Source organism: Vicugna pacos, chromosome 12 (genome assembly GCF_048564905.1).
Source record: "Vicugna pacos chromosome 12, VicPac4, whole genome shotgun sequence".
NCBI lineage: Eukaryota > Metazoa > Chordata > Mammalia > Artiodactyla > Camelidae > Vicugna > Vicugna pacos.
In genome coordinates this window covers 35,030,405-35,174,583 of record NC_132998.1, presented here as the reverse complement: position 1 = coordinate 35,174,583, position 144,179 = coordinate 35,030,405, and the positions used below count along the sequence as shown (strand labels likewise).

The following is a 144,179-nucleotide window of genomic DNA, read 5'->3' as shown; positions in this document are numbered from 1 at the left end:
AGAGAATACCAGAACTCAGGTAAAATATCTTTAATATGTATTGAAGAGAACATCAAAATGTTTGTGGTTACAGAGTGTCCTGTGCAGGGTGTCTGCGCGTGGCAGGTCAGGCCTTGCAGTGCGCAAAAAGCAGACAAGGAAGCTCTTTCAGCTCAAGAGCCTCCCACTCCACCTTCGTGGCCCTTTGTTCTGTGTTGCTCAATGTCAGTGTAAGTCCCAGGGAGCAAAAGCCCAAACTGCCTGTAGCCAGCCAACCTGTTTGTATTTCTAACCCTCACTTGAGGTTCTCTGAAGCCAAGGAGAACTCCCTAAGAAAATGCAACCGCAGTTTTAGTATATTTTTAAACATTTTAAAACACCAACAAACTTTTGTTAAGTGTAATAAAATACAAATGTGCAGACTTGGTACAAATAGATGGGACCAAATAATATCGAGTAAACCAAAGGAGAAAAAAAATTTTTAAAAACTGAAAAAGCTTTGTGATATAATTTCTTAAATTGATAATTCTATTTTAGTCTTTCAACCTGATAAAAAAGAATTTGGACAGAGTCCCACATTAACATGACTTTATTGTTCAGTATATAATGAAGCATCCCAATATTTCGAACCATCATTCTCTGCACTTTGGGGAGGGAGTATAGAAGAGAACAAAAATTTACCCAGACCAACTCGCTTAAAGCCTCCTGAAGTAAGCACTCAACTCACTTCCTGTCTTGTCCTTTTAAAATGGGGATATGACTGGTTCATAACAGACTTCCATCACTTCTAGTGATCATACTAATCTTACTACCGTATTACCTATCTGTTTCTGTTAGGTACCAAAATATCTATTTCTCCTTTGGAAGACAGGGATGGTGTCCAGAACAAATAGAATAATGGAAAACCTTGACACAGCAATTTGTAAATAACACTCCACAAAGACAGTCTTGTCCCTCTTCAGGGCCCTGGGTAATGCACATCCCATACCCCAGCACGTTTGCATTAGAATGAATACCTCCAGCAAAGAACTGTTCCATCCCAATGCATCTAAGTAAACTGCTCAAATGAATTTTCAGCTGACTTTCCACAATGCTTTTTGCAAGCTTTCTGCCTCCATTAAATTATCAGGAAAATACAGGTTAATTTATTATGGACAGTCACATCCATTCTCTGTACTGCTTTGCTCAAAGAAACTCAGGCCCAACATGGTAACAGAACAATTCTCCACCTCACATTTTCCCTTGTAAGATAAAGAAAACAGAATCATTCTGCCTTGCTCCTGGAAGAAAGGCAGAGCCTCCCCAAGGCCCTCAGAATGCCATCTGGCTGCAATCTTTCCCAGCGTTTGCTGACTCAGGGACAAAGTACATTTATTTCAGACAGATCAACACTGTCACCAAGTGGACAGTCAGCTAGGCAGGTTGAGGACTTAGCCCTGCTCTTGGCTTGACAGCCAGACACTGACAGCCAGTGTTTGAGTAGGAACCTTTTCGTTTTGGGTGATCACGAATAATTGCTAATATTCCCTTACAGGGAACTGGAAGGAACTGAGCTAAGTCTTTGATTTGGATGTCACAGATGAGTGCAATTTAAGGAGGACATACATTTTTATTGTGCTGATGCCTTTTTAAGCCACTAGTAAATTTACAGGAAGCACAGACTATAAACCAACCACGCACAGTCTGCCAAGACTCACAGGATCAAATACGCTTGCAGGAGCAGGGTGATATTTGATCACCTGCCAGGTACTGTGGGAAGACTTCCTTACCACAGAATAAGACTCATTGTTCATTGTTCATAGTGACAGGGATGTGCATTTTGAAAACTGAAAACAGATTTTCTGTGTGTGTATGTGAGTTGAAATCTGAGGAAGTTACTTTCCTTTCGTGAAATCAGTGGATGGGCTACCCTTTCTCTATTTAGTATATATCTCAAAAGACATGGACAGATGTAGCCTCTGCCCTATCTCATTTGTCCAGAGTCTGCTTCTCTTGTCTCAACTGTCATTTGAACACCTGGAACAAACCAGCTTACTTTTCGTATTAAGCTAAGAGGCTCTTTGCCTTATGGCCTTCTTGCTAAATGTGCCTTTAAATTAATTTCTTCTCCCCAGCTGGAACTCATCAACAAGCTGAAAGCATTCATCTGGCATCACTTTATACTTCTGAAGAATGTCTGAAGTAGCAGAGCTGAGACTTCACCTTGTAGGAGCTCTTGTAAAGTTTTAATTAAAAGCAAAGTCTCTGTTTATCATGAGAGAAATGTGGGTTTGAATTCTGACCCCACTGCTTGCTAGTTTCTTGACCTTGGACAGATTACTTAATCTAAGTTTCAGATTCCACCTCTGTTATTAGAGATGACATTAGTTTCTACCCACTTGGCTGCTGTGGGTATTTAGACAAGAAAATACATATGAATAACTTAGCACAGTGCCTGGGCATGTAGAAAAAGCTTTATAAATAGTAGTGTTAGCATTATCATAATTATTACAACAGCCATCGTACCTGCTATTCCTAAAATGCAACTTGTATAAAGTACCTCTAGACTAGCAGATGAAATCACAGTTTTTGTTTTTTGGTTTTTTTTTAGCTGGAAGAGTCCTGTGAGATCATCCAGTCCATTGCTTCTCATTAAAATTATCTAGGGAAGCTTTTTTAAAAAAAGTTATCCCAAATAACGAGACAAAAGAATGCTTATTGTATGATTCCTTTAAGATGATTTTAGATTATAGTTACAGCAGATCAGTGATTGCCTGGAGATGAGGCTGGAGGAACTTACAGCTAAAGGGCCAAAGGAAACTTCTTGGGGTGATGGCAATGTTTTCTATCTTATTATGCGGTGGTTACATGAGGATACACGTTTGTCAAGTCACTGGGACTGTAACAAAATGAGTGCATTATATTGTATGTAAAATATATCATAATAAAGTTGATGTAAGGAGAATACTGATGCTGGGTCTAACTCATAGAAATTCTGATTTAATTGTTCTAGAGTGGGGCCCAGAAATCTTTTTTTTCCCTTTCTTTCTTTTCTTCTTTTTTTTTTTTTTTTTGTATTGCTATTGCTTAATGATGCTGTCTTTATTATATTACAGCAAACATTTGGGTTTTCCCTAAAAATTCTAGAACTCAATCAAGCTCGGATTTTATTACTTATTACAGGATCTAACAGGTTTTCCAAAAAATTAGTTACCTTTTTGACCCGCAGAGAGGTAACAAATACTAAGCAAAAGAGAGAGCCTTTCCCCCTGTCAACTTTGCGAGGGCGGTGAGCGTGGGTCCTTGCTTTTGGTATAAGTTTGGAAATATTAATCAACACGAATGGGTAACTTCCAAGAGAAAAAACTATGAGTCCTTCAGCCGTTAAAAACCACGCCATGCTTTAAAAACTTGAGCTGCATTTCAGCTGAACATTACTGAGCATTTACTCCAACAAGTTAGAAATCGCTTTGCGAAATCTGAGTCCTCTTAATTTCACCGAACTATCAAAAGTCCCATGCCTTGCCCTCCACCCCATACTTTCAGGCTTGCAGGGAGGAAAGGAAAGACGTCTCCGTATGTGGACCGCCGCAAGCTGCTGGGGCCCCGCTAGACTCGGGCTCCATCTCCCGGGCTTCGCGAAGCGCCAAGGCCGAGAGGGGACGGATATTACCCTCAACCTTTAGAGGCGACCTGGAACTGAAGGGAAGCAAAAGCTACCAGCAGAAACCGTAAATTTCCCCTCTTCCCCGACGGCTACCCGACGCCCCGCCTCGGTCCCCACCCGCCTCAGGCCCTCAGGCCTCCAGGCTCACCAGGCCTCTAGGCTCACGCGCCCTCCGTCACGCTCACGCGCCCTCCGTCACGCGCACCCTGCCACACGCCACGGCCACGTCCGCCAGGACCCCGGCCACGTCCGCCAGGACCCCGGCCACGCCCCCAGAAATTTTTTTTTTCCATGCATCTAAGGCATTAGCCAGAGTTGAGAGCCACTGATCTAATGCAGTCCTCTCTCCTATCAGATGCAATTAACCCAGGTTATAATGGAAGATGCAGAACTAAAAATCAGGTCTACAGGTAGCTTATGCTCTAAACCTTTCCCTTTACTAATAGTATTCCTCCTCCCTGGAACTTCTTTATCCTCCTCCTCCTTACCTCTATCAAAATCCCTCCCACTCTTAGCCCAGCTCACATATCACACTTCTCTGGGAGCCTCAGGCAGCAGCTCTCCCCACTGGACTAAGAGCTCCATAGTAAGAGGGACAGTGGCTTTTTAATTTTTGTATCCTCAGTAGCCAATACTGTGCTTGCCACAGAACATTGAACAAACATTTGTTGAGCTGAAAAATTGGTTGAAGGGAATTAACATTTACTAAGTGCCCATGATATACCAGGAATTTAAACAAGCACTTAATGCACATTATTTTACTGAATTTTTATAATTTTATGAATTGGTTATCATTTTTCCCTTTTGTAAGGGAGGAAGCAGGCTCAGAAAGGCTTAGTAATTTTCCCAAGGTCACAAAGCAAGCAAGTAGTAGAGCCAAAGTTTGGAATCAGTTTTGATTTTTTTAAAGTTCATGCTTTCCCTACCATACTAGGCTATCTCATTTATGGTAGTTATTCTATTCGGTCTTAAATGATGGATATTATATATCCCATCTTCTCAAGTAAGTTATAAATTTCTTAAATGCAAGAATTAAATTTATAATCCCATAACTCATATGGTGGATGATTTGACCACCTCAGTGTGAGAGTATCCAATTTTTAACTGCACTAAAAATAACCATAAGGATAATCCAACAGTTATAAGAAGATATGCAGTTATAACCTGCTGTTACAGTAAGACCTGCAGTCAAGGGGGTACCATAGAAGGTTGTGATTCAAGTTGATCCATTTCTGCATTCTCACTAGCCTTCTGTGCACTCTCTGGATGATCTCTAAGACATGCGAGCATCATACACAACAGTCAGTTAAAAGAGTCATATATATCTCAAAGCACATACCAAAAAAATTCCTGGGATGACATTGTGTCTTTGAACCAGAAGTGGACATGCACTGCCAGTAAATTTAGATGCAGAGATGATGCTGTATTTGATCAATCAAAAGGAATCTGAGAGACTCTGGAAAAGAAAAAGAAAAAGTTGTAAAGACATGAAATCCCAAGTAACAAATCTTTTGCTCCATTCAGCAGTATTTGTATCTTTGAGCTAAACAGTCTAGACTTTGTCTCCACCACTCTATTAGAAATGCCTTCATAAGCTCACCAAAGACCTCTGTACTGCCAAGTGCAGTGGACATTTTCATATTTCTTTTATTACTTGACTTCTTTATGGCATTTGAAAGTATTGAACTGTCCCTTCTTCTCAGACTCCTTCCTGAGTTTCTGTAGCCCTATTCTCTTCTGTTTTCTTCCTATTTCTCTATGTCTTCCATCCTAGTCTTGGTCATACACAACTTTTCTCTACCTGGCCTCTAAATGTCAGCTGTACTGAAATCTCCAGCTTTGCCTCCCACCATGCATTCTCTTCACACGCTCCTTGGGTAACCCATAATTTCAACTACCATTTATGTCTACAGCAAATAGCTTCCAAAGCTAGTGCTCTCTTCTGAGTGCCAGACTGGTAGACTGAGTTGCCTACTTCTTGATGTCTCCATTTTGATGTCACTCAGGTACCTCAACTCAACATTCCCAGTCTGAATTTTCCATCTTTTTCTTCAAATAGTATTATTATTTATATTATTATTATAAGGACAGCTATAATTCCTCTGCCAGACCACTCATCGAGTAATGGGGGTCTATCCCCCTTCCTCTGGGCGGGCCCTATGGCATACTTTTACCAACAGCATATTGAGTAACTTAAGAGATCTCCAGCTTCCATTTTCACCTCTGGGAACATTCCTTCTCAAAATACAGATGCCATATTGTGAGGAAACCTGAGCAGCCCTCACGAGGAGGACAGAGACCCCCGGGGAACAGCCATGCCTGAGCTCTAGAATGGCAGCAGCAGCACCTGTCAGCCATGGGAACAGGGCTGCTCTTGAATCCTCAGCTGTACTCAGCCTGTCCAGCCAGTCCTACCTGAAGCCTAGTCAAGCCATCCCTCCTAAGTCCTGAGCAGGGTCATGAGCAAACACGTGGTTGTTTTAAGATTCTAAATTTCGGGGTGGTTTGTTATGCAGTGATAGACAACAGACATTTCTTCTCCTCCTTCTGAATTCCCTGTCTCAAAAAGGGGTACTGCCAGTCTCCTAACTGTCCTCCTGAGAAGCTGGGAGACGTATTAAACTCTTCCTTCACTCAACATATCAAATCTTTTTAAAAAAATTTAACTATTATTATTAATTTTAATGGAGGTACTGGGGATTGGACCCAGGACCTTGTGCATGCTGAACATGTGCTTTACCACTGAGCTATTTCTCTCCCCTCAATATATCAAATCTTATATAGAGTCTTGCTTCTAACTCTCACTCATACTTAGCATCCTTTTCCATTCCTACCGTCATGGCCTGATCATTTATCACCTGTTTAAATGCAGTAACAGACCTCTCTGTCACGCTGGCATTTTCAGGATCATTCTGTCAAAATGATCCTTCTAAAATACAAAATCTCTTCACGTTACTTCTCTGCTTAAAATCCTTTAATGAATCCTTTAAAATCCTTTAATGAATGCAGTTTTCCAACGTGCCTTCCAAAATGCAGTTTGTGGGAATTGTTCTCTACCCAGTTAATTCTTACTGATCCTATAAGACACTTTTTGCCTGAATGTTCTGTTCATACTTCTGGCCCAGAACTCAAATCACCATGTTGTGATTGTCTGTTCTCTGGATTGTCTTTTCCTTGTGGATAAGCCCAGAGTGTAATTCATTTTTCTATCTCCAGTTCCTATCACATGCTCCAGCATTTGTAGGAGCTCAGTAAATGTTATTTGAATTAATGACTATACAGAACTGTGCTGTCAAAAATCCTTCTTGGACTGATTATTTCCAAGCTGATATTACTAGTAGTTTGGACTTACTTCCTCATTGTTAAAAGGGTTCAGCCAGGCATGGCTTCTTTCATCAGCTCCAACAGCCTCTGAAATTCCTGCTGAGCATACATACAAAGCCCCTTCCGCACCTCCTGCCCCTACATGTCCAAACACATATTCTTGAAGTGCTAAATAGGAACCATTGCTCCCATCCATTCACCTCACTCAGTTCCAATCTTGCTTCCCTTAGCTGCTGGTTTTCTTACTCCATGCCACTATGTGGCCTGGTGTGGTGCTTAATGAGTGCAGGTCCTAGAGTAAGACTGCTTGGTCTGAACCTCAGCTCCAACACTTCCTAACTGAGCAACCTTGGACAAGTGACCAATGTCCTGTGTCTCTGCTACTGACCTATGCTCAACAGATGCTTATGCACAGAGCCAGTCATTTAGAGTTCTTTTGAGAATTAAGTGATAATATAGATAAACAGTGGTTGCAACACAGTAAGCACACAATAAATATTTGCTCTCTTGATAATATTCTGACTTTGCCATTTCTGATCAGTTCAGCAAACGTTTACTGCTTATTAGTTGCCAGGCCTCGGGAAGATGGTCGAGCACTGTCTACACAGAGACTATCAGAGCTTTTGGGTTTGATGCACATTGTTGTTGATCCAGTGAGGAGTTGAACTCCTGACTAGTCTTGCTCTCTTATCCACTGGGCTTGTCTGTCTCTTCAGGGGAGACCTAACTCAGTTCACAAGTAAATGGTCCAAGAAGCACCTCCCATGAGACCAAGAAAGAATTAGTAGTGACCTTACGCCCCCATCTCTGGCCCTCAGGCTGAAGAATCATTCACTCATTCATTGGTTTATTTATTCATTTGACAAAGATGTTTTAAGTGCTACCATGTGCTAGTTCCAGTGACAGGCACGGGGGCTATAATGTGAAAGACGTGATCCTGACATCAGGAAGCTTTCAGCCTATGGGCAGAGGACTCTAGCTTCAGGGCAGGGTAGGAGGGTGGGGCTGATTCTCCTAGAACCTGTGCCCCCCAAACCCATGACATACCCTCTGTGGCTCAGACCACCCTTTGGGGAGCTTTGTCTACACCCTGGATGCACCAGAGCATCCAGTGAATTCCCACTGCTATTCAGCTTCTACGTACAGCTCAACAATTTCAGCAGCATGCAAGAGGCCTCAGGGTGCCCCGGTTAGGTACCATAAAAGAGAATGAAGTCCAGGCAACCCTTTTGGAAGAGACTGGGATTCTTGGGTGAGTTTTCTTTGTTTTATAACCATCTCCACTCTTATTTGTATTTTCTTTAGGGTCACTGATATGGGATCACTCTTTTCTTTCTCATGAGCTAAAACAGCATCTGCTTTTTGGAAGCATAGGGTACCCAGCCAGTTATGCCCAGATTCTCTTTCTTCACCATTCAAAGTTACAGATGGACATGTCACCTCCCTGCAAGGTTGATATCAATTCTACTGGACAAAATAATATTTCCTTAGCCAAATTTACATTTTAAATTTGTTTGTTTATATTCTGCCTTCTTAGCAAAAGATCTGAGGTGGTTTATAGGAAATAAGTATAGTGTAAAAGAAAATCATAAATTATAAAAATTACATTGAGAAGATTTCAATATAAACAGAAGCTCTACATCCAAAAAGAAGAAATAGATTTCAGATAAATGATCCATAAGTTCTTAACCTATTGTTATAATTGACCAAAGTCAAAAACTTTGCTCTGTGCTGTAAGGCAAAGTGAAAAGAGAAACCCAGTTGGGCACCAAAAATCTCATTACCAGGGAAGAAGAAACATATCAGATCCTCACAGGAAGTAAAGCTTTCTGGCTTCTCATTCAAAGAGACAATTTTCACACTGGGCTTCATACAGAGGACACGAGGCCCGTAGCAAATAATGTAACATTGCTCTAAAGAAGCTCATATTCAGGGCATCCTCCTAAAAGGCAATCCACTGAGAATAGTTCCACAAGGGATGATGTGGCCCAAGCCCTCAGCTTTCACATGCTTTTGCCTGATGAGGAACAAGACCTGGGTTCTGCAAGAGTTTGTTAAAGTATCCCCCGGGGCTATCACTGGGGTTGAGATAGGGAACTGACCAGGCAGGGTGGGAAGAGCCTCAGTGACAGTGACCCTCCACGTCACACTAAGGAACTTGGACTGGACTTTATAAGAAGTTTTTAGAGGGTTTTAAGCAGGAGCATGATGCAGTCATGTTTGGATTTTTAAAAGAACACCCTGCAATGTGTTGGAATTATCAGAGGGGTCAAGACCAGAAGCAAGATGTTTAGTCAGAGAGTCCATCAGAGAAAATCAAGTGGGAAGTGATGAAGGCCTGAAATAAGCTGAAACTTTGGGATTGAAATGAAGGGACAAATAGGAAAAACTGTTATAGTAAGAGAACTGGTAAGACTTAGAGACTTTATAAATGGGTTGAGGGTAAAGTCTATCATGTAGACAAGGCTTCATTAGTACCTGCTCAGATCAACTTGTAGTAGCTATTTGAAGTGTGATCAGAGGTAAGAGTTTGGGACCCAGTCTTGGCTCGGTTGAAAATAATGCATTAGTAACGTCTGCAATGGATGCAGAATGGGAGGATGTTGGAATGACTGATACTTACTTTTCTTATATTCTTGCAGAGGAAACATAAAAATGTACTGTGTTCTGAAATGTGCCCACTGTATGATTTCATGTATATGAAGATCCAGAACAGACAAAACTAATTTATGGGGATAGAAGTCAGAATAGTGGTTCCCTGGAATGGGTAGGTGGGTGGAGTATAGACTCAGAAGGGGCAAAAGGAAGTTTTTTCAGGTCTTGAAATATTCTTTCTCTTGATCTGGGTGGTAATTTTATAGGTGTATGGGTATGTAAAAGTTCATTAAACTATATAACCTTAAGATTTGTGACCTTTATTATAGGAAGGTCATACCTCAATTTTAAAAAGTGGGGGGAGGGAAAATTCCTTCCATGATTCTTTGTGTGGCTGAGAAAATGTATTAAGATATAATGTGTAAGTAAACATTATTCCATAATTTGCCTCTATACACATGACACTCACCTGAATGCAAGGCATGTTTCTAAACCTCTTCAGTTCCCTATACACTTTGGTCACTTCTTTCCCAGTCTTGTCGTTTTCCTCAGCTGAGAACACATAGATGATAATGATCTGATCCACGGAGGACAGCTGGTTGCTTATTAGGTGACATACTCCAGGTCTGTCACTTCAGGGATGCTGTAAGTGCTACACTGGCATGTGTCCCCTTTCTTCCCACACAATGTCTTCCTTAGGACCACAGGGCAAGCCAGCTGGGAGGCAAACCAAGCGTCCTTGCTCTCAATGGGGAGAGGAAGCCTAGAAACATAATGGTGGAAATCATGTTTAAAGAACTGAAAGGAGAGAAAGAACATTATTTTTAAAAGTACCAAAGAACCAAAGTGGCTACTTTAGAAAAGCACTGAAATTTAATTCTGGACAGAATTTTATCTGCCAATATGCTAACATACTTGTCAATACACTAAAAGAGTTAAATGTAAATCTTTTCAGGTAGATAGGCATCTATGGCTCTGAGACAAACTAAGTTATGTATTCAGAGGACTAATTAATCCAAATGATGGCAAATAACTGATCAGTAAGAATTATACTAGAGTGTTAATTGCAGTTCACAAATAGGAAAACTGAGGATTGAGAAATTCAGTAATCTGACCAAAAACACACAAGTAGTAAATGACAGAGCTGGAATTTGAACCCAAGTGTATTTCTTTCCATTGTAGTACTGCGGTCTCACTGACTCCTCAAGGTGAAATACCGGTAACTCACTTCTGAGTTATGTCTGTTAATAGAGGGAATAAGACATGTAACCGAATAGCCAGAATGGAAATCAGAATGCCAAATTTGGATCTGTCACTTACTCTCAATGTGACGATAAATTTTCTGGCTTCTTTGTGCCCCAGTATTAACATCTGTAATGTAGGGGAAAGTTCACATTTCCACATAACATCTAGGGAAGTTGTGAGGCTTGTAAGATCAAGTTTCATGAATTTTAATTACACTTAAAAAAATTTTAAGAGTAGCTGAAATTTGTTAAAAAAATTTTTAAGTTGCCTAAAATTGGCATTCATGGGTAGCTAGAAGAGTATTTTTTATTATCATCAAAATATTCAACATTGGCTTCATTTTCTTTACCCTGAGCCTGAGGAACTTAGAAAATGTGATAAATACCGAGTTATGTTTGTTGAAGTCATGCTTTTTGAAATTTCTTAATGGCTCCCCTCAGTAGAAACATATTTCTACAAAATGATTATATATTTACTTGTCATGCAAATATAATGCAGAATATCTTACTTAATTTTACTTGCCTTATTGCTCCACCAGACCTCTTTGCAATGTCTTTTTCCCCCTTTTCTCAACTTAATGTTTATTAGTGAATTTAGATACATATCATCTTAGAAATGGATCTTCTTTTATAGAAAGAGAAGCAAATAGTTTCAATTGAATATTGTTGCTCTTAAATGTTCAGAATCTGATCAATTCCGTATTCATTATAGTAAAAGTTTATATATATGTGTGTTAGCATGCTCATGTAGTAGGATAGTTCACATATTCAAAAACTATAAAAAATAATAAAGCAAACACCCTTGTACACCCTACCCAGCTTTATCAAGTCTTAATATTTTACTACATTTGTTTTATACATTTTTTTTTATGATTTCAGATACAACTGAGAGCCCCATGGACTCCTGCCTGATTTCACTCACCTTTTTACCCTGATTCTGTGTATGTCATTCTCATGTATGTTATATAAATATGTCATAATCCATTATCTATTAAGGTTAAGGTTCTTAGTTGCAAGCAACAGAAACAAACTCTGGCTAATTTAAATAAAAAACAAAAATAAGGGAATTTTTTAAAGAACTCAGAAAGATCTTTGGAAAAGTGGAAGAAACAGGCTTGCAGGCTCACTCAAGTGCTGGGCTGCAAACACAGGGCACTTCTGCCAGAAGCCCACTGCAGCCTCTGGAAGCGACCTGGAGCTGCTCCTCTCACCTCTGGGGTCTAGGCAGCCTCTGCAGCTGCCTGAGTCACATGCCCAGAGCCCTAGCTTCTGCAGAGACTGAGGAAGCAAGAATCTGGCATCTCAGGCATCTACAGTGGAAGTGTGCCCTGCCTCAGCAGGTAAGGGAGTCCCCACACATAGAGAGTATGTTCAGAGGCTGGATGGTCAAAACAAATGGCAGTTGTCCACAATTTATACATTCTTTTGTTAATGGCAGTTTAGTAATTTCCAATTTTCCACTATTACAAACTGCTGCAGTGCAGTTTTTGGACATTGTTTTTGTGCATAAAGCTTTCATTTTAATGTAGTTAAACTTATCAACCCTCTCCCTTATAATTTTGGGGCTTTTTTTTGGGTGTGTGTTTGGTTTAAGAAATTATTTTCTACCTCAAGGTGATAAAAAATATTCTCTTTATGTTTCTTCTAAATGTTTTATTTGGCTTTAATCTACCAGGAGCTTACGATGGGAAGTAGGAATGTAATGTAGACAGATAGATAGATGACAGATAGATAACCAGTTGTCCTGCTACATTTGATTGAACAAGCCATTCTTTCCTCACTGGTTTGCAATGCTATCTCTGTTACTTACCAAATTTCTGTATGTGTAGGGGGCTGGCTGGGCTCTCTATTTTGTCTCACTGGTCTAACCAGCCTGGTGCCAATACCAGCCTGGTGCCAATACCACTATCTTAGTTACTATCATTCCATAAAAGGTCTTAAAATCTACTAGGGCAATTCCTCCCTTTTTTTCTTCTTCAAATGTATTAATGTTATTTCCAGAATTAGCTATCTTACACTCCAAAGAGCACAATTACAAAAAAAAAAAAACTTTTAGCATATGTGGTTTGATAAACAATCTGAGCCAGAGAGAGCAGGAAGAGAGTTAACAATATCACCTTTGCCAGTGGCTGGACAGTAGCAGAGGACTCAGTACAGGAGGCAGGAGTTATCATCAAACGCGGCAGGTGTGTTTGAAGTCTGATCTCCACCATGTACAGAACAGGTGACTAGAAGCCCCAGCCTCAGTGACACTCCCTTGTTTTGCCATGACCACTTACTCCTCCATCCCCACGTTTGCCTTCCCAGGGGCCTATTGCAGGTGAATACAGAGTGTGTCAACACCAGGGCCCCTGGGGAGGCATCCCTGAGTAGTTCCCATGTGCTAGCTAGCATGCTGAGAAATCATTAAAAATCAGATTTCAGGCTACAGCCCTTTGTATATAGATTTCTGCTCAAGAAGGGATTTTAAGTTCTTGCTTTGAGCATCCCCTCCAAACTCCTGTCTCAAACACAGTTGCAATGAAAGGTAAGAGAGTGGAACTGCAGCAATGTAAAGAACAAAGCTGCACTTCAAGATGAACACCTCTGTGGACAGAAAAACAATATGTTGGTGGGGCTAAAGTCATAAGTTTGCCTGGCTCCAGGGCCAAAAGCAGCAAAAGTGGACAAGAATTTGGCTTCTGTAAGAAAACAGAGTAAAATAAAATGTTTCTCTCAAGGCAGGGTGGGGTGGGGTTGGGATATGTGGCCTGGGTCACTTTTTGAAACCGAGATTCAGGGAGGGCTAACATTACTCATTGTAGGAGGCTGGAACAGCTGTTGTCTACTCATGCTCGGCACTAGGGCTCAGGGGATGCTTCGTGCCCAGGCAGATGTGAGAACACAGACACAGCCTCCCAAGCAGGACTAAACTTAGCTGCTTGCTGGCCCAGAGACTGGGTCTGCAATATTCCTAATACTTATGGGGCAGAAAACCAACCCCACCATTATTGGACCTGGTTCTGAATGTGAGGCCTCAGGGTTCTGGGTGGTGGCAACTGAAAAACCACTAGACAGGGAGAGGTAACACGTGTGTGCACACACACACCAAAGAGAGGAAAAACCTTCCACTCAAGATAAGCCTAGAATCCAAAACCCATCAAGAAAGCCAGTTCTTGAAAAGACAATCCACAAAATCAGTAGTCAAAAGATAAATTCAATCTAGACAAAATAAAAATTTTAAAAGCCAATTTTAAAAGTACTTAAAAACAGGTATTATTTAGAATCCTCAAGGTGAATAATAATGGATAAAAAACTTTGAAAAAAAGAAGAATTAAAAGACTTATAGTTAAGATATGGTGAACTGAGCACTCAGGTTTACTTCAACTCTGCTAAAACCTTACTAAAATGACTGTAAAAAGATAACAAAGGTAAAAGCCTAGGAAGCCTATTATATTACATGTTATGTCATTTAGGATACCTCCCTTTGGCTGCAAGTAACAGAAAATGCAATTTCAAAATGGCTTAATAAGGATGCATTGGCTCCCACAATTGGAAGTCTAGAGGGAGGGCTTGGAGTGTGGGGTACCACCTAGCTGTTTCATCACCATCTCCCTCATTCTTTCTATGTCAGGTTCATTTATGGGCAGGTAACAGATACTCAAATAGTTTCAGGCCTCACATCTACTCAGAACAACCACCAAGGAAGAGAGGGGGCTTTTGTTCCCAGCATTCCAACCAAAAGACTAGTATTAACTATGACTGGTGTCACACCCTTCCCCGTACACACACATACACACCAATGGCTATGGCCAGATAAATAAAAACTTCTTATTGCTTTAAACCACCCAGGGCCCATCCCTAGAACTTAGAGTGGAGTCAACTGTCCCTGAGGCACTTGGGCTGTGGAAGGGACAGGTGGATACTAAATAAACTTGGGGTCCTATTAAGAAGGGTGAAGATGGAAATGACTCCTGATTTATTCAGTTAAAAAACTGTACACCAATGTCCATCACAAATGTAACAATTCAAAATGTGTACTTGCTGCAAAAATTTAAGGGAAGGACATAGAAATACTAGCTCGCCTGTGAACTGTCATTCATACAGACCACTACAGTGGGTAAGACTGTGCTTCAGTGGCTGATTTCATTGCTTTCGTCAAACGGCACTCATGTGGGTGGTACTCAGAGTTTCGGAACTGAATACCCATTTCAATTTGTAGACTGCTATAGTCTTTGCAGTATTTTGTATAAAATACTGCACTAAGTTGCACAGATGCTACTGGTTTTCCTCATTTGCATTTTGTGAGTGGAATCTGGGCTTTAAAAATTCTGTTCTTATTCTTTGAAACATGTTGCATACTTCCTGATAGAATGGATGGCTCTGTAAACAAAGGGCTATTTAAAGTTGTTCCTGTAGTTCAACTTCATCATTGGTGACTGTGAACCATTACAAAGAAGGTGGCAACTTGCTTGTGCCTAAAAGGGGAAATTGGAACTGGAATGTGTACTCTGTGGGGGAACTCCATGGGTTTAACTGACCTATAGTTAAATCTTAATGTGTTTGTGTGACTGTTCATTCGGCATTTCAAGACATCCAAACAATACTGTACTACCAGTATTTTCCTGTGCATTAACCTCTACATGTGAAAACAGTCACTGAAATTTTAAATACATGAATTTAAGAAATTTATGTGGATGCATTTTTTGTCTGTTTACTGCTCTTCTCAGCTGTATTGCATTTTGAGGGTTGCATTAGCAATATTAACTTCAAATATGCATCATGACAAGCCTAGAGAGACAAGCAAACTGAATTTCTTAAGCACACAACAAAGCAGTACATAACTCTCACTAACAGGCAGAATATAAATTAACAGCCTTGCATTGGGGAGTTACAGGGTGGTAGACACAGGGCTAAACACTTGATGTGCTTTATTGCATTTAGTTCTTTTACAGTCTTGTGAAGTAGGTATTATTATCCCCATTAAAGAAAGAGAAGCTTAGAGAGGTGCATGATTGCTGAAAATCTCTTAGCTAGTTTGCTCTGCTAGTGTGTTATCAGGACCTGACACAGCACAGCTTGTCCTCTAGGCACAGGATTTGGCTGAAAATTGAACTAGAGCACGGAAGCCATGCGAAACAGTGACAGCACATAGGTGAGTTTTCTTATGCATGGAGCTTATTATTTCATGGCTAGGTGAATGCTGGGTTAGGTAAAGACTTTATGCATTTTTAATTCAAGATTTGGAGTCCAATTGTAGACTTAGAAGTTTCAGTTAGGGTATGCAGAAATAAAGCCCTTTATGAATTGATATTCATTTCTTCAAACATTACTGCAACTTGTGTAGCTGAGCCATAAAAACAATTCTACATTTAAATGTGAAATGATTGGGTTTTGACTTCTTACAACAAACTTGAAGCATGAATAAACATTTCAGAGCAGTCTCACCGAGTACCTGCTTGCTTTATCATTGTAGATTTTAAAGGATTTGGTGAATTTTGTTATCTGCTCCCAGTTCTAGCCTGAGGTCAAGGCTCTCCACGAGCTGGCCCCAGCCCTGCCCATCCTACCTTCCACATTCTAAGCACCAGCAAAACCAAACTGCTCAGCATTCTTCTGATTTGCCTACACTGTCACTCCTTCATGCCTTTGCTCAAATCCCTGCTCTGCTGCTTACTAGCTGTGTCTTTAGGTGTGGGGAGGGCACAGGGGAATTAACTATGGTTACCCCTTAAGTGTGTCATGGATGTTAAATGAAATCTTGCAAGAATTGTGTTTGGCATGCTGCCTAGTGTATAGTAAGTGCTCACCCCTGACATTATTAGTATCATCACTGTTCTTATTACCCATCTCTCCACCTGGACCACCCATTCCTGACTGCCTGCATATCCAAATTTTCCTCATCACTCAAGACCCTACCCAAAGGCTCACTAAAAAAATCCTTTAAAAAAAAAGTCTCCCTCCTCAAAACTTCTCCAGCATTCTATCTATTCTGCTCCAATAGCACTTTCTTCCTTATTTTCCATTAACTAACAGTATGCATTCTGAATCTCTCTTTGTAGACGTGAAGCCCTTGGAGGGCAGGGACTGAGTCTGTGTTCTGCTGGCTGGGCCTGCACACTTGTGTTGGCAGATGAAGGCTATTGGTTGACTGAATTCATTCCACGGCCAGGTGTCTGGCAGCACTGCTTGGTTAGCAACATCAGTAAAGTCTGCTGACAATGCTTCAAACACATGAAACAGTTCCCTCACGGCATTTACCACTTTTCTTAAAATTCATTGTCTTCACCAGTGTTACTGAAGCAATATTAGGATTGAGAGCTCTAGGGATTCTCAGGTCCCAGGGGTTGTGACAGATGCCTGGTCAACTGATCTGCACAACGTGCAGTGGGAAGGGGCAAGGCATCTCCTATGGCTTCTGAATGCTACCACCCAGTGTAGACTCCAGTGTAGAGACTAAGCCACTCTTCCAACCACCTCGCCCTCCGCCTTGCCATCTAGACCTGGACAGAGATGACACCAGGACCTTCTCTGCCTGAGATAGGAAGCTTCCCTGTTTGCAGCTGGTCCCAGAAATATAAATGCATAGAGAACTTGGCTTTTTACACTGATAAGAAAAACAAGGATATATTTCTTTCAGGGGATTTGCTCCTGGCCCTCATTTACCATCAGCGAACAACAAAGTCAGGAATTTTTGGCATAGGGTTAATGGTTTTAAACATGTGTTCACTGAAGAGGTGAAGACAAACTGAGTCTTGATTCCTGATTGGTTCCAATTCCTTCTGCTAACAGGGCAACCTCTTAGGAAGCAAGTTGGAAAGAGCAGAAATGCTTGAATCTAGGCATATGTTTGTCCCAGTTTTAAGGAATATTTTTCACTGATAGCATGTAAGTGGCAACACCTTAACTCAGCCTGCTTAGAGAACTCTTGTGTGAAGCAGCTTAACAGCAGGCCTTGCTCAGCATTTGTAGGTGGACTGAATGAGATGTCCATCTAAAGCTCTTTCAAACTTAAGCTGAACTATGTATTAAGACAAATGAGTCTGGTTACCTGACGGACTGATTGCTGGCTGGGGTCTTCTGGATTTGACAGAGAGGCAAAGGCTTTAAAGACACCCTTTAGTTTTAGGAAGGTATTTCGGTATCAGAGATATTCCTTATTCTCATCTTGTTCCTTTGTACTTTGTTTCAGAGGAAATTTTGATGAGATTTTTTGTTTTCTGACCATGTTTTGTGGAAACTTGGGCATTTTGCAAATATGCAGGGTTTCTATTCCTGAAATGCAAACAGAATATACTTCATTATTAGTGGACCTACGTCACTGTAGGTGGAGCTGTATGTATTCGATTGGATGAAAGAATTTCACCCATTTGCAAAAGTGTCTTTGTGTTGGTTCTTTTATTTTAAATGCACTAGTTGATTTGCTCAGAGGATACATAGCATCTATATAATAAAAAAATCTCTAGGCTATCAACAGACCTAATCCATAGGAGTTTGTCTGTGCTTACCTTGTACTAGGTAATGTGCTAAGTACTTTAATACATTATTCCATTGAACTAAGTACCATCATGAGGTGAGTACTCTTATTTTCATGACATCACAGATAAGTCTCAGTTCACCCAGCTAGAAAGAGGCTGAACTAGGATCTGGGCAGATTAATTCTGAAGATTGTTCTTTTACAACATGTTTTTAGACCAGTGCTTTTCAGCCTTTCCTCATCAAACAGAAAATTGTATATTATAAAGCCCTATATATAGATTCTTATCATAGAAATATTATCTTCAAAAAAAAAAGAAAATATGATGTATTTGTATGGCATATTGTGGTAAATTCTCTAAGCTGCTTGCAGATAGAATTAACTATGCCAGGGGCTCAATCACCCCAGCCCAACAAGGCTGCTCTGGGGACTAAGGATTTCCATTTTCAGTTCCTGTGTATACACTGGTAGCACATCCTTTGGGAAGTTCTGCTCTATATCATCATAGGAAGCAAATGACCTTCTCAAATGGAGAAGCTTGCCTTTTGAATTTAGAATACAGTTGATGCTCATTATTAATAGTTCTGTATTTGTGAATTTGCCTACTCACTAAAATGTATTTGTAACCCCAAATCAATATTTTTGTCACTTTCGTGGTCACAGTGACATGGAGAATGGTGAAAATTTTTGATTGTGTTGTGCATGTTCCCAGTTGAGGTTGAATGAGGTGATGCTCTGCCTTCTTGTTTCCCCGCTCATACTGTAATAAGGTGTCCTTTACATGGTCTATTCTGCGCCATGTTTTACGCATTTTTGTGCTTTTTGGTGGTGATTTTACCATTTAAAATGGCTTGCAAGCTTAGTACTGAACTGCTGTCTAGTGTTTCAAAATGCAAGAAGGTTGCTCTGTGTCTTAATGAAAAAACATTTGTATTGAATATACTTAGTTCAGGCATGATTTATAGTGCTGTTGGCCATGGGTTCAATTAATATATTGACAATATGTATTAGATAAGGTGTCTTTACACAGAAACACACATAAATAAGGTTCTGTATTGATCAGTTGATGAAAATATTGTCTCTATCTCTCTGAGAGTGGTGGTTTGGTGTCAGTTATTCAGTGTTGGCAGAGATTCCACAGAACCTACCATGGATAATGAGAATCAGCTGCATTATATTCCCAGTCAGGGGCTGAAACTGTGAGGGGGCTGCAATCAAACACCAGCTATGAGCTGCCATTACAGCAGCATATCCCAACGTGAGGACATAGACCCTTTCTCAACACAGCAAATGAACAAGACATTAGCAAGGGCTGGGGTTTTGTTGGGGAGATTGAGCAGTGGAGGTTGTGGAGTAAGAGTATTTTCTGATCCAAAAAAATGAATCTGAAAGTACCTCCCCTTATGAAAACACATAAGTAGCCAATAGATTCTTCTCCAAAAAGAGAAAGGAAATAAAATTAAGGTTGGCTCCTTTGATTTTCTTGCTATGGCCTATTACCTGGACCTACGTTAACACTTTATATGTACAGCACTTCCCATTTACAAACGCATCACCGGGGGAACCTTGGAAGGAAGAGGCATTTAAATGTTGGTCTGCTGGAAGTCTGAATGATGGGAACAGGTTGTGTGGAGCAACACAGTGAGTGGATTATATAACTGACCCAGAGCAGATCTGTAGTGATCCAGCCAGTGAAGTAGGATGTGCTTGACCTTTCTCTGCAGTCCTCTTAATTTGATAACAGCCACAGGGTCAGACATAGGGCTTATGTCCATTTCTGGATCGAATGTAGCTGTATCCACTCAGTCTGTTAAACTTGAAGCCTTCAAAACAGAAAATTTTACACATGTGTATTAAAAATATGTATGAGATAACTTACTATAAGAGTATCAAACATCAGTTCATTCATTTTGTCATCTACTCATTCATTCATTCAGGTTGTCCAATAAATGTTTTCCTGGTGCCATTAATGGGCCAGGTACTATGCCAGAAACTAGGACTAAAGATATATGTATATATGAAAGTCATGTTCCCTTGTGAATGTACTTATTGCCACTGAATTATACACTTAAGAATTATTAAAAGGGTGAATTTTATGCTGTGTATGTTTTACCACAACAGAAAATGAGGGAAGAAAAGGCTATGTTCCCTACGCTCAAGGAGCTCACAGGGGAAGAGCTAGACATGTAAACGCTATGATACAACACGTTATTTATAAGCCCAGAGTGTTGCCAGAGCATAAATAGAAAATTTAACATTGTAATGTTGAGTTTCTATTTAGCAGAAGAAAGTTTCAAAGAAGTACACAATGAGGACATTAGATTTTAAAGTAGTTATAGTGGGTAGTATGTGTGATCTCATCACAATAAATTGAGTATAGAGAGTAGTTACTTAGGTTTGGATGAGCTCATGTGAGTAGAAATATTGTTAACATTTCAGTGTTATATATATCCATTAAGTATACATAATTATATAAACACTTACATATGTATTTACAAATAAAACATATCCATAACTGTATACTGAAATCATTATCCAGGTGTCATTTGCATAATTTGAGTGTGTTATGACAGAGCCAGATGAAGATATGAGAGATGTTCTGAACTCAGGAAGGATGTGAAGTGGGGACAGAATTCAGTGACCCATGAAGAGATTAGGGAAGTGGGTGGCAAGGTTTTGAGGAATTTGCTCTACAGAAATCAGGCAAAGTTGACTGTGGGAAAAATCAACCCTATCTGAAGAGCATAGACTTGAGTTCCCTTGTCATAATTACTCTAAAAAGGACTAAGGGAACCCATCTGAGATGTTAATAAAAATCACCCAAAAATGGTGTCTTAGGTCCCAAGTCTTGGCCTCAAAAATCTGCTGGATAAATAACCCCAGAAAAATTTAGAATTTAAATAAGGAGATGAAATAAATTAAAACTTTAATGTGTATGGGTGGAGGTATAACTCAGTTGTAGAGTGACAGCTTTATCATGCACATGGTCCTGGGTTCAATCCCCAGTACCTCGACTAAAAAAATAAATAAAATTTTAATGTGTATGAATTAATTTTGAATCTGGAATAATCTTCTGTACTTGTTCTGTCTGAAGTATTAAAGCTGTTCTGCTAAATTGGAGAATCTGGGTGATCACCCTTGGACTTTCAATTTAAATTGAGTCAACTGATTTTACACTTATGATTATGAAGTTTAAAAGCTTAAGATAATTTGACTAAGTTCAAAAATATAATTGGAATATTTAAGAGAACTTGAGATTCTCTCCAAATTTATTTGCTTTATAAAAGTTAATAACTTGAGAATGTTTTCCTTGTTAGACTATAAATATGTATTTGAGTTACTTAAGGTGGAGAAAAATATACTAAAAATATAAATGCACTTTGAAATATATAAGGGATTGTTATTCATTGTTATATAAGAGTCTGTTAAAGGAAGTTTAATCAGTTCAATTTGAGTTAATCAAACATTAATCAAGGAAAAAGTAGACAATTATTATTTTAGTGGAGTTTATTGATAGAATAAATAGATTTTAATGGCCTTAAAACTTAACGAAAGGTGGCATATATATATATATATGTATATAAAATATATAAGCTGAGCAAAAGTAGCTAGACAGAGAAGAATGCATACTGATTCTTCTTATGTGAATGATTCTAACTATATGAAACACTAGAAATACAAATCTAATTAATAGTGACAGAAAGCAGTGGCTGTCTGTGGCCAGGAACAGGGAGCACTGCCTGGGAAGGGACATGGGAAACTTTTGCTGTGACAGAAATTATCAATATCTCAATTGTGGTGGTTATACAGGTGTATACATTTGTCAAAACTTGTCAGGTATACACTTAAAATGGATGCATTTTACTGTAAGTAAATCATACTTCAATAAAGTTGATTTTTTAAAAAAGTTAAATACACTACTTCACACTCATTAGGATGGCTACTATTTAAAAAAAACAGAAAATAAAAAGTGTTGGCAAGGATATAGAGAAATTGGAATGTTTGCATACTGGTGGTAGCAATGTAACATGGTACATACAGCTGCTGTGGAAAACAGTAGGGTGGTTCCTCAAAAAAAAAAAAATAGAATTACCATATGACCTAGCAATTCCACTTCTGGGAATATATCTGAAATAACTGAAAGCAGGATCTTGAGTTATTTGCACACCCATGTTCATAGTAGTATTATTTACAGTAGCAAAATTTTGGAAGCAATTCAAGCATCCACAAGTAGATAAATAGAGTAATAAAATATAGTGTGTGTATATATATGTATACATATATACAATGGAATATTATTCAGCTTAAGAAGGAAGGAAATTCTGACCATGAAACAACAAAGATGGACTTTGAGGACATTATGCTAAATGAAATTAGCCAGTTATAAAAGGATAAATACTGCATGAGTCCACTTATATTAGTACCTAGCGTAGTCAGTTCATGGTGATTGAGAGCTGAATGGCAGTTGCCAGAGGCTGGGAAAGAGGGGAAATGGGAATTGTTGTTTAGGGGTACCGAGTTTTAGTTTTGCAAAATGAAAAAGTTCTGGAGATGGGTTTTGACAGTTGCACAACAATGTGAATGTACTTATGTCACTGAACTGTACACTTAAAAATAGGTAAGATTTTTTTTAAGACAAATACAAAGAAACAAAAGTCAGCATATGCTCCTTCAGATAAATGGGCCTGTGTTCAACGACTTGACTCTTTGGCTCTTTTTCTAAAACAAGTCCAGTCTATGTCAGAAGAGAAAAATAACTCTAGAATAACATGAAAACTAAAATACATAGTGATTATTTTGTACTTACATCTTTGTCCTGTGTTGTGCATTTCATTTGCTCACACTTTATTTTGTAGACCTTGAATAGCTCCCTGGCTTCACTGGGTATAGGACTGACATCAGGGAATGGCTGAGAGAGATTTCAGGTGACATGGCTCATAAAAACCCAGGGAGGCAAGATAGCTTGACATAAAGGCACTATTGATGGCAAAGATTATATAACTTCAGCATATGTGAAATATCCATGGTAATTCTAAAAAGTAACACAGTTTTGATTCCTGTCCCTGAATATAAAGATCTTTTACATGTGTTCAAACACCTTCTGTAATATGTGTACCATTCATATAAAAGCACTCAAAATTTTAAAAGCTTCAAAGGTATGATCATAATCAACCAAGCTAGCTCACTGCTTAACTACATGAAATTAGAGATACTAATGTTTTAGCATCTCATCTCTTGACAAACAAAAGCTGTAGCCTAAAATTCCTCAACAGAAGTTTTGTGCAAGTGTGAAATGGTTAAGATAAATTATTCTGAGCTATAGTTTTAACAATGCTTTAACATCTCCAGATTCCTTTGGAATATTACTTACGCTTTTAAAAAGTAACCTTGATTAATTTTAATTTAGTTAAAAAACAGTATATGAACTTCACATCATTTTTAAGAAATCACAGATTATATAAATGCAAACAATTCAGCCCATTAGGACACTGGAAATTAATTCTCCAAAGCTTAGGAATCAAGGCCTTAGAAGAAACTAAGTGTTCAATTTTCTCCCAACTCTACCTTTATCTTTTAACCTCTCCTCATTCCAACCTTTCAGTTATTTCTCAGGTAAGGTCAATAAACAGTCATGATAGGATTTTTAACTAGGCAAGACTTCAGCATTTTTACTATAGAAAATCACCAGGCAATATTAAAAGAATCTAAATTCAGTCAACATTGTTCCTGCTCTGGTCTGTGCTGAGGTGGTGGCATGAAGATGATTAAAGAAATTGCTGGACCTACCGCCTCAGGTAGCTGCAGAGGAAAAGGCTTGCATTTTACAGGTGCCAGAGATAACCTTATACTTTGGGGATGCCCTTTGTAGACCAAGGTGATGGCAAAGCGCCCAGCAATCTTCACAGTAATGAACTTATTCACCTGGGGGTTAGAGAAAGGATTGTCACCTCCTGCACAGAATTATCATGTTCATAATTCAGTTGGAAATCATAGACATTTATATGATGCATGGAAGACAATTCCAGATTGACGTTCACAGACAGCTTCAGTCTAATTCCATTATGTCAGGAATGGGCTTTAGGTTTTGTGCTGCCAATTCATTTGCTGCTATGATTTACTGAGGGAAGGAAGAGGAGTGGGGAGAAACTATTTGCAATTAATGTAATTATGTCTTATAAAGAAAGATTCATTTTTTGATTAGGAAAATTCTGGGTCAGATTACAGGTACTTTTGAGCCCTAATTCTAGCCCTGAGACACAGATGGTCTCTCCTGTAAAATATAGTTGATAACATCTGATTTCCTTGATTTTGAGAAAAGTCATTTATGGCTGCCAAGTGCTTACAAATTTTACAAGCCTTAATATTATTGTGAAACTTACTAAAGCTGAAGGTATTTTATAAATGAGAATAGAAAAGTAATGATAAATGAACATCTTCTCAAAGCTCAGGTGAACATCTTCAGATTTGTAGAGCATATTTAAAAGGCTTGCTATAAAGTGTCCTAATTAAGTCAGCTGCTCTAAGCATGCGAGGACTTTTGTTTGGTTACAAGTTAAACTCTTTGCTCCCTGAAGGCTGACAGCTGAGGTAATCTGAATTGTATAATCAACCCCATAGGGTCTCTGACTCTTTTAGATAAAGGGTGAGGAAACCCTTATTCCTGAGTGTCTGGAAATTGCACATTCAGGCTTACCTGGTACAGTTTCTTTATGTACTCTTTACTTCTCTAACCCTGCAGAGCTAAGTGGTACCTCTTTAAAAACAGCCATCTAAATAATATATGTAAGACGTACAGCCACCATGGATGATTCTGTCAATTGTGTGTACTCTCTATAAGATAGCCTGTTCAGTAGAAATATAACATGAGCCACAAATATGAACCACATTAGTAATTTTAAATTTTCTAGTAGTTGCATTAAAAAGAGTAAAAGGCAGGTGAAATTAATAACATGTTGTAATTAAGTATATCTAAAAATTAACATTAAACATGTAACTGATATAAAAATGATTAATAAGATATTTTATGTTCTCTCTTTTGTACTAAATCTTTGAAATCTGGTGTGTAATTTACACTCACTGCATATTTCAGGGATTTCATAACCACGGGTGGCTGTGGCTGCCATACTGGACAGTACAGCTCTATATATCTGTGGTGCCCCTAAGGTTGGCTGTGCAGTGCACTGCCTGGACACCTGTACAGCCATATGCAATGGCCCTGGATACTAAGGGCAGTCCATACACACACACACAAACACACACACACATACACACACACAAGTAACTATATGTGAATAGAGAATGTCTAGCACAGAGGTTATAGCCTGATAGCTTAGAAATGTTTGGTTTAGTCCTCTCAGACTTTGAACTGTTGCCAACTTTTAAATATTAGAATATTTCACCAAAAATCTGAATTCATGGCTTTTTTAAAAACTATAAAATATAGCAAGCCTAGGCCCATATTCCCATGTGGCAACAGCCTTCTGCCCTGCATAGAGGCTGCAGCCTCAGGTGGGACACACTTTCCAGTTCACCGAAGTTCCTACTTGGCTGGCTCACTCTTACATATCTGAATTTCTGATCTTTGATCTACAGAGGTACACACCGAGCTATTAACAGAGGTAATTTCTGCAGAGTGAGATTAAGGAGCAGAAGACTTTCACTTTGAACATTGTATACTTTCCTATTTTTAAAATGCTTTGATACTAGGCACAAAATGTTTTCTGATAATAATTTTTAAAAACTACTGTTGAAAGTTACTGCTGCTTAGCAAAGATAAATTCATCAAGAAAGGACCAAGAGAAGTGCCAAGTGAAGTGAAGAGCTCAAATAAACTTTTAGCAGATCAATTGGCTAGTGCAGACAGCTAAACTGAATAGTTCAGTCCTCTCAATCCTCCTTCCCCCAATAGTATATTTTAGAAACTCAAAGCAAATTATTGTTATGGCACAAGAAATGATCAGAAAAATAAAAAATTGTAAAAAAAAATTACCCAAATTTTGACTGGATCAAGTTTTCCCTTTGAAGGCCACATCCATTCCCTTATAAGATTTCCTTTTTTGCTGATCACCATGCCTCCGTCCTGATTAAACGTCATTGATATTACTTGGCTGTGAAAAAGAAAGAAAGAAACATGACTCATTTAGAACAAGAAAAATTCACAGACTCATGAATTTGGCCAAGGCTTTTAAGAGGACAGGACTCCATTCTATCACATTCCTGGTGGATAGTCTCCAAGCCTGAATATCCTCCTTGAAGGGAAGGTTGGTATATACCTCTTGGCTGATCAAGATTTTCCTTCTCTGAGACACACCCCATCCACCACTCCCTATCTAGAGAGTCATGGAAATGGGCTCTGCCAACCGTAATTATCATACCATGTGGCCCTGCTGCCCTGGCTGCAGCTGATTGAATCAGGGACGGACATTTGACCCAGCACTGTGTTTTAAATGGATGCAAAAATATATACAAAATGCCATGAAGAAGGTGCTGGGCATAATACATTCAAAGGATTGAAAGAAAGCAGTGTGTCTAGAATCTAGAGTGGTGCAAATAAGGCTGGAGTGACTGGCAGGTAGGGGCCCGATGTGCAGGTCTTCCTATGCTGCATCATGAATTTTATCTTACGAGTGAAAAGTCATACAAGGGTTTAATAACAAAGCAAAGAGGTGACATGATCAAACAAACTGTGAGGAACCAAAGTCAATGACGAAGACCAGTTAAGAGAAGTACAAGAGAGAAGATGGCAGCTTGGACTAAGGCAAGGGTGAGAGAGATAGAGACATATGTGTGGATTCAAGAATCATCTAGATTTCCGTAGATGGAATTGGTGTGGTAAAGGAAGATGTTGATTTTATGTTCCCTATACTTTGCATGTCTACTAATGCAACATAGCATTTCATTAGCTTTTCTAGATCAGTAGCATCACACTGTGTGTTCACGTCTAAATCATCTTAGTGTCTTCTCCCTTCTCAGCACAGTGCCTGGCACAGAGAGGGAACTTAATGAAAGTCTAAATTGCTTTGACAAAATGGATTCAATTAAACAAATACATACTAGATAATTATTAGATGCAAGACACTGTTTAGAAACTTAGGCAGCTAGGGATGCCCAGAGTGACATGCTCTCATTACACTCAGGATATTTTCAGGCTTCTGATAATAATTATTTTCATAGATTACATTCATTGGGAACCTACTTACATGTCAAGCCTTAAATACGTGCTTTTAATAGGCAGTGTTGCTCAATGGTTACAAATACTCTAGAGCCAGACTGGTTTTTTTTAACATTTTTTATTGATTTATAATCATTTTACAATGTTGTATCAAATTCTAGTGTAGAGCACAATTTTTCAGTTATACATGAACAGATATATATATTCATTGTCACATTTTTTTATCCATGAGCTACCATAAGATCTTGTATATATTTCCCTGTGCTATACAGTATAGTCTTGTTTATCTATTCTACAATTTTGAAATCCCAGTCTATCCCTTCCCACCCCCCGACCCCCTTGGCAACCACAAGTTTGTATTCTATGTCTATGAGTCTATTTCTGTTCTGTATTTATGCTTTGTTTGTTTGTTTGTTTGTTTTTAGATTCCACATATGAGCGATTTCATATGGTATTTTTCTTTCTCTTTCTGGCTTACTTCACTTAGAATGACATTCTCCAGGAGCATCCATGTTGCTGCAAATAGCATTATGTTGTCGGTTTCTATGGCTGAGTAGTATTCCATTGTATAAATATACCACATCTTCTTTATCCAGACATCCGTTGATGGACATTCAGGCTGTCTCCATGTCTTGGCTATTGTAAATAGTGCTGCTATGAACATCGGGGAGAACAGTCTACTCAAGCAATGGAAATAAAAGAAAGAATAAACAAATGGGACCTAATGAAACTTACAAGCTTCTGCACAGCAAAGGAAACCATAAGTAAAACAAAAAGACAACCTATGGAATGGGAGAAAATTTTTGCAAATGAATTTGACAAAGGCTTGATCTCCAGAATATATAAGCAGCTCATAAGACTTAATAAGAAACAACCAAACAACCCAATCCAAAAATGGGCAAAAGACCTAAACAAGCAATTCTCCAAGGAAGACATACAAATGATCAATAGGCACATGAAAAAATGCTCAATATCACTAATTATCAGAGAAATGCAGATCAAAACTACAATGAGGTCTCACCTCACACCAGTCAGAATGGCCATCATTCAAAAATCCACAAATGACAAATGCTGGAGTGGCTATGGAGAAAGGGAAACCCTCCTACACTGCTGGTGGGAATGTCGTTTGGTGCAGTCACTGTGGAAAACAGTATGGAGATTCCTCAAAAGACTAGGAATAGACTTACTGTATGACCCAGGAATCCCGCTCCTGGGCATACATGTAGAAGGAACCCTACTTCAGGAGCCAGACTGTTTATGGTATTGAACCAGGCTCTTCCATATCCTAACTGTGTGAACTTGGACCTATTTCTTAATCTTTCTTTGGCTCAGTTTCCTTATCTTAAAATGGTAACAGCAGCATCCAACTGACAGAGCTGTTGTGAGAACTAAGTGAGTTAATATGCATAAAACACCTCGAACAGAGCCAGGCACCTTGTAAGTTCTTTGAAAGTATAGCTTTTATTATTATGTCCTCACAGTTCCATCAATATTATGGACCCCATTTCCCAGGTAAGAAAATAGAGGCTGAAGAATGTTAGTTAATAAAATATCCACAGCCTAATATAAAGTTCAATTGAGGGACTCACCATTTAATGAAAATATAGGAATAGTTCACAGTATAAGAGGGGTGATTTTGGCTTAACTGAAGATCCCCCAGTCTGACAGATGGGCTGGAGGAGTAAAGCAGCCAAACCAATGAGAAAAATGGAAATAGAAGCCCCAAGCCTTGGAAACCTAGAGCATATTCCTTTCTTGAACAGGCTACCCTTTCACTCACCCTGGGCAGCGCAGCCTTGAGCTGTTTTAATTCCTGTGAGGAGCCTCAGGGAAGACCCTAATCATCCATCAGCATTGCAGGAGAAGCTCTAGCTAAAGCAGCTGTCTCTCTGCTGGCACTGTATCTCCCTACACACTGGATCTCTTACACAGGGCTCCCAGTCCAAGCTCCTCTTTTATTCATCTTCCTGCTGGTGTGAGTTGCTGAGCCTTCTTACCAAGACTCTCCTTTAGTGGGATGACAGATGCACAAAAGCGGGATTGGTTTAAAAGGTCACTGACAGTTAAATAATGAATTCCCTTTGGAGGCAGCTTTTTTGGTTTCTTTTTGCCTTCTCTTTTTCAGAGCCTTCAGTTCTGCTGAAAGCAGACAGTACCCTCTACCAAAAAATGATCTGTGGTGCCCAGGATGAAATTACACAAGGGCAGGACTTAGCCATGAGGCATAGTGTTTTGGGCTTCTGGGAAGTTCCCAAAATATCATCAACAGAGGTGTTGTATTCATCTACTTATTCACTATTATCGAAGAAGACAGGGACAGGATGAGGAAGGCAACAACTCCAGAGGGGCAAGTGGGGGGAAATCATCTCCTATTTGTTTCACAGATATAACAAATCTTGGGCATTTCATTTCATGTAACAGATAATTAAGGTGACAATTTCCCGGTATAAACTTCACTGTTGGGCAATATTAAAGTCTGAGAAGGGCACTGAACATCCTGGTTTCTACCCGGAAAGTGAAGATTTGCGATGTACTTTTATTTCAGTTCTAATCTTGCTGATTTGTAAATCTGTAAGTCTGTCTGTAAGCTAGTCCTAAAGGAGATCTCACAAATCATGTGGCCCAACTTTGCATCTACTGTCCACATCGAACCACTATTATTTCTTAATTTATAGCTTTTATTTTTAATTTAATATTATTTAAATGACAAGGGGAGTTTTTTAAACTATTTCATAAAATTGTTTTGAACAAAGAATACCAGGTTTAGGTCCAATTGCAGGCAAAAGGGAAATAATGACATACACTTTAACCATACAATATAGGACAGTAAACTCTATATTAATATTTTGAGCACTGTCTCTTTCTTATAAAACTGCTTCGATGAGATTTAATTCACTTGTCATATTATTCACTATTTAAAGTGTATAATTAAATGATTTCTAGTATATTTACAGAATTGTGCAACTATCACCACAATCAATTTTAGAACATTTTCATCACCCCCAAAAGAAACCACACGCCCATTAGCAGTGGTTCTCAGTCATCCCTCCCCTTGGCCCCCTGGCAACCACTTTTCTACTTTCTGTCTATATACATTTGCCTGTTTTGAACTTTCATATAAATGGAATCATATAAGTCATACTAGTCTTTTATGACTGATTTCTTTCACTTAGCATAATGCATTCAAGGTTAATCCATGTTGTAACATGTATCAGCACTTCATTTTGTTTTGTATGGATATACCACATTTTATTTATTGGTTATCAGTTATCTGTCCACTGAGCTCCCTTTTTGAGGATGTGTTAATGGTGTGGCAATAGACTTAAAATAGGACCTCACAAAAGAGGACTCTATTTTTAGCTCAGACTTCAGGACAAGAAGTACTTTTTTCACGAGAAACTTAACTACCTGTCATACAAAGAGAGAAAGTAAGTAAATGTGTATATGTCAATGTGTATGTTGACGTGAACTCCACTATATTTTGAAGAATATACAAAATACTCTTTGCTGTGGATATACTGGCAGAAGGGAATAAGAGATTGAAAGAAAGGGAAATTTTTAACTGTAATACAATTGTAATTTTACTTGGAGATGATGAAAAATTTTCCAAGAAAATTTTTGCCATGTGCAGGAATTACTCTTATTAAAAAATATAAAAACATCACTATATCCTCACTTCTACATGGCTTTCTCATTGAATCTGTAAACAGTAAATTCTCTGGGTAGAATTACAGAGAGCTTCAGCAACGCTTAACCAGAGCCAGCATTTACAGTAAATGGGAAGAAAGTGAAGGCTTACACAGGAGTCAATTCATAAGAATTCAACATTAATAAATGATACTTCAGCAAAGACTCAGACCCACTTATAAGGACATGAAGAAGAAGTGGATACCTCAGCAGAGTCTGGTACTCCAGAGTCCAGTACAGCAGGATCCAGCCTGCACTGAACTCAGCCCTCAGTTCTGCCAGTTAGATGTTTTCACTTTCTTAGTTAGGTAAAACCAAACACTGATCTCAGATGCCCCAGAACATCCCAGCAGTTTACTTTATATCAGTATATTGTAGAGGATTATACGGAATTTATCACTGTACCCTATAGGCTTAGACTTTCTCAACCAATTCTTTATCTCTACACTGTCCCAATTGTCATTACATATTGTTGCCTCTTTTAGATGGACCCTTCCAGACTATTAGAGTCAAGATTGAGGTGCTAACACTAGGAAAAACTACCTCCCATAAGGGAATTCTGTCTTAAAGTGGGTTATTTTTGTCTGGGTGAGTTACACATTACATCACTAAATAAGGTTATTTATGAGAGACAGAACTAGACAAGATATACTTTTGGAATTGGAGGGGATCAGAACTGAAGTCATTAAAATATATTATCTAAAATGTCTAGTTTTCAGTAAAAAATTACAACATGTACATAAAAAGGAAAATGTGACCTATACACACAAAAAACCCCCTCAAAACCTGAGATAGAAGCTGTCTTTATGGGGCCCAGATGTTGGACTTAACAAACAGGTTTTAAAGCAGCTATTATAAATATGTTCTAAAAAAATAAAGGAAAACATTTAAAAATTAAAATAAAATATGATAATGATGTATTCAAATAGGGAATATCAAAAAGAAACAGAAATTAAAGAAAAAAAACTAAATGGATATTCTGGAATTGAAAAGTACAATAATGGAAATGAAAGCTTTACTAGGGGCACTCAACAGTTAATTTGAGCTAGCAAAATAAAGAATCAATAAACTTGAAGATAGCTCAATAGAGACTATCCAGTCCACAGAACAGAAAGAAAAAAAAGTGAAGACAAACAGAATTTGAGAGCCCTATGGACACCATTAAGCCATACCAACATACATATACCTATTGGGAGTACCAGGAGTAGAGAAAAATGGACGGAAAAATTTAAAGAAATAATGGCGTAAAAAGTCTCAAATTTGTTGAAAAACATTAATCTACACATCCAAGAAGTTCAACAAATTCCAAGTAGGATAATTTCAAAGAGATCCACACTTACACATATCAAAGCCAATGACAAAGAGAAAATCTTCAAAGCAGCAATAGAGCAATTAGATAAAGAATGAAATGCAAATGAGCTTGACACACAGTAGGTGCTCAATAAATACTGCGTATCTAAAAACTGAACCTTCAAGTGTAGAGGAGAATCAACCAGGATCCTTGTATAAGGGTATATCTTAGAATGAAAATGCCAATCCAACTTCAAGAAAGCATGATTTCTCAGGATAATTATGCGATATTATCCATTTCTCAACTGTGAGGATAATTATGTGATATTATCCATAGTCTAGGCCAGAAACAGGCAAACTACAATCTACAGGCCAAATATGGCCTGCTACCTGGTTTTGTAAATAAAATTTTATCAGAATACAGCCATGCCCATTTGTTTATGTGTTGACTATGGCTGCTTTCACGCTACAAGTGGCAGAGCTGAGTAGTTGCAATGGAGACTGAAAGGCCTGCAAAGCCTAAAATATTTACTATCTGGCCCTTTATAGAAAAAGTTTGCCAGCCCCTGGCCCATGTATACCTCCCTCATTTCCTTCACTGAATATCACCACAGCTTTGGAAATTCTGCTTTTCCCATTGGATCAGACCTTTAGAGATTGCTGCTGACCCAAATCAAGTTCCATCTGCACCACTGTAGGCTGGCTACCCAGCATCCATTCTCTATCCCTTCCTTACTTCCTAGCAAATTCCTGTTCCTTCAGCACTTCATCCCTAAGAGACCAACCCCATTTACAGGGGTAGATCCTGAGTAGTCTAAGCCCATAGGTGCTGGGCTTTCCCTTGTATCCCTTTTGGTTCAGGGTGGGCCTGTGACTAAGCTGCCTAAACAGACAGAAAGAAAGGCCATACAGTCTATCGAAAAGATGAGTTTTTTCCCTGCTAGACATGAAAAGGAGTATGTAGCTAATATCACTGGTAGCCACCAGGGGAACCACCTTGGAAGAAAGGACGCCAAGGATGGCCAAGTGGAGATATAAAAAGAACCTGGGTCCTTGATGACATCACTGAGCTGTAAATTATACTGCATGTAGAGCCCTTCCTATCTCCCATTTTTAATGGTATTTTTCTGTTACTTGCTATAGCAAAGCATCGTCACTCTACTTTTAGTAAAATATATTCTAACTACTATAACACTTTCGATTATAATTTCTATGGGTGGCTCTCTTAAAATCCTACCTGTCCCTGCCTCCCCACCTCCCAACACCTACTCCCAATAGTCTGACACAAATATTTCCCAAAGTCCTGTTCACTCACTATTCAATCATTCAACAAACATTAAGCGGTCACTATATACTAGGCACACATTAAATGTTAGAGGTGAAGCAGTGAGCAGGACAGATATGCTCCTTCCCATAATGGAGATCATATTCTAGTTGCACAGACCCAGTAAATGAAAATTTACTTTCAGATCATGATTGATGCTAAGGACAAATAAAGTAATCACTCGAGAAACAAAAAGGGAAGAAGAGGGCTTTTTCAAATGGATGGTCAGAAAAGATCTCTTTTGGAAAATAGTCAGCAAGTTCCTTAAAAGTTAAAAACAGTTACCATACAAGCCAGCAATTCCACTCGTAGGTATCTATACAAGAGAAATGAAACATACATCCACACAAAAACATGTATATGAATGTTCACAGAAGCATTATTCATAGTAGCCAGAAAGCAGAAACAACCCCAATGTCCATCAATTGATGAATGAGAAACAAAAGGTGGTATATATACATTCAATGGCCATAAAAAGGAATGAAGTACTAATATATGCTACAACATAGATAAACTTTAAAAGAGTTATGCTATGTGAAAAAAAGCCAGTCACAAGAGACATATTGTATACTTTCATTTATGTGGAATTTTCAGAATAGACAAAGCTATAGAGGCAAGGGTTGACTAGTGGTCACCTAGGATTGGAGGGAAGGGTGGGGAATGGTGAGTGGCTGCTAAGATTTCTTTCTAGTGTGATGAAAATGTTCTAATGTTAGATTACGGCAATGGATACAAAACTCTTGCAAATATACTAAAAAACATTGTATTACACACTTCGGGTGAATTTGTGGAATATAATTTGTTTTCTCAAGAAAGCTGTTTAAAACAAAAAGAAAAAAGAAAAAAATCTCTCCTAGGAGGTGACATTTAAACTGAGATCTGAAAGATAAGAGAAAATTAGTCATGCAAAGAGTTGGGACAAGAACTTTCAGTCTTAGGGAACAACGAGTACAAAGGCCATGAAGAGAGGCAGAAGGTCAACAAACAAGGGGGTGAGTCATAGGAGATAAGGTTAAAAAGAGGCCTGAGCAGGCAGGGTCTTCTGAAACTCTCAAAGCCACCAAGTTCCATTGTGACAAACTCATCAGGCAGTATAATCCTTATGGAAGGCGGTATGAAGTATTTATGGATAAGGCAGCAAGTACAGAGCTGTTAATTCTAAATGCGATAGCTACAAAACACATTATTGTGAAGAAAAGAAGCATCGTCAAGTTTTAAAAGGGAAAATATTTAAAGCAACACTTAGCCTATAACTGGGGAAGTCCATTAAATTACTCTCACTGTTGTCTTAAAGATCAATTTCTTGGAGATATTTGCAGACACTTTAGCAAGCACATGAAGAATTCACATCTCCAGAAAGTTCAGAATGTGGAGATTTTATAGAATACCAAACAGGAACAGAACTCACTAAAGCCATATAAATACAGACTTCATAGTATCTGCACTTTGTGAGCAGTTGTAGGTGACACATTTGAGACCTGAGATAAAATGAAGTGACCAATTCAGGTTGGATAATCACAGGATGTAGAAAGGAATCAGAGGATGACAATGAAATTCTAAGTAAGAACATAAGACTATCTGGAGATAGAAGATAACCAGGAGAAAGAAGATAACCAAGCTTATAAGTTTCAACATGTTTGAGAGGTGGGATCAGTGATTAACAGAGTACTACTGGTATAGTCATTACTCTTATATGTATTTACACTTCTCAGATTCTACTATGCATGATCAATCAAAATAGAATTGCGGTGAAGAGAGGCAGAGAAAAAAGTAATAACTTTGATTTAGGTGATGCCCTTGTGATCAAATGCAAAAAATGGCTGCAGTATTTTTCAGCTTCACCATGTGAAGAAGCCTGAGCTAGCCAATTAAAATGTCATAAAACTACATGATGTTTCCTAATATTTCTTTTGAAACTGTTGAACTACTAGAGCTGGGAGAAGAAAAGACTTTTTCAAAGTACATGCTTTCTTAACCTTTGAAAAGCTTCCAGATTCTGTCATCTTCTTTTCATTGCAACATCAAAGTTGGGAAAGGCTCTTCCACACTGAGGGCAGGTGTGTACCTGCCGCTCAGTGAGGCACTATGCTGCCCCATTAATCTCTCTCTATTTGCATCTTGAGAATCAAGCATTAGTTTTTTATTTCTTTTAGTTTTTCGCTGACCTGTACTCTATTTTCTGGCAAGCTGCTGACACATTTGGACAGGTAATTTGGTAACCAGCCAGGGAAGGGAAATAGCGAGAAGGGGCTTCACAAGAAGCACAGGTGGCACAGATGAAATGCTGAACATGGCAGAAACACACAAAAGCACATTTATGGTTAACTCGTTTAAAAAATAGGGGGCGGGGGGTTGGGAGGCAATTCCTGCTCTCTGGATGACCTAACTCTCAACTCCCATCATCTTGAAATCAAGGGAAGTCAAAATATAGGGATGGAAAAATACGTGATGGGGTTCATTCAAAAAATTCAAATTCAGCTGTTACGGAAACGACAGGCCAGTCAAGAAACAAGCACCACTCGGAGGTTTGGTGTACTCAGATGTATTACACCGGCGGGCTCAGAGGGGCTTCTGCTCCAAAGCTCTGAGCCCCTTCAAGACGTGCACATGAGGTTTTATAGGGTAAAGTACAAGCTTGGGTTATTCGGCCAATAGGCATGGAACAGCTTTAGCAGCATCATCATCACAAAAGTGGAGGCGGGGAGGCAGCAAACTAACATTCCAAAGCCAGATATGTATCTTTGAAAATCCAGCTGGCTAGCAAAAAACATAAACAGCAAACCAACACCAATTAACTTAGATTTACAAGTTAGTCTAGCAGAACTCAGATCAGTATTCCAATACTTAGATTTGTGAGTTATCTTGTTAGACCAGCCCAGCCTCTCCTTCACATTCCTAGACTTATGAGTTATCTTGTCAGACCAGCCCAGTTTTTCCTTCACACAGCAAATTCAGAAGTAACATGATGACTTAGTTCACTAAGAGGCTGCCTTATGAATAAGCTACAATGTCAATCTGTTTCTGAAGCTCCATGGGTCAGAAAAAGTTTTTCTCAGCTCATATTTCATGCTTTTTTGTTTCCTGCATTTATATATTTAAGGTACCTTTGTCCAAAATTTTCAACTAGGTGCTTTAAATATGAGTCACCAACTAAACTGAAATTGAACACATGGAAGAGACTCAGGCAGAGGTATGGGGGTAAGTAACATCTCAAAGAAGGACGAATACAGAGGAATCGTAATTATAATGAATTGCATAGTGTCTCCCCCAAATTCATGTGCACTCTGAACTTTAGAATGTCACCTTATTTGGAAACATGGCCTTTGCAGATGTAATTAGATAAAGATCTCAAGATGAAATCATTCTAAATTGGATTTAGGGTGGGTCCTAAATCCAATGACTGGTGTCCTTTTAAGAAGAGGAGAGATCATACTGAATGGGAGGCATTTTTGCAAATGATATGATTGATAAGGAATTGATACCCAACATATATAAACAGCTCATACACCTCAACATCAGAAAAACAAACAACCTGATTTAAAAATGGGCAGAAGAACTGAATAGACATTTTTTCCAAAGAGGAAATGCAAATGGCCAACACACAGATAAAAAGATGCTCAGCATCGCTAATCATCAGGGAAATGCAAATCAAAACTACAATGAGGTATTACTTCACACCTGTCAGAATGGCTATCGTCAAAAAGAACACAAGTAACTAATGTTGGAGAAGAAGTGGAGAAAAAGAAACCCTTGTACACTATTAGTGGGAATGTAAACTAGTTTAACTACTGTGGAAAACATTATGGAGGTTACTCAAAAAACTAAAAATAGAACTACCATATGATCCAGCAATTCCACTCCAGGGTATGTATCTGAAAAAACCAAAACCACTAATTTGAAAAGATACATGCACTCCAATGTTCATAGCAGCTTTACAATAGCCAAGATATGGAAGCTACCTAAGTTTCCATCAACAGATAAATGGAGACAGATGTGGTATACACACACACACACACACACACACACACACACACACACACACAGGAATACTATTCAGCCATAAAAAAGAACAAAATTTGCCATTTGCAGCAACATGGATGGAGTCGGAGGGCATTATGCTAAGTGAAATAAATCAGACAGAGAAATCCAAATTCTATATGGTATCACTTCTATGTGGAGTCTAAAAAATACAAAACTAGTGAATATAACAAAAAAGAAGCAGACTCAGAGATATAGAGAACAAACTAGTGGTTACCAGTGGGGAGGAGAGGGGCAATATATGGGTCAGGTAAAACTACTGGGTGTAAGATAGGCTCATGGATGTATTGTACAACACAGGAATATAGCAAATATTTTGTAATAACTGTAAATGGAAAGTAACATTTAAAATTGTATTAAAACTTTTTAACTTAAAAAATAATTAAACAATTAAAAAAAAGAGTGAGCTATAAAAATCTTAAAAAAAAAAAAGAGGAGTGGTCAGAGAGACAGAAAAGAAGGTGATATGAAGATGAAGGCAGAGACTGGAATGACAGTCTATAGGCCAACATACATCAGGGACTGCCTGCAATCACCAGAAGCTAAGACAGCAGCATGGAATGGATTCTACCTCAGAGCCTCCAGAAGGAATCAACCCTGCTAACATCTTGATTTCTGACTTCTGGCCTCCTTAACTGTGAAAGAATAAATTTCTGTTGTATTAAACTACCCAGTTTTTGGTACTTTGTAATGGTGGCCCTAGGAAAGTAATAGTAAATTAACATCTACTGCAGGTGGTCTTCAAGAGACCTGGGCTTGGTTGGCTGGGAACATTTTGACATTCTCACCTGACTCCTTCAGCTCAAATTTGACCTTACTCTAACCCTTGCTGACATTTAATGCCATCCCTTACCCTCTTCTTCTTAAGCTTCCGAGGTGTGATACTGGAAGGACTGGAGTTGGGGGAGACTGCAGGATACAGTGGAAATCAGGAGAAGCTTTGGATCAGGCATAGTGAGGTTCAGGGATGGCCCTGGGATAAGCAGTCGAGGTCAAGAGCCTCATGACCAATTCCCAAGGATGAAGAGAAATCACAGGTATTTTAGAAAACAGGATAGGTCTTCCTGGTCAGTTCCCATTCTTGGGCAGTATTATGTCTGATTTAAAAATGGGCAATTACACTGGTGAACTTTCTAGATCTTTACCTGTCTATTATCTCCATATTCATCTGTTTGTCCATCCATCCATCCATCTATCCATCTCTTATCTATCTCTACTTATTTTTAAAAAGCCACTTTATTGAGGTATGATTGACATACAAAAAGCTGTTACATATTTGATGTATAGAACTCGAAGAGTTTGGAGATATCTGTCTCTATCTACTTTTATCTTTTTATCTTAAAACACTGAAAATTTCCATGGCAATTTATCTTATTCAGGTCTCACAAACCATACTATGAGGGAGGTATAATGTATATGTATACATTTTCTAAATATTTAGGTTTTTCTGATTATATAAAAGCAATGATATATACTTCTTATTAAACAACTAAACAATGTGCATAGACTGCTGCATGCTCTTTATTGTTTTATACATATGTATATACATATAAATTGTATATGTAATTATTATATATATATAAATTCCAAGTATTTACACTACTCATGTACTCGTCATCCTTAATGTATGTCACAGGAGAAATCCGTACTGTGCTCTCTTCCCAGTCTTTCTTTTTCACCCACAGCCTTCTCCCACTTAACCTAGCTTTTGGTCATCACCGATGGCTTCAGGAAAGCATTGTGAGAACAAAAGTATCAAATTCTTGGCTTTTGAGGTTGAAAAGCAGAGATTCTAGGTGCATGGCAAAAGGGATATGGAAGAATACATGATCTGCAGGAGCAGGTTTTCCCACCCCAAAGGAGTAGGGGATGGACAAGAACGTGGGAGAGTAAGTAGAGAGTTCAGTGGTAGAGACTCCTGGAGTAAAAGCTCTGTGTCATCCTCCTTAGCCAAGTCACAGGGCACAAGGAACTCAGAAGAGAACTCAGGAGGATTTGAGGGATCTGAAAGCCTGGACAGGTAGTGAGCCTTGGACTTTATCCCATGCCCAGTGTGACTCAAGAGTAAGAGGACAGATGGTTGTGTGGGGGTTCTACACAGATGGGAGTGAAATAGTCACAGTGTCCTTGAGTTCAGCATAGGACAGGAGCCAGATAAGTGTTTCCCATGTGCTGAGATCAATGTGAGAGACAGCCTGGCCTCAAGAAGCCTTGCAGCTGAAGCTGGTGTGGAGGGGGTGGTGTTAGGTGCAGCTGTGCCCTTCAGAAACCAATCACTACAGACCATTTGGAATGAAGGTGCCTGAGAACCTGATGACACTTCCCCAACCTTCTCATTTCCCCTAGTACCTTATTTCATCAGCTGTCTGGAACTGAGATGAACTCTTAGAGAATGGATAATAGGACTGTAAATGCCTGCCACCCACTGGTAAAATCTACCAAGAAAGTACACTGAATTTTTTTTAAAGTTGTATTTTCTGCTCATCTGAATGTGTGAACTGAGATGTATATCTATGGCAATGGTATCTCACAGTTTATTCAATCATTCTCAACCAATGGAGGTAAGGTTGCCCTGCCCACTCATAGGAAGCTATGAAGACTCTATCAAGGTAGTGCTCTCCCTTCCTTCAGTTAGAATAAACTCAGCATTGTCTCAGCAGGTTGACACTTCAGTGATATTTTCTGGAAGCCAGCATTCCAGAGATTTGGTTTAGTTTGGATTTGTCAAGCACATTCCCATCTGATGGCCTTTGCTCTGGCTTTTCCCTCTGCCTAGAACACTTTCCCCCATAACAGCATGGTTTACCTCTCACTATTATAGGTTTCCCTTATCAAAGAAGTTGTCTTTGGCCCTCCAATATAAAACAGAAACTCTCCATTCCTACCTTCTAGTCCCCCTTACCCTGCTTTTCTTAAATAATTCTTCATCACCTGATATGGTATATATTTGTTTATTTGTTTACTCTGTCTCTCTCCACTAAAATGAAAGCTATACAAGGACAAGGACTTTGTTTTGTTCTCTGCTATCCCTTGTGCTCACACTACTAGGTCCTCTGCAAATATCTGTTGAATCAATGAGTATAAATATTTTCTACAGATACCTTTTTGTTTCAACTTTCTGCACTTATTTCTCTTTTTAAGTATAGTTGACCCTTGAACAACATGGGTTTGAATCACACAGGGCCACTTATATGCAGATTTTTTTTTCCACAGTAAATACTACAGTACTACACGATCCATGGTTGGTTTAATCTGAGGATGCAGAACTGTGGACAGGGAGGAACCCTGGAGAGGGAGGGCTGGCTTTAAGTTACATGTTGATATTCTACTGCTAGAAGGATTGTCACACCAACCCTGTGTTGTTCAACGGTCAGTAGTATTGCCTTTCAGGTTCCCTGTAACACATTTTCTGACACGCAGGAACCATATCTTACATTACTCTCTATTCTGAGTGTTTGGCACATAACAGGTGCTCAATAAATATGTACTAAAGGAAGGAAAGAAAGAAGAAATACATAAGTGAATGAATAAGACATATCACAACAGTGGTATGGCTGAGGGAAGTGAGGCAATAAAATAATCCTACCCCTTCTTCTTTGATCCCTCTCCCCATCCTCCAATCCCTCTTGATCCCCACCCTCCAGGATGCTCACCCAAATTGTTAGCTAAGTGCTTGGATGTGCAGAAGTTAGCTGATTGGGGAATATAATTATAAAGAGCTGAATTTCTTTTCTGTAAGAAAATGAAAAAATTTAGAGGGTGGGGAATGAATGGGGAAAAGGGCAGAAGTCCTAAAAAAAGAGAGAGAAAAAGAGGATCCCAGAGAGGGATATGTGAAATATTGGTCAACGTGTAGGATGGAGAAAGCACTTTTAAGAACACGTTAGTACATTTTACACTTCATTTAAGATGTTTGTATTACTGTGCGATAAACTCCCTATGGGCCAAACCACCAAGATATTTGACTACCTTCACAGAGAATTCAGGTGAGCAGTTTTTATGTGTGAAAATCAAGGAAAGGAGCAAATTCTCCAACTGGCTCAAATTAACAGAGAGCCAAGATAAACCCACAGATGCAAGATACAGGGTGGAGAACAAGATTCAGTAGAGTCACACTGTCAAAGCCAGAGACCATGAGAACTTTGCAGAACTTTTGGTGGAGGATATGAGACTTTCTACAGGGCATGGAAAGGTGGTGCTGCTAGTGTTATCTAGTTCTTAAGAGGGCAGGGTGGCCCAGCTGATACCTGGCTCACCTAAAAAAGTCTCTTGGTTTCAGTTCCCAGCCTCTGTATTCTTGGGGCCTAGCCTTCATATTATAGATCCCTCTGCTCTTGAGAAACACAGCATATACCTCATGGATGACACAAGCGGATTCTTTGAGATCTACAGTCTTTTGGCCTGTTCTAATAAGCAAGTTTGTGCATGGAACAGCCACAAACACATGTATATGTTTCATTTTCCTTATCTGTTTTCCCAATTAGATTGACGATTTAAAAGACTGCTTTCCCATCCTTTCCTTTGTTGGGATTTAGCTCTTTCTCCACCCCTTAGCTTACCCACAAGTTCTAGTTTGTCTGGAATCTTACATACCTATTAGGAAAAGAAATGCTGCCACATCCAAAAGGTGTAAAAGTTCCAAGGATAACTTGATTTGGCAAATCGCTGAATATATTGGTGTACACACCACCCCAAGGGAGGCCAGAATAGCTTTCGCAGACAGCTAGGCGGCCAGAAGGATAGATAAAATCCAAGTTAAGGAACTGATATTGATAAAAACAACAATGCTAATAATAGTTCTTATACAGAATGACACTTTCATCCTATTTAATTTTTAAATCAGCTATTTACAGATAAGGCAACAGAAGTCCAGAGAGGGTGACTCACTTTCATTGAGCACAATAATGATAGTACTAGGCCAGCACATGAGTTCCCAGACTCCCATTTGCATGTTCTTCCCATACATTCACATTGCCTGCACCCTCACTTTAGCTGCAAATTCTTGGAAACCAGTTTTGTGAATAATAACAGGAAGGTCTGGTCAGACTGGTCCTATTAATGGCAGAGCCACTGGAAATCAAAGGTGCCCACTGCTACCCAGTATGGCCCCAAGAAGCCATTCCAGCGCACAGCAGGAGGACCAGGTCTCCCTGATGCTGTCTATGGACAGATAGAGGCAAAGAAGGGCTGAGGGACAATTATGGATGCACAAACAATTTCACAAAACCTATCTGTACCAACCTCTATCAAGCCATGATGAACTCCCCAGGTCTTTTTCACTTCGGATTTGTAGGAATTTATTACAGACTCCCTCTTCTCTCTAAGCTAGACTCTCTCTAAAGGAAACTAAAGGCATACTCATTTTCTCAGAAACACATGAGCCCTTGGGTACTTAACAAAAATATCGACTACAACCAGAGGTTCCGTTAAATAGAAGAAAGGTTTGTAAACTGAAGAAATTGACCCAACCTCCTTCTTGGGTTGACTTCTTCTGTCCCCAGAGTAAGAGAATGTTGACCCTTGGAAGAAAGGGACTGAATAAACACAGGGAATCAGACCTCCTTCTCCAATGCTTCTGAGATTTTCTGCTGAAATGTAAATGCCCCATCTGTCAGTCCCTTCCATCATGCCTGGCACCCTCCATCCTTCTTCCCATTGTCATTTCATAAGGATATTATGTCAGAGAGGAACCATCGATCAGGGCATAATGGAACTTTTTCATCCTTGGGTCAGCCTCTCTGACCATTGGCAACTTGATTCTTCTCTTCAGCAGCTCCAGCCAGAAACATTGAGAACTTTGGCGACTGTTGTTCACTTCTTTCTTGTCTGTAGGATCATGATAGTGGCTCAGGACAAGTTGTTTGTTGAATCCCTCAGGATAAGTTGTTTGTTGAATCGCTTCTTCCATTTTTCTGTTCAAAAGAAAAGAATTCAAGAGCTGGCTAATTTTCCTGTTCTTATTAAGGGCTGGGTGATGGTCAATGGCTATTCAGGTCTCTGTGACCTCATGTTTACCACTGATATAATGGCTTCTTTTAGAGAGAGAAGGCTGGATTTTGAAATCCTTAGCTAAGTGTTTATTGAGTACCTACCATTTAAAAACAGTTATTGAGCACCTACTGTTTATGAAGCACTATACCAGAGGCTGCAGCAAATGCAGGACTAGGAAGCAGTCCTGCCCCCACAGAAGCAGCACAACACAGCACAGGTTTTGGATGAGAACTGATGTGGACCCTGGCATTGCCACTTGGGACTGTATCAAGGAGGCAAAATACTAACCCCCTCTGAGCTTTGGTTTCTTTACCTATAAAATAGGGATAACAATACCTCACAGAAAGATAGGAATCTCTGGTTAATTAATGCACACAGATCTCTGGGCCTGGATCCTCGTGTTTAGCATGCACTCTAAAATACTAGTTGTTTTTGTTACAATTTAGTGGGGAACATACACATATATATTCATCAATAATATAGTGGTCAAGGGAAAGGGTAGGTGAATATGAAAGTAGCTTCAGTGTTTCAGAGACCCTGAAATTAAGGTATCTTCTTAGAATATTCATTTAACCATTCACAAATATTCACTAGACGTCTTCTACAGTCAAAACTTGTACATTCTTACGAGAAAGTTGCCATCTATCCCTATTCTAAAAAGAGTGCTCGAGTTTTGCAGCTACGTGGCACAGACTGGATGCAATGTCACCCATATCAACTCCAAACTACTCCATCCTCTCCACTTCATGATACTGCTCCCTACATTCCTATCTTAGGCACTACAGGAGCTGTAGGCATTGTATAAAATGTGTTAAAAAATGCAAACTCACCAGGGCTGTGTGTCTGAGTCAGCCAATGAGGCATGCCTTCCTAGTTCTTGCTCAGCTTCCTGCTCTCAAAACACACACACACACACACACACACACACATACACAGATGTATACACACATGCACATACATGCACACATGTGCATAAACACTTGTATACCCAAGCATGCCAAGTACAGGCTGTTGGTAGCATGCCATTAGAAAAAGCCTCCTGAGTCGGGCTGGCCAAGTAGAAGTCATAAACTAAGAAGACGTTCTTATCTGTCTTGAAAACCAACACCACCTGTTTAATATCTCCATGGACTGGTTGGCTTGCATCTACTCCATAGTCCCAGCTACCAAAGATGGGCTGCTGGACTTCTGGGTTATGAAGACACAATGTAGGGATGAAATTGGGCAGATCCCACGACCAACACTTGAGAACAATCAGAAGTGTCAGGACTCTAATGAAGGGAAATGGGAGCTACTTTCTCAGAGAAGAGTTTGGGTATTTCTAAGCACAAAGTGGGACTCAAAATAAACAAATAAACAAACAAACCTCAGCAACAAGGTAAGAGAATATTTAAGGAGGCCCTCAGCAAGTCCTTTCATATTCAGAGCAGATTCAAACAGGAATCCTCAATATTTTTCACTTGAAAGTACATTTGAAAATTCGTAAAATTGAGCTGACATATCTCAAGGATAATCTTGGAGTTTCTGAAAGAATTGGTCTGTGTATTGTGTGCATGCATATACATTTATTGGCTGAGTGAGGGGCTTGGGAGAAGAGCTATGCTGAAAGGAAAAAATAATTCTGTGGGGGCTAAGTGGCTTTATTAGAGAAAGCCAGGATTACAATGGATGAAAGGGAAAATTTTAAAGGATTAAAAATGAGTAACTGGAAATAACATAGCTGATTCGTGAAAAGAGGGAGAGCCATAATAGCCACACTATTGTTGGTGTAGGGGGAACTGGGGGCAGGAGTCCCTAGTAATTGGAAAGGGTCACTGGCCCCTCTCAGAGAAGCAGGAGGGAGTTCTTTTCAGTAAGTCTTGTGGGGAAAGAACCAGAGTTAAGAGAGGGGGCAAGGGCCAAATTTGCTAGAAAATGGAAATGCTTGATTAAAACACCTGCTATCTCTCTCTTGCCCTTTGTCTTTTCTCTTGCTTTCCTCCTCCTCCTGCTGTTCCTTCTTTCTTTCTCATGTTCTCATGAAAGTGTATCCCACTGCCAAAAATGAGGTGAGTGGGCAGAATTTTTGAACAATGTCACAGAAGCAAAGCACTTATAGATTTCCACTCTTTTCCACACCAGAACACACACATGCCACTCCATTTATGAGCATCAAAGGCTGGCAGGAGGTCAGCTTAACAACACATATTTATAAACCAACTGGAAACCCGGGTCTAATTACCATTCTCAAGCCCATACCTCAGCCCTTTCATTCAATGCTTAGACATGATTCTATTTTTCTGTGACTCTCCATAAATGGACCATTTTAGATTACTCTTAAAAGAAAGGTAAACATGCCTCTGAAGTGTAAATACCTACAATCATTGGGAGCAAAAAAGGCATGGTCCTCTCCTCCTTATCAACAAGGCCAAAAAGTAAGATATAAAAGCTCTAGTGCAAAAAACGCCAATGCAAAATCTCCTACATTTATATAAATGCCACATTACTGAAATATTCAGGGTAGGTAGCTATAATTCTGGAAAGTTCCCCATTACACTTTTTAAAGCAGTGCTTCCTTTTCTACTCCCTTTAACAGGGGTCATTGTGTAAAGACTAATCCATCTCTCATGTCAGTAAAGACTGCCTCTTCTCTACCTTTTCTCAAGGTGTTGGCAGTGGTCTTGCTCTTCTCTTGCCTGAGGCCCAGAAGTTGACCTCTGGATTGTCCAGCAGGTGGTAATTATCATCAAGTCAGTTAGTTCAACAAATGAGCCCTGATCCTTGCAAAAAATGGTTTCCTGAAAGTTTTAGGTGGTTGGTCACTCCCAGGAAATCATTGTCAGGACTTAAGGAACAGTCCTCTAAGTCAGAAGTTACCCAATTATCCCAGCTGTCTAGTATCCAGACTACTCAGAGACAGAGGCTGGAAGAGAAAGGGAACTATTCAAATTGTCTTAAATCAAATTGGCCTAAGAATCTAACAGTAAGCTAAATTCAGTATGGAGGAGGGCATTCACTGAATGTAAAGAGCTGAAGGATGGCTGGAAAATATCTAATCTCAGTTTACAGATGAAGAAGCCAAAGTACAGAAAAGGGAACAATAATTTTGCTAAATAATAGTTTATCAAGAATTTACAATATTCTACAGATTGTGCTAAATTATTTAGCTGCATTCTTTCATTTAATGCTTTCAACAACTCTGAGGTAGATTCTAGTAGGATCTTCATTTTATATGAGGAAAGTAAGGCTTGAGAAGCTGAGTAAGTGCCCCAAATTCCATAGTTGGCAAATGGGAATGTAAGAGATGTGTGGACTCCAAAGCTTGGGCTCTAAACCTTTACAGACATTGATCTTTGTACTCTAGGCCACACAGCAAAGAAATGGCAGGGTCAGGGTTAGAAGCCAGCCCAGGATTCCCAGACTTGTGCATTTGCACCACCATGCTCTAACAGTGAATATGACCGCTCACTAGCTACAGCCCAGAAATCTGTTTCAGTCTCAGGCAGAATCTCTAGGTAGACTTGGTCTGAAGAATATGCTCTGCTGAAAGAAGTGCCCTGGTAGCTGGTCTGTGATGGGAGGGTTCAGTCTATGTTTGTCAGAAGACTTCCTGTGATACACAATCTATCCCAGTATAGATCTACCAATGAGGTTAGAGATGATTTTTAATTCCTGCCCTTAGTTTCCCTGGGTCTGACTTGATATTAAACTTCTGTGTTAAGCAAATGTGATAGAAATTTGGTAGGGTAGAAAGGCTGATAGTTGTGATTTGCATAAAATTGCATTTTAATCAGCAAGCATTTATTTAATCTCCACGCTCTCTCTCACCCTGGTAACCAGGCAATGTTAAAATTTGGCTGCTTTTCTTACAAATGTTTTGTAATGCACAAATTGTAAAATTACATGTGTTCTTTTTTACATACTTGGATTCTGTATATGACAGATTCCTTTGAGAACAAATTCCATCAATTCTCTTTGTTACAAAACCACTCCCTTGACACAGTTTATTATGTGTGGGTTATGTGTAATAGCATCTTACTCATCCCTGTTGCTGTGTGCCAGCTAAATTTGCCTCCATCTACTCTGCCAAGCCATCTTTTCTTGGTTCTAAACTCCTTGTTACAAGAAACCACTTCTGATGGTATTGGGGTATTGGGTTATTATTAAAAATGCTTTTTACTTGCTTAGTGCTTTAGTGTCTACAAAACAAAAAGTGTCTAGTGTTTATATATATTGTGTCACAACGTGCTATGGTAAGCAGAAGATATGTTGTTATCCCTAAATGACTACACAAAGAGAGGTTTAGGAGTCCAAGTGATTTACACAAGAGCCCACACCCATTGACTAATGAACTTGGGTGTTCTGATTTCAAGTATTTTTTTCTTTCAATTTTTTTTTTTTTAGATTTTATTTTTCAGAACAGTCTTAGGTTCTCAGATATCCCCGACAAGCTTGGTTTCCTTTTTATTAAAGTATGTTGCCTGCTCCAAATCCTTTGAGGCCTTTTGAAACTTGAAAAACTAATTCTAATTTCACCAGGAAGAATAAGTTGGTGAACTGGTTAAGGCGCTTTGATTAGAAAGAGTAACTAGAGAAGATCTGCTGTACCAGATACTAAGATAGTAATAACTAACATTTATTGAATGCCTATTTGTGCTAGGAATCTTTACAACAACTATAAAAGGTAGCTACTATGATTATCCTCATTTTACAGTTGAGGACAGGGAAGCAAAGGGAAATTAAGAGACTTTCCCAAGGTCACATGAATTGATGGAGCTGGGATCTTAGCCCTATCAATTTGGTTTCAAGGGCTCTTTTTAACACCATAGATGCCTGTCGCATATTATATAATCTGAATAATTAAAATAGCTGAAAACTCAATGAAACAGAATCAATGGCAGATCAATGAAACAGAATAGACAGCTCAAAAGCAGACTCTAATATGCCTGAGACCAAAGATATGATTAAGGTAAGAACTCAGATCAGTGGATGACAAGAGAGTGTATTCAATAAATGACTCCAAAGAGATGATAGGGTTGTGCTTAGACGCACAGCCTTTGGTATCAGATAAACCTAAGCTTATACAGAAGCTTACTCACTTACTAATTCTCTGACCTTGGCATAACAACAGTGACTTACTCATGGAGGCATGTAAATTGCTTCATGTAGTGCCTTACACAAAATAATCACCCAGTAAACCCTAGCTATTATTATTAGTACTCAATAAATACTAGCTATTGGCATGAGAGGAATAAAGCCAGACTCTCATAACTTCATACCACACACAACAAAATTTCCAGCTAAACTAGAAAAAAGAAACAAAAAATAGGTTTGGTCTATCTAATCTGAAAATGAGGAAAGAACTTTCCAGTAATAAAAAAAATGGGAAAAAAAATCTTAAAACAAAACACTGATAATTGTATAATAATAAAAGTTAATTCAAGTATTATGTATTGGTGTTTTAATGTAATATAAATTTAAATACTAAATTTACTCATTTAAATTACACTAAAATTTTAATACTGATTTCAATTAAAAGAATTCATTAGAAATTATGCTTTATCAATTAAATTATTAGGAATTTTCAGAACAAGATTTAACATCTAATTGACCACCAAGGCCTGGCCTCTGGGGCTTGCTCTGCCTCTTTCAGCCCTTAAAGGGGTTTAGAGGGAGAGACATCATTAACAGAAACTAAGTCATTTGGCTGCAGGTCCTTCTTTCCCAGTCGCTGCATGACCTGCTCAATTTTTATCCAGAGCAGGAAAGTGCCAATATTTCAGAAAAAATAATAAAGACTTTGACATTATATTATAAGATCTCTCTTAACAATTTGGATTTATCAATGGTGTAAGTCAAAACTTCTTTGCTTCTGATATAAACATTTTTCATTTTGCAATTTATTTTCTTTGTGTGTATGAAATGTTAAATACTTTAAATACTAAGCATGTATTACATTTAAAATACATTCCCCAAAACAATAAGTGGCTATTTTTACAGAAGAGGCCAGGTGAGGAACTGGAGTGGGAACCTGGTGGAGAGTGGGTAGACTTTGGAGTCTGAGAGAGCTGGGTCTCACCCTGGCTCTGCCTTTTTCCAGCTGTATGACTCAGAGGGAACTGTCACACTTCATGGTACATTAGTTTCCACATCTATAAATGGAGATGATAATCAGACCTCTCCCATGGAGTTGCTGTAAAGAGTAGACATAACACATGCAAAGTGCCTGGTCCACCATCTAGCACAGAGTAGATACTCAGTCAATGCTTGCTATCATTATTACTACCTCCTACTTGTTTGATTTGTCTTCTATTGATTGTTAACTTGCTGAGGTGTTTAGTTTCCCATTAGTTACTTGAACACAGGGACTAGTTTTATGTTTCTTTAGAACAGGGCTTTACCTATACCTGGCTTTTCTTTCCCTGATTTCTTTTCTTCCCTTCCTCCTCCCCACTGTTTCCATACATGATCCTATACTTGTCCTCTGGCAAGGTTGATTGACTGGTAAGTCATGTGTCAGAGAGTGACTTTTCAATGAGTTACCAGGAAGAGAAGGGTATGTGTGTGCTTGTGTGTACATATTTTTTCATATTACATATACAACAGGCAAAGTGATGGGGTGACTTGTCCAGAGTCCTATAGGCTCTGTTATCTTGCCTATCTACTGTATCAGACGCCTCATAAAAGTGTATGATTCTAAACACTGCAGAGAGCTCCCTACATTTGCATTATGGCCACTTGTAGTTTCTTCACAGCAGTATTGAGGGCTGTCTTCCATTTCAGAATTTTCAGTTTTGAGTAAGGATGTTGTAAGATCCAACTTGGGGGGAAAAAAAGACACACATATTAACAAAAAAGGGATATTTCAAAATTTATACTGAGTCAGTAATTACTGGGTAAATCAAAATCAGCCATCAGTCTACCAAAGCCTACTTGAAAAAAAACCCATCTATATTAAAGTATGAATAATTATCAGCTTAAGAATAATCTCTCCTGGGTGTGGAGAAAAGGGAACCTTCCTACACTGTCAGTGGAAATGTAGTTTGGGGCAGCCATTATGGAAAACAATATGGAGGTTCCTTAAAAAATTGAAAACAGACTTACCCTATGATCCAGCAATCCCACTCCTGGGCATACAGCTGGAAGAAACTCTAATTTGAAAAGATAGAGGCATCCCAATGTTCATAGCAGCACTATTTACAATAGCCAAAACATGAAAGCAACCTAAATGTTCATCAACAGATGACCAGATATATATAATGGAATACTACTCAGCCATATAAAGAATAAAAGAATGCCATCTGCAGCAATGTGGATGGACCTGGAGATTGTCATACTAAATGAAGTAAGCCAGAAAGAGAAAGAAAAATACAATATGGTATTACTTATATGTGGAATCTTAAAAAAAAGGGACACAAATGAACTTATTTTTAAAACAGAGACAGACTCACAGACATAGAAAACAAACTTATGGTTACCAGGGGGGAAAGTGGAGGGTGGGGAGGGATAAACTGGGAGCTTGGGATTTGAAGGTACTAACTACTATATATAAAACAGATAAACAACAAGGTCCTACTGTATAGCACAGGGAACTATATTTAATACCTTGTAATGGCCTATATATAATGAAAAAGAATATGAAAAGAAATATATGTGTATGTGTATAAATGAATCACTATGCTGTACACTAGAAATTAACACAACATTATAAATCAACTATACCTCAATAAGCCACCCCCCTCCCCAAAGAAGAGAATTACCTCTTCCAAAGGAGGATTTGCACTGAAAGGGGACCAAAGCTTTAACCTGGAGGAATTAAACCACCATGATGACATCTGAAATATTAGAAGCCTTTCAAGAATCCCTTCATATCTTGTAGACCTACACATCAGATTTTCAACATCCTCCAGTTTCAGGCTAGAATCCCCTCTATCAGAGAGAACATTTTATAGGTAGTCAATAGACTTGGGTCCTGTTTCTGACTCTCCTACTGACTAGTCTGGGTACTCAATATCCCTGGGTTTCAGTTTTCTCATCAGCAAAATGGAAGAACTGAATGAGATGATCTCAAAGACCTCTTAGCTCTATCATTCTTCCCTTGTAAAAATTCTACCCTTGTAATGAATATGTGGAAAGATCCACAGACAAATTCAAGGAATTTAAGGGAAAAGGAAAACCTGTTGTTTCTTTATTCTACCCCACCAAGTCTAATCCATTCAATAAACCAGTAAATTACATACAGAAGAAAATCTGGAAAATAAAGAGTGATGGGGGTGGGGAAGGATATGGGGATCTTACCACACAAGCACTGTTAGCATTTTGGTGTAGCTCCTTCCAGAATTTTTTCCTTACACATAGGTGTTTTAAAACATTAGTTGTAATGAGAATGAGTATACCGCTTACTATCTCCAGGTCTTTTGCCCTAGCCGTGAGCTCTTCATTTTAGCCATACTCCAGGTGAAACTGTGAATATGGGCATTGTGGCTCCTCTCCATTTTTTTTCCTCTCCAATCCCACCCTCGCCTAGGTTAAAGACAGGCTTTCCCTTCTCTTCCCAAGCTGTGGAACTACTTAACTTCCTTTCCTTTGAGGCATCATTCCACCCCTATCCCAAGGGGCTCAAATAGGGCTGATAATTATATTTCCTTACCACACATGAGCCAATGACCCAGGTTTGACCAATAATATTACTCTAATTCCCAGGCAACCATCACTGGGCCATACCATGGGTGCTTTACTCAAGTAGAGCTAATCAGAGTCAATCCCAATGTCTTAGGACAATGTAGACATTGGAGGATAAGAAGCACTTTCTTCCTAAGCAGGAAGCATGTGAATCTAAGGCTGGTGGCAACCATTTTCTTCACCATGAAATGAGCCCAATTGTAGGATTCAATCAAATAGAGATGAACAGAGAAGAATCCCTGCAGTGCAGAGTCCCAAATCCTGCCATGGATCTTATTTCTGCACTTCTTCCTTTAATATTGTGAGCTACACCCAGTCCACAGCAAATAATTTTCTTGTTGCTTAAGCTAGTGAGTTAGGTTCTTGTCATGTACTGCCTAGCATAATCACATTCAGATTAATTCCCACTGGATCATGAGAACCAAAATAACCTTAAACTGGAAGGACTGAACAAGTTTCATCCCAGTTTCCTTAGGGTTAGATAATAATTTGTTTCCACCTCCTACAAAGAATTTGGATTCCTGAACATTTTCATGTGAATGCTATGGATATCTTATGATTTACTTCATTTTTATTTGCTGTTTTACCATACCTAGTGGGCTTGCTCTTAGCATATGCATCTGTTTCTTCAATATCTGTCCCACTCCAGTGAGACACTTCCAAACCTAAATTTTGAGGCCTCATTATATCAAGCTCTGAAGTATATGTAAGGAATGGGGAAGTATGAAAGGGACACTTGATCTCTAAGCACATTTTCTAAAAGCAGGACCTTTCAACAGTTTCAAGGTTGTTAGGTCTATGATGAAAGGTCATGAAAAGAAAATCTATGAGACCCATGGCAGTCAGTCCCAACTCCTACTCATTCCCTGAGCCACGCAGCAGGTAACTAACAGTACTACGTCTGTGTTCCAAGGGATGACAATGTTCCTTTTTCCTAATAACCTATATCTTCCCCATTTTATAACCTTATTTGGGATAGACAGTATTCTTTCTAGCTTTGTACAACTATAATCTTCTCTGGGAGGTCTCCTTTATAACATTTAAACAATTAAGAACCAATTTTTGCCCTAACACAGAGGCTTTGGTTTCCAGTCCACGGTGGTTTGTTTTTGTGATGAAAAAGCCCTGGGTGCTCTTCTAGGGATAGGCTTATCGTTGTCATGCAAGTTGATTTTTCAGAACCATGAAGGAAAAGTTCCCAGGGTATAAGAGTAGGGAATCCAGGGAGGGCTGGATTAGAGGGAGAAGCCTTTGAAAAGTTTGACTTGGAATCCATGAACTTAAATGTCCTGCTCTGACTGTGGTTATAAGAGGATGGCTGGGAGAAATGTTCCAAATTCAGGGGATGTAAGTGATTCTCACTCTGTTTGCTCATTGGGTGGGTAAGGGGATCTTACCATTTTCTAAGCAGATCATGGATGTCAGTGAGAAGTGGGTGACAATAGGTGAACTGCTATCCTGGGAAATCTGGGAACACTGGTTTTGGTTAATAAGAGCTAGGAAAAATGAAGAAGAAGGAATACGAGTGGGGAGAGGAAAAGAAGAAAAAGAGAGCATTTTGTCAGATCATCATCAACAGAAAATCCAATTAATATTTTAATATTCTTACCAGAGCATTAGCAAAATTTTTGATAAGTACCCACAATGACCCATAAAATATTTTCATTTGCTCTGGAATCAGCTTTTTAAATTGAAAGTTCCTCTGCATAATTTCTTGACTTACTAAAGGACTGTGCTTATGCTTTTGTTCTAAGAACTGCCTTTTCACATGAGAACTACTGAAAAAAGATTCATGTTTTATTCATTTCTTCTTTTAGCTACTGAACAACAATCAGCAGCCTATATTGCTGGTAAAGAAAAAAAAAAAGACTATAAGGACACAAGGCCTCTCCGTATTATTAGTAAGTTTTGAGCTAAAATGTAAATCTAAGGTAAGAAATTTTGTTAATCTACGAAGTGAAATAAATTCATCCCATAGAGAAAAATGTATGTTTTAAAAGCTGCCTAAAAACAAAAAAAATTAAGGATATTTCAAAAAGAAAGCAAAACTCACGGGAACTCCTTAAACTTTATATGTGAATTAGGAGGTCCATAAGTCTGTAAGTCCATAACAAATAGGCTGTAACTAAAAGAAATGAAAAGGAGGAGTGGGTATAGCTCAGTGGTAGAGTGCATGCTTAGTATGCATGAGGTCCTGTGTTCAATCCCCAGTACCTCCATTTAAAAAATTAGTAAAAGTAAAATAAAATTACAATGATAAAACAGTAAAAGAAATAAGGCTATAGGTAAGAATTTGCACAATAACTATGACATATTTATTGAGCACTTACTATATGCCAGGCACTATGCTAAGCATATTACAAGCATTGTATTATTTAATTCTCTCAACAAAGTTCTACCATTAATCTCTCTTCTTCTCCTCCTCATATAACAGATGAGGAAATCAAATAAGTCTAGGATAAGGCCTGAAAATTGGTGGTTCCAAAAAGTTCCCAGTGATGTTCTAGTTCTGGTTTAGGCACAATATTTTGGGAACCAGTGCTACAGGGATTCTCAACCCCTTTATTAACAGCAATCACTTACTCTTAAAAAGTAAAAATTGTATAGCTGGAATTGTCTTCAACATCGTTTTATAGATTATATTCAACATCATTAGCCATTAGAGAAATGCAAATTAAAACTACAATGAGATACCACTACACATCTCTAAGAATGGATAAAGTAAAACACAATGACAATATCCAAATACTGGTGAGGATGTGGAGAAATGGAACCACTCACACATTGCTGGTGGGAAGGTAAAATGGCACAGCCTCTCTGGAAAACAATTTGGCAGTTTGACATAAAAATAAATGTGCAAATACCACATAGCCCAGCAATTATACTTCTGGGCACTTACCAAAGAGAAATCAAAACTTATATTTACACAAAAAGTTGTACATAAATGTTTTAGCAGCTTTCATAATATTCAAGAAATGGGGAAAAAACCTTACCCACTCAAGGAGTGAGTAGTTAAACAAACTGTAGAACATCTATACTATGGAATACATACTATTGAGCAATAAAAAGGGACAAACTACTGATACATACAACCTGGATGAATCTCCAGAGAATTAAGCTGAATGAAAAAAGGCAATTTCCAAACGTTACACATTGTTATGATTCCATTTATAGAACATTCTTGAAATGACAGAAATATAGAAATGGAGAGCACATTGGTGGTTGCCAGCGTTAAAGAGAGTGTGGGGCCAGGAGGGAAGTGGGTGTGACTCTAGAAGGACAACGTGATCCTTGCTATTATGGGAATGTTTTGAAGCTTGACTGTATCAGTGTCTATATCCTGGTTGTGATGTTGTACTATAGTTTTCCAATATGTTGTCATATGGAGAAAATGGGTAAAGGGTACATGGGATCTCTTTGTTTTATTTCCTATAACTGCATATGGGTCTACAATTATCTTAAAATAAAAAGTAAAATTTAAAAAATTATGTATGTAGCTAGCATCATGTTTCTGCTGGACCACGCTGCTGAAAGAGAATTTGTAAGATCCTGTAAGGCAGAGAGACTTCATATCACACAAATATGAAGCATAATAGATACTTTGAACACACTATACATTTTTGTATCTTTCTCCTGATATTCACCAATAACTTATTAAAATGATTAACACAAACCAAATATCACTAACATAGTATTTTTTCAATATCATACTTGCTGTTTTTATTTTTAAAAACTGGATGATTTTTTGTAAATCTAACTAGTAACGTCTACTTACATGTTTTTTTCATAGATTTACTTGCAACATGGTGGTCTTTTCCTTTAACCAGGTGATTTTCCTTATGACATTTTTCTCTTGAACAGCTGTTGATTTTGTATCCCTTTAGGTCAACTATGGTCATGGTACAGGGATCATCTTGCAAGACATTGTGTTTCTTCAGTGTTGAATTTTTTGGTTGTACAGGTATAAGTGCCTGAAGTAAGATCGTGCCAACTGTAATTCACAAGATTCCCACAGGGAAGGTTATGTTATACTCAGCATATTTCTGCAATGTCTCCCCAAGTTCATACAGTATTTCAGCAGCAGTGAGTCTGTATTCTTCAAATAGAGCCTCCTGCAGGTGTAGTTTGGAAAATTTAAGATTAGTAGATAACTTGGAAACACTAGGAGTTTGCGAGATGCCAAATGAGTTGGATTCATCTTTCTCTTCAGATTCAGCTACTGTAGATATTCTTGCTTTCTCTAGTTCTTTAGATCTTGTACTCTTTGTATGACTGTAAAAAAAAAATACGTAAGTTTTAAGGATATTTTATACTCTTTATCATAGCAATTTGACTTCTAGAAGTCATTTTAAAATATAATAAAAAGTAAAATATCTATGCATAAAATTGCTAACTACAGCATTATTTTTGATATTACAAAAAATTTAAAGGAACCTAATGGCTCGGAGAGATATAGTTAAGTAGGTAATACCATACCCACATAATGAGTAGCCATGAAAAATTTGTTTAGAAAATTGCTCTTAAAAACTTGGAGAAATGTTTTTGTTATAATATTGTATGAAATTGCACATAACCATATACGTGGAATGATCTCAAATGTATAATATATATAAGCCATATATCTGGTAGTAAAAAGACTAAACAAATGTCCTCTAAAAAGCAAACTGACTGTGGAATTATGGAAGTTAATTTTTATTTTCTCCTTTAATATTTCATGCTTTTCTAACTTTTCTACAATGAACATTTATTATGTTTATACACAGAAGATAAAAAAACCAATATATGTGTGTTTAATTATAAGACAAGACAGAGATCATTTCTTCCAGAAAGCCTTCCCTGAATTTCTTTGTCTACATTTTCTGTGCTCCCATAGCCCATCCTACACACCCCTATCAGATGTTACTACACTGTACTAAAAATTCTAAAGAAGACAACAGAAACAGACTTACAAAAAGACTAGGTATTTCAGGGATTGGAATTTTCAGCCACAGTTTATAAAACAACTATACATACTATGCTTAAAACTTTCATGTGGTCAAATGCCCAAATGTCCATCAACAGATGACTGGATAAAGAAGATGTGGTATATTTATACAATGGAATACTATTCGGCCACAAAAATGACAACATAACGCCATTTGCAGCAACATGGATGTTCCTGGAGAATGTCATTCTAAGTGAAGTAAGCCAGAAAGAGAAAGAAAAATACCATATGAGATTACTCATATGCGGAATCTAAAAAAAAAAAAAAAAAAGAACATAAATACAAAACAGAAACAGACTCAGACATAGAATACAAACTTGTGGTTGCCAAGGGGGCAGGGGGTGGGAAGGGACAGACTGGGATTTTAAAATGTAGAATAGATAAACAAGATTATACTGTACAGTACAGGGAAATAAATACAAGATCTTGTGGTAGCTCACAGCTACCACAAAAAAAAAGTGACAATGAATATATATATGTTCATGTAAAACTGAAAAAATTGTGCTCTATACTGGAATTTGATACAACATTGTAAAATGACTATAACTTAATTTAAAAAATGTTAAAAAAAACTTTCAAGTGGTCTTCCCCTTTTGATAATAGCATCTAGGTAATTCAAAGTAACCCTCCCTTGGAAGACAACTAGAGAAGCTGGAAAAATATAAAAAACATCTTCCCAAAGTCTATAGAGAGCTATAGAGATAGTAAAGAGTTACTATCAGTATCTGGGAAAAGATATAAATCCAAAGAGGTAAACCCCATATTTCCCTACCTTGTGAGGGGTTGGGGTGGGGAAGAGAATTTTACCAATTCTAGAAGAATCTGAGGAGAGGCTTATAGTCCGATCAGGACTTTTGATAGTTTTGTGGAGGCTAAGGATTCAAAATTTGGAATCCAGAGCTTTCCAATGGGAGGTTATTAGATGAGACTCAAATGGCTACATCTTAGGAGTAGGGGTTATCCCAAAGTAGACCTAAACCAGCACATTCAAACACAGCTTCATATGATCTTGTTTCCTGACATTGAATTAAAGTGATCCCAGAGTGTTGCCTCAAGCCTCTGACAGAAACAAATATAAATTTCCTCCAGAGGAAGATAACTTCATCCTGGCTCTCAAATTATTTTTCAAAACAATTTTTCAAATACAATGTCTGGCACAAAGTTTTTTAAAAAAATCAGATTCACAAAGAACCAAGAGAACATAAATGAGGACCCGTAGAAATTGCAATTAATAAAAACAGAACCATAGGGAGATACAGAGTTTAAAATAACTATGCTTATTATGTCCAAGGAAATTGAGAATTTTTGTGAAGAAATGAAAACTACACTCAAATATTACAGCATATTTTAAAAAGAACAAAATAGAAATTATAAAGATGAAACATATAATAATCAAAATTAAGATCTCAGTAGATAGGTTTAACACCATATTAGACACAGCTGAAGAGAAAATTAGATGGAAGATTGTCAGAAAAAAATCTCCACAATGAAGTACACAGAGACAATATTGAACAGAAGGGAGGTTACAAAATACAATCTGTTTATAATCATCAAAATGTATTAATTCCAAAAGGATAAAATGGAGGAAGATCATTTTGGTAAATTAAACATATGTATTTGACCTATAACCTGTAAATATATATACGTATATACACACATACATATACATAGATGTGTGTGTATATGTATATATATATATGTATATCTCACTATATGTATGTATATATATAGACACACATACATAAAATGTTATACACTTACTGGTTTTTAAAAGATAGATCTTATTTTAACAATCTATTATAATATAATGATGCTGTAAATGTATTTATCACTTTATAAAGGACTTTCACATACACCACTTTATCAAAACTTCACCATCTATTAGATAGGTATTACATTATCTCTATTTCATTTCATAGTATTCTATGTATGTAAGTGCAAAACTATCATTACCTATTAAATAATAACTGTGATTAGTTTAAAATTTTAATAATAGGTGGTTGACATTGTACTAGTTGTTTTGACAGTCCTGTAAGATAAATCTTTTATTCTCCTGTTACTGAAGAGGAAATACTATATTTATTTCTAGGATAAGGACTTTCCACTTTCAAGAAAACTAAGTTAAAAAAAATTTAATATCTGAGTGAGGGGCATTGGTCTGGGCCTTCAGTTTCCTTTGCATTTTTCTTGAGTCTTGATAGATATGAAAAATGGACTATGAATGCCAAATAGTGCAAAAAGAATACCAGCCTAAAAATACTTTTTTTGTGACAGTGGACAAGTTTCTACAAATTCTAGAAACTGGGTAGCTCTAGACCAGAATTGAGCAACTGGTAGGTAGCCCTAGGGCAAGATCTATAGATTCACTGTGTTTGGCTTGTCTAATGAAGTCCATTGTGCATTTTTAAAAATTTGAATTAGTTGCCAATATCTGAGGGCCAGAAGAATTCTGCAAAAATCTACATTCCTAGTTTCTCTTAAAAAAATGAAAAGAACTGTGCACTCTGGGGCTGCATTCCCATATAGTAGAAATGGACTACAGCTGCCCACTAGCATGTAAGTAGGTTCCTCCTCTCATTGTTATGTTTAGGCTGTGACTACAGCTATCATATTAAGATATCTAAAGACATAAATAGCTATGCTGTATCTATACTAGTATTTCACACTAATATCCATCCTAATACGGAATTTCTATAAAAAGGAAAAGACATGCAACTCTAAGGCCATTGCTATCCCAAGAGGGAGTATTCTGGCACTCTCTTGTGCCAGAGTTGTTTGCATTTGATATGACACCTTAGTCATGATAATCAAAACTGTCTTCAGACATTGCCAAATGTCCCTTGTGGGGGAAAAACCATGCCTGCTTGAGAACTCACTGCTATAACTGACAACTTTTAAGACTTGTGATATATGTTCTAAGACAGATTGGGGTATTTTAATTTCAACTTCACAGGTTAAGAAACTGTAGTAACTAGAGGGTAAAAATGTTGTGGAATGACTAGTTCCATTATTTCATCCATCTCTGTGGGCTTGACACAATTTCATGGTTGTTAATCACAAATCTCTGTTAAGCACATTCGATATGCCAAACATTGTTTTTCAGTCTGGGGATAGAGAAGTGATAAACAGGTAAAATATCCTGTGCTTATAGACCTGATACTCACATGAGGAGACAGAAGGCAAACAAATAAATAGGAATACCATTTACAAAGACAGAAAGTGATAAGCACAACAGAAAAGTCAGGAAGGGGAATAGAGAATGCCAATGGGGACAGGGCAGAAATTTGAAATAGGACAATCAAAGAAGTCTCATACAAAGATGATCCTTGAACAGGGAGTAAGCAATGTAGAAAGCAGAAGGAACATCTAGCACAAACTGCCTAAGGCAAGGGTTTGTTTGTAGAAAAGCAAGCAAACTCTGATGACTGGTTGATTTGGAACCACTTATGTTTAAATTAACTACTGATTTGGCTAAAACAAAGTTCTCTGATTTACTTCATTGTCAGCTTTGATATGGCAACTCCTTGATGTAGTTTCTTGGTGGATAGGGAACAGGGAAATATTGGTCCTGAGCAGCTTATAACCCTTTGAGAATGTAAAGTGATCCCAGCAATTGGAGAGTAAAATTCCAAATGTTTTACCGATAGTTAGCTTCTGCAGTGCATCCCAAATGGGAAAAATGGTCTTTACACGTTCTCTTATCCCATATTTTCCTTTTTGGTTTCATCTAAAAGAAAAAAAATTTTTCTGGTTACAAAAGAGAGAAAAATACTGGTAAAAAGTGAGTTATTTTTTTAAAAAGTAATCTACAATGATGAGACAGAGCTATATTATTACCTGATCAAAGAAATAGACTGGCCCAGTGTCCAAAGGTTTAGTTTCAATAATCTTCCATTGAGCCATGAGACCTAAGAAGGATAAAATGGAAATGTGAAGACAAGTTATCATGTCTGTAGGCAATATTTCAAAGCACTTGATGGTTTTAAAGTTTAAATGTTTTATTTTCAATTAAGTATAAACAAATTTTAAGGAAGGAGCACAACCATCCCTTTACCTCTATTTTCATTTTATGGGCTATTGACTTGACATAGATGCAGTCAAAAGGATTGCATGCTTATGTCAATACTGATTTTCTCAACCTTAGCACTATTGACATTTTGGGCCAGATAATGCCTTGTGGTAAGGAGCTATCTTGTGCTTCGCAGAATGTTTAGCAGTATCTTTGGCCTCTACCTGCCAGATGCCAGTAGCAAACCCTCTTACCCAGTTATGACAACAAAAAATATCTCCTGATGCTGCCAAGTATCTCCTGGGGATCAAAACTGCCCCTTGTTGTGAATGACTGTGCTGATGTAAGGGCCAGGAAAAAATGGCTTGACAGGGAATGAACTGATTGCTTGTGAACATGAGTGATACTACTGATGACAGGACCATTAGAGCAGTACGATTCAAAATGAGGTACCTGGACAAGCAGCATCACTATCACCTGAGACCGTTAAATGGCCTCATGGGTTTGCACTGAAGAAGATGAGTACACAATGGAGGACTGGACAACAGCAACAGCATCAAAGAACTGGGACATGCAGTGGCTGGAGGATCATTAGCTATTATTATTAATGAGAAAAATTTTCAAAGGCTCAGGCTTGACTAGCTCTGTTTTACAGAGAAGTAAGAGAATATGTTTCAAATGAGACTTGAAGGACACCAAAAGCTCCTGTTTATCTAAACATCTCTCATTGTCCTGCCACTGTGGGCAAAGATTCCACTTTGAATAAATCCAATTATCTACAAAATCACTGGTTAAAGTATAAATACAGGCACTTATGCTATAACATGACGTATATATTTGTAGAAAACCTCATGCACTGCAACATTGTGCACTAAAAAGAAGGATTATGGGAAAAATAGGATTAGGACACACCACTTAAAACCTATGCCACTTTGTAACCACAGCACAAAAGAGTAACAGTAATTGGTACCTCATGACAAGCATAAATAGCCCAGGCAGGCACCTGTGGCCAGAAGCTGCTCCATGGGATAGTTAAAAAAAAAAAAAGAGTAGGAACACAAACTTATGAGTACTGAAATCATGTGGATGAATTAGAGTTTCTTACCAGTGGGGTTGATTTTAAGGTGGGCACATAAAGATGTCAAACCTGCCAGAATCTGAGAGCCATAAGTCTGGAGATATGCCTTTCTGGAAAGGGGTCCCTGTGTACTAGTGCTCATTTTTATGTTTTTTCTTAAGAGTTGAAAGAGCCCTTGTCTATGTAGCTGCTGAGCTGAAGGCTTTTTCTTGTCCTAATAAAGGTTATAATTCCATTACTTCTGTGGCCCCCCTTTTCATTAGAAAAATCAAGTATGAAAAATTGAGGATGACAACTTCCAGGTTATACAACATCATTCACTTATCTAATAATCATTAGCTAATTTGCATTACAGAAACACAACTGGGGTAAAACAGACTACATGTTTCCTTGGGAGGAGAGAAGAAATAGCTTAAACAATTGAGTATGTAGTCAATGAGTTCATTACCAGCTTGAAACATAGAGAAGAGGCCCTGAGGAAATCAGGGAGGTAAGTATGGCAAGAGAAGGAAGTAAAAGGATGGTCCTGAGAACATCAAAGAACTTCAAACAGTTCTAACCTACATCTACAATAAGAGGAAAGCTGGAATTGTCAAAAATCAGACACTAAGAGTACCATACATTCCTCAAAAAATAGAAGATCTTCCCTACTAGTCTATGAGGCCAGCATTACTCTGATATGAAAACAAAAAACATCACAAAAATAAAACCACAATTCAAATGACATCATTACATCTAGGGCTTTCTCCAGCTACAAGGTGGCAGTTATGAAAAGCATGGCCTTCTGTATCAGTATCTAAATAGCAGCCACCACCTTCATCTTTGTGTGTTCCCTTTTTTTCATTTTTCCTTAATTTTTCTTAATCAACTCTGCTGTTGTTGCTGCTTCTTAGCAAAACTAATAAAAACAAAATTGTACTCATTGAATGAAGCATTCTGGGCATCAGACATTTAAAACCTTCACTCTGTGGGAAAGGGAAATTCACAATATGAAAGGCAAATATACAGTAAGCCCTGAATATCACTTAAATAAGCCAGCATATAGGTTAAAAACAATTAAAAAATTGTAAAAGCAATTATAATTACAATAAACAGTAAAAGGATAAACATGAAGATGTAAAATCAGACATCAAAATTGAAAATATGGGGAAGGGGAGTATAAAAATGTAAATCTTTTAGAATGTGTTTCAATTTGAATGACTATCAGTTTAAAGCAATAGATATAGTTATGGATCAACATATTTGGACTCCATGGTAGCCACAAATCAAAAACATACAAAAAATTCACAAAAACAAAAAACAAAAAAGGAACTCAGGCATACTACAAAAGAAAATCATCAAACCACAAAAGGAAAAACAAAAAGAAGACAAGAACAAAGAAGAACTACAAAAACAACTGGAAAACAAGGATTAAAATAGCAATAAGTACATACCAATCAATAACTACTTCGAATGTCAATGAACTAAATACTCCAATCATAAGACACAGAGTGGCAGATTGGATTAAAAAAAAAAAAGGAAGAACCTGGAAGATGTTGCTTACAAAAGACTCACTTCGGGATGAAAGACACATACAGACTGAAAGTGAGAGGATGGAACAGATATTTCATGCAAATAGAAATGACAAGAGGGTAAGGGTAGCAATACTCATATCAGACAAAATAGACTTTAAAATAAAGGCCATAAAGAAAGACAAAGAAGGGCATTATATAATGATGAGAGGATCAATAAAAGAAGAGGACATTATACTCGTTAACACATACAAATCCAACACAGGAGCACCTAAGTATATAAAGCAAATACTAACAGATATAAGGGGAGAAACTGACAATAATACAATGATAGTTGGAGATTTTAACTCTGACATCAATGAAGAGATCACCCAGATAGAAAATCAATAAAGCAGTAAGGTCTTAAATGGTACAATACAATAGACGAATTGGACTTAAGTGATATCTACAGGACACTAAATCCTCAAAAGACAGAATACACATTCTCTCCATGTGCACATGGAACTTTCTCTAGGAGAGACCATGTACTAGGTCATAAAATAACCCTCAACAAATTTAAGAGGATAGAAATTATTTCAAACATCTTTTCTTACCACATGGCATGAAACTCTAGATTAACCACGTAAAGAAAAATGAGAAAAGAGCAAACACATGGAGACTAAACAACATGCCACTAAAAAACCAATGGGTCAACAATGAAATCAAAAAATAAATCAGAAAATACCTCAAGATGAACAGAAAAGAAAGCAAACATTTATAAAATCTATGGAATGCAGCAAAAGTAGTTCTAAGGGGGAAGTTCACAGTGATATAGATCTTCCTGAAGAAACAAGAAAAATCTCAAATAAACAACCTCACTTATGACCTAAAAGATCAGAAAAAGAACAAACAAAACCCAAACTCAGCAGGAAGAGGGAAATAATAAAGATCAGAAAGGAAATAAATAAAATAGAGATAAAAACAATAGAAAATATCAATAAAACCAAGAGCTTGTTTTTTGAAATGATAAACAAAATCAAGAAACTAGCCAGGCTCACCAAGAAGAAAAGAGAGAGGACCCAAATAAATAAAATAAGAAATGAAACAGGAGAAATAACAACTGATATTCCAGAAATACAAAAAAAAAAAAAAAAGACAATACTATGAACAATTATATGCCAACAAATCGGAAAACCTAGAAGAAATGGACAAGTTTTTAGAAATGTGCAGACTTCCAAAACTGAGTCAAGAAGAAAAGATAATTTGAACAGACAGATCACTAGAAGTGAAACAGAATCTGTAATTCAAAAAAAGCTCCCTGCAGACAAAAGTCCAGGATCAGATGGCTTCACTGGAGAATTCAACCAAACATACAAAGAAGAACTTACATCTATTCTTCTCAAACTATTCCAAAAAATTGAAGTGGAGGGAACAGTCCCGAATTCATTCTATAAGGCCACCATCACCCTCATAACAAAAGCAAACAAAAACACTACAAAAAAAAAGAGAATTATAGGCCAATATCTTTGATGACTACAGATGCAAAAATCCTCAACAAAACATTAGCAAACCAAATGTAACAATATATAAAAAGGATCATACACCATGATGAAGTTGGATTCATTCCAGGGTCACAAGGATTCTTCAACATATGCAAATCAATCAATGTGATACACCACATTAACAAAAGGAAAGACAAAAACCATATGACCATTTCAATAGATGCAGAAAAAGCATTTGACAAAATTCAACATCTATGCATGATAAAAAAAAAATCTCACCAAAATGAGTACAGAGAGAACACATCTCAACTTAATAAAGGCCATTACAACAAATCCACAGCCAACTTAATATTCAATGATGAAAGGCTGAAAGCCTTCCTGCTACTGTCACCACTTCTATTCAACTTAGTATTGGAAGTCATAGCCACAGCAATCAGACAAGAAAAAATAAATAAATAAAAGGGATCCATATTGGAAGGGAAGAGGTAAAACTGTCACCATATGCAGATGACATAATACTATATATAGAAAACCCTACAGATTCCACACAAAAACTACTAGAACTGATACACAAATTCAGCAAGGTAGCAGGATACAGGATTAACATATAGAAATCTGTTGCATTTATTTACATCAACAATGAAATATCAGAAAAGTAAAGTAAAAAAACAAAAACTCTTTTAAAATCACATTAAAAAAATACTTAGGAATAACCGACCAAGGATGTGAAAGACTTGTACGCTGAGAACTGTAAAACACTGACAAAGGAAACTGAAGATGACTCAGAGAAATGGAAAGCTATCCATGCTCTTGGATGGGAAGAATTAATATTGTTAAAATGGCTACATTACCCAAAGCAATCTACAGATTTAATGTAATCCCTATCAAATTACTCATGACATTTTCCCCAGAACTAGAACATATAATCCCAAAATTTATGTGAAATCACAAAAGACCCAGAATTGCCAAAGCAATCCTGAGAAAAAAGAACAAAGCTGTCAGTTTAACCCTTCCAGACCTCACACTATACTACAAAGCTACAATAATCAAAAATCAAAATAATAAAAAATACAATAATGGTATTTGGTACAAAAACACACATATAGATCATTAGAGAATAGAGAACCCAGAAATAAACCCACACACCTACAGTCAATTAATCTATGACAAAGGAGGCAAGAATATATAATGGAGAAAAGACAGTGTCTTCAACAAGCAATGCTGAAAAGGCTGGACAGCTACATGTAAATCAATGAAGTTGGAACACTCTCTCACACTGCATAAAAAAATAAACTCAAAATGGCTTAAAGAGCTAAATGTAAGACATGAAACCATAAAACTCCTAGCGGAGAATATAGGCAAAACATTCTCTGACATAAATCATAGGAATATTTTCTTAGATCAGAAATAAAAGCAAAAATAAACAAATGGGACCTAGTCAATGGGAGAAAATATTTGCGAAAGATGAGACTGACAAGGGCTTAATTTCCAGAATATATAAACAGCTCATACAACTTAATAATAATAAAAAAACCCAATCCAAAAATGAGCAGGAGACCTAAACGAGCAATTCTCCAATGAAGGCATACAAATGGCCAATAGCCACATAAAAAATGCTCAATATTGCTAATTATCAGAGAAATGCAAATCAAAACTACAATAAAGTATCACCTCACACCAGTCATGATGGCCATCATTAAAAAGTCCACAAACAGTAAATCCTAAAGAGGGTGTGGAGAAAAGGAAACCCTCCTACACTGTTGATGGGAATAGTTTAGTGCAGCTGTTATGGCAAACAGTACAGAGATTCCTCAAAAAACTAAAATTAGACTTAGCATATGATCCAGCAATCCCACTCCTGGGCATATATCTAGAGGGAATTTTAATTTGAAAAGATACATGCACCCCAATGTTCATAGCAGCACTATTTACTATAGCCAAGATGTGGAAATAACCTAAATTTCCATGGACAAATGACTGGATAAAGAAGAAGCAGTATATTTATACAAGGGAATACTACTCAGCCATAAAAGATAATAAAATAATGTCATTTGCAACAACATGGATGTTCCTGGAGATTGTCATTCTACGTGAAGTAAGCCAGAAAGAGAAAGAAAAATACCATATGAGATCACTCATCTGTGTAATCTAAAAAACAAAACCAAAAACAAACAAACAAACAAACAAAAACAAAGCATAAATACAGGACAGAAATAGACTCATAGACAGAGTATACAGACTTGTGGTTGCCAGGGGGGTGGAGGGTGGGAAGGGATAGACTGGGATTTCAAAATTGTAGAACAGATAAACAACATTATACTGTATAGCACAGGGAAATATACACAAAATGTTATGATAACTCACAGAGAAAAAAATGTGACAATGAGTGTGTATATGTCCATGAATGATTGAAACATTGTGCTGAACACTGGAATTTGACACAACATTGTAAAATGATTATAAATCAATAAAAAATGTTAAAAAAATACCATATGATATCACTTATATGTGGAATCTTAAAAAAAAAAAAGACAAATGAACTTATTTACAAAACAGAAACAGACACAGACATAGAAAATAAACTTTTGGTTACCGGGGGAGGGGAAAAGGGGTGGCAAGGGATAAATTGGGAGTTTGAGATTTGCAGATACTAACTACTATATATAAAATAGATAAACAACAAGTTTATACTGTATAGCAAAACAAAAACAAAAACAAAAACAAAATCGGCAGAAGCCCTAAATAGACATTTGTTCAAAGAAGACATACAGATGACAAATAGGCACTTAAAAAGATGCTCAATATCGCTAGTTATCAGAGAAATGCAAATCAAAACTATAATGAGGTATCACCTCACATAGGTCAGAATGGCCATCATCAAAAAGTCTACAAATAATAAATGCTGGAGAGGATGTGGAGAAAAGGAACTCTTCTACACTGTTGGTGGGAAAGTACTTTGGTACAGCCAATATAAAGAACAGTGTAGAGGTCCCTTAAAAAACTAAAAACAGAGCTACCATATGATCAAGCAATCCCACTGCTGGGTATATGTCCAGAAAAAAATGAAAACTCTATTTCAAAAAGATACATGCACTCCAATGTTCACAGCAGCCCTATTTACAATAGCCAAGACACGGAAACAACCCAAATGCCCATCAACAGATAACTGGATAAAGAAGGTGTGGGATATATATGCAATGGAATATTACTCAACCATAAAGAATAATGAAATATTGCCATTTGCAGCAACATGGACAGACCTAGAAAACATCATGCTTAGTGAAATAAGTCAGAGAAAGATGAATATCATATGCCATCACTTATATGTGGAATCTAAAAAAAAATACAAATAAAACTATATACAAACAGACTCACAGACATAGAAAACAAACTTAAGGTTACTAAAGAGAAGAAGAAAGGGGAGGAGGGACAAATTAGGAGTATGAGATAAACAGACACCAACTGCAGGGAATTATAATCAATATCTTGTAATGGAATATAATCTGCAAAAAACCCTGAATCACTATGCTGTTAACCTGAAACTAATGCAATATTGTAAATAAACAATACTTCAAAAAATACCCACAGACCAACATCCCTTATAAATATAAGTTCTAATATCCTCAACAAAATACTAGCAAACTAAATTCAGCAACATACAAAAAGAAGTTTACATTATGTCCTTGTGAGATTTTTCCCAGGGAACAAGGTTGGTTTAACATCCAAAAATCTATCAATATAACCAACATATCAATAGAACAAGAAACCACATGATCTTCTTTATAGACACAGAAAGTATTAGGCTTTTATGATAAAGTCATTCAGCAAACTAGAAATAGAAGGGAATTTCCTCAAGTTTATACAAGGTATCTGCAAAAACAATCACAGCTAATATATTTAATGAAAAGCTTTCACCATAAAATCAGGAACAAGACAAGGACAAGATGTCCTAAAAACAAAAAAAAAACCCAAAAAACCCCTATTGGGAAATGAAGAAAAACTATTTGCTACATCACATGACATTGTATACAGAAAATCCTAAGGAATCCATGAAGAATTAAGCAGAGATAATAAATATCTTAAAAACAAAAAAGACAAATGAACTTATACAAAAAACAGAAACAGACTCACAGACATAGGATACAGAGTTGTAGCTGCCAGGGCGGAGGGGACTGGGAAGGGATAAACTGGGAGTTCACGATATGCAGATACGAACTGGTATATATAAAATAGATAAACAAGCTTATACTGTATAGCACAGGGAAATATATTCAATACCTTGTAGTAGCTTATGGCGAAAAAGAATATGAACATAAGTATATGTATACTCATGTATGACTGAAGAATTGTGCTGTACACCAGAAATTGACACAATATTGTAAACTGACTATACCTCAATAAAAATAAATAAGTAAATAAATTCAGCAAGGTTTCAAGGTTTAAGATAATGTACAAAAGTCAGTTCTACTTCTACACACTTGTAATAAACAATGTGAAAGTGAAATTAAGAAAATTCCATTTACAGTAGTATCAAAAAGAATAAAATACTTAAGTATAAATTAAGCTAAAGAATTGTAATACTGAAAACTACAAAACATAATTGAAAGAAATTAAACTCAACAATAAAGACAAATAACTCAAGTTTTAAACCTACCAACAGTGTACGAGGAATGTAAAATGCTGTACTTGCTTTTGAAAACTGTCTGGGAGTTCATTAAAAAGTTAAATACAGAGTTACCATATGACTCAACAATTGTATTCCTAGATACATACCTAAGAGAAATGAAAACATATAGCCACACCAAAACTGGTACAGGAATGTTTATAACAGCATTATTTACAATAGTCAAAAATTAGAAACAATCTAGATGTCTTTTTTTAAACTGAACTGTAGTTGATTTACTATGTTGTGCTGGTTTCAGGTGTACAGCAAATGATTCGGTTATATATATATATGTATATCAATATTCTTTTTCAGATTATTTTCCATTGTAGGTTATTACAAGATGTTGAATACAGTTCCCTGTGCTATAATGTAGGTCCTTGTTGTCGATCTATTTTATATATAGTAGTGTGTATATTAGAGAAATGCAAATCAAAACTATAATGAGGTATCACCTCATACCAGTTAGAATGGCTAAGATCAAGACACCTACAAATAATAAATGCTGGAGAGAGTTTGGAGAAAAGGGAATGTTGGTAGAAATGTAAATTGATGTAGTCACTATGGAGGACAGTATGGAGGTTCTTTAAAATAGAGTTACCAAATGTCTTTTAACTGATAAATGGAAAATGTTATGTAATTAGATAGTGATGGTGGTGGTACACTTATACTAAAACCAACAGAATTGTACACTTAAAAATGAAGAATTTTATGGCATGTAGATTATCAAAATTTTTAAAAAGGAGAACCCAAGAGCCTCAGCCATTCCAGCTTCCACTCATACCAACCTAGAGATGTCATCCTCCAGAAATCAGGTCCTTGAAAATATCTGAGTGCCTTAAAAATTACCTACCTTCTGTCCCACCAGCTGCTGCCAGTTTTCAGGCCCAAAGAATATTAGAGATCTGTTGGTTCTGACCCCAAAATAACTTTCTACCAGTGTTCCATTCAGAATCTCAAGATCAGTTGATTCCACTCATGTCTTTTATCTCAGTAATTTGCACTCACTGGAAATCTAAGCTTGGAATTTCTGGATCAAGAATACCAACTGAGTACCAAGTCCTCTACATTCTGAAATTTGTATCAGAATGACTGTTTAAAGTACTAGAAATCTGTTTTAACAGTACAGAGACATCATATCTTACACATTGGAAGGACAAGTGAGTAGCCTAGGGCTTTCCAATTCAGAGGCTGAATAACATCACCAACAGCCCAGCATCTTTCCATTCTTCTGTTGTTCAGGTTTCATCCCCAGGATCACTCTCAGACTAAAATAGGTAAAGAATTACAGAAGAGAATGTGCTAAGAGAGCCACACTTAATTTTAAGAAAGGTGCTCTCCAGGAGATTAAAAGAGAATAAAAGAGGAGAGCACTGCAAGAGTCATTGATGAAATGGGTTTGAAATAGAAGGATCCTTTGCTCCTTGAGCTGACGTCTAGGAGAGTGCATCCCAATCTTTTGTGAGGATCCTTTTTGGGTGCCCCCTAACAACACTGCTCTCACTAAGCCATCGTGCCCTCCTAATGGCTAATATCAATGGTCTAGTTTGAGAGTTTGTACTACTTGATCTTTACTCAACAGATGATATGCTGACCAAATTTTTGTTTTGTGAAAACTTTTCCCCTCCTCACTTCCACGTGATTATTCTCTAAGTGTTTTCTCCTTCTTGTTGGTTTTTGTAACTTTTCCCTTCTCCCTGAACTACTTCATTCTTAGCCTTCTATCATGCCCAATCCCTAATAACTCTCATGTCTATATCTCCAGATCCATATTTCTAACTTACTACTAGATATCTCTGTCTGGATGCTATAAAGGTATCTCAAATTTAAAATGCCCAAACCTTATCTTCCCTTCCACCTCCTCCAAAACCTCCTCCTCCTCCTTTGTTCCCTATCTCAGGGAGTGGTACCACTATCCACCCAGGAACCCAAGCCAGAAACCTGGGTGTCATCCTCAACTCCCTCTCCACAGTCAAGGGACCATTAAATTCTCAATTCTAAATTAGAAATGTTTCTGCAACCCAATCTTTCCTCTCTAGCCACCCCCAATAGCCTTCACATAAGTTCTCATCAATATTATTATCAGCAATAACATCTTAACAAGTACTAAGATCCTCTACTACCAGGCTCTGCCATCTCCATTCTTTCTTTAGAATAGAGGCCATCAGACTTAGGGGTTTCACTGTGATAAAAATTTAAAAAATGGTTTTGAGAACTGATACAGCGTGGGCCTCTCTTCTTAAAAAATTTTCTCAGCACACAAGAAATTATCATCTACTCTGTAACTTCACAATAATTCTAGAAGACTGTTGAACTTCAAAAATTAGAAAGTAACATACTCTCAGAATAGAAAACAGTTCTTTAAATATATTTGGCTTTTTAAATGAAACACGTACAATAAAAGCCATACTCTTTAGGGTAGCATAGAAGGACCTTTACAATCTGGTCTCAATTCACCTAGTTCTCAGCAAGAACTTGCCCTACACATGCCATATTCTTTCATGCCTTAATGCTGGTTGTTCTTGGTCAGGAGCAATTCCCTGCTGCCTTCTCCAAGGGACATATGGCATATCTCTGTTATGGTCTGAATTGTACTCCCTCTAATTCATATATTGAAGCTGTGAATATATTGAAGTGTGAGTATATTTCTATCTATATCTATATATGCCATATCATCTATACACTATTAAAGTAGTTATATAGCATTTTTAACCATGAAGATATGAAAAAAATCCTCAGTATTTCCCTTAATGCCAAGCAATCAATCTTTCTCATTTTTTTCTTAATATACTTCTTGTTAACCCATTGCCAAAGATCACATAATACATGTGTGCCTTAGGATACCTAGGCCATCATATAATCCATACAAAGGGAAAATTTTCAAGAGCATGGCTTATTAACAGTAATGCTGGCTAACATGTATCACTATTGTGTCAGTATTCTGCTGTCATAACTGCTTTCTGTCCATTTTGAAATTAAATTTCCATATCTTATGATGTGGTACTATTATAATCCTCATTGTACAAATAAGAAAACTGAAATTTGAAGAGATTAAGTGACCTGTCCCAAACCATACCACTAGCAAGGACTTCAAAGAAAATCATGCAGGGGCTAATCATGTGGTTTCTTTTTGGAATTAAGATTTTCTCAGCAAAAATACATTTTTTGGACAAAACAAATGTATCTTACTACAATACATTGATCTTACAACAGGAAACACTCTCTAAGGAAAAAACATTATTTTCATCTGCTTATCTAGTCAACCATCTGAGACAAAATGACTTCATGTAATTACCTAGAAAAAATATTTTAGTCTGTGCTGGTATTGAGTTATATTTATTACAGGTTCTCTTAGATTCTTACTTACGTTTCAGCATTTCTCATTCCTTTTCCCCAATTTCCTCTTGTAGACAAAACCAAATGAAGAAAAATGGTAAAAATAAGGAGTGTCCTGGGCTGTTTAGTTACCTTAAACTCTGGAGTGTCCTGGAAAATTATCATCCAGCAAATATCCATTACCATACTGTCAAAATATGTATTGTTTTTTACTATTACCTTAAAGTTTTATTTTCTTGTCTCTTTTCAGGAGAAGAAGGGGGAAAAGTAGAGTACAATGCCTTTGCAGCCAAGAAACTCTATTTTGTTTTATTATTGGATTTTAGCATCTTATTTTTTCAGTGAACAAATTTTATTTTGACATTAGTAGCTCTGTAGATCAACTTATACCTCAAGTACCCTTCATCAAAATTCATCTACCAACCCCACAGGTTCTGTCTCCCAGGACACTGTGTCTCCTGGGTTGGGTCTGAGGTGGTAGCCACCGCCCAAGTGTTCCCAGAACTTTTACAGGAATTGGGAAGATTCACAATAAAGCTTGAACATATTTTTTTATATAGCTGAACTTACTTATAAGGATGTTGAATGCTAAATTTTCTTGGATACTTTTTTTTTCACTTTTTTAACTTCCACCAAGAAAAATTATTTCTAGTCTGCAATGAATACATTTGTATTGAACTGATTTGAATTTCAGTTGGGAAGGCAGAATACAGAATTATTAAATTTCTGGTGTCTAATGACTTGGGTTTGGATTCAAGCTCTCCTATTTATGTCCTATATGACTTAGTGCAATTTACCAAAACTCTCTAATTTCCCCAACTCAAAAGTGGGTTAAGAGAGATGAATGTCAAGTCCTTGGGCTTCTTTTTAAGTGCTATTTATACACTGAGTATTTACTGGGTTCCTACTATGCTTTAAAGGTGGGTGCTGGTGGTAAGAGCACAAAACATGCAAGGCTCCTGCCTTCACTGAGCTCAAGGCAGTTGGAGAGAAACACATACAACAAATAATCACACAAATAAATTAATTACAAACTACTACAGGAAGAGGTTCAATGAAAGGTTGTATGAGCAGGGCCTGATTTAGATTGTTGAGGACGGATTATCTGAGGGAGTGCATTTAAGCTGAAACTTAAAGGATGAGAAGATTCTATATTTCCTCTCGTTTCTCAACTCTCTTTAGTCTGGCTTCCTTCTCTCTACCTAAGTAGCTCTTACTCACCAGTGGCTTCCACATTACAATATATATCTGACATTTTTGAGTCCTCTTACTTGACCTCTTAGCAGCACTCAACGCAGTTGACCACTCCTTCCTTCCTGAGGCGCTGTCTTCCCTTGGCGTCCCTAATAATAAACGTCTTACGTTCTCTTCTCCTCTGACGGCCTCCTCAAACCCTTTTGCAGGTACATCTCCTTAAGCGCCTGGACAGCTTCGCCGTGAGCTCTAATTATGAATGACAACGCGGTCCTTTTGAGTCATAAAAAAGGAGTGTGTGCAACTGAAGGCACTTTTTTCGCCCCTCTCCTCGCTTCCGGTATATTGTATAAAACCATGAATATAAAACTTTTGGGTTTCAGCAGAGACGCGCCTCTCTCTCGTGGGCAGCGCCACTCCACAGGGTAGGTGCAGGAAATCAAACTGACACAAGCAGACAGGTTTGCCCGAAGCACGGGACGAGACACAGATGCAGCCTGGCCGGCTTTTCGCCACCACCTCAGCCGCGCGCAATCCAACGTGAGCCCCGCCTACTCTGCGCGCGACCTTCCGCGTCGAGTCCTCCTCCGTCCCAGCATTCCCCGCGGCCCTACCATAGAGAGCAGCTTCCGGCGTAGGTGTGTGAAGAAGGAGCGGGCCTTCACCGTTCTGTCTCACTCCCTCGCGCTCTCTCTGGCAATATGGCGGGCGTGGAGGAGGTAGCGTCCTCCGGGAGCCACCTGAATGGCGACCTGGATCCAGACGACAGGGAGGAGGGAGCTGCCACTACGGCTGAGGAGGCAGCCAAGAAAAAAAGACGGAAGAAGAAGAAGAGTAAAGGGGCTGCCACAGGTAAAAGGAGTTTTATGTTTTCCCAGTCCACGCCGGGATGGCGGAACGGCTCGACTCAGGCCCGGCGTGGGTGACAGGGACTGGGGACTCGGAACCCTAGGCTGGTTCCCAGGACTGAATTTGTGTCCAGGCCAGGCTGCAGATTCCCAGTCCCGGAGAGAGGCGGTTTCTCCCGTGGGACTAGGGAGCTGGTGGGTGTGGGGTGGAAGAGAAGAGGGTGCCTCAGCTTCCCTAGAGGTAGCTCTTGGGCCACTGTTTTGCCAGAACTCCGCTCCCACGCAGACCGTGCAACGGACTTGGAGCCGTGCATAGGGCCCAGCCCTCCCACCTTCCTCACGGTTTGGCCTCCTCCTCCAGAATCTGGTTCTGACCCATACTGCCTCCTCTTTACTAGAATAACGTGGGACATAATTTCGTTGGGGGGGGTGGAGTTGGCAGGTCTTAGTGTCTCGACCGCTCCTCCCCCCACCACCCCAATTTACAGAGGGATTTTTGTGGCAAGCTGCACTTCTAGGCTCTGTATGGATGTGTGTATGCCCACGCTCTCTTGTCACTGAGTGGTAATTGAAGGATGTATGTGATGGTGGTGCCTCATCTGCCTAATGCTACAGCATCATCTAGCTTTAGGGCTTTTAGACCTGAGTTAGGATGCCACTTGTAGGCAGTCTAGATATTCTGTGGGTCCGAATGGAACTTCTCTAAATCCACTAGTAAGGCAAGGAAAACAGCTGAAAGTTAACACTTGGATTATATCATGAGTTATATTTGATTTCAAGAAGTCAGTGTTTTTGTTGCTCAAAGGCGTTCATTTTAGGAAAAATAGTTTATACTATTTCTGATTAAAATCAGCCACGGAAAGAATGAGAGAAAAATGGAGAGGCCATAGGTGATGAATGTGGAGTTGATAGAGGTTGGAGAGGGCTAATCTGTATATTTCTGAAATTTTGATTAGATGGGAGTTGAATAGGGAGAGTTGTAGGTGCTGGGACACTTCCAGAGCAAAGTTAAATCCCAGAACATAGTTTGGTTCTTGGCTTTCAGATGCAAGCCAAACTCTTCAGTTTGTTCTTTAAGGTGTTCAGCAGACTGCCTCTAAAATATTTTTAATTGTTATATCTCTGTATGAACTCTCTGCAGTAGCCAGGATGTCACTTCGTTATGTGCTGCCTGATAATACTATTTCTGTTTATGCATATACGTTGCTCTTTTAGCTAGATTGTAATCCCTTCCAGAACAGGGCCTGGTGTTGTGCATAGCTGTTGGAGAATTCTGTTTTTAGTAATGAAATCTCTTTTGTTTGTTTTGACTTTTCCTGGCCCAGCTTGACAACTTCTTTCTTCATAAAGCCCCCAGAGTCCCACAGAAATCCTCTTATTAAGTTTTTTAGCATCTGTTGTCCATTTGGATAATAAAGTATTTTTTGTAGTTTAATTGTTAAATACTTTAAAAAGTTAATTTACTTAAGGATAGGGACCAACTCACACTTTTGTTTGTCCTTTAGCTGTTAGCACAGAGAATGTATAATGAATATTTTGTTGGATGGACAGTACTACTTAGAGATAGAAGATTCTTCTCTATCATATAAATTCTATTTTGCTTACAATATTTCTGTTTTTGTTTCCTGAACATGTATCAGGAAAGGACTTGTGTATTTTTTAGGATCCTTAGAATATATTCTAGTGGGAAAATATCTTTATTAGATTTGATTTATGTTTTTATATTTGATCAGCAGGGCAACAGGAACCTGATAAAGAATCAGGAACCTCAGTTGATGATGTAGCAAGACAGTTGGAAAGACAAGTGTTGGAAGAGAAAGAAAGAGATGATGATGATGAAGGTAAATGGTTAATTTGATTTTTGTGGTTAGAAAAGCAAGAAAATAAGACATTCTTTAAACTAAAACTATTAATTTGTTCATATAGTCCAGTATTCTCTGATGTTTTGGTTAATTGATATTAAAGCCTCAATGCCACAAAGAGGAGAAGGTATTTATTAGCAACTTTTTAAAAAGTTGAATATGTTGAATGCTCAAATAACACAGATCACAACTCTTGAAAATGTACTTGGTAAAGGCCAAGTAGTGGGTGAGTATGAATAAGATAAAATTGAAGTCCTGTTTATTTAACTAATGTTTATTGAACAACTGATATATATTGTGCACTATCTTAGGATACATTCATGCATTCTCATTTTACCCTCACAAAATCAAGCAAACAGGAAATAAGAGTTACGTGATTTGCCTAATGTGACACAGCTAGAATGCATAAAATAGAGCCAGAGTTTCAAGCAGCAACTGGTTCCAAGTCTGTTCCTTTTACTCTCTTTCAAGTGCCAAAGGTACTTCTCTTTATTCTCAAAGGAGCATCTTGGAGCACTTATAAAATCTATTATAAATTCCCTGATCCTAGATCTTTGTGGTATTTTGGAGCTTTCTCCATAGATTTCATTAAAGACAACTCTTGGAATTTATATTGTCAGTGAGACAGTGGAGGAAGTGATTAGTTAGGAGAACTATTATTATTCTGTACTCTCTTCTGGCGGAAGAGGAGGTAGGGCTTTCCCATTCTCAATTACCTACTGCTGTGACCATTCTGCCTCAGGCTCTGCCATTTTGGGCTTATGCCTTCCAACCCTTAGCAACAAATACCTGCTGTACTTTAATTATCATGTTACGATAATGCAGAGCACTTGTTTTTCCATTGGAAAGATAAGTTCTCTGCCTTCAAGGAGCTTACAGTAAAAATTTTAGTGAAAAAAGTGCCAAGGTTTGTTAGAGAATCTTATGCTGCATTGTGGTGAAGGAAAGTACAGTATTTTTTGCAAATTGCCAGGGAAGGAGACCAGGTAGCTCATGCTCAAGAGACATGAACCCCCCCATGGCTTTTAGGAAAGAATTTTTAAAGGCAACATTAGGAGTGAGGGTTGCCGGATTCCTGATCAGCTTCTAGACTTTCTTCTGATTGGTTGGTTGTGTGGTAACAAGGTGATTTTTGGCAGGGGTGTAGGGGGCAGAGTCTCAGTTACCAGTTTTCTGGCTTCAACTAGTCTGCAGTTTGTATGCTAGTGGTCCGTACAGTTGACTTTTTCTACCTAGTAGGGGTTTTAGTATCTGCAGCACAACTCAAGGATATGATTTAGGATATTATCTATAGCCCTTGAGGAGAAACTAAAGGTCCTTAACATTGTTTTATGGCTGAACTATTATTATTTTGTCTTGCTTAATTTGTTTTCCTTTGTTTCTGCATTTTCTCATTTCTCTGATTAAATTTGCTCTTTGGAACTTGAAGAAGGCCTAGGAGTCTAAAATCTTTTTACATACAGTCAGAAGAAATAGGATCTGCCCTGGGAAGGCCCCACAGGGTCCTGCTTGGTTACAGAATAAGGAAATAGTTAGCTTTTCCTTTTCCTTACACAAACCGTGTCCATTCTACCTTGGTTTATGCTTCAGATAGTGAACATATTTTGAATTCTTTAACAAGAAAGATATCTGTAAATTCAAGGTAATGTAATAGGTTGCTATAGGCCCACTATGTGTGGAATATCACAGTGCTAAGCTTGAAGACAGTGCGTTGTTCCACTGCACCTCTGCAAAGCTGTATGAATCTCTTGATATTGAAGAAGGGTATTTTGCTTGTCAGATTGGAAATCTTCAATGTACTAAAAAAAAATTTTAGGAATATTAGTAGTTTTTCCAGTTTGAGTTCATTTTCCTAAATTCATTTTGGTAATTAGGACTAACCAATACTACTAATCTGTTGTGAGAGGTCTTTGAGGGGATGGAAAGGTAGTATTTCACTATCTTTATTCTAAAGGAAAACTGATGGTTGTGGAGAGACAAAATAGAGAAGTGAAAAGATACACTGGTACCTGAAATAAAATGTATTGGAATTTGGGTTTGGAATTGTGGACTGAATGCTGAAGGAAGGCTCATTGGATGGAATTAAATAAAATCAAACAGAAGAGACCATTTTGGGGCAGGACAGTGCTGAGAAAATATTCAAAGCATAGTGAACAGTGCACACTGGCCTCATTATGAGATGATTATGAGGAATCCTTTGAGCATTTTTTTTCCCATTTTTCATTTGTTCATTCCTTTTTCTCTTTTAGTTTTATTGAGATATAATTGGAGACAACACTGTGTAAGTGTAAGGTATACAGCATGATTGGACTTATATACATGGTAAAATGATTACTACAGTAAGTTTAGTGAATATCCATTGTCTCATATAGGTACAAAATAAAGGCAAAAAAATTCTTTTTTTGTGATGAGAACTCTTAGGATTTACTCTTAACAACTTTTATATATAACATACAGCAGTGTTAACTACATTAATTATGTACCCTACATCCCCACTACTTATTTTATAACTAGAGGTTTATACATTTTGACCACTTTCTTCTAGTTCTCCCTCTCCCCACCCCTTGCCTCTTAACCAGAAATCTGATCTATTTTCCTATGAGTTTGAGCATTTTTAGAATAAGAATGCTCTGAAAAACATAATTTAGTTTTCATATATATGCAGGATTGTTAGAAAAGAGGAAACATATAGGAAAGGCATGGAGATCATTTTGAAGGCCACTTGATAATAGGCCCAGGCATGTGGTAATGAAGGATTGAATTGGTGGGCATAAATGAGAATGGAAAGGAAGTGTCTGATGGAACCATGGTTGGGAAAGCAGAATTTGAAGGATTTGGAGACTTTCAATTTGGGGAAAAGGAAGGAGAGGCAAGAGTAGACTCTAGGGGTTTGAATTTGGGTGACAGAATGTTGGTACTGTTGACTAAAATGGTGAAGTAAAGACAGAAAGCTGGTTTAGAGATTGAGGGGGTGGTTTGCAAGCAAAGAAGGTGATAATTAATTTTAGATTTAATTTGAAACTGGGGTATTGGTGTAAAAAGTTAATCCTGTGGGTATTTAATAATGTGTTAGAAGTAATTCATTCAATAAATTTTAAGTCAGGCTTATTGAGGTATATTTTGCCTAGGATAATATATTACCTTTTTTTTTTAATTAACTATTTTTAAAAGCAGTTTCAGGTAAAATTGAGCAGAAAGTATAGAGATTTCCTGTATACTTCCTACTACCATGCATGCATAGCCTCTCCCATTATCAGCATCCTTCAGCGGAGTGGTACGTTTGTTGCAGTTGACGCACCTACATTGATACATCGTTATCACCCAAAGTCTAGTTTACTTTAGAGTTTACTCTTGATGTTGTGTATATTCACCTTTTTAAGATGTATAGTTTGGTGAGTTTGACAACTGTATGCATTTATATAAACATTACCACAATGCGGACCATTTCATTTAACATTTTAATCTCCACGAAACAGTTATCTTGTGTCCCTTTGTAGTCAATTCTCTTGCTCTACACCCTGACCCCTGGCAACTGCTGTTATATTTTCTGTTCCTATAGTTTTTTTTTAAACAATGTTCCTATAAATGAATTTTTACATTATGCAGCTCTTTCGGTGTCTGGCTTGTTTTACTTAGCATGTTTTTGTGAGTCATCTGGTTGTTGCCTATGTACAGTAGTTCATTACTTTTTATTGCTGAGTAGTATTCCAAATTTGTTCATTCATTTACTACTCCATGAAAGTTTGGGGTGTTTCGAGGTTTTGTCCATTATGGATAAAGTTACTGTGAACATTTGCATACAGGTCTTTATGTTTTTATTTCTTCTAGGAGTAGGGTCTCTACTGTGTAAATGTAGGATCATGTGGTTAAGTGTATGTTTAGCCTCATAAGAAACTATCAAACTATTTTCCAAAGTGGCTGTACCATTTTGCATTCCTGTCAGCAGTGTTTGAGAATTCCAGTCCCTTTGTATCCTCGTAAGCACAAATATTGTTTGTTTTAATTTTAGCCCTTCTAATATAGGTGTATAGTGGTATGTCATTGTGGTTTTGATTTGCATTTCCTGAATGACTGATGATGTTGAGTATCCTTTCATATTTTTATTTACCTTTTATATCATTTGTCATTTTTTTAGATTCCACATATAAATGATAGCATATGATATTTGTCTTTCTCTGTCTGACTTCATTTGTGATCATCTCTAAGTCCATCTATGTTGTTGCAAATGGCATGTTTCATCCTTTTTATGGCTGAGTAATATTCTATTGTATATATTCACCACATCTTTACCCATTCATCTGTCTGTGGGCAAACTTAGGTTGCTTCCATGTTCTTGCCTACTGTAAATAGTGCTGCTGTGATGTACATATGTGCATGTATCTTTTCGAATTAAAAGAGTTTTCATCTTTTCCAGATACAAGTAAAGAGTGGGATTTCAGGATCATGTGATAACTCTATTTTTAGTTTTTTAAGGAATCTCCATACTGTTTTCCATAGTTGCTGCACCAATAGTGTAGGAGGGTTCCCCTTTCCCCACACCCTCCCCAGCATTTATTATTTATATATTTTTGATGACTTTATATATTTTTGATGCAAGTTCTTAATCAGATATTTTCTCCCATGCTGGTATTGTTTGCAGCAGAAAATATTTTAATTTTGATGAAGTCCAGTTTATCTAGTTTTTTCCTTTATGGGTCATACTTTTTGTGTCCTATCCAGAAAGTTAAGTAATTGAGGTGTCTAAGATCATGAAGATTTGCTCCTGTATTCAAGAAGTTTTATATGTCATAAATGTTAAAAGGAAGAAATGTCCTTTTAATACATTATGTTTAGGTCTGTGGTCCATTTAGAATTAATTTTTGTATATAGTGCAAGGTAAAGATTGAAGTTCTTTTTTGTTTGTGTATAGATGTCCATTTGTCATTTATCAAATATTAATTGATTTGGGCATAATGCTAATATAGAAATAAAACAGTCTCTGCTTTTTAAGAATATTCTGGGATGCTGTGAAAGAAAGACATGTAAAAACATAAATTGTAGCATGGTATGATAAGTAGAACCATGAGCATATGTAGTGTAATACTCAGATCCTGGCTCTACTGCAATTCTAGCACAAGTGTTCAATAAATGGTGGCCATTCTGTACTGAACAGTGACTTTGGACATTGGATAAAGTAATTAGCCTTAGAATGATGACTGAGTATCAAGGTGGAGCTTTGTCTTATTCCACTTTAAAGATGAGGAAACCATTATAGGGGGAGGCTAAATAACTTCCCCAGGGTCACACAACTGGAAGGATTTTGAGTGTGTATTTAAAACTGCTTATACATCTTGAAGCATTTGTTTCAGGTTCAATCTAAGGTATATAGCTGTGTGCTTATTGAATGTTCATACAGAGCAAAGACTATCTTGTATACTGTTCTGTCCCTATTGCATGGCACTTAAGAACTCATTTATTTATTGGATAAATGAAGAAGGATACTGTTAAACCTGAGGAGCAGAATATGTGAGTTTGCTATATATGTCACATGAGAAAATTCAAAGTTGTGTTTTCCAAAAATTTTTCTTGTTATTTTTGTTAGGCTTTTGAATATAGAAACCACTAATTTGTAAGTCAGCAATATTTGTGTCGCCACTGTTTCTGTTGATTTTATAAGATTGAGCATAAGAAATGCAACTTTGTAAGTCAGAAATTGTCAAATATTGATGATTTCCTGTCATTCCACCCATTAAAGCCCTAGAACATGTTACCTCCCTCTTTGGTAAACTGCTGTTTCCTATTTCTCAATTAGGTGAAGATAAATATAAATAAGATAAGGTAAACTAAAAGAACATTCATTCATGGAACAGACTGAGCATTTGTCACATGCTTGGCACTGTGCTTAATTTAAGAAATGGTGTCTAATCCTTAAGGAGCTTGAAGACAATTAAGGATCAGTTTAAATTAATGATTATAATAGAAGAATATAGTAGGTAGCATGGTGAGGGATTTTCTTTTATGACTCCTACTTATCAGTCTGGGAGTAGAAAGGAAGCTCTTTGAGCAGAAAATATAAACAGTCATTTGACATTGTTATATGGGTGTAGGTTTTACTGTGTAAAATTATTAATGCTAGTAGCCATTAATTACTACCACTAGGTTAAACATTAAAAAAAAATACCATATGATGAGCATACTATTAAACTATGAGCTTCTAATTATTTGCAGCACTGTCCTATTCATCTGTATTTCATAGTAGTGTGATTTGTCTGTAGATTAGCATACTTCAGAAATGATTGTTCAGATTTATTGAGCATCATTTTTAGAAATTCAGGCATGTAGTTCTGTTTTTGACAACTTTATTTAAAAATGTTTTAAGTCGCTATTTAATTTTGGCCTTAATTGTATTGTTTATTTTTTCTCAAAGTTCAAGGGTATGGCCATTAGGCTTCATAGAAGATTGTTGTCCTATCAAAACTGACAGACAGATCATGGCTATTTTGGATACACTTTTGCTAACTAATTTTTGAATAGTTTTTAACCTCCATTTTTGGGGCATCAGGTTCTTTTGAGAATCTGAGAACTATGAACCTAGGAAAAATAGTATTTTTTTTAAAATTTTACTTTTTATTGAAGTGTAGTTGACTTACAGTGTTAATTTCAGATGTACAACAAAGTGATTCAGTTATACCTATACATGAATTTATATACATGTATTTTCAGATTCTTTTCCATTATCACTTATTATAAGAAATTGAATATAGTTCCCTATGCTGTAAAGTAGGTCCTTGTTTATCTATTTTATATATAATAGTGTGTGTCTTTTAAACCCAAACTCTTAATTTATCCCTCCCGCACTTCCCCTTTGGTAACCATAGTTTGTTTTCTATGTCTGAGAGTCTATTTCTGGTTTGTAAATAAAATTTGTATCTTTTTTTAGATTCCACATATAAGTGATATCACATATTGGTCTTTCTGACTTATTCCACTTAGTATGATCATCTCTAGGTCCATCCACGTTGCTGCAGATGGCATTATTTCATTCTTGTTTATGGTTGAGTAGTTTTCCATTGTATGTATATACCACATCTTAAAAATACGATTTTTTTGTATGTAATTTGACTATGAAGGAGACCTCTTTTTCTGTAATAACAACTATGCTGGAAAGATATTTTAAAATATGAGACCCCAGTCACCTCTCACTAGATTGGGAATCAGATGACATATTCTTGGTCTAATTCTGTCATTTATGTTAGAATTATCTTGGGCATGTCCCTTAACATTCCTTTTTACCTCACACAGTTGCTTTGAGGATTACATGAGATCATGAAATACAAATGTTTAACTGCAAAGCATATGTAAATTATAATTATATAATTTTAGATGATGTCATATAGTCATTATTATTGGTATTTAACACTAATTTTTCTTAGTTTTTTGAAAGATATGTTATTTAATACTTTTTTATTCTTAAAATATCTTGTTCAACAATTCTTTTATTAGAGTAAGTCAAAGTAAAGTTTACTAGTGCTTTTGATTACACAAGCCAAATTCTTGTACTTAATACAAAATTCTAAGAATGTTGAGTCGACTTTGCTATTTAAAATGTACTGTATGTGTGTGTACTTGTCTGCTTGTATTTGTTTTGTCTCTCTGCTGATTAGGATAAAATGATCTTGAAACTATGTTTCCTTAGATGGAGATGGTGATGGAGATGGAGCAACTGGAAAGAAGAAGAAAAAGAAGAAGAAGAAGAGAGGACGTTAGTGTCATAAGTTGACCTTACTTGACAAATTAGAATGGTTATTAACCAGCAAGTTTGAAGAGTAGATTTGAAGTTGCTTAAAATTCTGATGTATATAAGGGAAATAAATTTAGGCTTAATGGAAATTCACAGCTATTTGGCAAGTACTTTGCTTTAACTGTCGTGGTATTTTCTTCAGCAGTTACTCAGCCAAGTAATGTTAATAAGTTTGTTGCATTTTATTGCAAGTTAGGGATAGGTTCCTAAAAAACTTTATAATTTAAAACTTGAGTAATTCAAGTAATTTTGTCAGTGATGGCTAAAGTAATGCCACTGAGTGGTAATAGGATTAACATAGTTCACAGTTCATCTGCCAGCTTTGATATTAAGAGATTTTTGAAGAATATTTAATGAGGACTCCCATTACTTAAAATTTGTGAATATAGTGAATTTTTATTAATAACATTTGTATCACGCTATTTCAAATTCACTTAAAATGTGATCTTATATTTTGTTTCTATAAATGATATAGCTGAATGTCTTCAGGGATCTGAAACTCTATCAGGAAGACTAAGGGGAGATTGTATAGTACTGAGGAATTAAAGTTGGGTTGAGAATCAGAACAAGTTCTAATCTTGGATGTTCTTTGGGCTGTTAGGAACTATTCAGTGTCTGGCTAAACCTTCCTTTAAAATCTCAGGCTAAAATTGTATAAATCAGAATATTGGGGGCTTGACTTCCATTTTTAATCTCTGTGTTGAGGGAAATACTTAAATTATTTTTAAGAAAGCTATTGGCTCTGCCAATCATTCCCCAGATGTGTCTCTAGGTGGACATGGGATAGCCTTCTTTCTATTCAGGCATCTGTCCTGGTTAAACCTTTCTCCTTAGGATGTCAGCTCTGCCCCTAGCATAGTCTGTATTTAATGAGCACAGGTTACTTGCATTCCAGGAATCTCCAGGGATTATGATATCATATTCCTTCCATTCAGAAATTGTTCAAAGTGTGCTTGTGAGACATGGTATTATTACCTGAGAATGGGTTGAGTGAAATCTGTTTCTCCAAATACTCTAAAATTGCTCCCTAATGAAGGTAAATAAGCAGTGAGGAGTGTTAAGGAGCTGCTTTGTATTTGTCCTTGGTAGAATTCTTCCAGTGACAGATACTTTAGTATGATGCCATCAGCCTTTATTGTGCCTCCTATGAGGATGTTGTTGAACTTACATGTTCATTATATTTCTTTATCTGCACTCTCGACAGACACTGATTTGTCTGGTCTTAGTATCAAGAATAATTGGGCTTTTCCTGAGTGGTTAATGTATTTCATCTCAGAAACATCATGAACTATGCAAATAACCGAGCCCTTTTTTAATATATAGTCTGCTAGAAAGCTTAGAGCCATATCTGGTTTTGTATTGGCCTTATTTCAGATTCTATTTTATATTCTTCTGTGTTTTGATTTTTGCTCTCTAACTTGCTTTGAATGTCTCTTATTTGTGTAGACTGTCATAAATCACTTCTGGAATAAGCCAAATAATGTAATCATGGGCAGTCCACTGCCTTCATTTTCCTCATCTATAAAGTGAGAGAATTATAAATGATAGTTGATGGTTAAGTGCAGTACAGATATTTAATTATTCATGGTTTTAGATGATAACTTGGACTTAGTATATTATAATTTTCAAATGTTATCCAAAAGTTCATCTGGTTTTTCATTTTATAGATGAGGAAACAGGCTTGGCACGTTTAGTCTTTTGTCCAAGTCACAGCTATTAAGTGGTAAAAGCTAGACTTCAACTTATTTTGAATACAGATTATTTTTCTGTAGTGATGTTTTTGAGTCCTTTAATTATCTTGTCTTAATAATTTGTGGATAATATAAAAGGTATCTTTATTAGATTTGTAGATGAAATAAGGCTGAGGGTGATGACATAATACTTTGGTTGACAAAAATAAAGATTTTAAACTGAGACAATTGGCTAAGATTAACAAGCTGAAATTTAATAGATGTATATAAACTTAGTCTAGGGTGCTAGGATCCTGAGGATTTTGAATGCTTGTACAATGTGAACCAAAAAACTAGGAGTCTTTACCTTTCAATAACAGTAGGAGTTTTAGAATCAGTGGTGTAGTCTTATACTAATTATGCCTTATTTAGATTATTAATGGAAGTCAGTTCTAGTACCAACTTAAAAGAAATACTGACAAGGTTAGTGATTATGAGTGAAAGTGTTAAGAACCACATCCCTTAAAGTGGTTTACTCATCATAGGAAGGAAACAGTAGAAATGAAAAGTAAAATTTTTTTAACTGCAAAGAATAAACGTAGAACTGACAGAGGAAAGTAACAGGGAGATTAGTGTAGGAAGACCTTTCTAATAGTTACAGTTCTCCCCAAACGAATGGATTTTAGCTTAGGAGATAATGACTGCTTCCATTGTGAGGCATTTAGTGCTATCTGTCAGGGGTGCTAGGTGGGGGGTTCCTGAATTTCAGTGTGAGGCTAAATTAGATGACCTCTGAAGTCCTTTTTGATTTCAAATTTTAAATGTTCCCTCTTAGGAGGAACCTAAAACAGTATTTCCCAAAGATATTTGCCCATAGAACACTTTTAAATGTGTTAAAAGAAGGAAACAGTTGGTACTCATGAAATACTGTTTGAATTAGAAGAGGGAACCAAAAAATGGTTCCATAGGTAAATGCTCTGGCTTAGTAAATGGTCATATTTTTATTTATATGTGTCCTTTTTCCCCCTCTTAGGGAAAAAAATCCCCTAAAATATGTGTTAAAATTTAAGACAAATCCATAACATAAGACCAGCTATAATTAAAAGAAAAATCACACTCTTCAACTCAATACTTGGTAAATGCTGCACGGGTATACATCAAAAGTCATATATTATTGCATAAATTAACTGTTATGCAACTTCCTAACATTCCTTGGATGCAGCATTTATTACTAAAAGAAAGTTCTTAGAATAAGAACTGTATAACTAGTTCTTACATATTTAAACAGATTTTTAGAAAACAGATTTCTAAATATTTTAAAAAATTTTGGAGCACTGGTGTCTTAAATTATAGTTAGGGAAATAATGTTCTTTAAACGTAAGCTAAGTACCATAGCTTTTTTGAAGTATCTGGAAATTTGTTTATGGCTACCTAAAAGTCTTTTAGCACTGGATGTGTATACATTTTAACTTTACATCCAATCTACCCTTGAAATAAGTTTTTTACCTACTTTATTAATACATAATAGCTTTATATTTTTACTTTATTGCTATAGAATTTATTTTTGTTGTTGTTGCTTCTTTGATTTTTACATGTGAAAGCCAGCCTCTACATGCTGTTTCGTTTCCAGTATAGTAAATGAAGACAAAAACATTAGAAGTGTACTTTCTGCCAAGACATATACTATTTAAATACATAATGGAATTCTGAGGAGTTGAGTATTTTTATTCCCAAGCAGAGGAGGTGGCTAGCATGATGATGTATCTTCTGTTTTTAACTGTAAAGTGATAGCAAGGAGGTTCCTTGAAATTAGGGCATATAATAACCATTAGGAACTGAGAAAAATAGTAATGATAACTGCTTGATTTTATTTTTAACTACGGAAGCTAATGCTTTATTTGTATCTCACAGCAAAAGTTCAAACAGACCCTCCCTCAGTTCCAATATGTGACCTGTATCCTAATGGTGTATTTCCCAAAGGACAAGAATGCGAGTACCCACCCACACAAGATGGGTAAGGATAATAAAATAACTTCCAGTTTGACTTTTGAAAGTTGTAGTTTAGCAATAAAGCAGATATGATTTTTCTTAGAACTTTGTTCTAGTACCTTAATAAACAGCTTGTGAATTTGTTACAGAGAAAATACAGTAGAAGCCCTCTTATCCAAAATGATTGGGGGGGAACTTACAGCTCAGTGGCAGAGTGTATGCCTAGCATGCACAAAGTCCTGGGTTCAAGCCCCAGTACCTCCACTACATAAATAGATTAATAAACCAAAATGATTGGGACCAGTAGTAGTTGATTCATCAAAAAAGTATGTTAAAGTGGGGATCACACACACAAAAATCTTTACTGATAAAAGTTAACTTGAAACAAATGTTTGTTTCTCATTATTCTTGATATTTGAGCATGGATTTGCATTGGACTCCACTTTTTTCCCCTCCATGCACTGTATCCATAATGCATTGTCTATTAGTCTATTGCATTTTGAGTTTCTGTGACGAGCGAGAACTAAGTAATCTGAGTGCTGATCCCTACAGCTTTACATTTTTTTTTCCTGAAATTGTTCATAGTTTCGTTTGACAGTAGTATTTTTTGATGACATGCCTTTGTTGAGACTTCACTGAGTAGTCAGTTTAGTTTTCATAGAAACAATTCTTTTTATGTAATATATAATTAAATTACATAATTACAATAGCAAGTACAAATGACTTATACAAATCACCTGATGCTTGGAAGTATTCTGAATGGATATATTTCATCTGGTCGACAGACATAGTGGCATTATATAGATTTTAGTTAAAAAGTGTGGAAACTGGGACCAAACTATCCGCATTGGATCCCAGTTGTAACACTTACTAGCTTTGTGACTTGGGCAAGTAATTTATCTTGTCTATGCTTTCATTTCCTCATCTATAAAATGGGTACTTCATAGTGTTATTGTGAAGAATAATATATGTAAAGCGTTTTAAAGTAGTGACACACATAGTAAGCATTAAGTGTTAGCTGCTGTTACTATTCAGAACAGGAACCTGTTAACCACTGATATTCAGAATACAGTGGATAGTAGTATGATTTACAGAGGGAATAAAGAGCATTGGTTAATCCAGTGGTTGCAGTAGTTGGTTAAGAAAGCTTCTACTGTAGCATTGTTTCGTTGACCTATAAAGACATCATTGTTTTTCTTTAAGTTTGGAAAGGAACATGATGTTATATTTTATGGCCTGGGCATCTTTTCTTTTGGTTTGAATACATCAGTCACTATCCCTATCTTAAAACATCTATTTTTAGAATGTCACAGACATGTAATTTCACATTAATTACATAAATTTTCATAGTACATATGATGTGATCACACTTACTTTTAATATAATATTTTTAATTTTTTTTTTTTTGCTTGTTTCTTCTTCCTTCCCTCCCTTCCAGACCCATGTAACCACCTAGCAGGTAGCCTTCCATATTTTTCTATGCTCATGTATGTGTACATCTATGTCTGTTTATATGAGGAGAGTGTTAGTCATTATTTGTTCCACAAAAATGGAATCATAGGCACACTTTCCTCCTCCACCTTGCTTTTCTCATTCAGGACTATGTATCCCTCTAAGTCAATCAGAATAGCTGTTATTCTTTTGAGTGGCTGTGCAACATTCCATGGTGTGAATATACCATACTTTATGCCACCATTTTCTAGTTGAAGAGCATTCGTTTTGCCTCCAATTTCTTTTGCCATATAAATCATTTGCAATAAGCATCTCTAAGTATATACATATATGTGTTACATACATATGTGTGTGTATATATATAGAGATATATATATCTCCTTATGTGCTGGCAGTTTTATTATGTGATAGTTTTTCAGGAGCACGATTGCTGAATCAAAGAATATATTAATACTTCATGATTCCCATATTGCTAGTGATTTTGAGCATATTTTGATTGTTGGCTTTTTTTTTTTAAAGCTCTTCCAGAAGTTTAAAGATTTTAAATACAGTATATGTTCATGCTTTGTACTTCTGGGTTCCTAGCAGTCTCTTCTGTTTTCTTGAACTCTATTTTGTGTTTTATTATATCTTTAATTGGTCTAGAATTTGTGTATAAGGTTGGGGGTGCTGATTTTATTTTCTTTCAAATGGATAGTCAGTTGTGCTGGAATTGTTTATTAAATAATTCATTCTGTTTAATTGAATGACCACGTCTACCATATACTATTCTCATGTAATTGAACTATTCTCTTATATAATGGAACCAGTTTCTGTATTATTCTGTTTCACTTACCTGTTTGTCTGTTTCTATGCTAATACTACTTTGATTTGATATCAGAAACTTTATAGTACCTTTTGATAATTAGATAAAGCAAGTCTTGATCCTCTGTCATACACACACAACCGAAAACAGTTCTTTACTTTTCTTAGCTATTTTTAGTCCTAACACATATCCACAGAAGAATGCCCTTAGAATTCTGATAGGAATTGCATTGTATTTATTTGTTTCAGAAAATTGACAGTTGTATCACATTGTCTTATCCATTACTCTAATTTTTTTTTTTTTAATGTAGGTCCTGTCCCTTTTTTGTTGAATTTATTCTTAAGTGTTTTATGGTTTTGCTACTGATGTAAATGAGATATTTTTATTCCTATTTTCATTTCTGTATGTTTATTGCTAAAGTCAAAGAAAGCCATTGATATCCTTTACATATTAACAGATTGTTAATATTTTTAAAAACACGAGTATGGTGGAATATTTGAAGTAATATTTAATATAAGAAAAAATAATTGAGATTTTATAAATCTTAGAAACTACCCCTCCCTTTTTTCTGTCATTTTTTGTTGCAAATTAAACATTGAATAGGTAGGATAACTTCAGTTTTTGAAACAATAGAGGAAAAAATTATGTATTATAACTTTGGGGTAATACTTTTCTTAAATATTGAAAATAGTGTTGTATGCTCTCCTGGAGAATTGCAAAAGAAATGAAGATATTTTGATTGTTTATTCTTTCATAAATCTCGATATATTTTTGGCATTCATATAATCAGTTTTGTCTATTTGTAAATAGAGTCAATATTCTTACAGATTTGGTAAAGTATTAAGTATAGTTTTGTATCTTGCTTTCCTTGTCTTTTTAATAAACTTATTGAAAATTGCATGAATTGTCACAAAGAGCTCACCTGTGTAACTACCACCCAGGTTGAGTGCATTATTTTTAACTTTTCATTTTGAAATAATTTCATACTTAACAGAAGTAATCCCATAATGTGAAAATAGTTCAGAAAACTCCTGCATACCTTTCTCAGATTCTCTTTAACATTTTTCACACATTTTATTATTCTCAATCAATGGAATATGTTATTTATATTATGTATAATATACACATAACACTCCATTTTGTCCTTATAAGATAGAAAGATAGAAGACAAATGTGGGAAAATGTTACATTGATGTATCTGTACACATACTATTTTTCTGAACTGTTTGACAATAGTGCATCTTTGGATGGAATACTAGATGAGTAGCTATTGTGTTCTTTTCAGGGTTGTCATGTCTGAAGTCACAGTATGTCAGTTTTTATCACTTGGATAAGGTTATTATCTAGTTTCTCTAGTGTATCATTACTGTTTTTCCTCTTGTAATTAGTAATTTGTGGGAAATTACCTTAAGAATGTAAATATCTTTCTTTAGGAACATCTTCCTGATGTATAGAAATCCATGATCTTTGTCTGAATCAGTTTTTGCTAGGATGGTTATTGCCCTTTAAGAAATTAAACATTCTATATGTGTTTTTTGTATCATTAAAATTCTCTGAAACCAATTTTTAATGGCTGTAATGCTGTTCTGTTTCGTATCTAGCATAATTTTTAGTTATTTCCCTAGTTTTGAACATTTATAGTGTTTTCAGTTTTTTATCATTAGAAAAAATTCTGTGATGAATATCTTAATATATTAATTGGATCTGATTTTTCTTTTATTCTAGATCTCTAGAAGTAGAATAAAGAATTATTTTGAAATTCTTGATATCTATAAATTTTGTAGGGAGTTTTTTGGAACAGTTGTTAATTTTATAAGTAATACATATTAGGAAATACAGATGAACAAAAAGAAGAAAATAAATTTTTCCTTAATTCTGCCTGTGAATTAAAACCACTGTTAACATATTGTTTTTCTATCTCTAAAGCCTCTCTTATACATGTGTATTATACATTTCTGGGACTGTTTTTCAAGATAGAACTATACTGCAAACAGCTTTATAATCCTTTTTTAAATTTGTTTTCATGTTAGTAAAGAAACCAACAGTACTTCTAATGGCTGAATAATTTGCACATCTGTGTGCATACCATAATTTATTTGTCCAGTCTTATTGGACATACAACTGTTTATTTCTAGTTGTTTGCTGTTATAAGTAATGCTGAGATAAATATCTTTTTTGTTTCCAACATAGTTCTATAGTGAAAAATTCCAAACAAATAGAAAGATTGAAAAGTAGTATAATGAACTCACTACCTAAATTGAATAGTTCTTAACATTTTGCCATATCTACTCAATCTCTGTATGTATGTGTTTTTGTTATTGTTGATTTTCTTTTCTTTTCTTCTTTTTTTTTTTTTAAGCTGGGCCATTTAAAAATGTCTTATTTATTTTGAGTCCTCACTTCTAAAAATTTCAAGCATCTCCTCAGAATTTCTCAGTATCATGTAAATACCTAGTTAGATTTAGAATATTTTTCCTCTTTGTCCCTGGAACACTTTTTAGTTCATATATTGCGTATAATTAGAATCCCCACTTTCTTCTCTTCCATTGCACTGACTTAGAAGAGACAACGTAGTTTAGAAAGACTCATTCTGGAATTTCTCCAGTTGTTTTCCTTGTGGTGTCATTGAACTTTTTTCTCTATTCCTGTATTTTCTGTAAACTGAAATTACTTATAAAAGCTTAGATTAAATTTAGATTAAACATATTTGATGGGGATGTATCATAAGTGATATTGTGTATTTCATATTGTATCACAGTCTATTTAATCAGATATAATGTGAGATTGTTTTATTAGTTTTACTGTATTTGATCACTTGGTTCATGTGGTGACAGCCAGCTGTTTCTTTTTTAAAGGCACTTTGTTCTTTTTGCAGTTTCCAAGTGATCTGTGGGGTACCTTTGGTACTGTTGGAATATCCTTTTTTTCAACAACTTTTTACTTAATTATTTTAATATCCATTGATGATTCTTGCTTTATTGGTTATTTCACAGGGACAACAAAATGGTGAATTTCTTATTCTGTCATTCCTTCTACATTTTTTAGCTGACATCATTCTATAAGAAGAATTTTCCTTTACTGGCTGAACATCAACTAGTTTTTTTCTTATTGGCAGAGTTAAAACATGCTTTCTTTTTCTCTTTAAGACCAGGTTTCAGTGTTCCATATCTGCATACATTCTTAATTATTTCTGGGCTAAAGATAAGCATTTTAAATGGTTTTTGTTAATGTGGCATGTAATGCTTTTAAGAATGCAAATATAATTACTTTTAAGTTACCCATACAATGAGTTCACAAATGTTTGTGACTGTTAGAAATTAATAATCTTATACATTTGTTTGTATCTTTTGATTTTACTTACATTTTTCTGCTTTTAATATATCTACTAGTAAAAATGAAATATTAAAAGGAGTCAAAAATATCAGAGGTTTGAAGAATTTACATACGCTATAAACAACTTTCTTTACAGATTCTATTTCAGGCAGTTGTTCTGATAATTTTGTTTTACAGACATTTTTCTAAAAAAGCATATCTGACTTGACTCAGTTTAATTAATTGCCTTTTGGAATAATTGTTATGACCAGACTGGCTTTTTCATCTTACCTTATTAATTTATATGTTTTTGTTGAATAGACTGACTGTCTTAAAAATCAAATTTAGGAAAAGGGAGAGACTCCTTCGTTATATTCTTTGTCTTTCTTTTGGGCCTGGAATTATAATTATAGATTCTGGCAATAGATTTCTCGAATATTACTAATGACTTTCAACTTGAACTCAGGACTTAGCAAAATAATTTCTTTAATCCAATTTTTGATTGATAGTTCTTTACTAACTACAGAACATTCTATAATCTTTTGAAAAAATCCACTGCTTATTAAGAGTCAGCCAGTCAATCATGCAACCTTCAGAAATGTAAGGTATTCATGTGAGAGCTGTTGAATTCAGTATTGGGGATTTGTTGTACTATGTTCTGGTTCTGCAATGAAATAGCATTTGAAATTTAATTATACTTACGTTTTAACATATAGGAAGTGGATATGAAGGATCTGAGGGTTGTTTGAGGAGAAGAAATGGAAATTAATATTGACCAATTCCATTTTCACAGTCCTACAATGCATGACATCCATCAAGTTCTCTGTGGACATAGTCTTTTTATCTTTCCACTCTAGAGTAAAAACTCGTATTTTTACTTTTCACAAGATCTTTGACTTTTAAAGTAGAGAGTGCTTCAACCTTTATTGTCAGGTATGGCTGTAATATATGTGCCAGAGTTATGGCCCATGTGAAAGATGAGGAATTGTGACATATACTGTTTAAAGATTGATCTGAGAATAAAGCCGGTACTCTTGTACCCCAAAATGGTTTACTCTTAGAGCATTTTGGTTCCTGGTTTCCAGGAAAGATTTTTGGATTTGTAGGAGAGAGACAGCTAGAGTTACAGCTAGAGGTTAGGAGATTATGGCTTGCCTGTCCCAGCATGGAGTGAGCAGCTATAAGTATATACTGCAGCTGAAAAAGATTGAGTCACATTGTGAAAATATACTTTTTAAAGGATCTTATCCTCCTGCCTTCTATTCTGAGTGTGTTTGAATACTTTGATTAGAAATTGCCTCTTAGTTTTTTTTACTATTCCTGTACAAGTAATTGATACACATTTAAGTATTTAAGGAGTTTAAAATTGACCTTAAATTGATGGTACTGTAATATTTCAGTTATCTGATAACATCAGTAGATAGATCCAAAATACATTTGCAAACAGTAGACAAGCCAAAGAAGCCTCTGTGACTCTTAATACCGCCAATTTCACATAGGACGGCTCCTTTGGGCCTTTATAACAACTTTATAGCATTGGAGGTAGTAGATGTTGATGCTGCTGTAGTAGAAAGTCATCATGAACTTGACAGTGACACAGAAAAACTCAGAAAGCATTTTGGGTCATTAACTTAGGAAGCTGTAGTTTAGAGCAGTTGGGTAAACTTTTCTGTAAAGTCCCTTACAGTAAATATTTCAGGTCTTGAGTGTTAATTCAGTTCTGCTGTTGGAGCATGAAAATAGCTATAGACAGTATGTAAATGATTGGGCATCTGTTGCAGTAAAATTTTATTTACAAAACAAGTGTTAGGCTGGATTTGCCTGCACACCAGTTTGCTGGCCACTAGCTTTGAGGCAGTTAGTAATTTATTGAAGGCATCACTTTTATACCAAGTATGATTTATACCTCAGTGATCACTGATTTGTGAGCTCTGTATTCAGTATTGCTTAAGAATCTGTGAAAGTTATAACTTAAAAAAAAAAGATTTTCACTTGAAAACAGTTACTGTTTTTGAAATGTACTGCATAAAAAGGGAGTGAGTTGATCTTCTCATTTCCAGATACTGAATATAAAAATCTGTTACACTTGGAAATTTTAAAATATAAAAACTCTAGTATATAAACAATAAGAAAAATCTTGGAAAAGCACGTAATAGTTTTGAGGAAGGTGTATGCAGATTGCCAGGTCAAGTCTTTGGATTATTACTTGCTAATTTTTGTTGCATTCTTTTGAGGTTTCTTAAAATTTATGTTACCGCAAGTGGAAGGATGACTTTTTTCTCCCTTCTGCTTCATTTCTAGGACTCTTTTCTGACTTTGCTGGTTTTCTCCTTTTGTCTTATTTTGTGTGGCAGGGTATTAGTCCCTCTGACTATGAACGAAATCTCACTTGAGGATATTTTTTCCTTAGTCTTACAAACGGTTTAACTTGATTGCTTGCTTGACTGCAAATGTGTGGGTACTTGTATTTCAGAATCTTTGCTGACTTTTAATAAAAGAAACAACATGTAATTTTTGTCTAAAATATCTTAGTATATTTTTATCTCTTTGCTTTTATGCTTATTTTGCTGTTTCTTAAGTGACTAATGCTATACTATGCATACTATAAAGGCGAACAGCTGCTTGGAGAACTACAAGTGAAGAAAAGAAAGCATTAGATCAAGCTAGTGAAGAAATTTGGAACGATTTTCGAGAAGCTGCAGAAGCACATCGACAAGTTAGAAAATACGTTATGAGCTGGATCAAGCCTGGGATGACAATGATAGAAATCTGGTAAAAGGAATGTGTTTTTATAAGAACATGATAGAAAAAAATTTTTTGGAGCTAACTCTTCAGTTGTAATGTTTGGCTTTTATTACTACTTTGCCAAAAAACTTGAAGTGAAGCTTTTAGTAATACTTTCTAAATTCTTGTAATCTCAGTGTAATGAGGAAACCATAAGAGGACATTTACACCTCATCCAATCCATCCTATTTTGTTCTCATGTACACTCAAATGTGCAAATGTACACATTACTTGGTTCTTATTTTCTATCTGGAAATCTGTTATTTTGCTGTCCAACAATTCATATTAAATGAATGATTCTGGGACACAAAACATTTATAATGCACTGAAGAAACCAATAAAAGAAATTATTTCTTCAATTTTCCCCTTGAGAAATAATTAGCTATAAAAAGCAACTTAATTCTCTGATTCCAAGAACTTTCAAAACATGCAGCATTGAGAAAATAAATTGTGATCAGCATTTCAATTAGTCTTAGTCAAGAATCTTACTTCCTAGTAAACTAATTTGAAAGTGGATCGTGTGGTTCTGTTTCTTCAGATTTCTAGTGGAATTAAATTCTTTTTTATCTTTTAAAAATGAACTGGCTATTGTTTTTGTAGCATCACAGAACTGTTATTTATTCATATCCACAAGGTGCTTATATCACTCCCAAAAAGTAATTTAAGAGTTTTAGTAAACTTTCTGGACTTGATGAGCTGTAAGGTATATAAATAAGGGTAAGAATGTGAAAGTAAACACGTTTTTTTTTTTAAGTGAAAAGTTGGAAGACTGTTCACGAAAGCTAATAAAAGAGAATGGATTAAATGCAGGCCTGGCATTTCCCACTGGATGTTCTCTGAATAATTGTGCTGCCCATTATACTCCCAATGCTGGTGATACAACAGTATTACAATATGATGACATCTGTAAGATAGACTTTGGAACACATATAAGTGGTAAGTTTTTAGAAATAATTCCCACTCTACTCTTCCTGATCTCTAGTCTCGTCTCTGTTGGATGGGGCTATAGATACTAACTCTCAACATTTTCTTCCTGATGCCTCACTTTTTAGTAGAACTTTGTTGAGGCAGATGTTAAGGTTTACGGTAAAGCATACTTACTAAATGGAGTCTAATGAAAACTGTTGGGTAATTGAGGTTTATTACCTGTTGTATCAAGGCATGAAAAATAGATTTTTTTTTTTGCTTTTTAAAAAAATTCTTTTAACTTTCTTTGGGGGAGGGGTTGACTAGATTTAATTAATTAATTGAGGTACTGGTGATTGAACACAGAACCTTATGCATGCTAAGCGTGCACTCTACCATTGAGCTATGTATCCTCCCCCCGAAAAATAGAATCTTACATCTTCATGCAGATCATTGCTTCAAACATTTTTTATTTGTATAATAACAAATATTTACTTAGAACCTTTGAGTTTACCAATCTTTATATAACTGTTAGCTTTTCTGAATTCTCTCCCAAACCCTGTTAGATAAGTACCTTTTAATCTCACTTAACACACGAGAAAGCAAAGCTTCAGCTACTTACCTGAAGTTTTACCAAATTGGAGAAGCTAGATTGACTGATAGTGTTCTGTAGACCTATACATTTTCTCTGCCTGCTTTGCTGTTTCTTATTTCCCCAGGCTTTTCTCCCTTTGATTTGTGTCTGTTTTTATTTTTGCATAACTGCCTGGGTTAATAATGAATTGGTGCTATTTTGAAATAATGTATACTAACCCTGGAATTAATTTTTCATTCCAGAGCCTTTGTATAAGTTATTTACAGTTTTTTCCCCTTCAGTTGTGAATGTTGTCTTGGTATTTGCAGTGCTGCCTTCAACTGAGCCTGTCATTTTATTTTTCTGTTAACTAGCAAGGTTAATTAATAGAGTAGATGCTGTAAAGTTAGATAAATTGACTAGCTAATAAAGAAGAATTTTCTTTTTCAGGTAGAATTATTGACTGTGCTTTTACTGTCACTTTTAATCCCAAATATGATACATTATTAAAAGCTGTAAAAGATGCCACTAACACTGGAATAAAGGTACGTGAACCGTAAGCACCATTTCATTCAACACATTTTGAGCACTTTATAGCCTGTTTAAAGTCTGGGCTATGTAAGACTGGCTCACCATCCTTAGGATTTTAAGTAGGTAATTATAATAACAAAGGCTTTTATGGAGGAAGTTATAATGTGCAAAGCAGCTTTTCTGCTTATCCCTTATTTTATCCCTTAAGATAAGAAGTTAAGTTGCGGTTATATTTTGCACTTTGAACAAGAGTGTACCTGATTCTGTTTTTAGTGTGCTGGAATTGATGTCCGTCTTTGTGATGTTGGTGAGGCCATCCAAGAAGTTATGGAGTCCTATGAAGTTGAAATAGATGGGAAGACCTATCAAGGTGTGTTCTCTAAAAGTACAACTTACTTTGAAATATGTGTGACTTCGGCAAAATTAATTTTGCAAGATAGTATAAAGTGTTTTTTTTTTTTTTTTTGAGTCAGCTGCTTCATCTTTATCTCTTGGGAATTGGGAATATAAAGAGAAAACAGGAGAAATGACCTGTTCATGGTAGGAATTCTGTGGTCACTACCTGGGAACTGTTGTTAAACTACTCTGGTACTGTTGAGAAGACAACCTGAGGAGTTACCCCAGAGTGGCCAAAATGTAGGCTGGATTTTCTGTGACTAGGCTCAAACAGAAGCCAGAGGCTTTTCATTAATGACTCCCCATTGTTTTCTTTTCTTTTTTCTTTTTCTTTTTTTTTAAGTTGAATTTAAAATTTAGAGGCCAGTTAATTCCTTGTGTGTTTTTCCTATAATCGTTATTCCTTTTGCTGCCTAGTCTTTCCCAGCCAGTGTCTTAGGTACGCAGCTCCAGATTCACCTGTACTTTCTGGTCCTGTCAATCCAGCCTTTCTCCAACTCCCATGATCTATCTGATCACTCTCTAGCTGCCGTCCTCCTTCCTAATCTGTCCTCGTTGCTCTCTGTAACTCTTGCCTTAAAACCTTTCTTGCAGAATATTTCCTGCATTTCTTTAACCAGAACCTGACTCCCCTTTATGATCCTTTGAGTGGAGACTTCTCATGCTTCCTTGTTCCTCAGTAAATTTACATCGTGCAGCACTTTGCATTCCTCTATTGACACTTGCAGACTGTGGTGCTCTGCCACCTGCTCAGTGGTTCTTCCTCTGACACCTAACAGTGCCTGTCCTTGTTGCTCTCTTACAGATCCTTAAATCTATGAACATCTGTAGAAATCACAAATTCTTAAGACCCCTCGCCCTTGGATGGAGATGTTATGGGATAATGAAGAAAACATGCTTTGGGGTTAGGCAGGTCTATATTTGAGCTTAGAAAAATTCTATAACCTCTAAGAACCTAAATTTCTTTGACTTCAGGATTCATGATATCTTGTTTTGTTTTGTTTTTGAGAAATGTAAATTTTGTGACAATGCCTGGAATTTATTAGTATTTAACAAATATTTGTTGTTTCCCACTCCCAGTTTTGGGATTGGTGCCACAACAAGTAATACTTGTTCAGGTACCTCTCAAGTCAACTTTCCCTTCTATTTTCTCTGAATTGTGCACCTTTGGTTGGCATGTGGTCTGCCTTTCAAGGTATATTAGGTGACAGTTTGACATGAGGTTTAGTCACCACATAACAAGTCTAGCCTGCAGTGTTGGAATCCGTAATATGTGCCTTTTTACCTCTTCCACTAAGCCAGTGCAACATCTTAGGTTTTATTCTTTTATACCCATTATTGTATTTATCAGGGTTCTTAGTTGAGGGTCACAGAATTCATTTTTACTGGTTTAAACAGAGGGTATGGACAAACAATGACATTGGGAAGATGAAGAAATAAATAGTCTATAGGTTGAACTTTAAGAAGCAGTTCCCCAAAACCGCATAAAAGAACTGAGCTGTCAAGGGAGTGGTTTTATTTACCTTGATCAAGAGGCTATAGAATTGGAAAATTACCTTTAAAGCTGTTGGATCCAAAATTAGCCTACCACTGACCACAGTCTGTATACTGCGTAAATGGCTATCCCTGAGCCCTGCTTCTTCTGTGTAACTTGGTTATATACGTTAGGTTGGTATGGCTAAGAAAGTTTTTAATTTGAATTTGTTTTTGATTGGCCTGTGCCATCAGTTTGCCAGCTCTTAGAGAAATAATGATTGCTGAATTTCAAAATAAATTTAGCTTATCATTTATATAAGAAGGAAGATTTTTTTGAAGAGCTGGTTGAGTTTTTTTTTGCTGTGCCACCTGCTAAATTTGTAATATGCTTGTCATTGTTTCATTGTTACAGGTTTGAAAAGAACCTTACTACCTAATTTTGCCCTTGAAGAAAGGTAGCTCTTATTGAGAATCTGTAGAACTAGATTTTTTTAACTTTTATTGTGAAATATAATAAAATACACACAACATAAAACTTCAAAAAAAAATTCAACTAAACAATTGTAAAAGCTGTGTAGCCTCACTCCTTTAGAAATAGAATATTACCAGCATTATAGAAGCCCCTCAGTTCTATATACCCCTTCTCAGTTACAGCCGCCGTCTTCTCATAAACCAACCTTGAGTACTGAAGTATTTGTATTTTGCTTTTCTTTGTCTTTATCATCTAATTATGCATTCCTAAACAATAGTATAATTATACTTTATTTTGAACTCTGTGTGTGTGTGTTGCACAGTATGTATATAATTGTGCCTTCTTTTGCTCATTTTTTTCTTCAGGTTTTATTTCAGTTCAGTTTATCCCTAGCTTTTTGTTTTTATTGTTGAGTAAATGTTCCATTGTGAGAATATACTCACAATTTGTTCATTCTATCATTGATCAGGACCTTGGGATTGTGTAGATTTTCTTTTTTAGCATTTGAAATGTTGATGTAATAATATAATGTAACATTTCATAATCCTATTATTTTGACACAGAATCTTCATTTTCACGTTCTTTTGGTCCATAATCATAAAAGTACATTTTTCCATGTTTGTAGTGATTGTGTACATGACATTTTATGACTATATTTTTATTAACAATACCTCCCTAGATGAGACCCCCATTATGTCCTCAGCACATAGTTTATTCTTTTTCCATCATCTCCCCTTACTCCTAAGTTTCAGTCAATAACATTGCAATAAGTATCTTGGTATCCCATCAGTTTTCCAATTTGTATTTAAGTATCTTAATGTGAGATTAATAGAGCCATATCTGATTTTGAAATCAACGCTTAAATTGTGTACTAAAAGGCCAAGATAACCTGTCTGCGCTTTTAGAGACCCTGAATAACTTTTTTTTTCCCTATTATTACAGTGAAACCAATTCGTAATTTAAATGGACATTCAATTGGGCCATATAGAATACATGCTGGGAAGACAGTGCCCATTGTGAAAGGAGGAGAGGCAACAAGAATGGAGGTGTGTATGCCCTTAATTTACACTGTTCCTCTGTGAAGCATTTTGACTTTTTCTCCAAACTAAAGTTAGTGACAGTTGAGTATATAGTACATTGAGCAAAATTAACTTCCCATCCATGCGTACCCCAACAGGAATTGGGCTGTGTGAGTGTGCAGATTGTGTCTGGTTGGACTGGGGCCCAATCAGTTGTGGAAGTGGGGTATATGAAAGTTTATTCAATACTTGGGAAATATTGAGCATTACATAGGGAAATATTGAGCATTACATAGGTTCTTGTCTCTTTAGTAGGGCACGGAATGTCATAGTGAACAAAACAAAATTCCCTATGTAAAGCCTAATTTTAATAGGATGACAGACTGACTAGAAAGTGCTAAGAAGATAAAGCAGGAGAAGTTGGATAAGGACTGCCAGGCGATATTTTATGTTGTTGTTGTTGTTTTACATGAAGTGAGGAATACCTCAGCCTGAAGTTAAGAGATGGGAATTTTGATAGTTCTGAATTTTTCTTCTCTCCTCCAACCCTTATGTATGTTTTAGGAAGGAGAAGTGTATGCCATTGAAACCTTTGGTAGCACAGGAAAAGGTGTTGTTCATGATGATATGGAATGTTCACATTACATGAAAAATTTTGATGTTGGACATGTGCCAATAAGGTGAGAGACTTTTTTTTATATAACTGGTGAATTTCTCTTCCCAGTTAATAGCATTTTAAAAAATTTGACAGGCATCCACAGTGGTATATTAATAAATGCACGTTTCTGTAGCCCAGCAATAGTTCAGTGGATTTCTATAATTCATCAAAAAAAAATTGGCCTGTTAAAAATTTTAACTGAGATGAGAATAAGTATTCTCTTCATATCTAGTTTCCAGTAATCATAAATTCAGAGATTATCATTTTGCTGGCATTCTTAGGTTTTTGTTGTTAATACTTTCCCATTGGTAAACTTTATGTTTTTATTTACTTTTTTTCCCCTAAGTTTTTGGAGATGGTTGAAACATCTTTACGTGCAGGTCTTTCACTTTGATGCACAAAAAGGGAAATTCCCACCATTATACTACTACTGAGTCTGTACTTAGAATTTAAAACACACACGTGCATAGACATAAGATAGCCTTTAGTTGGTCTCCTGTTCAGCTGCCATCTGTAATTGTGTGTGAGTTGGTAACCCATTCTGATTTTTGAATGTTGAAGGAGGCAACAAAAAAGTGTTTTGAACTGTAATTATTGAGTCATAACTTCCGTTTGAGTTTTCCTTAATGGAGGAAATGAGTTGGTAACTTTTTGCCAACTATTAATTTTGGATTTTTTCCTCTTAGGCTTCCAAGAACGAAACACTTGTTAAATGTCATCAATGAAAACTTTGGCACCCTTGCCTTCTGCCGCAGATGGCTGGATCGCTTGGGAGAAAGTAAATACTTGATGGCTCTGAAGAATCTGTGTGACTTGGGCATTGTAGATCCATATCCACCGTTATGTGACATTAAAGGATCATATACAGCACAGTTTGAACATACCATACTTTTGCGTCCAACATGTAAAGAAGTTGTCAGCAGAGGAGATGACTATTAAATTTAGTCCAAAGCCACCGCAACATCTTTTATTTTCTAAGCTTTGTTGGAGTACATTATACCAGAATTAATTTGCAACATGTTGTCTGTTTTAACAGTGGACCTATGTAATACTTTTATCCATGTTTAAAAAGGAAGGAATTTGATCAAAGGCAAACCATTTAACGTAATTAACCAAGGAAAAAGCTTTCCGGACTTTCAAATGTTAACTGTTTTCCCTCTTTCTAGGAAATGCTATAAAGCTTCAATTAGTTAGGGATGACTTACACGTTTTGTTTCAAACATCTGAGAGATGCTTTTCAGATATTTATATTGCCATATTCTTAATTGAATGCTTTGAATGACTACGTCCGACTCTGCACCTATACCCTCTGGTATTGCTTTTTAACTTTCCTGGAATCCATTTTCTAAAAAAATAAAGACATTTTCAGATCTGAGAGCTATACTTCAATGTCTGTGGTTATAATTCTGCACAAGAAATAGTTTAGCTTAATGTAGGGAAAAGTAGAGCCTTTTTTCTGGATTGTAAACCTTCACACCGAAACTTTTCTGCTGACATAGTGGCTAAAACAAGATCTACACATGTGTATACTCTTCATAAACTAATATACAGCTTTAGGAATATTTTGCCTTGCCTTTCATTTTCTCCCTGATCCTGGAAAGATCTAATCAAAACATGACTTAGTAGGAACATTGTACCAGCTTAAAACCTTGGTTTAGTAAGATCTCAACATTTAGATCCTTTGTCCAGTGGTAGTATTTATCAAGAAATGTATTCAGCTTACTCATTAAACCATAAGGGCATTTAAAACTACAAAAACAGGAGAACTTATGTTTAGATCTTGTTCTAGTTAGAAAATTTAAATTGAATTATAGGCTTTTCCATTACTGAATCACATTCTCTAACACCCTGCCCCTGGACTAACTTGGATTCATAACATTGATGATGTTTTCAGGACCTGAGGTTACAGTGATGCTTGTTACAGCAGCTAAGTGCTTAAGTTGAATGTAAGATGCGTAATACTTTGAACTGAGCCCCACAACCAATTCTTGAACAGATTGCTTGAATTTTGTGTAAATGTTTTGTTGGGAATGTTCCCACATAGTTTCAAAATTGTTATGTATCAGGGTAAAGCCTTAATTTGTATATGCTTTAGCACAATAAGATTGCCTTTGGGATGCTGTTTAGTTTGTCGTTTGTTCTAACATTTTTCTCATAGGAAGAGAAACCTGACTTCTGTACTAAATCATTTATTATACATTAAAAAGCTGCTCTTTCAGATTAGAGCTATAAATGAATGTTATTTTGTAGGGTTAAACTAGTTTTTAGCTACATGAGCCATGTTTATTATGGTGCTAATGGTCAATAGCTACCTTTGAATAATTTCTCCATTTCCTGTGATGATGTGCTAGTGGCAGAGCCCACCAGTTCATGCCTGGACACATTACAGGGCTTGGACCCTCCAGCTAGCTCTTTTTGGGTTTTGAGTCCATACCTTTTTGGTGTGCTTTGGTGGGAGGTGTAAAGTGTATTGATTTCTAAACCCAAGAATTTTAGAATTGACCATGAGGCAACAAGAATTTTGGAGCTTTTAAGACATTTTTAGCAATAGTGATCTCAGACCAAGTATGAGCTCCAAGCTCGCTTCCCAAGTAACTGTTGCGAACAGTGGCATCACTGCATGCCTCTGGAAGGGATATTCTTCTAAGTAGGGAAGCTGTTACTTAAGAAAAAAATTGTATTACCTGCTAGCCATGTATCTCTTGAAATCAGTTTGTTATGTTTACAATGATGTACCTTATTGGTAACATAGTTTGATGTTTAACAATAGTGCCTTTAGTAAATTATTTTACAATCAAAACACGTTGTTTTTTGTTAGATCATCTTAGCAGAATGTACAAGTCCACACTGAGGTGAACTGTAAGAAATCTATGTTTCTGTCCATTGGCTAGGTTTTAGTTTTTTTAGTTTTATTTCAATAGACTTTACTTTTTTAGATCAGTTTCAGATTTTTAGCAAAACTGAGCATAAAGCAGAGTTTCACATACCCCTCCTTGTGCAACACACAGCTTTCCCTGTAGGTTTTAGTTTTAAGAGATTAAAAAGTAAAGTAAAAAATCACTATTTCTTTCTCATATATATTTATATTGTAATAAGTACTGAAACAAGCAACTATACCATTATGAACATAGCTTCCAGTGTTTTTAAACCATCCCACTAAATTAGGTACTAAAAGTTGTAGACGCTAAATATAAAGTAATCCTTGAAATTAAAAAAGGCTAGACTCAGGTATCTTGACCACATAAATCTTTAATGAGGTATAATTATGTTAACAGTTGAGGTAACAACTTGCATAGGTATTTAATAAATGGATGATTTTAAACTTAGCTGTTTAATACTTCAGCTGTACTTTTGGCATGAATGATTTGTCTGTTCAGTGATAAATTCTCATTTGTGCTTCATCATCAGCTCTCCCAGATGACTTGTTCTCTAAAATTTAAGGAAAATTTCCTAACAGAGTTCCTTTTCAAGCTTATACTTAAGAAGTGATCACTAGCGGAGGACAGCGTTCTACAGGATGTTTCTTTCATGAAGATTTCAACCTGCAAGCAAACCCCCTTGAGAAAAAAGATGTGATCTAGTGGTTACCACTGAGCTAAGATCTTTCATCTATAGAGGTTAGTGGATTCTCCTCTTCCTGAATAAAGTTAGCAGCAGTAGGACTTTAAAGAGATCTAATAAGATTAGTGGGGAAGAGCAAGGAGTATTTCAAACTATTTTTAACAAAATTCAAGTTTAATTTTTAATTTTAAAAAGTCAGGGCCCACTGTTTGAATGTCTGAGAGGCTCTTAGTATTCAAATAATCCTAGAACAGTTAAGTAATCCAGGCTTTAGTTACTTAGAAAAATGAGATGCTGAACATTTTGCCCAGTTGCCAATTTTGAACAATTACCTTCTCTGTCCTATGCATTTTTTTTCTCTTTTAGACTTATTTTTATCCTTTTAAACTACAAATCTCAAGGTATGGTACAAAGCTTTAGGAGATCTAATATTAAATACATAAAATGAACTCATATCCAAGTTGAACTGTATTTGTATTACATCATAATATACTGTTTGCTAAACTCAAATTTTTATATGACTGCTTTATTAGAATCTGGACAAACCTGTTTGCTGCCAGACAAATCACAAGTCTCAGCCATCATTGCTTTCATGTCCACAGTACTGAAGTTTAAATTTAAACATGGCTGTTTATAAAGCTGTCATTTTCATTGTATACAGTTTGACTATGCCAAATAAAGAACAATTACTAAAACTTAATACATTTTTGAAAAAAGGAAGTTCCATTAACCAAAGTAATGTCTGTATTAAGACACACAAACCCTCAGGAATATTAATGTCACTGGTGAGCATTTAGGTGATACCTTGATATTTTACTTTGTAGTAGTTTAACTCCCTTCAAGGGGCAAAGGTGACTTCATATAAATCTCCCGAAAGAAACATTTTTATTTTTTTGGTAAGACTATTGGTGAAGAAAGTCTAATTTCATATCTAATAAGAATTTGTACAGAAAATAGCTACCAAAAAAAGAAATGTATAAAATAATGCCACCTGAACTTCTTCAGTAGAAGATTGCACAACTTCATGATCTGAGCCAATTAAGACATTAAAATATAAGAGGTAACACCAGTTTGAGGTAAACACTAGAAGTTTAAAATTGCCACACAAGTGGAAAAACTTTACCTGCTGTCACTGATATACATATACTTACGCTAACACTGTCTCTATAAAAGATTTGTTGTAGTTAGATACAAAATGTGTAAACATGTGTTCACTGATTAATAAGTAAAAAATAAAAACAATGAAGCTCAAAATTGTTAAGTCAGCCCCTTTAAAAAGTATATATACAAATCACAAAAAGAAAGCCCCACTGTCTTTGGATCAGCTAAGGATTTCATTAGAAGAGGTATCAGCTTCTTCATTGGGATGTTGACTACCAGACAGGAGTTCTGAAGTCAAGAGTTTAGAATGTCCATTCTCAGTAACTCGCTGGGTATAAAACAAGATATAAGCTTGGGCCTTGCATACTTCATCCATAGTGCACATGCTTAGCTTGGAATCATTGCAGTGTACCCAGAACCCTAGAGTAAAGCACAGAAATAGACCTTAATGTTTACAAAAAAACTTAAGAAATTTCCAGTGTAAATTAAAACATGGATTTAAAGACATTAGTTTCAGTGAGAGCTAAGCTTTTATTTTGAAGGGGGAGTAACTGTCTAGCCAATTTACTTCTTTTAATGTAAAATGTAGCTTGGACAGTATGTTACTCTGGAATTATCTACCTTTATCCTAGAAGTAATTCGAAGTTATAGAATCTGATAAATTCACTTGACACTATCTTTAATTCCTGGTAAAATCTTACCAATTAATGCTTTTGCTGCTAAATCATTCTATAATGTGAATAGTGTACAACAAACTCATAGTAGTTTAGTGTTATATTAATTGCCTTCATGGGTTATTTGGACTTTTTGTCCATCTCTCTTTTGTTCTAGGGTCCATGAGGCAGTAAGTGGAAATGTTCTATTTAAAAACTTGAACTCAAAGTTTGTTCCAAATATCTGTGATCCCCCAATTCATTGATGCTCTGTTCTTTAACAAAATTAACTGAATTAAACCAGTAAACAGAGGACCTATTCTTGGAAATGTGCCTTTGGCATTTTCTTTTAATTAATGAGACCATCCTTATTGTCCTATCCTTACAACCCTTAAAAATCAAAACTACTACAATCCTGCAGAAAACATAATATCTCATTTTCTGCACAAAACTCCTAGTTTTTAACGAATACTACTGCAGAAGCATTCTTCTAGAAAGAAAACAGGAGGTCAGGTGGCTTTGCTTAAGATGATTTAGTGGCCAATTTATAAACTAAATTGTGAACTCTGGCTTTCAAGTGTAACCCAAGGTAAAATACTTTCATCTATACCTCCTTCAGAATTATAACAGTAGGCAGTGTAGTGCCCTGCGCCAAATCCTTTCCCATGGTGCATTACTACAGCAGATAAGTCATAGATAAAACATTCTGGTCTGAGGGATTTCAGGTACTCCCTGCAGCAATAGGGCTCCATGTTTAAGATCTCTTCAAACCCAACGTGAACACCAATCTTCTCTCGATTATTACGTCCTGACCACCTACGAACAAACCACAGTAAAATTATCAACAAAAATCCAGGGGAGATAACCATATACTACGTCCAAACAGTCATAATAATAGAAGGCCTCAGATTGCATAGAATATAATCATACGTATATATATAATAAATAATGTAAATAGAAAATCCTTTCAATGCTGGAGTTGGCTATAAATAGAGAAATTTAGGTTTATTTACCAACAGGTACAGTCAGATTTTAAAATAAATATTTGGCTTCTGTAGTTAGATGATAATACAGGGGGGGAAATTAACTTTCAGAAAAATATGGCCCTATGGCATATTCCCCCTTCAAACAGATAAATTCAAGGCACCAAAGGGATTTTTAATTCTTTACTGTCTTGTCAATACCTTGAGGAGATTATCCCAGAAGCTAAAATTTATTCTTGGAAGACATAGCCTGGACTTTCTTGGCCAGATGTGGAGAAAAAGCAGTACAAAGCAAGGCACCTCTAATTCCTCAGAACATTTCAGAGTTCTTCATACTAAAAATAAAAACTGACCCTTCCCTGTGTGTAAGTCAGCATAACACCCATTAGTGACAGACCTCAAATAATGCTCCTGTACTGTCCGTTTCTCAATCTGTTGGTCATGCTTCCCAGTACTGGATCCAAGCATGGCAAGCAATAGTTTTATCATACACATAGTAGGAGTTGGTGCTATAGAGCAAAAATAATGTAATATATGGTAGTTCTTTCAAGAGATTATAGTCCAATTTGGGGTGGTGTAGTGCAGAGACAAAAGATAGACACATGAAAATATGGTAGTGTTTAAGTATTAAAACATGAGATTAAAAGACAATAGCAGGTAGAGAAGGGAGAAAAGCATGCAGACAGTTTTTAGAAGGAAAAAATGTGAAACTGCTTGTTAGCACAATATAAAATGGTATCGAACTAAAGATAAGACTTGCAAACTATGTTATCTGCTTGATTGGAAGTCATATCCCAGTCTTTCCCTATTAAATGTATAAAAAAAAATCCTGCATCCTGTGTACCTTTATCTTAGTAAAGATGGAAGACCAAGGATGTAAAATAATGGGACTTGCTTGATACAAGTTTCACCATTCTCACTTTATCTCCCTTTTATTGTACCATAAAATTTAAATCTTAAATTACTTAACTATGCTAAATAAATACTTGTAAGTTATCTAATTAGAAAATATTCCTGTTGATTAACTGGACACCCATTTTTTTCTGCTGACAGAAATACAGTAAAATGATAAAGAACAAGATAACACTATATCCAAAATTCATAATGGTTTACTTCTGAGGAGAGGGGGAAGGAGTAAGACTGGGAGGCATACATGGGAAGCTTCTTAAGGTATTAGAAATGTTCCCTTTTTCTTATGCTGCTTCAAAGCTCCTGTGTGTCCCTCCCCCATCACACTCTCCCTTTTATCTTTTATATACCCTATATATTTTATGGATTGACAAATGCAACAGTACTTTTTGAAGACATGAAGAGAAAGGAGAAAGATAAATATGATAAAGGCAGCATAAACATGGTCTCTGAATCAGAAATACGGCATGAAGCACCAAAAATGTTTTGGACAGAAGGGAAGCCAAGTAAATTTAAATTAGAGCTTCAAATAGCAGATTAAAGCAGCAATTATGAATAGATTTTTCAGTAGTTTATAGTAAATTAAATACCAATTTAAGTAATAAAAATTTAAGTCCTTTCTATGATAACTTTATGGAATCTTATATATATTCTCACCTTTCCATGTTCCCTGCCCCTGAACAATATTAGCCTCCTAACTTCCTGTTTTCATTCCACTCGAAAAATCAAAACACCATGGCAGGTGTCACCTGATTTTTCACTAAACCTTTTGTTATATGCCCTTCCCTGTTCCTTCGTTTATGTAGCTCTCTTAGGCTAAAGTGCTCCTCCTGTATACACCTCATTCAGTCACTTAAATAATATTTTGGGGCATCAACTATGTATAGAGCTCGTCCTGGGCTTTGGAATGTAGGAGTGAAAAAGACAAGATCCCTGTCTTTCCTGAGCTTTTGTTTCACTGGCAGGGGCAGAGAAATAAACAAACTACTTATTGCAGATAGTGGTTTTTGCCATGAAGCAAAAACAGGGTAGGTAATGTGACACTGAGAGTTGAGTGGTGCTATTTTTAAATAGGATGGTCAGGTAAGTCCCCTCTCAAGAGGTGACCTGAATTATATAAAATCCCCTATGCTATTAGAGAGGCTTTCAGAATGTTTAGACATCAGCTAACTCCCTCTGCCAAGGCTCTGATAAATCAATTTGTATAGTTTGTGATACTTAGTATTTCTTTTTTTTTAAATTTTTATTTATTATTGTATTATTTTATTTTGGCAAGGAGGGGAGATAACTAGGTTTATTTGCTTTCTAACGGAGGTACTGGGGATTGAACCCAAGACTTCATGCATGCTAAGCATGCGCTCTACCACTTGAGCCATACCCCCACCCCCCCGATACTTAGTATTTCTACTTCACCATTATTTCTGTGCATGCCTGACTGTAGTCTTCTTGAGAAAAGGATCCTACTTTATATTCCACAAAGAATATGGAACATCTTGCATTAAAAAGCACTCACATGAAAAAAAAACCCCACCAAATTTGCTGACTGTGTAACAGCTTAAATAACTAACTTTAGTTATTTCCATTAACAGTGATTATCTCTGGGAAGTGGGACTGGAAAGAGGTGCTTTTTGGGGGCTTTTACTTTACCATCTGTAATATTTGAATTTTTTTTTAAAACATGTATTCTTTTAGTTAAAAAAAAAAAGGGAAAGAAACCAGAAACACCTCCTGTGTATAAGAAACATGGTCTCAGTAGTTTCCAAATCATAGCATATAAAGTAACTTCTCATTCCTTAAAAGAGCAAATTCTTGGGTTAACATGGTTATTACAAAGTATGAAACCATATGCTTTTGATTAACCAATAGATTTGCCAACTAATTTACCTAAATATATCTCTGGAAACTATTTTGTTTTTGTTTTTTAACTGCTTTGATCGAACTGCTGTACCATTGTTCAAACATTTTCCAAGGATGAAGCAATTAGGCCAAATACTCTAAAGATTTAAATTAAAAAATTTTATACCTAAAACATGCTGAATATTGAATATTATTCACAGAAACTTACAAGAATAGTATTACCTAGTAGACCAAAATACGAGGAGTCTGCTGATCAGCAATGCATTCTACAAGGGAAGCTAATCAGAAAGTTACTGAACATGGTGTCTACTGATCAAGGCTAGAGACAATGACAGAATTTTTCCTTAAAAAAAAAAAAGTAGACAAATCATCTACTAGCCAAGTATTAAAATTTAATTCATCACGTGTGTTAAGTTCTGAAGTATAAGCACAAGGAATGTCAAGTTAGAAGTGCATAGTGGTAGGCAGTTGTTTATACTACTACTAACCTGAATCGTTTGAGATGTAGTCTGAGAACCTGAGGTAGGTGGCAAATCATAAGCTGTTTTTGGGCTTCTGTGAGCACAACTGCTTTTGAGGAAAACCTTCTACGCTTTGCTGTGGTATCAAAGACAGAATGAGAATCAAATTTAAGGAAAAGCTCAGTAAACTCTTAAAAGTAATTCAGACATGTATTATAAATTAAACATCTACTGTGTTACAAGCATTGTACTGTGCTAGAGACAAAGATGGCCTTGCCCTCAAGACACTTCTAATCATATAAACACACAGCACAGGTGACCCTTGAACACAGGTTTAAACTACATGGGTCCACTTACATGTGGGTTTTTTTCAATAAATACACAGTTGGCCTTCCACAGGCTTTGCCTGCACAGATTCAACCAATTGCAGATCCAAATTTATCTGCGATTGGCTGAATCCACAGATGTGAAACCTACAGGTATGGAGGGCCTACTAGGGGATTGAGCATCAGCAGATTTTGGTATAAGCAAGGGTCCTGGAACCAATCCCTCCAGTATACTGTACATGATTTAATATAATCCTGCAAATATAGCACTATAACATTCTGTTGCCTTAATATTTTAAAATGGATTTGGCTATGCCAACTAACAGGAAAAGTTACACTCTCCCTAAACATACTTTAATATGCTGTTATTTTTAAAAGTTTCATGGTCAGTTCATTTATTGAGGCTAATCAGGATCCCAGGGGCATGAGTCCTTACTGTGCAGAACACCACTCCACGTTTTCTGGGGATCCACCCCAGGACTGGCTACCACCTGAAAAAACAAGCCTTTACTAGCTCTGCATCTGAGGCCTCCCTCAGTGTCTTGCCAGATCTTAAACAAATGGAACTTAAGATTCTTTTTGTTTACCCTCTACTCCTTTAGAGGTCCACCTTTGGACCTTGTCTTGCATCTTCTGGCTGAGCAGTTGGCTACCAAAGTTTGCTTTTGATGTCCAGGAGCTGTCCTTCAACTTGTACATCCACTGCGACTCCAGACATAGCAGCAGCTGCTTCTCATGTAGGAAGGATAATCACCACGAGGCTGTCCTCTAACCCATTTCCACTGGCCACCAGAATCCTTTCCTCCAGGTCTGTGCCCCTGAAATCTACACATCCAGCTGCTGCTGAACATTTGGGACCTACCTTTGGATAGTCTCCCAGAATATATGGTCCAAGTGAAGCTAGACAAAGGTTGTCAACTCCTTGGACTATAATTTTGAACTTTTTTTTTTTTGGCGTCTTAGACTTTTTATTTTATTGTTTTTTGGGGGAGAGGAGGGAGGCAATGAGGTTTACTTATTTATTTTTAATGGAGGTACTGGGGATTGAACTCAGGACTTCATGTATGCTAAACAGGCACTCTACCACAGCTCCCCTCTACCATACCCTCTCCACCAGACTTTATTTTAAACAAAGGACTCTTAAAGATAGATGCAAGTCAGAGCCAACTGACCCAAACTGCACCCTGGCCCAAAGAGTACTTGGTGTTCACAAACGATCCTCAATGGTAAATGCCAAACATTTATCTTTATGTATTAAATTAAAGCAGCTCTTTTATGCCTTTACTTGGTGGACCCAGGAGATACATCCAAACGTGTTCTAAAACCATATTCTGCATTTGTTCATAGTATCTTTCTATTCCCAGATTTGGTGATGGAAACATTTCAGACCAGTCACATTTATGTCCATGAAATAAAAAACTTCACCATACAAATTTAATAAAGGTTTATTTTTTTCTACCTTATAAATCTTAGGCTCTTTATAACAGTTCACATTAGATAGCACTCAGAAAACAATGTTAGTATAAGTTGTTCTAGAATGATGAATTGATGTACCTCTAGAATCATTTTTTTCAGACATGGAAATTAAGGAGAATACCTACAAACATATAGTATAAACACTAAAATGCCATGTACACATTGACAGAGATAAAGAAGTCAGATAAAGACACAGCAGATCTGATGTGGTTTTATACGCCATTTCCCTGTAACTGAAATGGCCATTTTATCCCCTGGTGTCGGGTTCCTGTGCTCACCTCTATTAGAAAGCTTATTATAGCAGATCTTAATTGTCTGTTTCCTCCATTAGGTATATGTGAGCATCTTGAAAGTGTCTTACTTCTGCCCACAGCAACTAGAACAATGACTAATATAGAAGAAATAATCAGTAGATGGTTTTTGAATAAATCTTTGTTTTTATGAAGCCAATATCCATAGCAGCAGCCCAGCTATATATATATTATTTCCTATTATACAGGTATGTATATACATATATACATGTATTATCCATAAATCAATGTTTTGGTATGTAGCAAAAAGACTCAAAGCAAAATTTCGTTTGGTACTAAATACCATGGTTTTCTTTTACTATTCCCCTTTGCTATTTTATCCTGCCCTCATGTATTAAATTTAAACTTCTTACTTTATGAATCCTTTCTCTCCACAAGTGACTATAGGATCAGAATTTGTTTAATGTCATCATAAGGCAAAACAACCATGTAGTTCACAATTGCCAATAAAAAGTAGAAATATCTAGCCAAGTTTCTTTTGATAAACTAACAAAGTTTATTTCTCTAACTGCTACTTAAGGAATTTCTTCCAGCTTCCTCTCTTTTGTGTTTCTCTTTGCTAATCTTAGAAAAGCAAAGAGAATATACAGTCTCTACTTACAATTACACTGGTCACATATGTAGATTCTTCCTTCTAAAGCTTCGGTTTCTGTGAATTTGGCCAACATTTCAGTAACCAGACATGGCTGGGAAGCAGTATCTTTTCCACTGCATTGGTATCTTTCTGGAAATTCCAGTGACAAGTCCCAGAAAGGTTCTATGGTATTTGATTTGTTGTCACATGCAAGACATGTAACCTGCAAATAAAAATATTAGTTTCTTAGATTATAGTCCTCTGTCAAAATATTTACCCCTTTCTAGAAGTCATTGCCAGTAAATAAGCTTTTCTTCTGGAAATGCATCATCAGAATTCTGGACGATCTGCTTTATATTATTTTCAAGGAATTAAAAAAATTATTATAATTTTTCCTTCCATAAGCTCGTTACACATTGATGGGCTTTAACTACTTGACATTTGAAAAGCTCCAAGGGCATTAGTCAAGCCTGAATTTTGTAAAAAAAAAAAAAAAACCCAAACTGGATTCATTTAATTAGATATACATTATATGTGTATATATGTGTATACACATATATGATATATGTGATATATTTATGTGCATTTAATTTAATGTGTTTAGATTATCAGACTTAAGTTTCTTTGCCCTTTTTCCTTCCTCATCTTTCAGATTTCCTCTCCCCTAATCCTTAAAACCTCTTAACCATGACACAAATAAAGTATTATTAGTATTTTTATATAGATATTAAAATACAGTATCTTTTTATATACAGTATATTAGTATATACAGATTTTGAAGCCCTACCAACTGAAAATGTAAAAAGACAGTACATATAACATAAATAACATATAACAAAAATGCTCCCACTTAAAGCAAACATCACTACATTAATACCCTTATCAAAATTCAGGAACCACAAAGAATATGGGGCATTTCTAATAACTTATATAGGAAATATAGTAACTAGAAAGGGAAACAATAATACCTTCAGTGAAGCATTTGGCAGGATTTAATGCCAACAAACACTGCTCATACTTGAAGACAAACTCTACAGATCAAATAATCTACACATGATATGAAATATTACTAAACTTTCATATAAACTATATTCCTGGAACTGACAACAAAATAAAACTATCTTCTCTGATACAGGTTTTAGATTTAAGAAACTGACAGAAAGAAAAGGGGAATATCCCTGGTGTTTTGTTTGGGGACTCAGTAGGCCATGGTTTGACCTTTTGAGAACAGTTCCTTGAATTAGGGAAAAAAAAAAAGCCATTTCAGCAAACCAATCTCTGAATCTTCTGAGATGACCAGTTTCCTCAGAGTTTATTACACATTTGAAGAGAAGAGAGCAAAAAGCTTGCCTAATAATTTTTATTAATTTCAAAATTCATCCATAAAGGAAAAAAAAAGCACTTAGCCACTCTCACACTATTCAGAATACAAAATAGTAATGTTCTGGAAAGAATTTTGTAACTAAGTATCAAAAGTCCAACCCTTTGACAAAGTAATTCTACTTCTAGGACTCCATCTTAAGGAAATCATTAGGAAAAATATATTAATTGTGACATTATAATAATGTAAAAATAATAGGGGAATGGTTAAATAAATTATGGTATATACATATGATGGAGATTGAAATGTTGTGAAAAGAATGATCAAATATTTTAATGACTATGAATAATCTCTACATTATTAAATGAAAAAAATGAAAAAAGCAGCTAAATTAAACATGATCACACAGTTAGGAGAAAAATATGTATAAATATTTAGAAGAGGAAAAAAAACTAGGTGAAAATATACCAAAATATTACTAGTCTAATGTGTGGGTTGTGTGGAGTTACGGGATTAAGACATGATTTTTCTTTTCTTCTGCATCGATTTACTATATCATATAGGTTTTCCATGAATATATGTTACTTTTATTTATAAACATGTATTTTAAACTTTTGCATAAAAACTCAGAAATGACAAAGATGGTAGAAAATAAAACTGCATTCAACACAAGCACAACTCTTATTTGCTAACTGACACAGTGTAGAACTATATATTTCTGAAATAGTAAGTGAAATAAACTTCATAGATATTCCCTAAGAAACACATTTGAAATATTTAAACTAAATTCCAGAAAAATATGCTACAAAAACAAAAGGTACTATTACTACCATGAAAGTTGAACTCAGGAACAGAGGCAAGTGGACAGGAGGAAGTATAGCCCAATTATCTCAGTTAAAAAAAATTTTTTTAAAGCTCTATGCTCGGAAAATAGAGCGCCCGTGTCTAATAACAGTCCACCACCAAGTCCACTCATTCTAGAGATTCATTCATTTTGTGATTTTCACGAGGAAAACTTTACAGCTCTAATTAAAGGGAAACCACTCAGGATCATTCTAGATGAAATCACATTTTTAGGCTTCACTTTATGAATTTGCCAAGATGAAAATAAGGTTTAAAAACTCCATACCTGACTAAGAAGCTGTCCATGAAAAATATTATTCACAACGTTCAGAACCTGTTTGATAAGTTTCCTTTGAGAAGTGGGGATAAGAGCCAGTAACCTGGTACCAGTTGTCTCTAGTTCATGTTGTATTTTATCCAGAAGTTCACAAAGAAATTCCTGAGCATCTTGTTGGGCATAACCACGAAAAGCAGGAATTAGTCTCCATACTGAATGTAGCATCGCAAATGGTGAGACCAAGGCCCACTTTCCAGACCACATGACTTGAAACAAAGTATGCAGTTCATGACAAAGAGAAATGTATTGTGAACTTGGCTCCCTAGGCTGAATAAGTTCCATCTTCCTACTCTTTGATGCCCCACCACTTAGTCCTGATGATAAACTTGGATGTCTGGAGCTAACAGAGCCTGTTTCTTTTTCTTGGTATTCATTCATTTGATATACTGTATCTGTGACCGGAGGATGCTTGTAAGATGATCTTGTTTTATCACTAGCTGTCACAGCCAGCCATCGGTTCAGATCAAGTTTTAAAAAACACTGTCGAAAAATAAGTAAATGACTCAATACCTGAAGAACAGAATTCATATAGCAAGTATTTCCCAAATTTCTCAATCCTGTTACACCAGGAGTTACTATTGGCCTTCTTTTAACAGAGGAATCACTGGCTTTTTTTAATCTTACATCTTCTGAGGTAGATACTGTATCTTTTGCTGGTGATTCTGAGGTTTGTAATGGTATGTGAACAGGAACTATTTCTATTGTGGTGGACTGAGCTAGACCCTGCAAACGTAAACTCTTTCTCGGAGGCATACTTTCCAATTCTGCTTTAACTTGTTGCTCTAATTCTTGCCGTCTTTTCTTCACTTCTCTTTTTGCTATTTTTTGCTGAAACTGTTCTTCATGCCTTTTTCTTCCAATGGGTGACTGTTCAAACCAAATTCGAAAGATTTTACCCATTAGTATCCTTCTCCTGTGCCAAAGAGCAGTATACATTTGATCTTCATTTTGAAGCAGAGATTGGGCACCATCATGTAAGAAATAAGAATCATCACTTGTACCCATAGACTGTAAAATCCTTCCACTATGAGTGGTGCAGTGATAATTTTGACTTTTGATTGCACTTAATGTACTTCGTAGTAATTTCAGGTCTCCAGTTGCATTATCATTAAGAACATAATCATCACAAAGATAACAAAAAACATACATCTCATTCACCTCCAACGCAACAGGATGACTGCTTTCTTGAAAGTGCCTGAGTGCATGTTCTTCAATATATCTTCCACAGGCAACATGGGAACAGCTAAGGCAAGCCCAAATTGATTCACTTGTATTACAGTCCACACAATGCCATTTCTGAGGGTTGAGGATGGAATGGTCTTGAGCAAGCCTCAACTGCCCAATGTGTTTGCATTTATCCATTGTTAGCATTTATTTAGTCTAGCTGAGAAACACATAATCCAAACAAGTCTCTGTTCACAGCACTTGAAGCATCTGAAAACTGAGCAGAACAATGTCAATTTTTAATAAAAGAAAAACAAGAAGCCATATTTTTCTTTTAAGGTATTTTTTCAGGAATAATTTTATAAATTTTTCCCTCTGCTCCCAATATCTGGGCTGCCTGTCATAATACATAGGAAGCTCTCACTTTCCATTTACTGTTGACTTCACTAATCTCTCATCCACCTTCCTCTGAAAGAACACGCACTTTACTTTTTCTGATGGTTCCGTTTAAAAATTTTGTTTTTAGTTTTATGCCACCATCTGGTGAAGAATGGGTACTGACCACTTTTTATATTCCTTTTACCCAACAGTCTGAGGGCAGTTTAGAAAACTATATTCCTTTTCTTAAAAATTGGGACTGGCAAGACCCAAATATATCTCATTAATGTCTACATTCTGAGAGCCTTATGTGGAGTTACTAAAGCATAACTGTAGTTAACAGCATGGGTTGTGAAGTAGAAAACTTAGGTTTGAATGCTACCTCTCCACATACTGTTGTATGTCTGATTTGAGCAAATATTTTAACTTCTCTAAACTTCCTTTGTAAAACAGTGAAAATCATACCACCTTCACTGAACTGCTGAAGAACTGAGGTAACAAAATATTTATCTGGTATATAGTAAACACTCAGTAAACAGTATTTATCTAACACATAGCTATAGTGAACAAATCAATACTACATTCTATTTAAATAAATAATATTAAATATTCTAATTAATTACCACTTGAAATTTGGCTTTCCATTAGTAAATCAATAATGATCTTTAATAATGGCTCTGTAGCATACTCTGATTTGATTGACAATTTGCCTTAAGGAGAGAGACAGAAGGAGATAATGCTTTTGTGTTTGAATAGACTCTTGGGAATGTGCAAAGATGTATAAGCAAATAAAGAGAAAAGAGGAAAAATATAAAGTAGGTGGTGGCAATATAATGAACTTTTACCTTCTGGCACGCTTAAGCATTATCTGAAATTGGAAGATTATTCTAAAAAACAAACCCGCACACCAAAAAAAAAAAAAAAGCCAATATAATAAAAACAAATGTGATTTTTCACCCAGAAACTTGTTCCTTTATCAGTTAAAGGAACACATCTGGTACATGTTCCTAAAATCAGTCAACTGAAATCTAGTCAAAAAGTAGGGAATCACAAAATATTTTTTTCATTGACTTAACATAAATTGAATACAAACTGTAGGTGGCAGGTGGGGAATCTAATTACAGAACACTCAGAACATTGTTGTAGCATGATCAAAGCTTTACATTTTTTAGGACAGCAACACAGTATGAATTTCAGTGGTACTTGCAGGTGCCACCTCTAGGGCCCTAAGAAACCTGCAAAGGGCAAGTTGGTTTTAGGTTCCTTCTCACCTCTTTTTTGGTAAAAATCCACTAGAAATCAGTGACATCTCCTTACCTCGCCAATTTCTTAAATTTTAGTACAAGGTATGCTGAATATAGACACCAGTCCCAGCTCTCACATCCACATCTGTACAGATTTCATTTCTTTTCCCTCAAAATTTCCTGAAGTTCAAAATCCCGTCAAATACAGTATTTTATAAGAACTAACTTTCAACAATAGCTAATGGCAAAAGTTAGGTATCATTGATTAATATGCTCCATTATCCTAAATCCTCCCAGGTACTGAGGTTAATAATCTTGCAGGCAGTCATCTTGGACCCCTCTCCTTTTTTCTCCCTGCACCAATGGTTGGCTCTACCTGCAAAATATATTTTGAATTTGACTACTTATCTCTACTGCTACCACCCTGAACCAAGCCACAATCAATTCTTACCTGGATTACTGCAATTAGGCTCCTAAATGGTCCCCCAGCTTGGATCCTTGCTGCCACCAAAAGTTTACTCTCCATGCAGCAGCAGCACACTCTGCTTTTAGACCTAGACAATGAGGGTCCAGACCTGACAATTTAGGGGCCCCTGCTTGGCCCTATCTCATTATATGGAGTCAGCAGAGTCAAGGGATGTGACCACCTGGAACCAGCAAACATCCCCAACTCCCCTTTTAAAACCATTCACTGGTACCTGGAACCTAAAGAATTCCCTGCCCCAATCATCCCCAAAGTCTGCTTCCAGGATCTATGGACAATAAAAAGCCACTGAAGAATTCTATAAAGGAGAATGACACAATCAGTTATGTAGGTTACAGAGGGATCTGCATGGTAGATCTAGAGGAGGGATGAGTGATTAAATGAGACTCTACTGCTCCATATATTATAAGGTAATTAAGCTGTAGCAGTGCTGAAGCAAAGATGGGAGCAGAGGTAGATTAGTGCTGACCAAACATTGGATGAAAGAACAGATTCAATACAGAGATTAAGAATCTAGGGCTCTCTTCTATCTACTTTTATTTAAGAAGGATCATATAAAGAACACAGATAATTTAGTTAAACCTTTGTTTCTGGCAAGTCATAGACAATAATTATCAGTTCAACTTCTGGTAGAGATGAAGTGGGAAATGCTATTTACATGTAAGGAAAATTATTGCACTCTAAAATATTAAAGAAGTGGTATGAGTTGACACCTTGCAGAACATTCAGAAAATAATGCCCCAAAGGAAAAAAAACCTAGAAAGAATACACACACACACACACACACACATATGTATATTCATTCATTCATTTTCAAGTTATCACTGGGTAGCAGGGACTGCAAATTATTTTATTAATCCATATTTTAAAATTTCCAAAAATAATGAATGTGTTACTTACATAAGTTTTAAGTAGGAAAGAAAATACTATGTATTTGATACATTATACAGTAGTCTCTTTACTTCCTCCTCCTCTATATCCGTAAATGCATTCCCTTAGTTATAAGGAGTTTGCCTATTTCATTACAGTTGTTTCTAAAAAAGTCTATTTAGATGATGGCAAGGTCCCTGACTTTCAACAGGAAGTGCCCTGTAATCTTAACACCATGATTCCATTTGATGCAAAATTGTGAAGTGTGAAATGTTGATCAGATGCCAACTCTCTGAGAGGCAATAAAGCAGGGAAGAGGTATCACAGCAAAACAGAGAGCCTTCTGGGATCCAAATGCCTGGGTCTAACACTCAGCTATATTTACTATGTGACTGAGATAATTATGTCCCACATACCTCAGTTTATCTGTAAAATAACAGCAGTAACAACATCAGTAGGGTTGATGAGGGAATTAGGGAAATTTATTTTTGTAAAGCATTTACAATTCCTGTTTCTTAATAGTACAGCCCTTAGTACATGTTAGCTGCCAATAATAACAACAATATTACTACTACTTACTACTGCTCCTCCTCTTAAAAATACTAGTTTTCCTCTAGTTTTTATTACTTTTAGCTAGGGGTTCTTCTCAGCCAGATGTGTACTAAGATGAACTTAGATGCTAACTGATAATTAAGATGTTAGCAGAGGACTAAGGTCTGACCTCTCCCAGGGGTATTTGCATTTTAAAAGGGGATCTTTCAGATAAAATCGTCTTAAAAATCCAAAGAAGTGAAACCACAATGGTGGAATGACAGATCATGAGATAAATATTTTAGAGTAGGGGACCCACTTACCCAGTGTATTTATGAAAGAAAGCAGTAGGGGGTGGATGACCAAGGAAAGGGCAGGGAAAAAAGCAGGAGTTAGAGAGAGCCAGGCTGCTGCCACCAGAGATCTCCAGTTTGCTCCACTGCCTGAAGCCACAGCTCAGAGACAGTTACTAGGGTATTCCCAAAGGGGCCTCACCACACAAAGATCTAAAAGCTTGGAGGGAAGAAAGGGGGATGGGAGTATTTTCCTGACACTTCCTATTTTCCTCTACTGGGTTCAGAGCACTTCTTTTCATTTGCTAATCCACTACTGAGAAGCTAAGTATTAACTCTGGCTTCAGCAGTAGGGTAAGTGATTTTTGGCAGTATATTCATTTTATAGGGAGTTAACAAAACATTTTTGCATCTTCCATGTAGATTCTGATAAAATATTACCTGTACCTATATATAAAAGCAACATATAAATAGTCAAGATGTTTTGAATGAAATCTATATATAAAGATTAAAATGATCTGTATTCATTTTAAAAAGTTTCACACTTGAAATTCCAACTAACAGCTATGAAATTACTTTTTTAAAACCAAGTATGCTTTATTTATTTTAAAGATAGATGGATTTATAAATATTATGAAAGCTTCTTTTCACTGCTTAAAGACAATAAAAATTTTAATTTGTTCAAAGAAAACCATTCAAGCTATTCAAACTTTTAATGCCATATAACTGAGCAAACATTTTCATTTTTAAAATTCCCTTCAGCAAATCTCTAAAGTTTAAAAAAAATTGTATTTGAATTACTGAAAGCTAATTATTTCACACAGATTGTATCATTAAAGCAATTATAAAATAGAAAGCTAAAATGACTAGAAGAGAAATAAAACATAAGATCTTATTAGATGTGGTATTTTTAGTCCAAGGTTTATGTCACACACAAACATCAAGTAAGATTATAAGTAAATATTTAACTTGTTACAGTTCAACAGCATAAAACTGCTTACACCTTCTGAAGTATAGTGAGGACTTTCTGAAATTAATTTTCATTTACTCAAATTATAGCCCTTTATAACATACAACCAGGCTTTAAGTATATAGCAATACCTCTCTGATCTATTTTAACAGCTCTTCAGACTTCTTGTAATGAACTCAACCTACTAGCAGAGATTCACTGATCAGATCTAGATAGCTGTCTACAAAGACTATCTTTTGGTCTCAGCCTTTTTGAACCAGTCTCAGGCACACTAAAAACTCAGCTTACATATAAGTTTTGCCTTCAGAGAACTAGCTTTTCCAATATTCTCTTATTAAAGATACTGTATTATCATTCAAGTACCCAGGCTAGAAATCTTAAGTTGTTTTTTTCTTTTTTTGACATCTCCCTCCCAATTTTTCCATGCCAACATTCAATTTGTCACATATATAGGGTTATCATTCCACAAGTCTTTTTCCTTCCCATTTCCAAACTAGTATTCTCCTTATATTGTTTTGGGGTTTTTCTGGTTGGGGGGGCGGTAGTTAGGGTTATTTATTTACTTATCTTTTAATGAAGGTACTGGGGATTGAACCCAGGACCTCCTGCATGCACTCTGCCACTGAGCTATATACCCTCCCCCCAACAAATCATTCTTGAAGCACAGCAGTAGACTCCAAACTGGTCTCCCATCATCCAGACTCTCGCTCTCCTTCACAGTACTATCCTGCCAAATTAATCTTCAAGTTTGCTTTGAGCTTTTAACTCAAAATCCTCTGTTCCTCATAGTCAAATAAAGCAGTGGATTTCTAACTTTGACTAAGACTCAGAAACTTTACATTGGGTTCCAGTAAATGTATGTATGTATGTAACACATGTACCTGGAACAACAGCTTCACAAAGAATCCTTATAAAAATAATGTGTTCTGATATTTCCTATTCTACTTCATTTTTTTTAAAAAATGGTGGTCATAACTCACTAAATGGCAATTTTTCAAATGCAACAATAAAACATATTATAATTTGTGACTCTTGCTTTCAAAATTCTCCAGATTCCAACCTATCTTTGACTTATTACTCCTTTGCCATGTGTACTCCAGACAAAAAGAATCCACTCCAGCTAATTTTCTGAACTCATCTTCATCATTCCCTCACCTCCATCTTTTAAACATTTATCCATCCTTCAAGGCCCAACTCCCAAAGTATTTTTAGTTTAAGAAAATGTTCTTCTCTAACTTCCTAAAAGGCTTGGGTTATGCCAAATGTAAATCTTTGTGTTTATTTGTATACACATCCTTACTCTGCCACTCTTATCTGCTGGGTAGGTTCCCTATGGTAAAGGAAGGACTCTTGCATCTTTTTATCTTCTTAATATAAAAAAAGTAAGGATTTTATGACGATCCTATAGGTTTAATAGCCAGATTGTTTCAGGCTAACAAATTCTTGGCACAATCAATCAAGTCTTACTTCAGTTTTCTTTATGACATTTACATCAGTGGTTAAAAATATAAAGTCCTTGATCACTAGTAACCAAAACTGCCTTCTCCTCTTAATCATGTGCCCATCTTTGCCCAGCTAAGGCAGTTTCCTGCTATTTTGTGATACTGTAATTACCCTACCTTCCCTATCCTTAACCAAAAGCCTACCATCTGTCTTATTCCATACTACATGCTTTCAGATACCCAAAACAGATCTGATACAAAAGCAAACTGAAACATCCTTGCCCAGCCATAATTATTTTAAATTTTGATATGACAAGTAGTGACCCTTTAAATAAATATTTGTGCTCCAAATATAAGTATTACTAACAGCTACAAGAATCACTGAAAAATTAGAAGAGTAGCTAATTTTTTACTTCGAAAATTAATATTCCACTGTAAATTTTAGTTATCTTTAACAAGGTCTTTTTTAGCTGACCACTCTCTTTCCACTTCAGTTTCTTTAGAAGACACTTAGAAAGCATGGAGAGGTACAATATACTTATAAGCTTTGAAAGTTCCTACAAGAGGTTAGATGCCAAAGATTAGTTATATGAAAGTAATCTAGATTTTCTAATCAGTGCAATTAGTAGCACAATTTTCAGATTTTTCACTTTAAAAATGTTTTTATGAAAGTCAGGAAGTTACCATGAAAAGTAACACACATACAAACAGCCAAACTAAATTACTATTTTAAAAAGTGACACAGAGTGTGGGAAATGGTTAATATACATTTCTAGAAAGAATATTTTAAAATGTGAATAACCACTACAATAACAACATCGTGTTCTATTAAGAAAATCCCCTTTCATAGCTCAAACTTAGTCAAATAATCATATAACATTTACATTTTATATAATTTCCAGTGTCTTACGGCACAGTTTTGCAACTATTAAATAATTTGTCTAAAAGTCTTGAAAGACCACAAGATAAATCTAAACTCCTTAACATGGCATATAAGAGCTTTGAAATTGTGAACAATATGTACTTTTCTACTCTCATCTGTGATGAGTCTTTTCCCACACATCTTTTGTTACAATGTTTTTATATACAAATGACTACATTGTGAATAAGTTCAATTTGTTAAGCTTTTCATAACTGGGATATAAACTTTTGCTTCATAGGAAATGGGTGTGCACATTTTATATAAATACTTATATACATTCTACTCATATTGAAGGAAAAAACCATACATACCACTGGACATAAAGTAGAATAAAATTTAAATACAACTGTCACATTAAGCATCTTTATCTCATTAAAGAAAATTCTCCCGAGACTTCCCAAAGGGCTGGATATTAAAGAGTAGGCATTTGCTGAATCTTTAATATTTTTAACAAAGGTTATCTTTATAATAAAACTTATTTTTCTTTTAACAGTACCAAATAACCTAAACAGATCCTCTAAAAGCTATTAAAAGTAGGAAGATTTGTTATTTTCTGTAATAAAAGATAGGAGGAAATGGCAATTTCAATAGGAAGTAGGCCTTAGGAATTACTAACCACCACAATCTTTGCAAGCATTTGGATAAGAATGAAAATAACTTTAGTTGCGTAATTAGGGCAAACTCTACCCACTCCTTAAAAGCGGTTTTCAATTTTCCATTTATTTCATAGAACCACCACAGTACCCTGTCCTCTTAAGAGATGTTTGTAAAATGCCAAGGGTCAAGCATGTGCCTGGTACATAGAAAGGGGTTCAATATTTTTGAATGAACAAATTATTGAACGAATAAACACAATGGGCTCTCAGACTCTCCCTGCTCCCTCTTAGGTATGCTATTATGCCTATTATGTGCTTTGGCACCTCTCCTTGTCAATCATGATGTGGTTCTTTTCCTTTATCCTTAGAAAGGCTCTGGTTATTCTTTCTTCCTCTAGAGATCTAGAATCTATAATTACCCTGATTTCGCTTGAAACTCCTCATTAAACGATAAAGGATACTCTTTTTCCCTGGGCCTTCAAGTCTCCAGCATGCCTCTCCTGAAGCACAGACACTGAATCTAGTTGATGATGTCCTAACAAAAACCTCCTGAAAAGCAAGTTCTGCTGCCAGCTTATTTGATTTCCTCACCCATCACAACTTACAATTTCATTCATAGGCAGTTTTGTTCCAAAATATTTACCATTACACCAATCTACTACAGCTAACTTCATAATAATGGGGGAAACATTCACAAAAATATTGAGCATTCCACTATGGGTCTAGTAAATTGAGGTCAAATACCCTGTGTAAAATGCCTAGACTATCATTCTAATACATCTATGACTTGGCCTAATGAGTACATTCTTGGACTATAAATAAATTAGCTTTGTTTCTATTGCATGTAAAACTTCATTAAAAATGAATTCTTTATAATAAAGTTTTTATGATGTCTCAAAGTCCTGTGAAAAACCAGTTGTACTCTTATAATAATCTTTGCCAGAAAGCCAGTCTTTATAGAATCCTTCTATATTTTACTTGCCTGTCACCTATTTGGGTTGGGTTTAATGCCAAAACTTGTCCCCATTATTGAATCCAGAAAATGAATGAGCATACATTTCCTATCTTGATTAGACTCCTAAACCTGTACTCCAGCCTGTCTCTAACCTCCCTCAACCAGACAACTCCATTAGAATCTGGCAATGTGACTAACATTCTGACTAACATTGCAGGAAGGAGAAAAACTTCAAAACACATTTTTTTCTGCTACTAAGAAGCCAATATGTTGTCTTTCTCCATACTTCTCTACCATTCAAAACACAATTTAACAAACATTTACAGGAGTTTTTTCCTCTATGTTAAGTAGTAAGTCAGGTGCTAAGGATACAAATAAAATACAGTCTGCCCTCAAACCAAAAGACAGAACATCCTCTTATGTACCACCAATGCTATAATACGCAGTAAGATTCAAGCGTGTAGAGGAAAAACATGGTAGAGAGTATATACGGTACCTTATTCCTTTCTTTTTGTAGTGAAAAAAATAAATGTGAGAAAAAAGGGAGGGGGTAAAGACAGTTGAGTATAATTAATATACTTCAAACATTTAACCCAAATCTTCCATTTTAAATATTCAAAAGAAGTATACCATTTTATATTATATTAAATGCAGATTCACCGGTCAGTTAAGTTTTTTAAGCTGAAAAAAATCTGGGACAATTAATATTTTAGAAGACAGATAAGACTGCTGTACAATCAAAAGAGCCAGGACATTTCAACTTTCTACAATGTATACCTTGAACTATTTGTTCATTATCAGAATGTCTCTAAATTTCAATATAGCCAACAATGACAAATACTGGATTGAAAAATCTGCTATCCATTGCAAAATTAATGGCTAGTACACAAAAAGCTAGAGAAACTGCAGTGTTGGGGAGAGGCTAAATGAACCAAAATGTTTTAATTCTCTTTCAAAAGGCCTGAGATGATAAATTAAGGATAAAAAGATAAGGGTTCCAATATATACAAAATTTTCATTTCTTTCAAGACAACTGAATACTGAATCTCACTGTAATTATGAAATATTCTATAAACATGTGCTTAACTAATGTTTGGCATTCCGAATTTGATCACAGTGAACAGCCAATTCTTTTTCCTTGTTTACACCAAATGCTGGTTTTAAAGACAACTCAAAACTGAATTCCAGGCCCAAAGTTACCACCTTCCTACTTTAACCCCACAAGCATCTACTTAACAGATAATAAGGAATTCAAGTGCAGGGACTGAAAGTCTTATTTCCATGCTAATTTCACAACCCCATTACCTGCAAAATATGACAATTAAGGCTTAAAAATGGGGAGTGGGGGTGGGGGCTTGAGGATAAAGCAGCTCTCAAGATTTGCTAAGCTGCTTTTTTTACTTCCAAAATTAAAACTGCAAGAAATTATCCAGTTACCAGTAGAATTGACAACGGCTCAAACTTGAAGTTGAAACAATTACCAAGTTTCACTTTCTTTTTTATTGCCGGTGGGGATGTGAGGAGGGCCAGTTTTACTATCTCTTAACCTTGAGCAGTCATTTTTTTCTCCCTATGCTGACACGCTTCTTACGCCCCACAAATAAGTTTAGCCTATTAGCATTCCTTCTCCGAAGGCCAGCAGGAATGTTTTAGGAAGCTGGTATTCAAAAACCCCAAGTGTCTCTAAGTGGCAGCAGGTGCAGGCAGTGCTGGGACCCGATCGATGAAGGGAAGGCAAGACATTCCTTCTAAACGGAGAACTAGAACCGCCCTTCCTAAGCATCCCAGGGGCGCTTTCAGCATCACTTGGCCGCAGTCAGAGCTGGGGTAGGATGCGGTTTTACAACAGTGCCAACCGCAGAGCGCCCTAGCCCGCACCAGATACGCGATCAGATTCGCAATTACATCTCCACGCTCCGGAACGCGGGTTAGGGCACTACACCCCTCTGCATCCCCTCAAATTCCTCAATTTCGCCCCTTCTCCTCCCAACTCCTTCCCCACCAGCCCATCACTGGGCGACTACGTGGTGCCCCTGGCCACAGGGGACGCAGCTCCTCGCAGCATCTCCAGGCACTCAAGAGGTGGCCCGCCCCCAGGACGCCGGCCAGTGCATCGCTCGACCCACCGTGACTTTCCAGAGGCGCTAATTCTAAATTCGCCGGACCCGCCGCCGCTGCCACCTCCTCCTCCACGCGCCCGTCAGCTCGCTCCCCTTAGTCCGTCCGCAGACCCCTCTTCTTCCCTCAGGACCCCACTGCGCCCTGCGCGGCGGGAAAACCCCGCCAGGTGCCTCCCGGCCCCGGGGGCTCCCGTCGGACCTCCGCTCCCACAGGGAGCCTCGCTCCGTCAACCGCCACAGCCGCGCGCACCCCTCACACACACTCACCAGCCCAAGCCAGAGCGGCCATCTTAGCGCTCGTCTCCGGAGCCCCCACAGCCCCCCTCACCCCAGTCCCCCGGTTCGGCGGCAGCGGCGGCGGCCCGGTGGGGCCGCTACGTCAGCAGTGACGCCGCGGCAGACCCCGCCCCCCGCCTTCGGGGTGCCGGGAGGGGGCGGGACCGCTCTGCACGGCGACTGCAGACTTGTGGTGACGAGCCTGAGGGGGAAACCGGCGCCCGGGCTCCGACTCAGCGTTCGCGCGTGGAGTCTCCTAGCGCGGCTGGTGCCTCTGCGTGGGCAGTAGAAGCTCCTACTCAGGTGGCCTTCACACCTGTCGTAGCCGTCTGGCCCTGGGAAGGGGGCTTCAGTGTTTCCTCCGAGTTTATGAGGCGCAAATTATTCCCGGGGCGTCCTTACTCCGTTATTGAATTTCTGCCACTCACTCAGCGTCAAATTGGTTGACAGAAGCGCCCGCCAATCTCGTTTTCTTCAAAATCTGCCCAATTGACTGACGTAGAAATTTTTCAAGATAACGTTTCCTTCCTGAGGAGGCACCCGGTTGTGAGCTCCAGTGGCGGTGACTGCTTTGAATTTGGCTTCTTCGGACGGCAGCCGGGTGAATAAGTTTCCACAATGGGAAAGTCCCTGAGAAATAAGATTTAAGGAACAGGAAAAGGCACCTCTGTCCACAATTACCTTACCTGAAATTGCCAATTTAAGGTAATGAAGTAGATTCCGAAAAGAAACGAAAGGAAGAGACAGAGGGAGAAAAATCTGGAAAAGAGGGAAGTTAAGCCTACAGGTACGGGAAGATTGACTCATTAAAATTTATTGAACTTTTACTTTGTTTTCAGCTCTGAGCCAGTTCTACTCCGCTGCCCCGTGGGGTATATTGAAAAGAAATAGCCACTATCTCCTAAGGGGGGCTTGAAGACCCAGGGAGACAAACATGCAATGTTAACGTGTCAATGGAGCACAATATCTTGATAAAATTGTTCACATTTTTAATCAACAGTACCACTTGGGGAAGTATCTTTCAGTGACACGACCTGAAAACAAAAATGAGCGCACAAAGGTATTCATAGCATATTATCCAAACAACAAAAATTTGAAGGGAAAAAAATTTCTAACCAAAGGGAAATGGCTAATTAACGTTTGGCATATTGGCCTTGGGAATTCTTATACAGATAACAATAGTCTTATCAATTAGTACTTGAAAAAAAAACCAAACATGTACATGAAGGTTCAACTGCTTAAAATGTAATTATGTACATAAAGGTTAAAGATAAGGAATGAATTTGTATAGTTTAATATGCCTTTCATTCTTTTTTTCTATGTACTTAAGTGCATAATAATTCTTTCCAGTTCAATTCTGTCCTGTGCATTCCTCCTACTCAAGACACAGACTGCTGCCTGGTAATCTTCCCTAACACCTTAATTTCTAAGATGCACTGAATTTACTACATGAGAGCATCTCTTAAGAGAAAATATTTCTTCCAATTAAGTATATCTGGCATACGGTATAGATTTTCCTGTGGTTCCTAGAAAGCAAAATATAACAAAGGTCAAAATCCTTGCTCATATTTTAATACCATAAAACCCTTCGGGAAGGTCCTTTGGCAAACGCTATCAAGAGTGCCACCTCTGATCTAGTAACTCTACTTTTGGAAATACAAGTTTTTACCTGAGACTCGGGCAACTTAGAAGGCTGTTCATCTCAGTGTTATTTAGAATAGTGAAAATCAGAAACACACTAACCGTTCAGCACTATTGGAATGGTTAGATACATCTGGTATATTCACAGGACAGAATAGTCAGCAAAAAAAATCTTATTTTCAAAATGTAAGAAATGAAGGAATAAAGGTCAAGCCAACTGTGCCTGCCATTCTGATTCCTCTGAGAGTTTCCTTCCTCTTAAATTATCTCATGGTACTACATGACCCCTTCTCCCTCTGCACCAGTTTGTTGGACTGGGATGAGCACCAGACCCAAGGGCAATAGATCCATAGGAAGTTTGTTAAAGCTCTGTCCAAACACTGTGCCAGGATAGAGAGGGGTTGAGGTGGATTGAATAATGGTTTCAAGGCACACTGAGTAGTTAAGCAGACAGCAAGAGCCACAAGGGAGGAGCAGCCATGAATTATGAGAGGATATGGGGAGTAGCAGCTGAGTTTAAGAGTTCTTAAGATTCTAAGTAGAACTGCTTGGATTCCAGGAGCCTCTAAAATAACTGTATAAAAGTAAAAACTAAAAGCAGGATGCAAAGATGTATGTATTGTATTTTTAAATATGTGTAAATTATTCACATTAAACATTTGAAAGGAATAGATCAACATTTTAATGATGGTGAGGTTACAAGTGATTTTTATTTTTCTAAAATTTCTACAATGATTATAAGTTAAAAAAAAACTTAATGAATTAAATCCAGTGAAGACAATCAATAGTCAAAAATTCTAATCAGTATATAAGTTGCATGTGGTCAAAGTGACTAGCAGACAGATTTCAGAGAAAGAAGATCATAAATGGCTTTAAAGAAAAGGTGGCAGGTACTCTGGGTCTTTTAAGGACTAAAATGATCTGAATAAATGAGGAGGTGAAATAGGAAGAAGACAAAGCAAAGGCAAGCTGAGTAAGGCATAGGTGGAGGGTACTGAAAAGGGCATCCTCAATAAATTGTTTTGGATCTAGAGATGTAAGCTAGTAAGAGGTACTGAGTAGAAAGGGGGAGCTGGAGATAAATTATCTGGAGATTATTGTTAATTGGGTTAATAATTAAATGGTAGTATTGGAATAGTTTGTAGCATAACCTTTTCTTTATTGTTACTACCTTTTCTTTATTGTTATTACTGTTTATTCAACTTTGAAAAGTTCCTCAGCTAGCATTTTATTCCAGGTCTAAACAACCTAGGCCAAAATTATAGCATGTCTAGCTTGTTTCCTGAGCTTCAGGACCTCTCTATTACAATCTCATTTCTACTGAGCTGTCAAAAAATCCTTCTTCTCATGTAATTTCCCTCTTTGTTTTTTGCCCACCACATCATATCAAAGCTTTTTATGTAACAACAACAACAAAAAGTCTCCGTCCCTTCCCACCTTCCTCAGCTGACTTCCCCAGACTTACCTATTGCATCCTCAAAATCAGTCCTTCCCCTAAGTGGTGTTTTGACTGCTGGGAAGTCAGTCTCCTTACGTTTTCCCGCACTTCAGGCACTTCCCACCTTTAAATCAGGATGGATGTTTATCTCCTAAGTAGAAGGCCCTCCAAGGTTCACTACAGCAAATCATTTCAGTCAGTCTCTTTAAGAACTGGCCTTAACTTTCACCTCCTGGAAACTGCTTTCCTAGTAACAACTGGGCTTCCAGACCCCCATCCCCCACCTCCACTAGTATATTATGCAGTCACAGCTTTTGTTCTGAGTTCCGAGCATGGTTCTCTCTCTTTGCATTGTAACCTCTTTAGGGGCAAGGATTTGTATACCTCTCTGAGTACAGTCCCGGCCAAAAATACTCGTAACAAGTTTAATGAATTAACAAAATTAGAAGTTCCCTAGCATAATATGGGATTGTGGAAACGATGTGTAGGGGTTTCTCTTGTTTCCGCAGTCCCCATATAGGGAGAAATGGCAGTTTGCCCTTTTCCCAAGGTAAGCAGACAGTTTTCTAAACAAGATTAAAATTAAACGACCCTAGTACTCAATTCTTAGGTCATATACAACTTCTTCTGAAGTGGCAACAGCACAAACTGGTTTTGTTTCTATACCCTGAGAAGAGAGTGTAAATGAATTAAAAGAAGACAAAACACTAAATTTTGTAAACCTCTAAAGTTTAAGCTCTAAGCTGCTTTTTATGCTTTTGCGTTGATTTTTTAGAATTTTCTGGTCTAGTGTTTCATGAATCTGAGAAATAACTTAGGAATCCTACTTGCAGCCAAATGAATTTATGAACTTGTTCACTTTGAAGAAACTATTTCCAAAGATTTTCAGAGTTTTGCACACCGAAAGTGCCTATCTAGTAACTTTTAAGTTACTAAAGTTATAAAGTTATGACGAATATTTTTTGAGCACCTATGTACCTGGCACCATGCTAGGCACTGAAATGTCCATAGCCTTCATTTAAATGTTACGAGTAGATGAAGGATTGAGTGGAGGAAGTAGTTATAGAGAGAATGCTAAAGAACACAGACCTAAAGTTTGACTAGCGTGTAGCAACACAGTGCAGTTGAATTTTTTTATTAAATGAGCGACCCAAAGAATCTTAAATTTGTGACAAATATGTAAGAAGTTGAGAGAGTGGTATTGAAAATAGAACAGCAGATGGCAAGTTTTGGCCTTAGTAAATAAATAGGAATGAGAACAGAAATGACTTTAGAACTAGCCTTTTTTTTTTTTTTTTTTTTTTTTTTTTTTAATTCTAGGAAAGGATAGGGTAGCGGCAGGTAGGGGAGGTGGTGGCAAGTTGAAAAGTGGATGGTACCACAGCTGATTTAATTTGAAAGGACCATTAAGTGTTTATTGAGGTCTAAGAGGAAACTTGTATCTTGGAGGTGAATTTCCAACATAGGAAACTGAATCTGAGCCCTGGTTTTGGCTTTAACGACAACAAAATTGTGAATCTAGTCAGTTCGTTTCTCTTTTGACATCCTCACCACCTCCACCCTACTCAGGTTTTTCAGGGATCCTCAGGCTGATTGTGCCCAGGGCTTTAGCTCAGTCTATCAAGACCTTTCTCTCTTTCTTCCCATCAAAACTTTTCCTATTTTGTTCTAAGACTGTTGTTACCCTAACCTTCTGTTTTTCTGAGGAGCCCAATTGTCATTTAGTAAAATTTGATCCACTTGTAAATTATTAGTGTCTAGTAATGTTTTTTGCATTTCTCTCTATTTAAATCTATGTTCTAATGGAACTTCTTGTGGACACTAGAGCACGGAATTTCTAAAATGAAATTTTTAAGCATTGTAGCAGATTAGTGGGATAAACATTTTCTTAAGCCAAAACACCTTTCCAAAGATAAACTATGGGTGTATGGGTGTGTGTGTGTGTGTATGTGTGTATAAAGTTGACCCTTGAAAAACATGGGGATTAGAAATGGCGATCCCTCTCCCCAGTCAAAAATCTAAGTATAACTTTAAAGTAGGTGCTCCATATCCTGCAGTTCCTCTGTATCTGTGGATTCAACCAACCAAGGATCCTGTAGAACTGTGGTACTTATTTATTGAAAAAAAATCCATGTCTAAGTGGACCATGTAGTTCAAAGTCATGTTGTTCAAAGGTCAATACGTATGTACATGTTTATCCAGTTACAATCACAATGTATGAGTTTATCTAGTTATTTTTACTTCTTTAAATATGTTGCATGTTTTATCTCAACCTCCTCTATAAAGTCAGGAAAATAATATCTGTCCTGTCTTCCTTACAAGGATGTTTTAAATATCAAGTGAAGTTTAGCATGTGTAAACCCTTCCTTAAGTGTAAAGAAAAAAGTAAATATATTTATCATTATTATTTCTCTTAGGACTATTACCACCCTGCAAATTACCTTGAGGTCAAAGAACTGACTTTTTTTCATATTATAATCCTTTAAATTGAGTTTTACTTCTGTCCTAAAGTAATAGTTGGAGGATAAATACTGTAAAGTTTCCAATTAATTGCAGTACTCTGAGAAACATACAGAAAAAAGTTTTAGTCTCCCTTTCTCATAGCAGGGGAGAAAAGAATCTGAAAAAGCAGAGAGAGAAAGGAAAGAAAAAATATTAGGGGTGGAAATTTTAACTTTTACAGCTTTAGTAAACCATGCCAAAAGATCCTAGTAATCTTCTATGAGGGAAAATAAGCTGTGGGTGGAATTCTCTAAACGAACTTTTCTCATTATACCTATACAAATTCTGTTTTGAGGTTCCAACACACTATTCTGTCTAATTTAGGCAGTGAGATTTAAATACATTTTTTCACAAGCAGACAAGTTGAGAGGGCAAAAAAAGGTTTTAATTACTATTCCTCAAAAGTAATCACTTCCATGGTATCTGTAAGGTAATGGTAAAGAGGAAAGGCTGGTTGTAAGACTTGTTTCCTTAGATAAAATATTATGTCATTCACCTTTGTATTCTTTCTTCCCGTATCCTCACCATCCTGCTGTCTGACACATGTTAGATATACACTTAATATGTTGAAATGAATTGCCTGTGAAATCAGGTATGCTCTACAGTAATGAAATTAGGCAGAGGTTGATGACCGTTTGCCAAGCATTTTATAGTGGGTCACATCAAGGCTTCCTGCATCATGGTGTGATACAGAATGCTGACCGTGGGGCATGGGTTCAGACCCAGGCTTTATCATGTATTAGTTGTGTAATCATGGGTAAGTCACTTTTCTGTGCCTTGGTCTGTGAATGAGATTGCATACCCAGTCATCTACTCAAGCACACTGTAATCCTCCCCTCTCTTCCCTACATCATCAATTTTCCTCTTTGCTGGATTATTACCAGTACCATAGAAACATGCTGTTATTTCTCCTGTCTTAAAAATAGCTTCTCTTAACTCCAGCAACTACTGCTCCATTCCTCTATTCTCTTAATAGCAAAAGGTCCTTTCTTCCCATTATCTTTTAAACTTATTCCAATCACGCTCTCATCTCCATCATTTCATAGAAGCAACTCTTGGTGAGCTTCCTGGTAACAGCAACTTCCACATTTGTTAAATACAGTGGTCAATTCTTAGCTTTCATTATTAGGAGCATTGACACAATGGATCACTTCCTCTTCCTGGAAATATTTCCTTCCCTTTGCCTCCCAAGAATTTGAACTCTCCTGGTTTTTCTCCTCCCTCACTGTTTTTTCCTTTTCAGGTTTCTTTGCTGAATCCTTTTCTTTTCCCCACCTTTTACATCAGAGAACATCAAGGCTTGTTTCTTGGTCTTTATCTCTTAGTGGTTTCATCTATGCTCTTGGTTTTAAATACCATCTAAATGAAGATAATTCTCAAATTTTATCTCCAACCCAGGCTTCTCCCCTTAACTTCTGACTCATAGATTTGATTGCCTATTCAACATCTCCACTTGGATGTCAAATAGATAGCTATACTTAAAATCTGCAAAACTGAACTCAGATTCTTCAAATCTGCTCTATTCTTCCTCATTTCAGTAAATACCATCGTTATCCTTTAGTTGCACAGGCCAAAAATGTTTGCATCTTCCTTGGCACCATACATCTTTACTACCCACATTTCGCATCAAGGAGTCTCTTCTACTTTCGAATTACACAGAGACTCCATTTCTCACTACCTCCGCTACTCAAACCATGGACCAAGCTGCAGTCATCTCTTGCCTGGGTTATTGTAATAGCATTCTAACTAGTCTCCTTGCTTCCACTCTTGCTACCCTACAGTCTTTTCTTGTCATAACAGCCAGAATGCCTTCCGTTGCTCTTAGAGTAAAAGCTAAAGTCTTTACAAAGACCTTTAAGGTCCTAAAAGATCTGACTCTGCCCCTTCTCCCTTGTCTTTCTTCATCTCTTATAATTTTTCTCATCGTAGTGATCTTTCTGCTGTACTTTCTGTGTACTTTCTCTGCAAGTGCCTGCCCCTGGACTTTTGTACAGACTGTTCCCTCTGATTAGATCACTGTTAACCCAGATAGAGTTTTTCAAATAACACCTATCTTGACAATGCTATTTAAAATTGCAACCCTCCCCATCACTTCCCGTTACCCTTATTTATTTATTTTTCCATAGTATTTTGTACTTTCTAAATTACTGCATCATTCTGTATTATGTTCTAAATAACTATATAATTTGCTTATTTATATGTATCTTCTTCCTTCTACTGGAATGTAAACTATATGAGATCAGCAACTTTTATCTGTCTTGAATTTTCAGTCCCTCAGACACTATTTGGCACATGTTAGGCAATTTGTATTTTGTTGAAGGAAGGAAGGAATTGAATGTAAACAAGAAAAATGATGTCTTAGTTTCAACTTCCTTACTGTGGTAAGGATCTAATGAGAAAATGGATGCGACAGCCCTTGGTAAATCATGGAACAACAATCAAGTTAAGATATTACTGTTGGTAGAATGTCTTGTAGTCTGCCTTGCAGCCTTTTTGAACTTTTGCTATATGTGATCATTGAGTAAAGATAGATAACTGGTCTTATGTGATCATACCACCATTCAGTCAGCCTCTTGAGATTAAATATTCTTCCATAAGTTCATTTGACTATCAGTGTTCATTTTTATTTCCTTTTAATTCTTAGTACAACTCTTTGCTCATGCTCTAGCATAATGCTACTTTAATTTTGTGGTACATCTGTTTCTGCATATCCTTTGTGTATGTGTGTCCTGCTGGCCATCTTGTGTGCATGTGTGTGCACACATGTGAGTACGTGTGCATGCTGCATGTGCTGTGCTCTCCAGCCTGGCTCTCTGAGCCATCATCACTCAGATCAATAACAAGGAGGTTGTTTTCATGAGGGTCTAAGAACAGTCAGAAGCTTCAGACAAGCCAGATAATTGGTGTTGGGGGCAGGGAGGAACCAGAGATGGACACTGTAGATAGAATGACAGATATGAAATTTCTTTTTTTACTTGTTTTCTGTTCTTTTTAAGAGACTTGAAAATTGCAGCCTGGCGGCAGCTTGTTCCACCTAAACCCCTTGCTAGTCTCACTACTATCAGCCAGGTAAAGGAGCCTTCACAGAGAGGCAGGGAAATGCATTGGAAAGCATCTTTCCCAGAGCATTTTGGAAAATTGAGCTTTTACTTTGTTTTTAGCCCTCAGAAGAAAATACAGAGATTATACTGTTACCCCAGATTATGGGGTTTGGGCTGAAAAATGTTTCCCCAAGTGATTGGATAATTGTCACATTAAAAAGATTTAACTTAAGAATCTCTTTTTAGTTCTGTCAACCAAAGAGCAGAAATACTTGATGGAACACTGAACTGGAGTTCAGTGGATGGAGCACTTTCTCCAGGGGATTTGGTTACCTGAAATATCTTATTACCAGCTTGTTTTTGTAAGGCTGCGCTTCTGCTGGATGTGATAGCTGCCTCCAGGATTGATTTAGCCAGTTTGGCTGGTTGGACAGGCAACTTCTCTGTGTCTCCCCACTTTAGTGTTTTCCCCCCAGAAACTATACTCTCTCAAAGAGGACTGCCTTCTCAGACACAGCTGTTTTTTTTTTTATGTCTTTCTTTCTCAGCTCTAATATTCTAACATAAATCTAAAAGATTTTGTTAGAGTATCATGAAATATTATTGTGCCAAAACTCCATAGTTAAGGTATGATCCAGGAAGGGCTTTCAAGGTGTGAATTAGAATACAATTTCAATGGATTTGGATTTAAAACAGAACTTAATTCAGATCTTTTTTTCACCTGCAAAATAGGTGATCTCACAGAGTTGTTTTGAGGAATTAATGGGGTAATATATGAAAAAAAATAGACATAACCAATTATTTAGGCACATGATAAGTGGTAGGTGGTTGCTGATGGTAGGGATAGTGCCTCATTATTATGGCGACATATTTTATTGCTGAAAATAGCAATAGCTATAGTAAGAGTGAACTAGAATTTAAAGTACTAGATTGGATGATAGCAGTTGAAGATCCCTAACTCTGCCAACCACCATGCCTTATTATAGAATAGGGAACAATCAGTTTCTTGACTATCCAGATTGAAGTTATGTTTGCAGTACATCTAATGTGAGGATAAATGAGTAATTATATCTTTGAAGCCTTATGTAATTTAAACAGTTAAAACATGTTGAGGGAAACTGTCACAGGAGGAAAAGCCATCTCTAAACATCACTCTCCACAGCCATCAGGGAAGGAATTCTGCAGGGCCCGACTGAGTCTGGAATTTGGGTATTGGAGAGAAAGGGAAGAATGAAGTTCTGAACTATATAACCAGAGGCGCTTAAGGAAAGATATATATTTGAAAGTGAGAAAATTCACATTAAGAAGCCAAGGATCACAGGGCCATGTACTTACCAAGTAGATAGCAAATTCCTGAAGAAAAAAGATAGTGAAGAATAGGAAAAGGAAAATATGGTTTTCAAGGTGGTATCTGGGAATAGCTCACCTATGACACTGAAGGAAGTGCAAAATAATCTTGCAGTCTAGATTCCAAACTCTAGTCCTCATTCTGTCGAACTGGGTACATACGATCCCCAACTAGGTAAAAGTGTGCAAGGAAAAATAGAAGACACATAAATATTAAATAGCCTTTTCTCCAATTGGTAGGATCAGGGATTTTTAATGTTCTTTTAAAATTCTTTGTAGTCATTTCTACATTTTACAATAAGCATATGTTATTTCTATAGTAAAAATTTCATTTTTAAGTACTTCAAAAGGTCTACAATCAAAACCTGTCACCCATCCAGATGAAGCCATTGTGTTAATAGTTGCTATTATTTTGTAAGCACTCACATGCCTGGGGACTGTGCAAGCAGCTTTATTAGTATTTTGTCTTTTAATCCTCACAGTAAGTCCATGAAGTATAGTGTTATTCTCATTTAGAGATGAAACCACTGGGGTACAGAGATCAAGTAACTTATTTTAGGTCATGTAGCTAACTGATGGCAACACCAGGAAGTCTGACTCCAGAGATTCCTAGGCACTTTTCTACTATGTTACAATGTCCTGTTCTATACACACACTGAGACAAAGGAGGCTCTCTGCCTTGGATCTACTTTACCTATACCACAGACGAGATCTGTTTGGTGGCCTCTAGCTTATTTTAAGTTTAAAAAACTTAACATAAATGGGCATTCAGATACTCTTATAAGAAATATTTTTGCTTTTCTTAGAATTCTTATGAAAAGGCAACTGTTTCATTAAGAAGATAAACTGGAGAACTGAATTCAAACATACATAGAAAGTTTTGTTTTGACCAATCTGAATAATACTGCAAAATTCATTTTTATGTCATAATGTAGCTTTTGCTTTTTAAGCCATTGTCTCCTAGAGCTAGGTTTTTAGTCCCTATGAATGTTTTTAGGAATATTTGCAAAGAAGCAGGAAATGACATTTTTTTCTTCAGTTAGTGCAACCAGTGTCAGAAAGATGCTTACTGGGAAGTTAAGCAAGAGTAGTAATCTAGGTCAAGAGTATAGCTTTGATGTAGTATTTCCCTCTATAATTCTCTAGCAAAGAGTTTTTAGATTTGGAAAAGACTATAAAGTCCAGGCCAGTAGTTGATCTGGACATCCTTGAGTCCCTTTCTCATTCCCCTCCCATCTCATTCTCCTTCCTAAAGTCCTACTACTGGTAACAAATAACTCAGCGGAAGCAGCCCTTCTATCTTAGGACCACTGTGGGTAATTTTTCCTAATGTTGAGTGGGAATAAGCCTTCTGGTAACTTCTTTTTGTTCCTACAAGTGGCTGAAAGAGCAGTTTCAATAGATCTGAACAAGTCTTAATCTATTTTTGTTTTCCATGATTCAGAAGAGAGCCCTCAATGTGCTTTACATCATTATTGTGAATAGTACTCTCTTTCTTTTTTATTTTAATTTTTTTTTTTTGGCAGGGGATATATAATTAGGTTTATTTGTTTAGTTTTAGAGGAGGTACTGGGGATTGATCCCAGGACCTCATGCATGCTAAGCATGCGCTCTACCGCTTGAGCTATACCCTCCCCCGTGAATAGTACTTTCTATAGTATTTTTATTTTTCAAAGTGCTTTCTGAACAGTGCGTTATATTTTTGTCTTACCCACTCACCTGAGAGGAAGGCTGGGATAGTTTACACACACACATGTACACACACATGTACACATACACATACATACACACCCCCAGTCCTTACAAGGTAGATCTTATTATTTCCATTTTGCAGATGAAGAAACTTGGTTAAATAACTTCGAATGGAGTATCTGTGATAAAGAGAAGATAAGATCACAGAACTTGTTTTGGAGCTAGAATCAGTCTTGCAGTCTTGGTTTTGTTTCTATTTGCTTGTGTATTCTACTGGATGTTACTCGCTTGAAAGTATGGCTCATTTTTCCCAAAGGGCTTACAGACTGTGATGCCTGTTTAATCCTTTGATTTTTTTTTTAAATTTGTTAGTCTCTTTAGGACTAATGGATGGCAAATTGCTCTAAAACTTGATTATGCCTCCAGTTGGAAGTGATTCCACTCTAGGATTGCCAGTTTGCTTGCTTTTAAGACATAGTATAAACCCCAATTCTTCTCTTAAGCCTGGCCAGTTCTGATGGAATCCAGTGCTAAAATGAGAGAATATGATCATTTCCTCAAATTATTAGGTAGGGTAGTTAGGTACAAGGATACCTAACTCCATCCTCAAATGGACAGAATTTTGCTTGGTATTGTTAATAAATCAAATTTAGTTGATGGGAATGGTCAGGAATAACAGTCAAAAACAAAAGCCTTTATTTTCTAATACATCCTAAACTCCAAACTCCATAGAGATAGTTTAACTACACATAAAGCCCAAATCTTCAAACCCTGAAGCAACAGAAATAAATCACAGTTCCCTGAATTCTCTTTCCCATCAGCGTCACCTGTCCACACTTGAGACCTTTCTGAATTCTCAGACTTCTCGCTGATGGCAGACTCTGGCTCTGCTTATCCAAAGCTTTCCATTTTGATCAGTTTAAATCCCTATGAGACAGCAGCCATCAGAAGACTAGGTATTGTGAGCCCACACTGGGCTGTGGGGGAGGGGTGAGATGGCCTGTGGGGACTTCCATCTCTAAGAGGCAGTCACTCAGCTTCAAACACATCTGCATCACACTGGGGGTTTCCACTCCTTTTTCTATGTCAATAATCCCCATTTGTCCCAAGGGCCTGGTGTTTCAGGTCCTGGTGAGCCATTCTCATTTATCTTCCTTTTGTTTCCAATCTGCATTCTGCCTTAATTATCAATAATTATCATTTATTTTGTACCTTTTAGTTGGTGGTGAATGCTAAGCCTTTACGAGCCTTTGAATTCTGTCATTCAGGCTCTTTCCAAAGAACAGGGCCTCAAGCATCAGCTGCTTGATATGTCTCTGGCTGGCTGGGGTAGTCAGAGAGGGGATTTCTCAATCCAGATTTCTTGAATTTTCTTTGGTGTCAGGAAAGAATGGAGGAAAAAAAGTTCTTTTACAGTGGTTCTGAATCTCTCTCTCTCATCTCTTGAATCTCTTTGAAGATCTTTCTGTCCTCAGAAAAATGCACACAGTTTTTGAGTTCATAGACCTTCCAATACCCATGAATGTACCATCTCCAAGTTAGGTATCCTGCCTGCCCTAGTGTCTTTCTGGAGTCATACAGGTTCTGATCTAACATGAAGGAATAAGTAGTAAATGTGACTTTTGAGAAGCAATGAGCTGATTTTCTCTCACTTTTCCATAATTTCCGTGAGCATTTTCAGTATCATGTGTTTGAAATTCTGGGAGCACCGTGTTCTATGGCATGGGAAAGACAGAATTTATTTCTAATTTTATATTACACTTTTTTTTTTTAAAACTTCAACACTTATTTCATAACCTTTTTAGGAGAAATGAAACTCTGACATTCCTCATCCATTGCCTGTGGCATTAAGGTGACCTCTACTGGACTTTTATGGTAGTTTCTGGGAAATTCTGGAATAAGGAGCTGTCATTGCCAGTGGAGGGACCGACCACTGAAACTAGAGCAGATATTCAGCTACCAAGTACTTAAAGTTCAGTTGGACGCGCAGTCCTCTTCAAGGCCAAGGCTGGGGCAGGTGAGGAAGGATGAGGCAAGATAAATCACTGGTTAAAAAGAGGCTTCAAGAGTCCCCTGGAACTAATATTTCTCTAGAGAAAGACCAAAGATTAGGTTATGACCAATCCACTGGATTGATTTTAGAAAAAAAAAAAAAAGGTTTTCTCTTTGAACTAATAAACAGAATGATTTGAACTCATGATGGATCTTGTAGGCAAAGCAAGGTAATAAGTATTCCACATTTTATGTTCTATTTTGAATGCAGGGACATTTTGGTGGGAGGAAGAGAAGGAAACAAACATTTTAAAAGTCCCAGTTCATGGCTAAACAGTCTCTCAATCTCCCAGTCTCTGTCTCTCTGTTTC

At 36.7% G+C, this 144,179-nt stretch overlaps 2 protein-coding genes across 7 annotated transcripts; one reads left to right on the top strand and one right to left on the bottom strand.

The window, feature by feature from the left end:
* The first annotated feature begins 75,121 nt into the window (after positions 1 to 75,121).
* METAP2 (methionyl aminopeptidase 2) lies at positions 75,122 to 104,580 on the top strand. Of its 3 annotated transcripts, none has more exons than XM_006197912.4 (11): positions 75,122 to 75,515; positions 77,248 to 77,352; positions 85,049 to 85,114; positions 88,735 to 88,837; positions 96,992 to 97,153; positions 97,920 to 98,101; positions 99,096 to 99,190; positions 99,450 to 99,546; positions 102,463 to 102,566; positions 103,104 to 103,219; positions 103,884 to 104,580. In XM_006197912.4, exons 1-11 carry the CDS (start codon positions 75,365 to 75,367, stop codon positions 104,134 to 104,136), a joined length of 1,434 nt encoding a protein of 477 aa, XP_006197974.1. In that variant the 5' UTR covers positions 75,122 to 75,364; the 3' UTR covers positions 104,137 to 104,580. The 3 variants fall into 3 exon arrangements, with proteins under 3 accessions (XP_006197974.1, XP_006197973.1, XP_072829310.1); XM_006197911.4 differs by having other exon boundaries at positions 77,245 to 77,352; XM_072973209.1 differs by lacking the exon at positions 77,248 to 77,352.
* Positions 104,581 to 106,428: 1,848 nt separating this feature from the next.
* On the bottom strand, positions 106,429 to 133,490 carry USP44 (ubiquitin specific peptidase 44). 4 transcript variants are annotated; one of them, XM_072973202.1, is made up of 6 exons: positions 133,262 to 133,490; positions 117,860 to 119,351; positions 115,437 to 115,632; positions 112,750 to 112,858; positions 109,123 to 109,328; positions 106,429 to 108,279 (listed from the first exon to the last, which is right to left on the bottom strand). In XM_072973202.1, exons 2-6 carry the CDS (start codon positions 119,279 to 119,281, stop codon positions 108,080 to 108,082), a joined length of 2,133 nt encoding a protein of 710 aa, XP_072829303.1. In that variant the 5' UTR covers positions 119,282 to 119,351; positions 133,262 to 133,490; the 3' UTR covers positions 106,429 to 108,079. The 4 variants fall into 4 exon arrangements, with proteins under 4 accessions (XP_072829303.1, XP_072829304.1, XP_031539110.2 ...); XM_072973203.1 differs by lacking the exon at positions 133,262 to 133,490 and adding an exon at positions 130,147 to 130,202; XM_031683250.2 differs by lacking the exon at positions 133,262 to 133,490 and adding an exon at positions 129,886 to 130,178.
* Positions 133,491 to 144,179: the final 10,689 nt, after the last annotated feature.

Bases quoted from the DNA above. Each gene is read 5' to 3' on its own strand.
- METAP2 (XM_006197911.4), top strand. From the start codon at position 75,365: ATGGCGGGCGTGGAGGAGGTAGCGTCCTCCGGGAGCCACCTGAATGGC. The intron at 77,353-85,048 runs GTAAATGGTTAA...ATGTTTCCTTAG, and splicing joins AAGAGATGATGATGATGAAG to ATGGAGATGGTGATGGAGAT. The intron at 99,191-99,449 runs GTACGTGAACCG...TTCTGTTTTTAG, and splicing joins CCACTAACACTGGAATAAAG to TGTGCTGGAATTGATGTCCG.
- USP44 (XM_072973202.1), bottom strand. From the start codon at position 119,281: ATGCTAACAATGGATAAATGCAAACACATTGGGCAGTTGAGGCTTGCT. The intron at 112,859-115,436 runs GTAAGTAGAGAC...TTGATACCACAG, and splicing joins CATATGTGACCAGTGTAATT to CAAAGCGTAGAAGGTTTTCC. The intron at 109,329-112,749 runs GTTAGTAGTAGT...GTTTGTTCGTAG, and splicing joins CTACATCTCAAACGATTCAG to GTGGTCAGGACGTAATAATC.